This window comes from Oncorhynchus keta, chromosome 7, assembly GCF_023373465.1.
Source record: "Oncorhynchus keta strain PuntledgeMale-10-30-2019 chromosome 7, Oket_V2, whole genome shotgun sequence".
In the NCBI taxonomy this organism is placed as follows: Eukaryota; Metazoa; Chordata; class Actinopteri; order Salmoniformes; family Salmonidae; genus Oncorhynchus; species Oncorhynchus keta.
The window spans coordinates 29,399,367-29,527,643 of record NC_068427.1 but is presented as its reverse complement, the minus strand read 5'-3'; the positions used below and the strand labels follow the sequence as shown (position 1 = coordinate 29,527,643).

Genomic DNA, 128,277 nt, shown 5'->3' with positions numbered 1-128,277 from the left:
TGTTCTTTAATGAAAAAATGAACGATACATGAAATAACTAAATATGCAAAACAACAAAAGCAATCCCAATGCCTACTAAAACCCCAATACGAAAACACAACAAAATAAACCCATGTCACACCCTGGCCTGACCAAATAAATATATAAACACAAAATACTAAGACCAGGGTGTGACAGAACCCCCCCCAAGGTGCGGACTCCCGACCGCACACCAAAACCCATAGGGGAGGGTCCGGGTGGGCGTCTGTCCACGGTGGCGGGTCCGGCTCGGGACGTGGACCCCACTCCAACCAGGTCTTAGTCCCCCTGTAATGCGTCCTTTGATTGGCGACCCTCGCCGCCGACCTAGGCCTAATACCCCTCACCAAGGACCCCACTGGACTGAGGGGCCTCTCGGGACTGAGGTAGAAGCTCGGGACTGAGGGGAAGCTCAGCACTGAGAGGAAGCTCAGCACTGAGAGGAAGCTCAGGCAGGTAGTTGGCTCTGGCAGATCCTGGCTGGCTGGCGGATCTGGGAGAGTCTGGTTGACTGGCAGATCTGGAAGAGTCTGGTTGACTGACAGATCTGGAAGAGTCTGGCTGACTGGCAGATCTGGAAGAGTCTGGCTGACTGGCAGATCTGGAAGAGTCTGGCTGACTGGCAGATCTGGAAGAGTCTGGCTGACTGGCAGATCTGGAAGAGTCTGGCTGACTGGCAGATCTGGAAGAGCCTGGCTGACTGGCAGATCTGGAAGATCATGGCTGACTGGCAGATCTGGCTGTTCCATGTAGACTGGCAGTCCTGGCTGCTCCATGCAGACTGGCAGCCCTGGCTGCTCCATGCAGACTGACATCCCTGGCTGCACAACGCAGACTGACATCCCTGGCTGCACCATGCAGACTGACAGCTCTGGCTGCTCTATGCAAACTGACAGCTCTGGCTGCTCCATACAGGCTGGCAGCTCTGGCTGCTCCATGCAGGCTGGCAGCTCAGGCTGCTCCATGCAGGCTGGCAGCTCTGGCAGCGCTGAACATGCGGGAGACTCCGGCAGCGCAGGAGAGGAGGAAGGCTCTGGCAGCGCTAAACAGGCGGGAGACTCCGGCAGCGCAGGAGAGGAGGAAAGCGCTGGCTGCGCTGAACAGGCGGGAGGCTCCGGCAGCGCTAAACAGGTGGGAGACTCCGACAGCACTGGAGAGGAGGAAAGCGCTGGCTGCGCTGAACAGGCGGGAGGCTCCGGCAGCGCTAAACAGGTGGGAGACTCCGACAGCACTGGAGAGGAGAAAGGCTCTGGCTGCGCTGAACAGGCGAGGCACACTGAAGGCCTGGTGCGTGGTGCTGGAACTTGTGGTACTGGACCGAGGACACGCACAGGAAGCCTGGTGCGGGGAGCTGCCACCGGAGGACTGGTGTGTGAAGGTGGCACAGGATGTACCGGACCGTGAAGGTGTACTGGAGAGCCTGAGAGCAGGGCTGGCACAAGACGTGCAAGGCTAGGTAGGTACACAGGAGGCCTAGTGCGTGAGGCTGGCACAATTTTCACCAGCCGACTAACACGCACCTCAGGACGAGTATGGAGCACTGACCCAGGTGCCATCAAATCCCCGACACGCTCCGTCGGACGAATATCGTACCTAAAGCACCAAACTAGCAACTCCCTCATTACTCTCTCCTCCACTTTCCCCATTAACTCCTTCACAGCCTCTGCTTCGCTCACCTCTAACACCGGCTCTGGTTCTGGTCTCCTCCTTGGCTCCTCACGATAAACAGGGAGAGTTGGCTCAGGTCTGACTCCTGACTCTGCCACACTCTCCCTGAGCCCCCCAATACATTTTTGGGGCTGACTCTTGGGCTTCCTTCTGCGCCGCCGTGCTTGTCTCTCCAACTCCATTCTCCTATAACCCTCTTCGCACTGCTCCAGCGAATCCCAGGCGGGCTCCGGCACTCTCTCTGGGTCGACCGCCCACCTGTCTATTTCCTCCCAAGTAGTGTAGTCACAATATTGTTGCTCCTGCTGTCGCTGTTGCTTCTCCTCATACCAGCGCCTCTCAGCTCTCGCCGCCTCCAGTTCTTCTTTGGGGCGGCGATATTCTCCAGGCTGATCCCAGGGTCCTTCTCCGAACAATTCATCCTCCCATGTCCGTTCCTCCTTTCGCTGCTTCTGCTGTCGCTGCCTGTTGACACGCCGCTTGGTCCGGGTGTGGTGGGTGATTCTGTAACGGCGTTCGTCTGTTGAAAGAGGAGAGTTGGACCAAAATGCGGCGTGGTGGTTACTCATGTTCTTTAATGAAAAAATTAACGATACATGAAATAACTAAATATACAAAACAACAAACGGAACGTGAAAACCTATACAGCCTATCTTGTGACAACAAACACAGAGACAGGAACAATCACCCACAAAACACACAGTGAAACCCAGGCTACCTAAATATGGTTCCCAATCAGAGACAACGAGAATCACCTGACTCTGATTGAGAACCGCCTCAGGCAGCCATAGCCTATGCTAGACACCCCTACTCAGCCGCAATCCCAATGCCTACTAAAACCCCAATACGAAAACACAACAAAATAAACCCATGTCACACCCTGGCCTGACCAAATAAATATATAAACACAAAATACTAAGACCAGGGCGTGACAATCTCAACCTAATTGAACACTTCTGGAGCGACGCCTGAGACAGTGCTTTCCACCACCATCAACAAAAGACAATTATGTAATTTCTCGTGGAACAATGGTGTCGCATCCAGACACTTACAATCTATGGCAAGGCGCATTGAAGATGTACTGGAGGCTTGTGGTGGCCCAACACCCTATTATTAAGACACTATGTTGGTGTTTCCTTTACTTAGGCAGTTATCTGTATTTATACCAAGGCATTGTTGAATACTGATTGGCTTGAAGGGCATTCTAGAGTTTGCATTATTTAAGTAATAAGGCCCGAGAGGGTGTGGTATATGGTCAATATACCATGGCTAAGGGCTGTTCTTAGCACGATGCAATGCGGAGTGCCTGGATATACAGCCCTTAGCTGTGGTATAATGCCCATATACCACAAACCCTGAGGTGCCTTATTGTTATGATAAACTGGTTACCAACATAATTAGAGCAGTAAAATGAATTATACAGCACCTTGTGTCGCGAATGCAGATTTTAGAGAAACAAATGTCGGTACATATAAGTGTCTTATATTGGCTGAAAGCTTAAATTCTTGTTAATATAACTGCACTGTCCAATTTACTGTAGCTATTACTACGAAAACATGCCATGCTATTGTTTGAGGAGCGCTCCTAACAACAAAACACTTTTCTTCACCGCGATAGGTTTGATAATAATTCACCTCTGAAGGTGAAATGTGTACTTACGTTCTGAAATCTTGCTCTGATTTATCATCCAAAGGGTCCCAGAGATAACATGAAGTGTCATTTTGTTAGATAAAATCCGTTTTCATATCCTAAAAAGCTCCATATAGCATGCACAATCGAGTTTGTATTTCCACTCGTTCAATTTGAAAATAAAGGAATCTGAAAATCTAACCCTAAACGTTGTTTCAACCAGTCAAATCACGTTCATATGTATTCCTCAGAGATCCTAGAACATAACGAGAATACACTATATCATTAGGGGTGTAGTATATCCAATAGGACACCATATTTGATCAGATAGCGACGCCTTCATGGCACGCCGATGATGCGGACGGCCTTCACTTGAACGACTCTAACTTTGTCATATAAGCACCAATTGGGGTCAAACAATACTAGCTAGATAGCCAATGAGCTGGGCTTTACGGGAGTATCCGGACCCAATCATAAACCAGGTATTTACGGGAGTATGAGCCCATCATAAACCCTATATCTGTCGTAAAATGTAGCTACTAACCTTGTGCGACAGCATGCCTTTTCCTTTTGGACAACAATTATAAGAATATTCAGAGTTATGAAGTTATGAAAACTGGTTGTTTTGCAAATGTTGAACTTATAATATGGCTACTAATACTGGAGAAGTTAAATCAAAGTCCAAGTATACAGATTTGACGATATTCTTGCAGAAAAATGTAATATGAATGCAAATGTCTCCTTCACGATTTGCCCAAATGTACCTGGGTGACTTCTCACTAAATGCCATGTAGTTCGCTCATACTTCAAGTTATCCGTCTGAAACTTTGCACATACACTGCTGACATCTTGAGGACTCCATTGGAATCACCAGAGTGATGGCTGGAACAGGGACATTTCTGTTGCATTTCAAAGATGGTGGTAGAAAAAAATTGTTGTTTTTTTTCTTTGTATTTTCTTCAACCAGATCTTTGTGTTATATTCTCCAACATGCAATTCACATTCACACAAACTTCAAAAAGTGTTTCATTTCAAATGGTACCAAGAATATGCATATCCTTTCTTCAGGGCCTGAGCTACAGTCAGTTAGATTTGGGTATGTCATTTTAGGTGAAAATTGAAAAAAGGGGGGCTATCCCTAAGAAGGTTTTACCAAATTAATTAGAGCAGTAAAATGAAATGTTTTGTCATACCCATGGTATATAGTCTGTTATAAACTGGGTGGTTCGAGACCTGAATGCTGATTGGCTGACAGCCCTGGTATATCAGACCATATAGCACGGGTATGACAAAACATTTATTTGTACTGCTCTAATTACATTCGTAACCAGTTTAAAATATCAATAAGGCACGTTGGGGGGTTGTGGTATATGGCCAATATACGATGGCTACAATTCAATTCAAACTGTAGTCACATGTCAAACTGTGCTGGCCGTGAAGTGTAAAATTGAATAACAAGGTTAGATTTGACATGTCAGAAAAAAATACAAGACTATCTTGCTAAAATATATACAGTATAAATAGATATTGATTTTAGCGTTGGCATAGTCTCGTAGTGAGGAGCCTATAAAATGTAGCTCGGTTCATAAACATATTTTGGGGAATTCTGAAATGTGTTGAAATAAATGACCAAACTATAAAACTAACTAAAAAAACTAACATAAACTCACTCACTTTTGTACATCGCCTTGGTTCGTACAATTGGCCTTATTTTAGCGCCCCAAAAACGTAATACTTCCAGATCAACTGTAATGGCAATACCATTGTAAAGCACAATTTCTCCCCTTTCCAACAGAATCAATGACATGACCTAAACGCTGCCCGTTTCTTTATGATTCAAGCAGGCAATGAGCCCCGGTCGGGTCTTTTTAAAAATGGCGGGTCGGGAAGCGAATCTAATGCGTGATAGTGAGAAGGAAAGATGTCGTGTGGCAAAACGGCTTTTTTTCACTCGATCTGTCCAACTTATCGCCTCTAAAATGTAAATAATACACTATAAAGAGTTTATAATTTGTGTCATTACATACCTATTTGAAGGTGTGTGTCAAATTTGAGTCTGGTTTTTAGGGCGGTGCTAAAGTGATCTTCAGAAGTAAACATTGTCTTTTGAGTCATGATCACTTGCAGTGACGACACAAAGAATTACTCGGTAACCCGCTTACCCTGTCGCTTTCTTGTTTTTAAACGGTGAGAGAAGTGTTACACCTGGTGGAGAGAGGCTGTAAGACAGAATTAGTTGCTTTATGCGTGCAGTACGTTACGCCATGACAGGTCACGATGTAACGAAGGGTCAGTTTTCTCAACTTTTCTCCAATATTATAGAGCCATTACCATGTCGATCAACGCTTGATTAGAAACATAGTTTACACCCCAGATTTTGAAGTCAACACAGTCGCTACAGTCCTATTAGTTTTCTTTGCAACCTCGTTTGAATGTCACCGTTACGCACATTTGTACGGAATGAGTTTACGTTATCCAGTTATGAGTAACTGTAGCTAGCTACCTGACAGGAGTGCTAGCTAGATACGTTAGCTTACTAGGTACATTAAAAGCTTTAGGTTGGTTGTTTTAAACTCAACTTCCAGATTTCCAAGGAGGTTGCCTCTTCGATCATCACTCTTTCTCGCTTGGGCAAGGGACATTTAAGGTACACTCAGGTGTAAAACGTCATTCAAGGGTTTAGGGCCGAGGGCTGTCTACTCTGAGTTTGAAACACCGCTGGACTGATGGTTTAGTTAGCTAGCTAAACTACCAAGCATGTTTGTTTTGTTACCACGGCAACAGCTGTAACTATCTAGTAAACGTGCTAGCTACTTCAGTAGATGTTGAACACATTTATAGCAGCAAATGTGTTACATTATACCCATCGTATTAAAGGGACAATCAACTCAGGGCTCACTGCATTCTCTGGAAAATAATGCAACTCAGTGGAATGTCAGTTCCACTCCTCTAGCACATCATTGAACACACCTTCCACGTCTTTCATTATTTTCCATAAAACGCATAGGCCCTCATTGATCATTATCCCAACCCTTACATATCAAATGTTTTGCATAAAGATATCACATGATATACCCTGAGACAAGAAAGGAATCAGGAATGTATTGTGTGGCATGCCTGTTGTGATGAGTCAGATTCATCATCTTATCTTTCATAACATTCTAGAAAGAGCATAGCATTCCAGAGCAATCTATTGAGTTCTAGAATTCCGTCACTCTTGCCATTCAAAACGCGGATGCATTGTATCCTCAGGTGTATCCTGCTGTGGATAGACTCTGGCAGACAGACTGGCAGACAGACTGGCAGGCACACAGACAAGTCTTTGATCCACATGTCTGTTTCCTCTCCTCTCAGATAGCTATCACAGAGAAGTGCAGTAGCGCTGCAGCCGCGATGTCCTCCACGTGTCTCTGAGCAGCACACCATCAGATCAAGACTCTCTCTGTCCCACTAATATCTTTCCACTGTTAATATCACAATAACATAACCCAAACCATATGGCAGAGTATCCAGCAGTCACATTGAATATTTCCTCATTCTTTCCAACTGGCAGCAGAAAGCAGTGAGATGAATGATCATATGGTCCACAACAACAGAATGTGAGAGAGAACTAAAGAGTGGACGTGTAGCTCAGGGAATGTACTCTCGCCATGATCTAGATTCTAGAGTATTTTGGATGAATGTGAGTGTGCAAGCATAGATACATGTATGTCTCATTCTAGTTCTGTGTGTGCATGACAGTCTCAAGGTAGAGGGTTGTTTAGCTGACAACATCCTAGTTGAAAAGAGGACATGGCTAGTATTACCAGTGACTGATGCTGAGATACACAGTGGTCTCTGCGCTGAGCTCTGATCACAACAACACCACCAGACAGGTCAATTGCTCTGCTCTGTTCTCCCTCAATATAATTACTTCACACAGATTGCTTAGAAACTGTTATTCAACATTCTGTTGTTTGCAATGTTAAAATGTCAAAATGCACTTAATTAGTTGCAGTAAAGAGGTCAATGGAACTCAACCCAAAAATGGAAATTCGATGGAAACTTGTGTGGGAAAGATCCCAAATCTCCTCATTGCCCCCTAGTAAAATGTGTCTACATTTATGTCGTCAACCTGTCACAATTGTGTGTAGGCTAAACGGATCAAGGAGCAGCAGCGTACATAGAGTTCCACATGTTTGTATAAATGAAACTCACGAAAAACAATAAACAGCAAACAAACGAAACGTGATGTCTTGAGTGCTCACAGGCACTACACAAATACAAGATCCCACACAAAAACCCAGTATGAAAAGGCTGCCTAAATATGATCCTCAGTCAGAGACAACGATAGACAGCTACCTCTGGTTGGGAACCATACCAGGCCAACATAGAAATAAAAAAACTAGAGAACCCACCCTAGTCACACCCCAACCTAACCAACATATAGAATAAAAGGCTCTCTGAAGGACAGAGTTTCAAAACCACTCTTGATCTGCCAACTATGAGATCATATGACAGGTTAATTCGTGGTGGCAATAATTGCATTGAGAAAGTATTTCAAAGATTAGCACATAATGTGTAAAAAACATAGTTTTTTGTTTTAACTCAGTGGGATAACTCAGTGTTGTGGTGCACAGATGATCCTGGTTCAATGTCACACACGCACACACACACACACACACACACACACACACACACACACACACACACACACACACACACACACACACACACACACACACACACACACACACACACACACACACACACACACACACACACACACACACACAGGCTACTGCTCTGCTGCAGCTCCGCTTCTCATCCCCTCATCTTTTGACACTCAACTAAAATCTCTCCTCCACCTGTCAGTCCTCACCTCTCCGATCTTAGAGGATTTCTCACCTCCTGCAGCAGTGCTGTCAGACACACAGGAGGACTAGAGGTTCTGTTCAGATGTCGGCCAGCCAGAGAAGTTACACCATCAGCCCTCAGGATGTCTGCTCCAGGGCTGGGCGCGGTGGAGTGTCTGTCTGGCAGAGAGATGGCTGGAACAACACATGCAGTGAGGCCTCAGAAAAGAGGCATGACATTTGAAGCTTTGAAACAGGTGGCATGTGAAATGCCTCAATGCTATAAACAAAGACACACAAAGGCCCTTGGCTAATTAATGCTGTCAACAGACATCATTAGAACAGGCTGTCTGGATAATGCTGCTGCTGTCTGCACTCCCTCGGTTGCTAACACTACTGATATTTATAGATGGAGCCCTCATTTATACACACACACTGACTTTAGCAGGCAGACACAGGAGCACACACACACACACACACACACACACACACACACACACACACACACACACACACACACACACACACACACACACACACACACACACACACACACACACACACACACACACACACACACACACACACACACACACACACACACACACACACACGTGTTGGCATCCTAGCTGACAGTCTGCAACTCTCTCTCTCGCTCTAAGATATTTATTTGCATTGTAGAAATGACTGTAAATAACCGCCATGTCATTGAAGGTCACAATGACGCAGTACTGCAGCTGTTGTCTATTATCATACGTAAATCAATTCTCTTTGTTTACTCCTTACTGTCATATGGGCCCAATCATAACTGGAGATACAATACAAGTGGACAAATCAAACGTTTGAATTGTTGTGTAAATCTTACATTATGTCAATGGGAGATTTCCTCAATTTCCCTAGACACTTCCCAAACTATTTCAAATGTTATGGTTTCCTCTTGTCTTGGCCTTTGTTTCATGGCGACTGATATAGATGATAGACTGTATGGGTTTCCAAAATATTGCCTCCACTCCACCTATCCTGGGTTTTCAGATCCAAGCATTAGAAGGAGAGGAGACAAGAATAGAAGCCAACTTGACACAATGAAAGGAGATGAGTATAGTAACTACTGCAGAATACTGAGACTCTTGGATCCCTGCTCCCAGCAGACAACTAGACTATACAACCTCTGTATCTGCTAGCAGCTAGCTGGTGATGTCACACACACCAGAGAACAAAAAAAAACAGAATTGGCAGAGAGAGATCATGAGCTCATGGGCTCCTGAGTTCTTCTGCAAAAAAATGGAATTATAGTTTGATAAATGTAGATAAACTTGGATTTTTTTCTGCAAGGACTTATACAGAATACTACCCTACATCAAAACCTTCAAACCAAATCAAATTCCATTCTTAAAACCTTGATTTTGGACAAAATTACTACCAAGGTCTGTCAAGAACCGGATGACTGCCTTGCCTGGTTCACCAATTACTTTGCAGACAGAGTTCAGTGTGTCAAATCGGAGGGCATGCTGTCCGGTCCTCTGACAGTCTCTATGGGGGTGCCACAGGGTTCAATTCTCGGGCCGACTCTTTTCTCTATATATATCAATGATGTTGCTCTTGCTGCGGGCGATTCCCTGATCCACCTCTACGCAGACGACACCATTCTATATACTTTCGGCCCGTCATTGGACACTGTGCTATCTAACCTCCAAACGAGCTTCAATGCCATACAGCACTCCTTCCGTGGCCTCCAACTGCTCTTAAACGCGAGTAAAACCAAATGCATGCTTTTCAACCGATCGCTGCCTGCACCCGCATGCCCGACTAGCATCACCACCCTGGATGGTTCCGACCTTGAATATGTGGACATCTATAAGTACCTAGGTGTCTGGCTAGACTGCAAACTCTCCTTCCAGACTCACATCAAACATCTCCAATCGAAAATCAAATCAAGAGTCGGCTTTCTATTCCGCAACAATGCCTCCTTCACTCACGCCGCCAAGCTTACCCTAGTAAAACTGACTATCCTACCGATCCTCGACTTCGGCGATGTCATCTACAAAATGGCTTCCAACACTCTACTCAGCAAACTGGATGCAGTCTATCACAGTGCCATCCGTTTTGTCACTAAAGCACCTTATACCACCCACCACTGCGACTTGTATGCTCTAGTCGGCTGGCCCTCACTACATATTCGTCGCCAGACCCACTGGCTCCAGGTCATCTACAAGTCCATGCTAGGTAAAGCTCCGCCTTATCTCAGTTCTCTGGTCACGATGGCAACACCCATCCGTAGCACGCGCTCCAGCAGGTGTATCTCACTGATCATCCCTAAAGCCAACACCTCATTTGGCCGCCTTTCGTTCCAGTACTCTGCTGCCTGTGACTGGAACGAACTGCAAAAATCGCTGAAGTTGGAGACTTTTATCTCCCTCACCAACTTCAAACATCAGCTATCCGAGCAGCTAACCGATCGCTGCAGCTGTACATAGTCTATTGTTAAATAGCCCACCCATTTTCACCTACCTCATTCCCATACTGTTTTTATACTGTTTTTTATTTATTTACTTTTCTGCTCTTTTGCACACCAATATCTCTACCTGTACATGACCATCTGATCATTTACCACTCCAGTGTTAATCTGCAAAATTGTATTATTCGCCTACCTCCTCATGCCTTTTGCACACATTGTATATAGACTGCCCATTTTTTTCTACTGTGTTATTGACTTGTTAATTGTTTACTCCATGTGTAACTCTGTGTTGTCTGTTCACACTGCTATGCTTTATCTTGGCCAGGTCGCAGTTGCAAATGAGAACTTGTTCTCAACTAGCCTACCTGGTTAAATAAAGGTGTTCTCAACTAGCCTACCTGGTTAAATAAAGGTGTTCTCAACTAGCCTACCTGGTTAAATAAAGGTGTTCTCAACTAGCCTACCTGGTTAAATAAAGGTGTTCTCAACTAGCCTACCTGGTTAAATAAAGGTGTTCTCAACTAGCCTACCTGGTTAAATAAAGGTGTTCTCAACTAGCCTACCTGGTTAAATAAAGGTGTTCTCAACTAGCCTACCTGGTTAAATAAAGGTGTTCTCAACTAGCCTACCTGGTTAAATAAAGGTGTTCTCAACTAGCCTACCTGGTTAAATAAAGGTGAAATAAAAAGAAAAAGAAAAAAGAAAAAACTTCTAACAAACCAAAACCTGCAGAAGAAACACAGCGGAAACCTGGAAATACCATCCAACACAAAACTGAGTGAATAATGTTCAGTCTGAAACTACTTCTGATGCCAAAAAGTCAAAGATAAAAATCTCTATGTAATTTTGTTATATAAAGCTTAATAAATAAGGCTACTAAGCTACCAAGCTGCTAGGACAGAACTGACCTGGCTGCAGCTTCAATTAGCACTGAAGTGTGAAGTGAGATGTGTGAAAACTCTTGAGCCTAACAATGGCAGCAGTGTTTCACAGCCTCCCCCACCCAAATGCAGAGGCCTTTGAAGCCCCCTGTGCCATGGAACATCCCTGTGCAGATGTCATCACAGTAGAGTACCCCTTGATTATTAAAAATAACACTGCACGGAATAAGTGCAAAAAGAAGATCCTCAAGGACAGTCCAGAGACATTTGCTCACAGCCACAAAACGGGGGACATAAGTAACTTAATTTTTCACACAGACCATCCCCTGGCATGGCACGGTGCTACAAGAGCCCGGTGGAAACTCAGAATGACTTGTCAACGTGTACAAGTCTGGGACAGTAATGGTGCAGGGCATCCTCAAGCAGTTCCAGCAGGATTTTTACGGGATCAAAGAGAGAGCACAGCAGGAAAAGCTCTCTCTCTCTCTGTGACGACTCCCCCTTCCTGAGTGAGTCTGATCACACCTCTTCAAACTGTCCTGCAGACGAGGATAGCCCCCCCCCCCACCAGCACTGAACACACCCAGGTCCCACAGCTGCCCTGCTCCTCCATCATTGAGAGGACGGCTGGCTGCACTCCGGACTGAGGTGAGAGAAATGAAAGAGGATGGAGAGGAACACATGGCACAGCTAACAGCACTGAAGGAGGAGGTGAGAAAGCTGAGGTGTGACAGAGAGCAAGACACTCCTCCAGAAAAGCCAGCAGAACAGCCCACCTCAGACCCAATACACATTTTAGTACTATTTTATTTCTTCATTCTGTGCTGCGACTCTTGCTGTATTTTTTTAAATGTTTTTTTTATTTTTATAACCTCAACACCAAAATTGGACAGACAACACAGGACCCCCCAACCCAACAGCCCACCCCCCGATAGCCCTCCTGACAACCCCCACACATCCACTAGGGACACTCAGTAGCCAGAAACGGTGCTCCTCATTGATTCAAATGGCAAATACATTCAAGAGAATAAGCTTTTCAACATGCTCTGCTCACACCTTCTGTTACAATCTCATCCTGGAATATACAAGGTCTAAAGTCACCTGCCTTTGGCCTAAAGAGCAGGAACCGTGACTTCGTCAAAGAAATTTGAAATACAGACATTGTCATCCAACAAGAAACATGGTATAGAGGACATGGACCGACTGGTTGCCCTCTAGGTTACAGAGAGGTCCAATCCACCAAACTTCCAGGTATGCAAGAGGGTATGCTAATTTGACAGACCACGTACTCAACCTGCACACCCTAATTGACAAACAAACCAAAACAAAGGCAAAGTCTTCTCATGCTTTGTTGACTTCAAAAAAGCTTTTGAATCAATTTGGCATGAGGGTCTTCTACACAAATTGATGGAAAGCGGTGTTGGGGGAAAACATACAACATTATAAAATCCATGTTCACAAACAACAAGTGTGCAGTTAAAATAGGCAAAAAACACACCATAAATTCCACAGGGCCAAGTGTGAGACAGGGATGAAAGTTAAGCCCCACCCTCTTCCAAATACAGTTTAAGTTGGAAGGTTACATACACCTTAGCCAAATACATTTAAACTCAGCTTTTCACAATTCCTGACATTTAATCGTAGTAACAATTCCCTGTCTTAGGTCAGTTAGGATCACCACTTTATTTTAAGAATGTGAAATGTCAGAATAATAATAGAGAGAATGATTTATTTCAGCTTTAATTTCTTTCATCAGATTCCAAGTGGGTCAGAAGTTTACATACATTCAATTAGTATTTAGCACCATTGCCTTTAAATTGTTTAACTTGGATCAAATGTTTTGGGTAGCCTTCCACAAGCTTCCCACAAAAAGTTGGGTGAAATTTGGCCCATTCCTCCTGACAGAGCTGGTGTAGCTGAGTCAGTTTTGTAGGCTTGCACATACTTTTTCAGTTTTGCCCACACATTTTCTATAGGATTGAGGTCAGGGCTTTGTGATGGCCACTCCAATACCTTGACTTTGTTGTCCTTAAGCCATTTTGCCACAACTTTGGAAGTATGCTTGGGGTCATTGTCCATTTGGAAGACCCATTTGTGACCAAGCTTTAACTTCCTGACCGATGTCTCGAGATATTGCTTAAATATACCCACATAATTTTCCTACCTCATGATGCCATCTATTTTGTGAAGTGCACCAGTCCTTCCTGCAGCAAAGCACCCCCACAACATGATGCTGCCACCCCCGTGCTTCACGGTTGGGATGGTGTTCTTCGGCTTGCAAGCCTCCCCCTTTTTCCTCCAAACATAATGATGGTCATTGTGGCCAAACAGTTCTATTCTTGTTTCATTAGACCAGAGGACATTTCTCCAAAAAGTACAATCTTTGTCCGCATTTGCAGTTGCAAACTGTAGTCTGGATCTTTTAATGGTGGTTTTGGAGCAGTGGCTTCTTCCCTGCTGAGTGGCCTGTCAGGTTATATTGATATAGGACTCGTTTTACTGTGGATATAGATACTTTTGTATCTATTTCCACCAGCAGCTTCACAAGGTCCTTTGCTGTCGTCCTGGGATTGATTTGCACTTTTCGCACCAAAGTACGTTCATCTCTAGGAGACAGAATGCGTCTCCTTCCTGAGCGGTATGACGGCTGTGTGGTCCCATGGTGTTTATACTTGCATACTATTGTTTGTACAGATGAACGTGGTACCTTCAGGCATTTGGAAATTGCTCCCAAGGATGAACCGGACTTGTGGAGGTCTACAATTTGTTTTCTGAGGTCTTGGCTGATTTCATTTGAATTTCCCATGATGTCAAGCAAAGAGGCACTACATTTGAAGGTAGGTCTTGAAAAACATCCACAGGCACACTTCCAATTGACTCAAATTATGTCAATTAGCAGAAGCTTCTAAAATTCTATTCTAATTCTATTCTTCTAAAATAGCTTCTATCAGAAGCTTCTAAAGCTATGACATCATTTTCTGGAATTTGGAATCTGGAATATCCTCCGTGTACAACATAAAAAATCAAATAATGCATGCAGAGCAGAATTGGGCCAATACAGAATACCTGACCACTGTGACTGGCCCAAACTGAAGGAAAGCTTTGACTTTGTACAGATTCAGTGAGCATGGCCTTGCTATTAAGAAAGGTCGCTGTAGGCAGACAAGAAAAGACAGGCTATGTGCACACTGCCCACAAAATGAGGTGGAAACTGAGCTGCGCTTCCTAACCTCCTGCCAAATGTATGACCATATTAGAGAGACATATGTCCCTCAGATTACACAGACCTGCAAAGAATTTGAAAACAAATCAAATTTTGATGAACTCCCATATCTATTGGCATGAAATACCAGTGTGCCATCACAGCAGCAAGATCTGTGACCTGTTTCCACCAGAAAAGGGCAACCAGTTGAAGAACAAACACCATTGTAAATACAACCCATATTTGTTTATTTTACCTTTTGTACTTTCTATTTGCACATCGTTACAACATTGTATATAGATATATGTGTCAGTTTAATATTTAATGTTCACTTTTTGTTTATTTCATTTTATGACACAAAAACAGAGCAAGGGAACATACATCATGGACCACTACTGCATGCTGTCTGTGTACAAACACAGGGGCAACATTAACAAACTGTCTGGGCCTCCCATGAGCAAATTAAACCTTCCTATGAATACTGTACTGTGTAATGAACTGTGTGCCGTTTCAGCGGAGTTCGCTGTGGTCTGCTGCCTTACAGCACCGGCTTGAGCTCTGCGATTATTCCTGTTCATTTAATTAATTCAATTGATATAGAACTGTGGAAAATGCCGAATCTGCCAATATGACTATCAAGACATCATTCAGTGTAGATCTGTATTTACAGATGAATTGTGGGGGTGGTAGTGTTTCCTGGTCAGATTGCATGGTAAGGAAACATTTCTGACCCTTTTTTCATTCTATATTATCCTATTTTTTACATCAGCTATTTTTTGGTTTATTTGAGTTGCTAAATATGGGGTAGCCATGCAGCTAGGGGGAAATATTAGATATTTCATAATATTTCACAATGGACAAATATTTCATCAGTAAATAGAGTAAAGAGGAAGAATCATGTGATTCCTTAATTGATATCTTTCTCCAGCTGGACATCCTGAATATGTGTGCTGAAATCCTGAGGCAGATGAGAGAGTTTGTCTAAAGTGGAATCATATGGAGAGCAGAGCTGTGGGATGGAGGGATGGAGGGAAAACTCAGCAAAGCCTTGGCTCCACTGCCAGGTGTCAATCAGGGATTAAATATACATCTCTGAAATGGACTACACTCCAATCCAATCACATCTGTGGATAGGAGGATTAATAGAATGAAAAGAGCAGTGGAACCAGAGCCCTATATGCATTACATGGGTCTGAGTGGTACAGTGGCTGCAGTGGTCTGGTTTCTCCATCTACTACAGCTGCTTATTACAGGTCTTTGTCAGGCATATTACAGGCCTATGACCCTTCATACTGCTTTCTCCATGGTGACAGCAATCCTCTATGCATGAGAGAGCAGAACGCGGTTAGTGCAGAGCAGACAGGGCCAGATTCTCCCATATACTCCCCTGCTTACCCTGCTGTTGCATCAGTCAAAGCAATACAGTGTGTATTGTATGTAAGTGTGTGTGTGGTGCTTTACAACATGCTCTCAGTACAGATTTACCAACATAGGCTGCCTTGATTCTGACCCGAGTTAAGCGTACGTAAATGGAACGGTATTCCCTTCTTATGAACTTTTCTCCTTATGCGTATTCGGACCTTGAATAGCATGGTATTCACACACTATTCGTTCGGGTGGAGATCAAAGATATTACGGTGTGGCGGAGGTGTGTCTCCATAGATATAAGCCTTATTCTGACCTTGACTTAATTCCCTCATTATTCCACAACCTTAACGAGCTAGGAAACCATGAAAAGGTTGAGCGAACCTGCTGGGTCCAAGTGGAAAAAGCATCTACTACAGCATTCTCCATGCACTGTATATATGAATGGATAATATCTATTGATAAGAGCTATAGGTAAATGAGTCATTCATTTGGAGAAGGGGATTGTAAATACACATAGCAATTGTTTTAGAGAATTGTCCCTTATGTTCCCTGGAGATGAATGTGGAACCAGCCATATGGAAGCAACATGAAAATCACATCAACACGACATGTATTGTGGCCCCTTTTCCACAGTGAAATATGCTATAAATAGCTGTGCCGTTATTCAGAATTTTCATTGTGGGCCCTCAGAATTTGATATATGTACTGTAGAATGTTTTAACTGTAGCCTATGCCTAAGCTTTTATTAGTTTTATTGTACAATGTGTATCATGTTAAAAATTTGCCAATATTGGGAGCCACCGTCAGTAACATCCTCATACATTTATAACTATCATTTTACGGTTTGTTTTCTTCAATTTGTAGCTCACATTTTGCGTCATTCCATTCCGTTCTGTTTACCTTCCTTTCCTCTGTCACCTCCATGTAAGTTGTTTGTGAGGGTCACTAGCATTAGCGGATCATATTAGACTAACGTTGTGGAATACCAGCTAGTGAGAAGTGCGTAGGAAAAGTGTGCGTAAGAAAGGTGTTATTTCGGAATCGGGCCTATATAGCATACCAGCACATGATCAGAAGCTATAGGAGAGGAGAAAGTACTGGGAGAGGAGGAGAGGAGTTCTGCTCCTCCTCCTCCTCTCTCTCTCTCTCTCTCTCTCTCTCTCTCTCTCTCTCTCTCTCTCTCTCTCTCTCTCTCTCTCTCTCTCTCTCTCTCTCTCTCTCTCTCTCTCTCTTTTCTCATCCAGAATGAATACATTCTTCAACCTCCGTCATCAGGGAGATGCAGCACATCATCCAACATGGAATATCAGCTCACTATCTGGAAACATTAAAGCAAAACATACAGTATTTCAGATGTATGCAAAAGCATGTATCTTTTGCCATTAACAGCCTTGTCTTGCCATACCAGCCAGCGAATTGAGTTGCTTGTCATGGCGATAAAGCTTCTTGAATTGAAAATGTTTTTAGATTGATCAGAAGATGTTTGGATAAAAACCTTTTATTACATTAGAAAACATAATAATTTAAATGAGTAGATACCAATTCAACAGTGGCAGAACGCACAGCACACACTGGACACAGAAGGCCAGAGCAAAGAGAGACATCCAGAGGGGGAGACCTACAGTACAGTCCCAACCCAACCCAACAGTATCAGTACCAGTCATCAGTAGGCTACTAAAGTCAGTTCTGGGTCACAGACAGACAGACAGAGAGAGAGAGGCTGGCTAATGCTTCAATCCTGTTGGAGTGTGAAACTGGGTTTTACAGCAAAAAGCCCCACAACACACTGGACGTGGGGGGTAACAAGGGTTACAGTTATAAATCAGTAACCCAATTCTCAAATTTTCCCCATTCCCATCCATATTTCCATTGCAGCCGTCCGATATTCCTGGATCCCTCCCAGCCTAGTGGGAGTCAGCTGTTGACAAATTAGTTACACAACTGCTCCAGGGAGAGAGAGAGAGAACAGAGAAAGAGAGGGAACAGAGAAATAGGCATCACACACAACTCCAGTCAATGAGAGGTTCTGTTGGCTGGGGTCTGGTCAATAGGTTACCATAGAGAATGTCTGCTCTGTGACCTCCTTGTCTGACATCTGTGGATATAGTTTTACAGCATCGAGTGGAGATCCGTGTGGATCCCTCTACCTCCGTGTCAGCAAATCCTTCTCAAAGATATAACCTCGGAAAGATCCATCAGTGTCTGTATTGTTTTTGAGTATCATCACCATGTACTGTGGATGTCTATGGATACACAACATACACACACCGTTCAAACACAGTCTGTGGATTTGACACGCCTTCTATTCATGTGTCCACCAGGCTTTGTGGCTGGTCAGGAAGTGTGTATGTTCCTGTACCACACGTGGTCTGTCAGGCCATGTGTGTGTCTTGGGTCATGTGATGTGTTTGTGTCCCTGTGTCACATGGAGGCGAGGCTCTGGAAGCCGCAGAACTTCCAGCGTTTCTCCAGCGTGGCTCCCACTCCACTCAGCTCCTGTCTGAAGACACTGGGCAGACGACCCATCAGAGACTCCAACTCACCCGCTGACACCTGGACGGGAGAGGGACGGGGACAGGTGACATCACCTAATGGGTCTTTCCTATTTGTGTAACAATTAGATCAGATTTGACATATGCCCATTTCAGTTCTCCCCCCAGATTTTTCCCTTTCTCTAGTGACTATTTCATGTCAATAAACTGACCGTAGTGTCCAGTCTCTGGATGTAGGACCACAGATAGTCGATGTTGGCTCCAAACGGATGGACATGGAGGAAGGTAGATATGATGCCTGCAGAGAAACAGAGAGCGATTGAGAGATAGAGAGAGAAACAGAGACATTGAGAGAGATGAGAGATGGAGAGAGATAGAGAAGAGAGAGAAACAGAGACATTGAGAGAGATGGAGAGAGATAGAGAAGAGAGAGAAACAGAGACATTGAGAGAGATGAGAGATAGAGAAGAGAGAGAAGCAGAGACATTGAGAGAGATGAGAGATGGAGAGAGATAGAGAAACAGAGACATTGAGAGAGATGAGAGATGGAGAGAGATAGAGAAGAGAGAGAAACAGAGACATTGAGAGATAGAGAAGAGAGAGAAGCAGAGACATTGAGAGAGATGAGAGATGGAGAGAGATAGAGAAGAGAGAGAAACAGAGACATTGAGAGAGATGAGAGATGGAGAGAGATAGAGAAGAAAGAGAAACAGAGACATTGAGAGAGATGAGAGATAGAGAAGAGAGAGAAGCAGAGACATTGAGAGAGATGAGAGATAGAGAAGAGAGAGAAACAGAGACATTGAGAGAGATGAGAGATGGAGAGAGATAGAGAAGAGAGAGAAACAGAGACATTGAGAGATAGAGAAGAGAGAGAAGCAGAGACATTGAGAGAGATGAGAGATGGAGAGAGATAGAGAAGAGAGAGAAACAGAGACATTGAGAGATAGAGAAGAGAGAGAAGCAGAGACATTGAGAGAGATGAGAGATGGAGAGAGATAGAGAAGAAAGAGAAACAGAGACATTGAGAGAGATGAGAGATAGAGAAGAGAGAGAAACAGAGACATTGAGAGAGATGAGAGATAGAGAAGAGAGAGAAGCAGAGACATTGAGAGAGATTAGAGATAGAGAAGAGAGAGAGACAGGAAGAGGGAAGAGAACGAACATGCTGTTCAACTTCAGCTCTCCAGCAGAGCTGCAATCTGCATTTTGCCGACGTGCCATGCAAAGAATGCATCCCGCGCCGCCATAAAAAACGCTGGTCCGAGTAGAAACAGCACTTGAGTTGATTACTTGTGAGAGGTCCTACAGAGGTAACACAGCGACTCAGGGGGAGAGAATATAGTGCGGTCCCCTGGGAAGCCTGAGCCAATATTTATTCCCCTGATTTATATGACGGAACATTGCCCATTACAGACAGGACTAATTTACTCCCCTCAGCCACCACCACTCAGACGGAACCACCACACTGCATGAGGTGGGAATGGATGGTGTGTTTGTGTGTGGGGGTCTTAGTGTGTGCATGTGTGTGTGCGTTCACGTCTATACGTGTTGTGGACGTGTTGTTGTGTATGTCCATGCATGCGGATGTGTATCTGTATGTGTTTGTGTGTGTGTAAAGGTGTGTATCCCTTACAGAAAAATGAAAAGCCCAGAAGCAGTGTTGGCAGCAGTCAAAGGAGGCTGGTGGGAGGAGCTATTGGAGGATGGGCTCATTGTAATGGCTGGAATAGAATAAATGGAACAGTATCAAACACATCAAACATATGGTAGTCACATGATTGACTCCATTCCATCTATTTATATTCCAGCCATTACAATGAGCCTGTCCTCCTATAGCTCCTCCCACCAGCCCCCACTGGCTGCGGCAGGCTGGGAAGCAGACAGGGTGGCTGGCTGGCATGGAGATAGAGAGCTCTGCCTCTCCTCTCCTTCATGTTGGCTTTCTGTGGGCCGCGTTAAAAGAGATAAATGTGCATCTGCCTACTCCTCTTTGCTCTACTCTGCTCCCCTTTCGTCTGCTCTCCCCTCTTCTCTCCCCTTCTCTCCCCTTCTCTCCCCTCTTCTCTCCCCTTCTCTCCCCTTCTCTCCCCTTCTCTCCCCTTCTCTCCCCTCTTCTCTCCCCTTCTCTCCCCTTCTCTCCCCTCTTCTCTCCCCTTCTCTCCCCTTCTCTCCCCTTCTCTCCCCTCTTCTCTCCCCTTCTCTCCCCTTCTCTCCCCTCTTCTCTCCCCTTCTCTCCCCTTCTCTCCCCTTCTCTCCCCTCTTCTCTCCCCTTCTCTCCCCTTCTCTGCTCTGCTCCAACCGGCTCCTGGCTCTGTTTTACACCAAGCTGTTTTTACCTCCCTACAGCACCAAATGGAGCTCTGCTTTCCAGCTGCTAATCTCAGAATTGGCACAGAACTATTTTGTGCTTGTACCTCTACAGGAGATTCAGACAGTGAACAGAAACAAAAGGAAAGCAGGCTAATAAAATGACTCCGGTCAGAATCAGAATAGAAGCTGCTTCCTTTTTGTGATGAAAATACATTTCTGGGAGCTGAAATGGAGGGGAGGTAGAGGGGGAGGATAAAGGGGGAGGAAAGAGGGAGAGGTAGAGGGGGAGGATAGAGGGAGACGGAGAGAAGAGCCACGGGAGAATTAGGCAATTTGTGTTCTACAGTCAGTCTCTCCTCTCGCCTGAAACCGGCTAGTCTTTTCTTCTGTTCTGGCTGACGGCATCCTCGTCTATCTCAGTGTCCCCGGCGCCCTGTGATGAGTGTGTTTCTGTGTGTGAACACAACCATAGCACTGCAGCGTGCAGCTGGGAGAGATCATGTGTGTGTTCGTGTGTGTGCCTGCATACGTGCGTTTTGCATGTGCCTACGTTCAGAGTTGGCGTGTGTGTGTGGCCAGGGCCAGCAGAGTACTGCTTGGCAACCAGACCCCCCTCCACCCAGTCCTTGGGTTCTTCATCCAAGAACACAACAGACCTACCTAGTCTCAGAGCAAAACATATGATATTTTACAAAATCCGTGTCACTACAAGACCAAAAGTATGCTGGTCGAACATTTCATTCCAAAATCATGGCCATTAATATTGAGTTGCCCCCCCCCTTTCCAGCTATAATGGCCTCCACTCGTCTGGGGAGGCTTTCTACTAGATGTTGGAACATTGCTGCAGGGACTTGCTTCCATTCAGCCACAAGAGCATTAGTGAGGTCGTGCACCTATGTTGGGCAATTAGGCCTGGCTCGCAGTCGGTGTTCCAATTCATCCCAAAAGTGACTGGCTCTGCGCAGGCCAGTCAAGTTCTTCCACACCGATCTCGACAAACCATTGCTGTATGGACCTCACTTTGTGCACGGGGCTTTGTCATGCTGAAACAGGAAAGGGCCTTTCTCAAACTGCCACAAAGTTGTAAGCACAGAATCATCTAGAATGTCATTGTATGCTATAGTGTTAAGATTTCCCTTAACTGGAAGTAAGGGTCCTAGCCCAAACCATGAGAAACAGCCCCAGACAATTATTACTCCTCCACCAAACTTTACCGTTTGCACTATATATTGGGGCAGGTAGCATTCTCCTTGCATCCGCCAAATCCAGATTAATCCGTCGGAGTGCTAGATGGTGAAGGGTCCAATGGCAGCGAGCCTCACATCATTCTTGCCGACGCTTGGTAAATTTAGGCTTGTGTGCGGATGCTCGGCTATGGAAACCTATTTCATGAAGCTCCTGATGAACAGTTCTTGTGCTGATTTTGCCTCCAGAGGCAGTTTGGAACTCGGTAGTGAGTGTTGCAACTGAGGCCAGATTACTTTTACGTGCTATGCCCTTCAGCGTTTCCGTTCTGTGAGCTTGTGTGGCCTACCACTTTGCGGCTGAGCCGTTGTTGCTCCTAGATGTTTCTACTTCACAATACCATTACTTATAGCTGGCCGGGGCAGCTCTAAGAAACTTGCCGAACTGACTTGTTGGAAAGGTGCCATCCTATGACGGTGCCACATTGAAAGTCACTGACCTCCTCAGTAATGCCATTCTACTGCCAATGTTTGTCTATGGAGATTGAATCCACTAACTTGAAGGGTTGTCCACATACTTTTGTTAGGTTAGGAGTTAAGGTTAGGGTTAAGGTTAGGGTTAGGAGTTAAGTTAAAGGGTTAAGGTGAGGGGAAGGGTTATCTAACATGCTAAATAGTTGCAAAGTAGCTAAAAAGTTGTAAGCAGTTCTAATTTGCTAAAATGCTGAAGTTGTCCAGAATGAGATTTGAATGCGCACCCTTTGGATAGCTAGACATTCACATTATACGTCCGACCAACGACCCTCCATTTGTTTTTCCCTTAATTAACCTTTTTTTTACTTGCAAGTCAGTTAAGAACTAATTCTCATATACAATGATGGCCTACACTGCCCTATGGGACTCCCAATCATGGCTGGTTGTGAAACAGCCTGGATTTGAACCAGGGGGTCTGTAGTGACGCCTCCAGCATTGAGATGCAGTGCCTTAGACTGCTGTTTCACCCGGGAGGCCCCCCGAGTGTCATACCCCCGAGTGTCATACCAAATATAACATTGTCATACCTATTTGAGTGACTCGGATTCACGTAGGCCAATTTAATGTAACCTAATGTAAAGTAACATTTCATACTAAATGGAGTGGCACGGATTTGAGTAAAATATTATGTTTTGCTCTGAGACCAGGCTTGATAGACAGGCTTTCAAGACTGTTTCACCCCATTAACAATTGGCTCCCCTCAAACAAGTTGAACACCATCCATTAAAACACTCCCAGTCAGATGAATATTACAGGCGAAAATGTAGCAATCCAGATAATATTATGCATATGCTTTGTAGTATACATCAAATGCATATGTACTGTACCCAGTAGCAGAGCCTCTCTCTCTGATGTGAGGGGTCCTCTCACGGCTGCTTCACTCCTTCTGTCTCTGCTGCGGTACAGAGTGGTGGCATAGCCGTTCACTACCTACAGACACACAACACAGTGTTAGTCCTTATAGACACACAAACGCAATGTGAGCTGATGTGTGTGCACTCATCGGGGTAGTGTTATTTTTATGAGAGAGAGGAGAGTGGCTGGTGCTACTGATGCTACTCCATTGGGATACCCCTTTTTCCTTCCCCTTCTCCTCTCTTCACCAGTGCATCTCCTTTCACAGGGCACAGGGCACAAGGGACATACACAGTAACACACTACAACCCCCTCCCCATATACCCCTAATGCATAGGCCTACCCCCCTGCTCTGAAGACATCAGACGCTGACGTCACCTCACACTGGCTGGCTGGGTCAATAAAATCACTCAAGAGATGTTGATTGCATGTGTGTGTGTACACAGGAGGCTGGAGAGGGGAGGACAGCTCATAGTAATGGCTGGAATGGTATCACACATATGAAAACCAAGTGTTTGATATGTTTCATACCATTCCATTCATTCTGTTCCAGCCATTACTATGAGCTGCCCTCCCCAATTAAGGTGCCACCAGCCTCCTGTGGTGTACAGTATTGTGTGTACAGTATTGTGTGGGTACTGTATAGTGGTGTATGTTGGGGCGAACTGACCTTCTCAGGTGTTTCTCTGTTGGTCCCCTCCACTACCACTACATCCCCGTTAGTCAGCATCTGAAAACAAGACACACAGAGAACAAGACAGAGACCAACATCAAGTACTGACCCTTCATCCCTGGTAACCCTGGTAACCCTGGTAAAAAACAGAGGCATAGAACATGGTCTTAGTAACAGAAGCAAGATCCAAGTAGCTGTTGTTTAAGGTAGCATCTTTAGACTATATGGAAACAATGTATCCTCCCTGGATGTTCTATCTATCCTTTCATTTGTTCATCTATCATCCATCTGTCCACTGGTAGCTGAATACACTCTTTCTCCACAGGAGCTCTATTCCTATTGATGTTCCCATTATCTCAGTCCAATAATAATGAATAAACAGTTACAGTTAGCAGAATCAGATAGAATCAGAATGGTACTCGTCCATCCACGGGTTCTATTATTCTCAGCAGTGGAGTGTGTTCATGGATGCCAAAGGAAGCCATCCTTCCACATACATTTGACCAATGATACAGGCAATTGATTATAACGTAGATTCTGATCTCATTATCAATTCAAACATAGTGCCACTGGCTTGAGACGATTGAAGTTCAATATGTGGCCTAGATGTAGTAGGTTCATGTTAACTAGCTAGCTAGCTAACTTAGCTGGTTCATTTTTGCCCATGTGAGGAAGTTAGGCTAGCAAGCAGTTTTTCCAGGTAGCCTAGTCTAGGACAACTAAAAGTGTGTACTACTGAATGACAGTCAGATCGTTTTGCCAACATGAAAGAGAGGATGGCATTGGGGTTCATCTAGTCTACAAGTCAACATGTTGTTTCTACTTGCACACACACACGCACGCACGCACGCATGCACGCACGCACGCACGCACGCACGCACACACACACACACACACACACACACACACACACACACACACACACACACACACACACACACACACACACACACACACACACACACACACACACACACACACACACATGATGCTATTTAAATGTTTATGTTGAAATGGTGCTGGAATAGTGAAGGCAGTGCTCCTGTTGTCTGTGTGGTTCTAAATCAGTAGTTGTTTGGTAAACTGTCAGAACCATTCATTTGCTTGACCATGTTGTAGGCCAGTGGTTTTCAAAGTCGGGGTAAACAGTTTTAGGAACAAAAAATGAAGAGAACCGATTATTATATGGGACAATATATACTGAACAAAAATATAAATGCAACAACTATTTTTTTATATACTGAGTTACAGTTCATATGAGAAAATCAGTCAATTGAAATAAATTCATTTGGTCCTAATCTCTGGATTTCACATGACTGGGAATACAGATATGCATCTGTTAGTCAGAAAACCAGTCAGTATCTGGTGTGACCACCATTTGCTTCATGCAAGGCGACACATCTCCTTCGCATAGAGTTGATCAGGCTGTTGATTGTGGCCTGTGGAATGTTGTCCAACTCCTCTTCAATGGCTGTGCAAAGTTGCTGGATATTGGCGGGAACTGGAACACGTTGTCGTACACATCGATCCAGAGCATCCCAAACAGGCTCAATGGGTGACATGTCTGGTGAGTATGCAGGCCATGGAAGAACTGGGACATTTTCAGCTTCCAGGAATTGTGTACAGATCCTTGCGAATTCAGCATTATAATTCTGAAACATGAGGTGATGGTGGCAATGGGCCTCAGGATCTCATCAGGGTATCTCTGTGCATTCAAATTGCCATAGATAAAATCCAATTGACTTCATTGTCCGTAGCGTATGCCTGCCCATACCATTCTGTTCACGACGTTGACATCGGCAAACTGCTCGCCCACACAACGCCAAACACGTGGTCTGTGGTTGTGAGGCCGGTTGGACGTACTGCCAAATTCTCTATAAATTACGTTGGAGGAGGTTTATGGTAAAGAAATTAACATTCAGTTATCTGGCAACAGCTCTGGTGGAAAAACTTGAGACATCTGTGGCATTGTGCTGTGTGACAAAACTGCACATTTTAGAGTGGCCTTTAATTGTCCCCAGCGCAAAGTGCACCTGTGTAATGATTATGCTGTTTAATCAGCTTCTTGATTGGCCACACCTGTCAGGTAGATGGATTATCTTGGAAAAAGAGAAATGCTCAATAACAAGGATGTAAACAAATTTGAGCTCAAATTTGGAGAGAAATAAGCTTTTTGTGCATATGGAAAATGTTTGAGATCTTTTATTTCAGCTCATGAAACATAGGACCACCACTATATGTTGTGTTTATATTTTTGTTCAGTGTACAACGTTTTTGAGAAAGATTATTTTTAAAATAAAATTTTATTGATTAAATTTATTAATTTGTTTCTTTTCATTTTGATAACAGATGGAAATGGAATGAATGGAAGGTTAAAAGGGGGAGGGACCAGGGTGGAGCAGGGCTAGCCAAACACACATGCCTGCTGCCTGTGCTCTCAGACCGTCTTGAGAGGAAGTTTGAGCCATTTGAGCCATTTCAGAGTCTGGCTGGCTTGGAGAGGAGTGAGTGGGGTGGAGAGTGAGAGGAGAGGGGGATGAGAGGACATGGAGGGAGGGGGATGAGGGACATGTGTGTGTGCCCCCCTACTGAGGGAGAGCAACTTGTGCAGAAACAAAGATAGAAAGAGACAGAGACAGAGATAGATAAAGAGGAGGGAGATAAAGAGAATATTTGAAGAGACAGCTATAGTAGCCTGCCAAAATAAATACTAGACTGCCACACTACATCAAAACCATGTCCTTAACTCCGTCCTGCAGTCTGTATGTTTCACTATATGTAAGAAATAAGGCACAAGGAGGTGTGGTATTTGGCCAATATACCACGACTCAGGGCTGTTCTTATGCACGACACAAAGCGGAGTGCCTGGACACAGCCCTTAGCCGAGGTATATTGGCCATATATCACAACCCCCCGAGGTGCCTTACTGCTATTATAAAACTGGTTACCAACGTAATTAGAGCAGTAAAAATACAAGTTTTGTCATAATCGTAGTATACGGTCTGATATACCACGGCTGTCAGCCAATCAGCATTCAGGGCTCAAACCACCCAGTTTATAAATACATTTCTATCCTTGTCAGTTACTCGGTATGTTAAAAACCCAATAGCCAACCCTACAGAGCTCAGGGGCCTCTGTACTCATATATGATACAGTACAGTACAGATCAGTAATAGGGACACCCTGGTACTGTTATGTGTAAGGAGGTTCTTTTTGCCATTTATTTCTCTATATCTTCATAACCATCATGACTCAGAACCCTACACTCCCATCTGGATCAGTGAGTGTGAGTTTCCACACTTGTGTGTGTGTGTGTGTGTGTGTGTGTGTGTGTGTGTGTGTGTGTGTGTGTGTGTGTGTGTGTGTGTGTGTGTCTGTGTGTGTGTATGTTCTCTCACCTTGTCTCTCAGGGCTAGGACCTCTCCCTCCAGGTATCTGTGTTCGTCTCTAGCCTGCTCCAGCTCCACCTCCTTACTCCTCAGCTGATTCTGCAGACTCAGCAGTTGCTGGGAGGAGAGAGAGACACACACAGAGAGACTGTTACACAATAGACCATAACACAGATAGGGAGACACACAGAGAGACAGTAACACAATAGACCACAACACAGATAGGGAGATACACAGAGAGACAGTTACACAATAGACCACAACACAGTTAGATAGGGAGACACACAGAGAGACAGTAACACAAAAGACCACAACACAGTTAGATAGGGAGACACACAGGGAGACAGTTACACAATAGACCACAACACAGTTAGATAGGGAGACACACAGAGAGACAGTTACACAATAGACCACAACACAGTTAGATAGGGAGACACACAGAGAGACAGTTACACAATAGACCACAACACAGTTAGATAGGGAGACACACAGGGAGACAGTTACACAATAGACCACAACACAGTTAGATAGGGAGACACACAGAGAGACAGTTACACAATAGACCACAACACAGTTAGATAGGGAGACACACAGGGAAACAGTTACACAATAGACCACAACACAGTTAGATAGGGAGACAGTTACACAATAGACCACAACACAGTTAGATAGGGAGACAGTTACACAATAGACCATAACACAGTTAGATAGGGAGACAGTTACACAATAGACCACAACACAGTTAGATAGGGAGACAGTTACACAATAGACCATAACACAGTTAGATAGGGAGACAGTTACACAATAGACCATAACACAGTTAGATAGGGAGACAGTTACACAATAGACCACAACACAGTTAGATAGGGAGACAGTTACACAATAGACCATAACACAGTTAGATAGGGAGACAGTTACACAATAGACCATAACACAGTTAGATAGGGAGACAGTTACACAATAGACCATAACACAGTTAGATAGGGAGACAGTTACACAATAGACCATAACACAGTTAGATAGGGAGACAGTTACACAATAGACCATAACACAGTTAGATAGGGAGACAGTTACACAATAGACCACAACACAGTTAGATAGGGAGACAGTTACACAATAGACCACAACACAGTTAGATAGGGAGACAGTTACACAATAGACCATAACACAGTTAGATAAGGAGACAGTTACACAATAGACCACAACACAGTTAGATAGGGAGACAGTTACACAATAGACCACAACACAGTTAGATAGGGAGACAGTTACACAATAGACCACAACACAGTTAGATAGGGAGACAGTTACACAATAGACCATAACACAGTTAGATAGGGAGACAGTTACACAATAGACCATAACACAGTTAGATAGGGAGACAGTTACACAATAGACCATAACACAGTTAGATAGGGAGACAGTTACACAATAGACCACAACACAGTTAGATAGGGAGACAGTTACACAATAGACCACGACACAGTTAGATAGGGAGACAGTTACACAATAGACCATAACACAGTTAGATAGGGAGACAGTTACACAATAGACCACAACACAGTTAGATAGGGAGACAGTTACACAATAGACCACAACACAGTTAGATAGGGAGACAGTTACACAATAGACCATAACACAGTTAGATAGGGAGACAGTTACACAATAGACCACAACACAGTTAGATAGGGAGACAGTTACACAATAGACCACAACACAGTTAGATAGGGAGACAGTGCTGGAAGGACAACAACAACAGAGAGGGTGATGAACACAGAGGAGACACCAGTAAGCAAGGAACAACAGCAGGCAGAGGTCTGACTGTGTTGTGGTCTGTCTGGGTCAGGTTGTAAAGGGAGGGAGTGTGAATGCGGTAGACAGGACAGTCAGAATAAATCAGAGTGATGTGTACTGTAGCTGCACTGTCCCTAATACTCTTTGTTTCTAGGTACCGGTGCTTTGGCCTTCAATGACCTTTTGCTAGTGAAAGCACAGGTACACATACTTGCAGCATGTGATTAGAGTGTTGGCACTGTATTCTATTGATGGTACTGTATATCAATTACTGTTGGTATCAGCACAATCCCAACAGTGGAATCACAGGTGGAATATGATCCAGGTGTAGATGGTGTAATAATGTACCTGATGCATGTTGTGCATGCTCTGCTGTAGCAGGTGTGTGTGTGTGTTGAGGGAGTGTTCGGGGTCGTCGGGGTGGCAGGCCTTGCCCTGCTCCTTCCTCAGCAGCTCCACCTCGTTCCTGTAGGCATCCAGCTGCCAGCGCAGAGAGTCATTCTCCTCCCTCAGAGAGGCCCCAGACTGGCCACACACACCTTTAGAGGAGGAGGGGAGAGAGGGTTAGACACAAGACACACACCTGGAGAGGAGGGGGGAGGGTTAGACACAAGACACACACCTTTAGAGGAGGAGGGGAGAGAGGGTTAGACACAATGACACACACCTGGAGAGGAGGGGGAGGGTTAGACACAAGACACACACATATGTATAAACGCACACGCACGCACACACATACACACACAAACTGCAGTGAGTCAACTCTCTACCCAACCTGTGAGGTTCTGAGTCACTGGAAGTGGAGGTTTATATTGTTCTCTCTCCTCCTCCATACATGTAATGTATTCAGGATACATCAAAGGGAGCTGTTCAGAGCGGCTCAGTAAAGCACTGCTGTCCTTTCAACGGACTCCTTCAGCAGGCATTAGAATAGGCTTCAGCTTTGGAGCAGAGCAGTAATAGATTGTGAAGTGTTCTAAATCTGAGCAGCTTGGTCACTGTACCACCACAGCCCATCTAGAACATCCCATCATATCCCAGCTGCTCGATTGTTCTTCCTGCCATTTGACTGGCAGTGTCTATGGTTCTGGGGCTGTGTGACAGGTCATGAACATCTACCACCAATATATACTGTAGCAGTCTGGTGATTTATGAGCTACACTGGTCTGCCATCATTAAAAGGTACCAGTGCCTAGGGGCTAGCAGCTAGGAGACAAGCGCTATGTCCTAGAACCTAGGAGTAAATTTGGGATTGGACCTGTGTCTGACCTACCGTTGTCCTCCCTACGTATCTTCTTACAGGGGCTCTCATCCGAGTCATCATCAGACATCTCCATCTCCTCCTCCCGGCGAATCCCCATGATCTCCTCACTGTTGGCGTTCCGCAGCTCCTGTCACATCACAACACAAGGACACACACAACGCAAGGACACCTCAGTGTCTCAGTACTATACACCCAACCAGATGCCTGTCTAAAAATGGTTTCAACCAGACTGCCCTTTTAAAGATGGTTACTAACTTTATATATTGTACCTGTGGACAGAGTATGTGGTGGAAGAGGATCCAGTTACCCCTAGAGACTGAACTATGGTCAAATGAGTCATTCCACCTCAAAAAGCACAAGAACGAGGATTTCGACACCCACCATCTCGCCCAAAGCTCCGAAGCATGGCTTGCTGAAATTACATGGAATGACTCAGTTTTGTTTTCCTTCTGCAATGGTTAAGGTTAGTATTTAGAGGGTAATGTAAACTGATCCTAGATCTGTGCCCATGGGCAGTTTGAATGCTTCATTTTTTTCACACGCTAAAGACAGAGGAGCATAGAAATCATCTCATTCTCCCAGCTGCTCTGATAACTAGTACTGCCTCAGCTGTGAGGCTGTCTAATACCACCACTGTGAAATCTCTCCTCAAATAAAGTAAATATGCTTAGCAATGACTCAACTAGGGGAGAGAGGGATAGAGTTATGAGAGGATAAGGAAGAGAGAGAAAGGGAGCGAGGGTTGGAGGGAGAGTTTTGTTATGTGTGACTGTGAGCACAGAAAACCTCAGCTGTAAGTACTGAACCAGCCAGATCCTTTTTCTTAGAAACTACAGTACGGCATGAAGACAGAGAAATACAATGGTGTTTAGAGACTTATCTGATCTCCTGATTTCTGCCAACTCCTTTATCAGCTCACAATAAAACTGGAATTTCATATTACTGTCATGTTGATACTGACATCAGTAGCTAATTAATTCACGGCCATTTGTCATAGTTAATCCATGACGGTTCAGACTGCAGAGTTCCCTTACTTGAACTACTTGAACACTTACCAAGCATACTACTGAACCCGTAGCAAAGGATTTCACAATGGTGGCATGCTAACAAGACTCACCCCGTAATGTTTACTGTTAGTGTCTCTTCTTCCACATCAATGCCTTACCTCTGGTTGCTTTGAGAATAGACATGGCATGATTCTCACTGACTTGACTTAGAGACATGTACAGTATGACCATAGAGGGCTTACAGTGTGAAGGGTCATATAAAGTTAAAGAGATTCTCCAATGCTTTTGTATACATTTTAGCCAGTAGTTCTGAAGGTCGCGCTCACAAGACAAAAGTGGTCCCCTGAAATTGCACAGATGTGCACCACGTCATTGCTCTCTCTCGCTTTGCTGTGTGTGCATCTTGATAGCTGTCACTTAAATGGCAAGGGGCTGAAGCTCATTGGCTAGAACTCAAATTGCTAGGGGGCTGGCCCAGGTGGGGGGAAATGTAGGGAAAATGGCGCAGCACAGCATCCAGAAAAACAGTTGCTTTCAAACTAGGGATTCCATGCCTAATGGAGGTAATACTAATGATAGATTATGTGTATGACCCATACATTGACACATCCACCCTAAAGCGGGAGGTTTAAAAAATACTTAGTAGTCGCCAAAGTTCCTGGAGCATGTCTTTAACATCTGCCTGGATAATGCTGCCCCTCACAGATAGACACTCTCAAATACCTGGTCATTACTTTTAATTCACTTCAATAAATCGGCATGGTCTCCAAATGGCCAAATCAAGATCAAGGTGGTGTAAAATAATCAAGGATTCAAATCTAGGTTTGTGTAATGTTTCTACAACCAAATATATCCCCCATTCCATCAGATCAATAGGATGTTTTTGTTTAGTTCTCATGAAAGTGTTAACTAACATAATATGTTTCCCTCCTGTAGAGAATGTTCCAGCGTGCTGACTTGTTCTAATTCCAATGAATTATTGATCTTTCTTAACCCTGGAAGCCTCTGTTGCCATAGCACCCACTCATACTTTCTAGGAGGCCTCAGATCTTTAGTTACTGTCATCTGCGCGCGTGTGTGTGTTTCATCAATGTGAGAAAAAAGTATATGAATAGTATTGTAGGAGAGAACACACCGCATCCGTAGATCAGAACAACATGGCTGTCTGTCTAGCTGTCTGTGTATCTGTGAGGACACAGCAGTCTGCAACAACGGCAACATGAAACACAGTAGGACTCAACCCTTCTAGAATGTCTGTCTGTCAATCTCTCCTGTCCTGAGGGGTCCAAACATGACAAGGAAGAAGGGGGTTAAGGAGAGAGTACCAACCTCACACTGCTTTCTCCAAATGTCTATGTTCTTGCGCTGCGCTTTAGTGAAATGGTCCCATGCCTTCTGCCTGGAGGCAGCGGTGAACACAGCCGTGATCTGCTCGACTTGGGGTGAACAGGAGAGTCAAGACAAGACTTTATAAAGCACTACTGTACCACCCAGGTACAACACCACAGAGAAGACACTAGGAGCTTCATCGTGCCAGCCTGGGTTAGTGGATCCCATTGCATTTTCCTCTACCACCCACCAACATATTGAGAATCATTGGGTGGCATGTGATTTTGACACATTGTTTTGGTTGGTTTGTAGGGTCTCCTAGGTTAAATGCTGGCTATAGTGTAACCTGGTGTCTCCTTCACAGTGCTGTACAGTACTTACATCTCATACCTGCTGATTCAGTTCCTTCAGGACTGACAAAGACAACATTCTATAATGGATGGCTTGTTTTGTGATACTAGACAAACTATTGAATTTACATCAAATTAGTATTTTGTCATTAATCATTCATAACTCTTTTGGAAGTGTTGTATTTACTGGAGTCATCACTATTCTCCCCACCAGTAGAAGAATGTTTCCTTTAAAGCTTGGCTCTGTTCTGACTGCATACTGTCATATTCATCTTCAATATACAACAGGAACTTGAATAAATAGTGTCATTATTACTACTGGACAAGTGCACAGTGACCAGGTCAACATTAAAACTACACCCCCTCATCATCCTCTACGTCCACTCTGGTGATTTACTTCATATCTCTGGGACTTTGCTTCATGGATTTTCATATTAAACCAACACCAGAGGACTATATAGCTCCTTTTTCTTCTCGGTGTTGAGCATAACAAATAAGACTCTAAATAGTATCATTCAAACAGTCATAAGCCATTGATCAATCGTGCTGTTGTGTCATTGTCTTTCCAGATGGTATTTCATATCATTTCAATATCAATCCATAGTGTACATTGACATTGTTTGAGAGTGCCTGCTGGATGAACACTGGACTATGATGCCTACCTGGGAGGTACAGTAGGTAGATCAGCTGGTCCTCTCCTGTAGTAAGCTCCAGACAGACACACAGAGGTTTCCTCAGGACACTGTACTGTACATACCTCTGTCTGGTCTCTGACTACTGTCACCCTCCCTAACTACAGGCTCATCACTGCACAGATGTGTAGAAATACTCGTCTTTAGTGCTATGTGAGAGGTACCTGTAGTTCTCTGTGTCTAGGAAGGGTTTCGTGTTACAGGTAGTGCACAGTGTGTCTAGTTAGATGCTTACACTGAGTCAGTATGGCCAGCAGGGAGTTTTTAAATGTCTCCTTGGCTAGCTCCATCTCCTCCTCGTGCTGGGCCTTCTCACTCATCAGTCTCCGGACGTGGCTATTGGCCGACTGGATCATAGAGTAGAAGTGATTAGCCGACCGCCGGTTGACCTCACCACGGTCGATCCATGTGAACAGGACCGCAGTCGCTTCACTGAAGTTATGGTCATCTGGAGGGGGATGATGGGGGAGAAGGAGGGGAGAGGTTTAAGGCTGGGGGTTTAATTTTTACGGCTAGGGGAACGTTTCGACAACATCCGATGAAATTGCAGAGCGTGAAATTCAAAATAAATTATTAGAAATATTTAACTTTCATACAACAACAAGTGCAATACACCAAAATACATTTTAACTTCTTGTTAATCCAGCCACTGTGTCAGATTTCAAAAAGGCTTTACGGTGAAAGCAAACCATGTTATTATCTGAGGACAGCACCCCATCAAACAAACACATGGCAATCATATTTCAACCCGCCAGGTGCGACACAAAACTCAGAAATAACAATATAATTAATGCCTTACCTTTGAAGATCTTCTTCTGTTGGCACTCCAATATGTCCCATAAACATCACACATGGTCCTTTTGTTCTATTATTTCCGTCGTTATATATCCAAAATGTCAATTTATTTGGCGCGTTTGATTCAGAAAAACACTGGTTCCAACTCGCCCAACATGACTACACATTATCTAATAAATTACCTGTAATCTTGATCCAAACATTTCAAACAACTTTCCTAGTCCAACTTTAGGTATTTTAAAATGTAAATAATCAATGAAATTGAAGACGGAATAAACTGTATTTAATAGTGGATAAAATGAAAGTGGAGCGAGGGCGAGGTTGTGCGCCCCAAACACAACAGTACACTAGACTCGACACTCAGTCTGAACAGCCATACTTCTTCATTACTCAAAAGAAAAACATCAACCAATTTCTAAAGACTGTTGACATCTAGTGGAAGCCCTAGGAACTGCAACCAGATGCCTCAGAAATCTAGATTCCAATAGAAAAGCCTGCCAAATAAGTTCTGTTATACTCACAGACATCATTTTAACAGTTTTAGAAACTTTAGCGTGTTTTCTATCCACATATACCAATTATATGCATACCCTAGCTTATAGGCCTGAGTAGCAGGGCACACTTTGGGCACACTTTTCATCCGGACGTGAAAATACCTCCTCCTATCCCAAACAGGTTTTAACAGTGAAGCTGAAAGCCTAAAAAAATTTGCTTTGGTATTCAAAGAAAGAAATGATATGGCGATGCACTTTGAAGAAATTCTACTAATCTTCCCCTCCGTGCTCCAGTGCACAGGAACTGAACAGCATGGGGAGATTACCTATCAGACTGTTTCATATTTTCTGAGAGCCTGTGGATGAACACAAAATGCATTTCTGGGATTGAAACTGGTTGTTGAGCGAGCGTAGCCTCTAACTGTCTGTGTCTCGGTGGGCCTTTGTCGAGTGCATTTTTCACATTTGTATAATAATTGAAAAGTGCCACAGAGCCGTGTCCGATTGTACAGCGCAGAGTGAATTAGACATCGTTTAATGAGTTCAATACCCACTGCAACACGACCTGAGAGCACACAGATGCTCGGCTGAAAATACTTTTCACCTCACAGCTCTAGTCCTATTCAGGAGAGGCAGCCGCGTACAATCATGCAGTCATATTATAATGCAGTCACATGAAGGTATTGTGGGCCAGCAAACACTGGGAATAATGAAAGTCTATTTCCCTTTTTCAATGAATAATCAAATAAAAATATCACACAGTGTTTTGCTTGTGTAATATTAATGGAGAGCTTAGAGAAAGTCTCTAGAGTAATAGCCAGTGGTGTAGTGTAGGGTAAACCTTTTTTATTGTGTGAGAGTGTTTACCCACCCTAAAATGTGACACACACAAACACTGACACACACACAAACAAACCCACATACACACTGACACACAAACACACACACACACACACACACACACACACACACACACACACACACACACACACACACACACACACACACACACACACACACACACACACACACACACACACACACACACACACACACACACACACACACGCACACACACACACACACACTTTACCTTCCCCTCCTCTTTCTTCCATCTGTCACCACTAGTTAGCCTTCCTCTGGTTCAGCCTCAGTGTGAAGGCTAATAACAATCCTTCATAGCAGCAGCAGCTGTATTACAGTTTGTATCAATAGCTAAAACACTAAAACCTATTGGCTGAACAAAGTTCTCAGTTGCCTGGACTCATTTAGCTAATTATGCAGTCTGTTGTCAATACCTTAAACCATTTCACATGATAAAACACAATTTGCAGATCTCACTTAGACTTTTCAGCAAAACTCTAAACACATTCTCATTCTCAAAACACATTCTGCACTCTAATGCACATGTCATCCATACTGGTAAACACAAGTGGCAACAATCAAATACAAGTAGAGAACATATGTCATTGATTGAACACAACCACTCAAAATTGATTTAACCTGTTTCAAATGATGCGACACAACCAATATAAGCCAGTTCAGAGAGCAAACAGGTTGTTGAAGGTGGGAAGGAGAAAGTCTGAGAATGGATACTGTAGTACAGTGCATTGTAGGATGTATACTGTACAATGGAGGAATTTCTGATCAATTTTGACCTACTATGATAGAACATGTTTTCTTTCATCAAAGGACAATGACGGAAAAATATGAATATTTTTTTAGATTAAAAATGTACTTCTCCCTGAGAATTGTATGTTTTGAACAATGTGTTTTCTATTTTTCGGCGTATTGTTTACTGAGTGCTTGAGAGTGTATATCATTTTGATCACTTTGTTTATGATTTGAGAGCAGTGTTTGATTTTGAACACAGGTAAAACTGTTTTGAGGCGAATGTTTCATTTTGCGAGAGGAGTCAGAGGTTATGTAAATAGTGCTTGAAGATGAGGTTTTGTGTTTAATGTTTTCAGGGAATGGAGCAACGTTTCAGAAATAGTGTTTTAGCAATTGAGAAAAACTGTAATTAAGAGAGAGACCGAGTAATGCTCTGTAATATGGTAATGAACATGTTTAAGCTATTTACCCGCCTGAGAATGTAAAAGCATTAACCAGAGGCTGTTTGAATGAATATGATTATGGAGAAACAGAACACTTTCAAACACCACTCTGAACAGAGAGCAGAGACAGTGGAACAGGGGGACAAGGAGGATAGCTCAGAGAGAGAGAGAGAGAGAGAGAGAGAGAGAGAGAGAGAGAGAGAGAGAGAGAGAGAGAGAGAGAGAGAGAGAGAGAGAGAGAGAGAGAGAGAGAGAGAGAGAGAGAGAGAGAGAGAGCAGCAAGATTTGTGACCTGTTGCCATGAGAAAAGGGTAACCAGTGAAGAACAAACACCATTGTAAATACAACCCATATTTATGCTTATTTATTTTATCTTATGTCCTTTAACCATTTGTACATTGTTAAAACACTGTATATATATAATATGACATTTGTAATGTCTTTATTGTTTTGAAACTTTTCTATGTGTAATGTTTACTGTTAGAGAGAGAGAGAGACCACAGGTAACTTCCACAAAGCTGTGAACGATCTAAGAGACAAGGCAAGAAGGACATTCTATGCCATCAAAAGGAACATAAAATTCAATTAGGATCTGGCTAAAAATACTTCCATCAGTTGTAGAACCCATCACCCTTTATGGTTGTGAGGTGGTCCTTCTGTAGCTCAGTTGGTAGAGCATGGCGCTTGTAACGCCAGGGTAGTGGGTTCGATTCCTGGGACCACCCATACGTAGAATGTATGCACACATGACTGTAAGTCGCTTTGGATAAAAGGTCTGCTAAATGGCATATATTATTTAATATTATATTATAGGTCTGGGGTCCGCTCATCAACCAAGAATTCACAGAATGGGAAAAACACCAAATTGAGACTCTGCATGCAGAATTCTGCAAAAACATCCTCTGTGTACAACATAAAACACCAAATAATTAGGGTGATACCAGCAGAATTAGGCCGATACCCGCTAATGATCAAAATCCAGAAAAGATCTGTTAAATTTTACAACAAAGCCATCACCTACAGAGGGATGAACCTGGAGAAGAGTCCCCTAAGCAAGCTGGTCCTGGGGCTCTGTTCACAAACACACCCCACAGAGTCCCAGGTCAGCAGCACAATTAGACCCAACCAAATCATGAGTAATCAAAACGATAATTACTCGACACATTGGAAAGAATTAACAAAAAAACATAGCAAACTAGAATGCTATTTGGCCCCAAACAGAGAGTACACAGTGGCAGAATACCTGACCACTGTGACTGGCCCAAACTTAAGGAAAGCTTTGACAAGCATAGCCTTGCTATTGAGAAAGGCCGCCGTAGGCAGACCTGGCTCTCAAGAGAAGACAGACCATGTGCTCACTGCCCACAAAATGAGGTAGAAACTGAGCTGCACTTCCTAACCTCCTGTCCAATGTATGACCATATTAGAGACACATATTTCCCTCAGATTAAACGGATCCACAAAGAATTTGAAAACAAACCCAATTTTGATAAACTCCCATATCTGCTGGGTGAAATACCACAGTGTGCCATCACAGCAGCAAGATCTGTGACCTGTTGCCACAAGAAAAGGGCAACCAGTGAAGAACAAACACCATTGTAAATACAACCCATATTTATGTTTATTTATTTTCCCTTTTGTTCTTTGCCATTTGCACATCGTTACAACACTGTATATAGACATAATATGACATTTGTAATGTCGTTATTCTTTTGGAACTTATGTGAGTGTATTGTGTACTGTTCATTTTTATTGTTTATTTCACTTTTGTATATTATCTACTTCACTTGCTCTGGCAATGTAAACATATGTTTCCCATGCCAATAAAATCCTTGAATTGAAATGAGAGAGAGAAGGAGAGAGGAGAGAGGGGGGAATATTAGCAGGAAAGCACAGAAAGGGAAAAGAAATGAACCCCCAGCAACACACATTTCCCACCTGCAGAAGACAATGGCTGGGTCTAATTGTGTTGCTGTCCTGGGGCAACTGTGGGGTCTGTTTGTGTTTGTGAACAGAGCCCCAGGACCAGCTTGCTTAGGGGACTCTTCTCCAGGTTCATCTCTCTGTCTCTGTGTCTCTGTCTCTCTCTGTGTCTCTGTGTCTGTGTCTCCCCCAACATGAGGAAGCCTAGGAAAGAGGGAAGAGACCTGCCTCTAGTTATTTACGTCTCTGTCTGTTCGGTAAAGAACAGATGATAACACAGCATGATGTCGTAGCTCTCTGTCCAGGAATGTTCACATGCTGCTATGATGGTTCGTGTAACACAGTAGATGGATGATGAAGGGAAGGGAAGCCATGACAGTATTTCTCATGCAGAGAGAGAATGGGTAGTGTGTCTGAGAGAGCTCTAGGAGACAGAGTGAGATCAATAACTCATTTAGATGATAGAAGAAATTAGAAACGAAAACGGTATTTTTGTAACATAACATGATCGTGTCAGATTTTTTTTCCAATATCAAATCACCATAATATCATGTTCCATTGCTCTGTCTGTACTACACTAAGATATCGATCATGAGAATGTATGTTTGATTGTTTCCATACTGTGAATAAGGACCAGGTATAAATGAAGCATGTCTGAGTATGTAATACAGTGTGCAGCTTGGACCAGTTTACAGATTACACACATTTACACACCACCATGGTCCATCTGCAGCACACACACTGAGCGTCAGCTGTGGGATCGGTGGCTATAAGAGGCACAGAACATCCAGACAACATCAGTACTTCATCAGTACTTTATCATGAAAACCAAACAACCAACCAAACACCACCGCCGGATCTGGGCTCAGAGCGACCATCCTTATTTGTCCTCTCACCTTTCAATCTCTCCGCAAGCAGTCCTGCCTCGTGGTCTGAGAAGTGCATGATGGGAGGTGGCGAGGGTGGTCGGAAGAAGTCTTCGTGGATCTTGCGTCGGTGTCGTTCCTCCCTGGCCAGCAGCCTCTGTTGACATTCCCACTCATACAGGTCGTCTCTGGCCTGAGCAAAGTCCACGTGCATCCTCCCTGAGTCCTTCTTATCTGTACTGGAGCCGATACGCATCCGGTAGCCTGGGGAAACAGGGCATTTAGAGGTCGGGTAAACTAAACACAACCATACAGAAACATTCAACACAGGAACACAGACAAACATACTGTGGACAAATGATGTATACAGTCATGTAAACTCATACTCCCACAGTCTGATACACTCAAAGTATACAGTATTACAAATGCTTACATTCTCTACCCCATGTACAACCAGAAAGATCATTAACAAATCGAAAGGACAAACTCTACATTTTCAACTATTCATAATGCAAAACTATTCATGTAGTCCTCCTCATCAATTGGCACATCTCCAGCCTGCACAGCTACAGTCTATTTCTGCTCCTGTCTTGGTGTAACGGCTTTAAGTGTTGAGCTTCAGGACACAAGGTCCCGGTTTTTACTCCTCTACAGTGTTAGTGTCGTTAATACATATTCTACTCAAAAGGAATACTTTAAAACTGCTGCAAATACATAGTTATGCTGACCACTGACCAGAGAGGTAGAGCATCTAATTTGTGTGTTGTGTGTATAGTATAGCATTGGCATAGTATAGTATAGTATAGTATATTATGTGTATAGTATTGTATTTGTATAGTATAGTATAGTATAGTACTGACCAGAGAGGTAGAGCATCTCATTTGTGTGTTGCGTGTATAGTATAGCATTGAGTATAGCATTGGCATAGTATAGTTTATTATGTGTATAGTATTGTATTTGTATAGTATAGTATTGTATAGTACAGTATAGTATATTATGTGTATAGTATTGTATTTGTATAGTATAGTATAGTATAGTATAGTATAGTATAGTATAGTATAGGACAGTATAGTACAGTGTATTATGTATATCGTATTGTATTTGTATAGTATAGTATTGTATAGTATAGTACAGTATAGGACAGTATAGTATAGTATATTATGTGTATAGTATTGTATTTGTATAGTATAGTACAGTATAGTACAGTATAGTATAGTATATTATGTGTATAGTATTGTATTTGTATAGTATAGTATTGTATAGTATAGTACAGTATAGGACAGTATAGTATAGTATATTATGTGTATAGTATAGTATAGTATAGTATAGTATAGTATAGTGTAGTGTAGTATAGTACAGTATAGTATAGTGTCATATAGTACAGTATAGTATAATACAGTAGTACTGACCAGAGAGGTAGAGGGACTTGTCCACCATGAACTCCTCACTGAAGCGGATGTGACAGAAGTTCTTCTTGCTCTTCCTGATGGCGATGATGTCACCACACGGATCAAACACCTCCCTGATGATCTCCTCGCTGGCATTCTCCGGCAGACCCCCCACAAACACTGTCTTACACCCTGGGGGACGCTCCCGTGTTGACGGAGGAGGCAGGTCTGGAACATCATGCATGCTCAGGTCATATCTGATGACAACTCTTGACCATAGTCCATATATCAACGTATTTCTATTCATTGATACCGAAAGGAAGGAAAAGCATGCAAGTGTGTGTGTGTCTGTGTGTGTGCATGGGTGGACGTGTTTAACTATACTTGTGTTTAACCCTACAAGAATAGTAAACAAACAACAATTTGACCAACGGGACACTTTTCTTAGTCCCCACAAGGTCAAATGCTATTTCTAGGGGTTTAGTGTTAGGGTTAGAATTAGGTTTAGGGTTAGGAGCTAGGGTTAGTAGCTAGGGTTAGGAGCTAGGGTTAGTAGCTAGGGTTAGGGTACAGGTTAGGTTTAGGGGTTAGGATTTTGAATGGGAATGAATTGTGTGTCCCCACATGGTTAGTTGTACAAGACGGTGTGTGTGTGTTAGTGCGTGTGCGTGTGTGAGTCTTACTGGGGTTCTGGGGGAACAGGGTGCAGCTCTGGCAGTGGATGATCTCCTTGATGATGGGGGGACCAGGGGGAGGAGGGACCAGGCTGATACCTGCCATCATGGGGTTGATAGGAGCTAGGAGACCCAGCCCTGGATCAAAACCCTGGATACAGAGAGAATCTGGAGGAGAGGAGAGGAGGGAGAGAAGAGGAGCAATGAGACCCAGCCCTGGATCAAAACCCTGGATACAGAGAGAATCTGGAGGAGAGGAGAGGAGGGAGAGAAGAGGAGCAATGAGACCCAGCCCTGGATCAAAACCCTGGATACAGAGAGAATCTGGAGGAGAGGAGAGGAGGGAGAGAAGAGGAGCAATGAGACCCAGCCCTGGATCAAAACCCTGGATACAGAGAGAATCTGGAGGAGAGGAGAGGAGGGAGAGAAGAGGAGCAATGAGACCCAGCCCTGGATCAAAACCCTGGATACAGAGAGAATCTGGAGGGTAGAGGGAGGAGAAAAATAGTTTGTCTGGAGGAGAGGAGCAATGAGACCCAGCTCTGGGCTCTGATTAAAGGCTTGGTTACAGGTACTGTATGGAGGAAACAGAGAGAGAGAGACACTTATTAATATCTTCAGAACACAACACGACTGGGAGAATGAACAAGACAGAAATGTCCAGTGCTGCTCGACTCAGGCCCTGTACAGTCACACAGGGTCTGAGAGAGAGAGAACAGACACTGATCTACCTTAGAGTAGAAACCAATCTGACTGCAGCTGTCACACAAGCCTGTCGCTATTGTGAGGATACAGATAGTCATGGATACAGATATAAAATGTAAGAATGTAGAACTGCAACTTCATATTTATGAAATCATCAATCAAGTCCTCACTGCAGATTTGAGTTTGTCAGCAAAGGTGAGTGTGAAGAGTATGTGTGTAGGAGGGAGAATGATTCTATTTGATGCTGTCAGAAAGATTCCAGTGCTCAATATGAGTCCCTACACTGCAGTATTTACTATCCTAAGAGGCTGCAAAGCAAAGAATCACTTCTACTGGCTGTGTCTGGCGAAGCCTCGAAGAGGAAGTGTCTGGCGAAGCCTCAAAGAGGAAGTGTCTGGCGAAGCCTCGAAGAGGAAGTGTCTGGCGAAGCCTCGAAGAGGAAGTGTCTGGCGAAGCCTCGAAGAGGAAGTGTCTGGCGAAGCCTCGAAGAGGAAGTGTCTGGCGAAGCCTCGAAGAGGAAGTGTCTGGCGAAGCCTCGGAGAGGAAGTGTCTGGCGAAGCCTCGGAGAGGAAGTGTCTGGCGAAGCCTCGGAGAGGAAGTGTCTGGCTAAGCCTCGAAGAGGAAGTGTCTGGCGAAGCCTCGAAGAGGAAGTGTCTGGCGAAGCCTCGAAGAGGAAGTGTCTGGCGAAGCCTCGAAGAGGAAGTGTCTGGCGAAGCCTCGAAGAGGAAGTGTCTGGCGAAGCCTCGAAGAGGAAGTGTCTGGCGAAGCCTCGAAGAGGAAGTGTCTGGCGAAGCCTCGGAGAGGAAGTGTCTGGCGAAGCCTCGGAGAGGAAGTGTCTGGCTAAGCCTCGAAGAGGAAGTGTCTGGCGAAGCCTCGAAGAGGAAGTGTCTGGCGAAGCCTCGAAGAGGAAGTGTCTGGCGAAGCCTCGAAGAGGAAGTGTCTGGCGAAGCCTCGAAGAGGAAGTGTCTGGCGAAGCCTCGAAGAGGAAGTGTCTGGCGAAGCCTCGAAGAGGAAGTGTCTGGCGAAGCCTCGAAGAGGAAGTGTCTGGCGAAGCCTCGAAGAGGAAGTGTCTGGCGAAGCCTCGAAGAGGAAGTGTCTGGCGAAGCCTCGGAGAGGAAGTGTCTGGCGAAGCCTCGAAGAGGAAGTGTCTGGCAAAGCCTCGAGGAGGAAGTGTCTGGCGAAGCCTCGGAGAGGAAGTGTCTGGCGAAGCCTCGGAGAGGAAGTGTCTGGCGAAGCCTTGGAGAGGAAGTGTCTGGCTAAGCCTCGAAGAGGAAGTGTCTGGCGAAGCCTCGAAGAGGAGTGTCTGGCGAAGCCTCGAAGAGGAAGTGTCTGGCGAAGCCTCGAAGAGGAAGTGTCTGGCGAAGCCTCGAAGAGGAAGTGTCTGGCGAAGCCTCGAAGAGGAAGTGTCTGGCGAAGCCTCGAAGAGGAAGTGTCTGGCGAAGCCTCGAAGAGGAAGTGTCTGGCGAAGCCTCGAAGAGGAAGTGTCTGGCGAAGCCTCGAAGAGGAAGTGTCTGGCGAAGCCTCGAAGAGGAAGTGTCTGGCGAAGCCTCAAAGAGGAAGTGTCTGGCGAAGCCTCGAAGAGGAAGTGTCTGGCGAAGCCTCGAAGAGGAAGTGTCTGGCGAAGCCTCGAAGAGGAAGTGTCTGGCGAAGCCTCGGAGAGGAAGTGTCGGGCGAAGCCTCGGAGAGGAAGTGTCTGGCTAAGCCTCGAAGAGGAAGTGTCTGGCGAAGCCTCGAAGAGGAAGTGTCTGGCGAAGCCTCGAAGAGGAAGTGTCTGGCGAAGCCTCGAAGAGGAAGTGTCTGGCGAAGCCTCGAAGAGGAAGTGTCTCCTCGAAGCCTCGAAGAGGAAGTGTCTGGCGAAGCCTCGAAGAGGAAGTGTTCTGGCGAAGCCTCGAAGAGGAAGTGTCTGGCGAAGCCTCGGAGAGGAAGTGTCTGGCGAAGCCTCGAAGAGGAAGTGTTCTGGCGAAGCCTCGAAGAGGAAGTGTCTCCTCTCCCCAGCCTCGGAGAGGAAGTGTCTGGCGAAGCCTCGGAGAGGAAGTGTCTGGCGAAATGCCTCGGAGAGGAAGTGTCTGGCTAAGCCTCGAAGAGGAAGTGTCTGGCGAAGCCTCGAAGAGGAAGTGTCTGGCGAAGCCTCGAAGAGGAAGTGTCTGGCGAAGCCTCGAAGAGGAAGTGTCTGGCGAAGCCTCGAAGAGGAAGTGTCTGGCGAAGCCTCGAAGAGGAAGTGTCTGGCGAAGCCTCGAAGAGGAAGTGTCTGGCGAAGCCTCGAAGAGGAAGTGTCTGGCGAAGCCTCGAAGAGGAAGTGTCTGGCGAAGCCTCAAAGAGGAAGTGTCTGGCGAAGCCTCGAAGAGGAAGTGTCTGGCGAAGCCTCGAAGAGGAAGTGTCTGGCGAAGCCTCGAAGAGGAAGTGTCTGGCGAAGCGAAGCCAAGTGTGTTTTATTAAAGAGGAGTTTTTAAGAGGAGCTGCAAATCCTTGAGGTTGTAGAGAGAAGAGAAAGAGTAAATATATCTGGAAGATTATCTCAGATAAATCTCCTGAGTCACGATCAGGAGTAATCTGAGATTGTGTGGATCTGTGGAAAACTCATTTAAATGTTCGTTGTGGTGATCTGAACATTCTCCTCTCCCCACATTCATCTGTGATGATCTGAACAGGTAAATGATATTCTCCTCTCCCCACATTCATCTGTGATGATCTGAACAGGTAAATGACATTCTCCTCTCCCCACGTTCATCTGTGATGATCTGAACAGGTAAATGACATTCTCCTCTCCCCACATTCATCTGTGATGATCTGAACAGGTAAATGACATTCTCCTCTCCCCACGTTCATCTGTGATGATCTGAACAGGTAAATGACATTCTCCTCTCCCCACATTCATCTGTGATGATCTGAACAGGTAAATGACATTCTCCTCTCCCCACATTCATCTGTGATGATCTGAACAGGTAAATGACATTCTCCTCTCCCCACATTCATCTGTCATGATCTGAACAGGTAAATGACATTCTCTCTCTCCCCACATTCATCTGTCATGATCTGAACAGGTAAATGACATTCTCCTCTCCCCACGTTCATCTGTGATGATCTGAACAGGTAAATGACATTCTCCTCTCCCCACATTCATCTGTCATGATCTGAACAGGTAAATGACATTCTCCTCTCCCCACATTCATCTGTCATGATCTGAACAGGTAAATGACATTCTCCTCTCCCCACGTTCATCTGTGATGATCTGAACAGGTAAATGACATTCTCCTCTCCCCACATTCATCTGTCATGATCTGAACAGGTAAATGACATTCTCCTAAATGACTCCCCCCACGTTCATCTGTGATGATCTGAACAGGTAAATGACATGTCTCCTCTCCCCACGTTCATCTGTGATGATCTGAACAGGTAAATGACATTCTCCTCTCCCCACATTCATCTGTGATGATCTGAACAGGTAAATGACATTCTCCTCTCCCCACGTTCATCTGTGATGATCTGAACAGGTAAATGACATTCTCCTCTCCCCACATTCATCTGTGATGATCTGAACAGGTAAATGACATTCTCCTCTCCCCACGTTCATCTGTGATGATCTGAACAGGTAAATGACATTCTCCTCTCCCCACGTTCATCTGTGATGATCTGAACAGGTAAATGACATTCTCCTCTCCCCACGTTCATCTGTGATGATCTGAACAGGTAAATGACATTCTCCTCTCCCCACGTTCATCTGTGATGATCTGAACAGGTAAATGACATTCTCCTCTCCCCACGTTCATCTGTGATGATCTGAACAGGTAAATGACATTCTCCTCTCCCCACGTTCATCTGTGATGATCTGAACAGGTAAATGACATTCTCCTCTCCCCACGTTCATCTGTGATGATCTGAACAGGTAAATGACATTCTCCTCTCCCCACGTTCATCTGTGATGATCTGAACAGGTAAATGACATTCTCCTCTCCCCACGTTCATCTGTGATGATCTGAACAGGTAAATGACATTCTCCTCTCCCCACGTTCATCTGTGATGATCTGAACAGGTAAATGACATTCTCCTCTCCCCACGTTCATCTGTGATGATCTGAACAGGTAAATGACATTCTCCTCTCCCCACGTTCATCTGTGATGATCTGAACAGGTAAATGACATTCTCCTCTCCCCACATTCATCTGTGATGATCTGAACAGGTAAATGACATTCTCCTCTCCCCACATTCATCTGTGATGATCTGAACAGGTAAATGACATTCTCCTCTCCCCACGTTCATCTGTGATGATCTGAACAGGTAAATGACATTCTCCTCTCCCCACGTTCATCTGTCATGATCTGAACATTCTCTCCTCTCCCCACATTCATCTGTGATGATCTGAACAGGTAAATGATATTCTCCTCTCCCCACGTTCATCTGTGATGATCTGAACAGGTAAATGACATTCTCCTCTCCCCACGTTCATCTGTGATGATCTGAACAGGTAAATGATATTCTCCTCTCCCCACGTTCATCTGTGATGATCTGAACAGGTAAATGACATCATCCACTAAAGCTGTTTCTCTTTTCCTCTCTCTTTGATCTGAACTTTTCTTTTACCCTCCTGGTGAAAATAATTAGAGGCTGTTAGTTTTCCTCATTGGCCCAGGCCCTACTCTGTTACGTCTGCCAGGGTAAGAGAGTTCACACTTTGTTTATTTGTCATTGTTTAATTTCTCTCTCTCTCTTTCATTTCCTCTCCTCCCTCTGTTCTCTCCCTCTACTCAGCAGGTTTGTGTGTATGGCTGGATGCTGAGTTTGCTGGGCTCTGGATCTCCCCTCAGGAAACAGCTGCTCGTAATTACTGTGAAGGTGAGACGTCATCCATCACACACACTCCATAACCCCCATTATGTTTCTCCTCCTCTTCTCTTTCCCTTCGCTCTCTCTCCTTTGGTCTTTGAGCTGGCCCCCAGTACTCTCATTCCCTCTCTCTCATTTCAGTTCTCTCCCTCTCTTGGACCTGAGGTTTGTACTCCAGGAGGATATTAGTCTTAATCCGTCTTTTCCTTAGCGCTGGGGAAGGAGGATCCAGTCCAGCTGTCCAGTCGTCCCTGCTGTCTCTCAGCTCATTAAGGAGGAGAAGGACTGTACAGTACTGACCCGATGGAACTACAGTGACGATGGGCTGCTCTCCTTCCTTCCTTCCTTCCTTCCTTCCTTCCATCCTTCCTTCCTTCCTTCCTTCCTTCCTTCCTTCCTTCCTTCCTTCCTTCCTTCCTTCCTTCCTTCCTTCCTTCCTTCCTTCCTTCCTTCCTTCCTTCCTTCAACTTCAAACTTCCTTCTTTCCAGTCACGTACAGATCTGTGTTCTCCTCAAGAAATACATAACCTATCACACTTAATGCAGTGATCCCCCCCCCCCGAGTGAAATAATAGTCTTATATATACGGCTTCATATTACAATAGATTTTCTCCATACAACTCTCAGCTTTCCTGAGTTAAATCCATGTATTCAGTTATTCAGGGCTTACACAAACTCAGCCTCCAAATCTCCTTCCGTGCTCTTCTAATGAACATCACAATGCAGCTCCCACAATGACATCTAAGAGGGCTGCAACATATAGGGATTGAACACAGTGGAACTATCCAAATCCTTAGAGAAAACCACTTTGCTAATGGATTTCATGAAACAAGTTGAAGTCCAGATAAAATGGTAGAGTACCTGAACATTTGAAGGAGCTTAGCGTCTTTAACATAAATCCATCAGTGAAAACATAGTTGCAGTGAGATCAGTGTGGTTACATTTCAACCACAGACTCACTAGGGATCATGACAGAGGCCCAAACTATAGGTACTCAACATGTATAGTATAACATATGATCCATATAATATAAGAGAGGTTCCTTTTGTTATAGACATTAGAGAGGACTGAGAACAAAACATACATATTTATTACAACCAGATGTTGGGGACATTTTAAAGCTGAGTGTTTTCCAGCCCTGTTTTCCAGCCCTGTTTTCCAGCCCTGTTTTCCAGCCCCAGCCCTCCTTAACTGTTGTAACAGTCTTATTGGTCTGGAAGAACCTCACTCGGCTAGTTCTCACAGTGTGTGTGTCTGGGGTTGTACATGTGTACCTGTGTGTGAGGGGGGGTTGTACATGTGTACCTGTGTGTGAGGGGGGGGGTTGTACATGTGTAGCTGTGTGTGTGGGGGTTGTACATGTGTACCTGCGTGTCTGGGGTTGTACATGTGTACCTGTGTGTGTCTGGGGTTGTACATGTGTACCTGTGTGTGTCTAGAGTTGTACATGTGTACCTGTGTGTGTCTGGGATTGTACATGTGTACCTGTGTGTGTGTCTGGGGTTGTACATGTGTACAAAATAAGCATTCTTGTGTTTTAACTACCCGCTATTCAAAGTGTTCTGAACAAATTAAGGGAATCGTTCACAAACATTGGCACATCCTAAAATCCGATGATAGTCTCGGTAATGTGTTTTTCGGACCTTCCCTTGGTCGTATTCTCGCGGGGCAGAAATCTCAGAGACCAATTGGTACACTCTGATTTACCACCCCAAGATATTCCTGAACGTCTATTTGCGCCCCTACTGGATGGAAACTACAAGTGTAATGGCTGTGCTCAATGCAATGGCACTTATAAATGTAGATCCTTCAAACACCCCCAAACAGGGAAACAGATCCCAATAAAAGGTGTTATAATGTGCTCTACTAAGACAGTTATTTATCTTATAACTTGTTAAAAATGGTAAAAATGATGTGGGTAAAACAAAGCATGAATTAGAAGTACGTATCTCGGAGCATCGTAGCACCATTAGCATACCCCGTCGCCGCCCACTTTGTGGAAGCAAACCAACTGATTTCGTCTCCGCGTTATATTGGCATCAAACATGTCACCCTGCCTAGGAGAGGGGGTGACCTCGATCATTTATTGTTAAAACGAGAGGCTGCATGGATCTTTAATTTACAGACCCTTGCTCCCTTCTGTCTCAACTTAGACTTTGATCTGAAGCCATTCTTGTGATTATTGTGACTTTTCCATTGTAATTGTTTGTAGGCTCATGTAGTCTAAATTGAATCTATGCTATCCATTTGTTTTTTGTATGTCATTGTAATATTTGAGAATTAACCAATGATATTAGGCCATACTTGGCCATGATTACAGACACCTGTGTGTGTGTCTTTTGACACTATATAAACGAGTCACCCTGCAGTGTCGAAACGTTGGACATTACATTTTTGCATCTGAGCCCCTAGAGTGTGCAGCTCTCCTTTATTTTCGGGTTGTACATGTGTACCTGTGTGTGTGTGTGTGTGTGTGTGTGTGTGTGTGTGTGTGTGTGTGTGTGTGTGTGTGTGTGTGTGTGTGTGTTGTACATGTGTACCTGGGTGTGTGTGTGGGGGTTGTACATGTGTACCTGGGGAGGGCGGGGGGGTTGTACATGTGTACCTGTGTGCGTGTGTGTGTGTGTGTGTGTGTGTGTGTGTGTGTGTGTGTGTGTGTGTGTGTGTGTGTGTGTGTGTGTGTGTGTGTGTGTGTGTGTGTGTGTGTGTGTGTGTGTGTGTGTGTGTGTGTGTGTGTGTATAGGCCAAAACATCATCCAGCGAGAACCTAGTAAGCAAAGTCACCTCGCGAGAAGCTCAGCTAATCATCCTGAAGCTCAGCTAATCATCCTGAAGCTCAGCTAATCATCCTGAAGCTCAGCTAATCATCCTGAAGCTCAGCGAATCATCCTGAATCTCAGCGAATCATCCTGAAGCTCAGCGAATCATCCTGAAGCTCAGCTAATCATCCTGAAGCTCAGCTAATCATCCTGAAGCTCAGCTAATCATCCTGAAGCTCAGCGAATCATCCTGAAGCTCAGCGAATCATCCTGAAGCTCAGCTAATCATCCTGAAGCTCAGCGAATCATCCTGAAGCTCAGCTAATCATCCTGAAGCTCAGCTAATCATCCTGAAGCTCAGTGAATCATCCTGAAGCTCAGCTAATCATCCTGAAGCTCAGCGAATCATCCTGAAGCTCAGCTAATCATCCTGAAGCTCAGCTAATCATCCTGAAGCTCAGTCATGACGGATTTCTCAGACCTCTCAAGACTATGACCGAAATCTGCTCATTAATTTTTATCAGATGTATTTCTCTCTATCCTCGCTGTCTACGCTGTCAAAATGGTAATTACAATAGGATGCACACACACACACGCTATCACACACCATTAGCATCAGCAGAGAGACAGACACATGTAGTCAGGCCATTAGAAAAGAGACCAGAGAGATGTTATTTTGTATTGTATCTCTCTGCACAGACTGAACAACGTGTAGTTAATACTGTCTTATCTAGCTGCTGATGGGGGACACAACAATTAGCAGCGCTGGTTTGGCAGAGCATGCTGCATTCTGGATATCCTGCCACAGGGGTATAGGCTGAGGTATCTATCTAGTTCTCGAGTAATCATTGACTGTCCTGCCCTGAGTGGGTGGAGCTGTGGAGGTGATAGAGTAGTAAGATGCCACCATGGAGGCTCTGGATAGAAGTGCCCAGTTCACCGGATGCCTTTACCATCTTCTCAAAAGTTTCAGAACAGTCCATGGGGACTCTTTCCTTTCTTATGGCCTTGACAATACTAAGAAATTAGAATGAAGAGTTTGTTAGCAGAGGAGAGGGGGATAAGGGAGGAGAGTGAGGACGATGAGAAGGGGTGAGATGGAGGCCTGCCAATGCCCTACCTGAGACCAGCTGCTGCCTGCCGAGGCCCATGGGTACGATACCCAGGTTGTTCATGGCGGTGGCCCAGGCTCCGTGGTCGTTCACCACATGGTCATGGACACTGAGGTGCTGCTCCGGCCCCAGGCTCCTCAGGCTCCTCAGGCTCCCTACACCGTCTGCTGTTGCAGGGGACAGGAGAAACAGGAGGGTTAGGAAGAGGAAGGAGAAGACCAGAGATATAGTTAACATATTAGTGAAGGTGTAGTAGCTAGTGTTATAGTACGTACCGCTGGCCATAGCAGGTCCTGTGTGCTCCTCTCTCTGGGTCTACCTCCCAGAGGTCTGATCAGAACCACAGCTCCCTCAGGCTGCACACCAGACCAGGACAGGACGGAGAGATAAGGAGAAGTATAGTTGGATGGAGGACTCCCAGTTAAAGATAGGATCCCATCTATCCTCTGCTAAACCCTGGGGATGAAAAAGAGAGCAGTTCAGTCAAGCAGCTTAAATCAATGTTTTTCAATCAAACCGTTGCAGCTTAAGACAGCCTTAGAACAATGCAATCAGAAAGACATTGTTACTGATGTCCTACTGCCGCCCATACAGAGATAACCACGCACACATTAAGCATTACAGAAAGTCTTCACAGCTCTCTCTCTCTCTCCCTCCCTCCCTCCCTCCCTCCCTCCCTCCCTCCCTCCCTCCCTCCCTCCCTCCCTCCCTCCCTCCCTCCCTCCCTCCCTCCCTCCCTCCCTCCCTACCTACCTCCTCCCTACCTCCCTCCCTACCTACCTACCTACCTACCTACCTACCTACCTACCTACCTACCTACCTACCTACCTACCTACCTACCTCCCTCCCTACCTACCTACCTACCTACCTACCTACCTACCTACCTACCTACCTACCTACCCACCCCCTCCCTCCCTCCCTCCCTCCCTCCCTCCCTCCCTCCCTCCTCCCTCCTGCCTGCCTACCTACCCTACCTACCTCCCTCCCTCCTACCTACCTACCTACCTACCTACCTACCTACCTACCTACCTACCTACCTACCTACCTACCTACCTACCTACCTCCCCCTACCTACCTACCTACCTACCTACCTACCTACCTACCTACCTACCTACCTACCTACCTACCTACCTACCTACCTACCTACCTACCCACCTCCCTGCCATACAGGACCTCTATATCAGGCGGTGTGAATGAAGACCCGGAAAAATCATCAAAGACTCCAACCACCCAATCCACTATTTTCTCTGCTGCCGCACGGCAAGAGGTACCGGGGTATCAAGTCTGACACCAACAGGCTCTTAAACAGCTTCTATTCCCAAGCAATATGACTGTTAAATAATTACCAAAACAGCTACACAGACTATCTGTGTTAACCTTGTATCTTTATTGACCTTTTATTTCAATCTTTGCACTGTTGTTATGCACACTCAGATGGTCTTACACACTCACACACACTGTCACTCCAACACACATACAAACACTCACTCCATCATTTGCTCACTCACACATAATATGCACATACATTTATACTGACTCTACACACCCTCTCACATACAAGCTGCTGTTACTCTGTTTATCAAATCTAATGTATTTATAAATGAAATCAAATGGTTTTATAAAGCCCTTTGTACATCAGCAGATGTCACAAAGTGCTATACAGACCCAGCCTAAAACCGCAAACAGCAACCAATGCAGATGTAGAAGCACGGTGGCTAGGAAAAACTCTCTTATCATATATTCTGTTGCCTAGTTCCCTTATGTATCTACCTCCATCACTGTGGGGTGACCGCAGATCTGGGACCAGGCCTAAACATATTAACCTGTAAAAGAAAAGGGTTCATATTGAAACCAAAAGGATTGAATTCTTTGAATAGCCTAGTGGTTAGCGCATTGGACTAGTAACCGGAAGGTTGCAAGTTCAAACCCCTGAGCTGACAAGTTACAAATCTGTCGTTCAGCCCCTGAACAGGCAGTTACCACTGTTCCTAGGCCATCATTGAAAATAAGAATTTATTCTTAACTGACTTGCCTAGTTGAATAAAAAAATTGCCAAAACAAATGTAAATATAGTATTAGAACTGCCTTTAAATACTTCCTGTATATAGTATGCTTACTTACTTAATTGTTCTAGCAATACATTATTGTTGGGTTTTGAGTTTTGCAAGAAAGGCATTTCACTGTACTTGTGCATGAGACATTAAAACTTGAAACATGAAACTCTCTCACACACACCTCCAAATGAGACCCAGCTGACCAGCCACTCAGTTGCCATGACATCACATTATCCTGCTTTCTGTCAAATGTCTTATGGGGTGTGTCAGAGATGACCTTTAACCCCTAACACTCCCACCTAATTACACCGCCCCCAGACCCCATAACACTCCCAACAGCCCCAGCCACAGCCATACTGTCATCTTTAAAATCAATGGTTTTGAGTAGGAAAGTCCCATTTCCCTGTGAAATGTGCCAGAATTCTGATTGATCCCGGATTAACACAATGAGGTAATTGAGGAATGTGACCCTCTACAGTAAGTCAATGAACACAGGACTCTATAGAGGATTCTATTCCATCAACATAATTAACCACTAGTTCTTCAAGGAAAGGATGAATAGCATTCTGTCCATGGTGTGAAAAAGCAGTTGAGATCTTATTCCATATTTCCTGTTACAAAGCTTGTTGTTCTCTGTGTGGTTCCTCGGGGGCCGTAGTTAGCTGCAGTGTGATCTGTATTCCGGTCACGCCTCCTCCGTCGTCTCAGACCACCCCGCAGTAATTATCATTATTCAACTCTGACACCAGGAAATGAAGTCAGCCCAGCTACACCATCCAGATGTAATTAAGACACAATCATATGAACAGTTTTTCAATAACAACAGTTGCCTTCCTTCAAATAGCTTTGGGCTGCGAGGCCCGTTTCTGAAACTTTACCCTCACTAGGGTGACAAACAGTTGTCTTTGGAGTCACCTGCTGTATGTCGACACATTACTGTGTTTTCAGGCTGATAGGACATGCCACTGTTCTCATCACAAGCACATTACAAACACTGAGCAGCGCTTTGAATAATAATGGCACACAGACACACACAGTGGAAGTAGAATTGCAATCAGGCCTATAAGGGAGGTGGATACATTTTGGGATTGTGAAAACAAGTCATTGTGAGGACAGTTCCACAGCTGTCTTATAATATCTCATAACAGCTTATAACAGCTTGTAACTCCAGTCCTGGTCAGATATGAGGCCTGTGTCATTGTTGTGACTCTGGGATTTTAGCAGCATCAGCCCAGTTCAGAGCCTACTACGCTGAACAGCTCTTTACACAGTAACTGCTATACTGTATACTGTTCCTATTCATAGACAATCATGTATCCAATGGGCCACAGCAGACAACATCTACTCTACTATCACACGGGGGACAAACACTAGGCTAGATTTTATCCTCCACTGTCTGTCTTCCGGCTCTTCTTCTCTCCCTCCCTCTCATTCTTTCTCTTTCTCTCTATCTCTCCAGGTGGTGCCAGCGTGCTGAGTAGTGAGGTAATGTAGCATCACAAACATAAAGACATGCACCCCCACTCTCTCCTCCCTCTGCTCCTGTTCTCTCTCTCCTCTCCACCTTCTTCACTGCAGCCTGATGGAACATCTTACCCTCCTGACAAGTGACAAGGCTGTTTCTCTTCACCCCTCTGCATCATCCCCCCTCTCTCTCCTTCCCCCTCTCTCTGTCAAATCTCCTCTTTCCTTCCCCCTCTCTCCCCCTCTCTCTGCCAAACCTCCTCTCTCCTTCCCCCTCTCTCTGCCAAACCTCCTCTCTCCTTCCCACTCTCTCTGTCAAATCTCCTCTTTCCTTCCCCCTCTCTCTGCCAAACCTCCTCTCTCCTTCCCACTCTCTCTGTCAAATCTCCTCTTTCCTTCCCCCTCTCTCTGCCAAACCTCCTCTCTCCTTCCCCCTCTCTCTGCCAAACCTCCTCTCTCCTTCCACCTCTCTCTGCCAAACCTCCTCTCTCCTTCCCCCTCTCTCTGCCAAACCTCCTCTCTCCTTCCCCCTCTCTCTGCCAAACCTCCTCTCTCCTTTCCCTCTCTCTGCCAAACCTCCTCTCTCCTTCCCCATCTCTCTGCCAAACCTCCTCTCTCCTTTCCCTCTCTCTGCCAAACCTCCTCTCTCCTTCCCCATCTCTCTGCCAAACCTCCTCTCTCCTTCCCCATCTCTCTGCCAAACCTCCTCTCTCCTTCCCCATCTCTCTGCCAAACCTCCTCTCTCCTTCCCCATCTCTCTGCCAAACCTCCTCTCTCCTTCCCCATCTCTCTGCCAAACCTCCTCTCTCCTTCCCCATCTCTCTGCCAAACCTCCTCTCTCCTTCCCCATCTCTCTGCCAAACCTCCTCTCTCCTTCCCCATCTCTCTGCCAAACCTCCTCTCTCCTTCCCCATCTCTCTGCCAAACCTCCTCTCTCCTTCCCCATCTCTCTGCCAAACCTCCTCTCTCCTTCCCCCTCTCTCTGCCAAACCTCCTCTCCTCTACCTCTAACCCCCCTTCTCTGTACACTCCTCTTCCTCCTCTCTCCATCGCACATGCCTCTTCTTCTGTACACTCCTCTTCCTCCTCTCTCCATCGCACATGCCTCTTCTTCTGTACACTCCTCTTCCTCCTCTCTCCATCGCACATGCCTCTTCTTCTGTACACTCCTCTTCCTCCTCTCTCCATCGCACATGCCTCTTCTTCTGTACACTCCTCTTCCTCCTCTCTCCATCGCACATGCCTCTTCTTCTGTACACTCCTCTTCCTCCTCTCTCCATCGCACATGCCTCTTCTTCTGTACACTCCTCTTCCTCCTCTCTCCATCGCACATGCCTCTTCTTCTGTACACTCCTCTTCCTCCTCTCTCCATCGCACATGCCTCTTCTTCTGTACACTCCTCTTCCTCCTCTCTCCATCGCACATGCCTCTTCTTCTGTACACTCCTCTTCCTCCTCTCTCCATCGCACATGCCTCTTCTTCTGTACACTCCTCTTCCTCCTCTCTCCATCGCACATGCCTCTTCTTCTGTACACTCCTCTTCCTCCTCTCTCCATCGCACATGCCTCTTCTTCTGTACACTCTCCCTCATTCCCTGATGCCTTCTCTCCCTCCGATCTTTCATCTTCCTCCTCTCTCTTCTTCCTTCCCTTCTCTCTCATGGTTGTCCGTAGGTATCCAACCCCGCCGAGAATTTCTTCTCACTTTCACACAGCATGAAATATTCACAGAACGGGTGTCCTGTTCATTATTCAGGAGCTCACTTGACATCTCTGAATCTTTCACCAGCAGGCGCAGCATCACTCAGGCCTGGAACTGCTGGGCACACACACACACACACGCACACGCACACGCACACACACACACACACACACACACACACACACACACACACACACACACACACACACACACACACACACACACACACACACACACACACACACACACACACACACTCAGGAAACACAACAGTATACAAACAATGAACAGAAGCATGGAGGGCAGGAGGAAAACATTTCAGGGAGAAGGACAGCTCTGTTCCAAGCTGAATGTAGCATACTACATAGAATGAATCCATGTATTGGGCATGCATCCTAAGTGGTACGCTAGTATGGATAGGAGGGACATTCCCTAGGTACATTTTAATAACAGGACAGTGTGGTAGTGGGAGAAGGATCTAAATGTCACACCCTGATCAGTTTCACCTGTCCTTGTGATTGTCTCCACCTCCTCCAGGTGTGGCTTGTTTTCCCCAGTGTATTTATCCCTGTGTTTCCTGTCTCTCTGTACCAGTTCGTCTTGTAGCCAACCAGCGTGTTTTCCCATACTCCTTTTGCTATTCTCTTTTTGATAGTCCTCCCGGTTTTGACCCCTGCCTGACTCTGGACTACTTTCCCGCCTGCCTGATCATCCTGCCTGCCCTGAGCTTGATTCTGCCTGCCCTTCGGTACTTTTTGGACTCTGAACTGGTTTTGACCCTTTTGCCTGTCCAGGACCATTCTCTTTCCCTATTGGATTAATACATATTGTAAGACTCCAACCATCTGCCTCCTGTGTCTGTAAAAAAACATTCAGAAATCAACATTAGAATTACAAGCTTCTCAATGGTTTCAAACAGATTTGATTCCACAGAAGTGAGAAAGTCCAATATGTGTCTAGCTCAATTCTCTTTGCTATCTTGGGCAGTTCATCAAAAATACAGGAGGACAAAAGATCTCCGTCTCTCACTTCATCTATCACCATAATCTTTTAGGTCACTTTTACTACTGACTTTAACGTTTCAATATTTTCCTTTTACATTCACACATTGGACATTGGAAAAAGCCCTAATCCATGAGCATGAATGGTTCACTTCAGCCCAAAACTGCAATACACACAGCAAATATCACACGCCGTAGATATGCTAATTTGCCCTGTCACACACCAATTTCAGCGGTTAAATATTTTATTGACTCCAGTGTATATCATGCTATTCCTCTGCTATTCCTCTACCACTGTCTGTGAGGGGTTCATAATGCCTCATAAATGTATTTATAACACATAATAACACGGAGGATGCACAGGAAGAGTCAGAGGAAACACTCATTGTGTGCTCACACACACAATTCTATCACACACAGTTTTCATTTTTTGTACATTTATTGAAATCAGTAACTCCCCTCAATGTACTCTGAACGTTTCATTACTCTATGACCAAGAAAATTGTGACTCAAAATAGCTTCTGAAGTTTCATCATTGTATGTTCGTTAATGGGAAATATGGTAATTTTTTCAATTTCCTGATAAGTTTCTGTTTTGGAGATAAGAGGTTTTCACCCGACAGTGATGTTATATTGGCTCACATTAACCCTCAGCACAGTAGTGTACGTAACACATGGTACAGTAAAAAAGTAACTCTGTTAGGTCATCTAAAATGCCACGCTAGAAAAGCCAGTGCTCTATGTAAACAGACCTTTCTACACAGACACTTTGGTATTCAAACAAAAAATCCTAATATATGTAAAGCAGTCGTGCCAAAAGCCACATTCTCTTACACTTGTCCTCTATAGGAGCCGACGTTAAGACTGATAGCCCACTTGTACCATTCAGCACAAAGACAGTGGCATGGTCGGGACAACAGTCACTGCTCAATGACCTCTAATAAGTACTTTAGAAAAGCACCATTAAACATGAGAGAGAGATAGAGAGAGATAGAGAGAGAGAGAGAGAGAGAGAGAGAGAGAGAGAGAGAGAGAGAGAGAGAGAGAGAGAGAGAGAGAGAGAGAGAGAGAGAGAGAGAGAGAGAGAGAGAGAGCAAGCTACAGGGAGATGAACATGGAGAAGAGCTACAGAGAGATGGACATGGAGAAGAGTTACAGAGAGATGGACCTGGAGAAGAGCTACAGAGAGATGGACCTGGAGAAGAGCTACAGAGAGATGGACCTGGAGAAGAGCTACAGAGAGATGGACCTGGAGAAGAGCTACAGAGAGATGGACCTGGAGAAGAGCTACAGAGAGATGGACCTGGAGAAGAGCTACAGAGAGATGGACCTGGAGAAGAGCTACAGAGAGATGACATGGAGAAGAGCTACAGAGAGATGACATGGAGAAGAGCTACAGAGAGATGGACCTGGAGAAGAGCTACAGAGAGATGGACCTGGAGAAGAGCTACAGAGAGATGGACCTGGAGAAGAGCTACAGAGAGATGGACCTGGAGAAGAGCTACAGAGAGATGGACCTGGAGAAGAGCTACAGAGAGATGACATGGAGAAGAGCTACAGAGAGATGGACCTGGAGAAGAGCTACAGAGAGATGGACCTGGCAGAAGAGCTACAGAGAGATGGACCTGGAGAAGAGCTACAGAGAGATTGATCTGAAGAAGAGTCCCCTAAGCAAGCTGGTCCTGGGGCTCTGTTCACAAACACAAACACAAACAGACCCCACAGTTGCCCTAGGACAGCAACACAATTAGACCCAACCAAATCATGAGAAAACAAAAAGGTAATTACTTGACACATGGGAAATAATTATCAAAAAATGAGCAAACGAGAATGCTATTTGGCCCTAAACAGAGAGTACACAGTGGCAGAATACCTGACCACTCTGACTTACCCAAAACTTACCCAGAAATGCTCAGTGAGCATAGCCTTGATATTGAGAAAGGTCGCCGAAGGCAGACCTGGCTCTCAAGAGAAGACAGGCTATGTGCACACTGCCCACAAAATGAGGTAGAAACTGAGCTGCACTTCCTAACCTCCTGCCAAATGTATGACCATATGAGGGACACATATTTCCCTCAGATTACACAGACCTGCAAAGAATTTGAAAACAAATCCAATTTTGATAAACTCCCATATCTACTGGGTGAAATACCACAGTGTGCCATCACAGCAGCAAGATCTGTGACCTGTTGCCACAAGAAAAGGGCAACCAGTGAAGAACAAACACCATTGTAAATACAACCCATATTTATGTTTATTTATTTTCCCTTTTGTACTTTAGCTATTTGCACATCGTTACAACATTGTATATATACATAATATGACATTTGTAAAGTCGGTATTCTTTTGGAACTTATGTGAGTGTATTGTGTACTGTTTATTTTCATTGTTTATTTCACTTTTGTATATTATCTACCTCACTTGCTTTGGCAATGTTTACATGTGTTTCCCATGGTGGTGAGGGTAGGCAACAACATCTCCACCCCGCTGATCCTCAACACTGGGGCCCCACAAGGGTGCGTTCTGAGCCCTCTCCTGTACTCCCTGTTCACCCACGACTGCGTGGCCACGCACGCCTCCAACTCAATCATCAAGTTTGCGGACGACACAACAGTGGTAGGCTTGATTACCAACAATGACGAGACGGCCGACAGGGAGGAGGTGAGGGCCCTCGGAGTGTGGTGTCAGGAAAATAACCTCACACTCAACGTCAACAAAACTAAGGAGATGATTGTGGATTTCAGGAAACAGCAGAGGGAACACCCCTCTATCCACATCGATGGAACAGTAGTGGAGAGGGTAGTAAGTTTTAAGTTCCTCGGCATACACATCACAGACAAACTGAATTGGTCCACTCACACAGACAGCATCGTGAAGAAGGCTTGTCACCAAAAGCACTCACAAACTTCTACAGATGCACAATCGAGAGCATCCTGGCAGGCTGTATGGTACGGCAACTGCTCCGCCCACAACCGTAAGGCTCTCCAGAGGGTAGTGAGGTCTGCACAACGCATCACCGGGGGCAAACTACCTGCCCTCCAGGACACCTACATCACCCGATGTTACAGGAAGGCCATAAAGATCATCAAGGACAACAACCACCCGAGCCACTGCCTGTTCACCCTGCTATCATCCAGAAGGCGAGGTCAGTACAGGTGCATCAAAGCTGGGACCGAGAGACTGAAAAACAGCTTCTATCTCAAGGCCATCAGACTGTTAAACAGCCACCACTAACACTGAGTGGCTGCTGCCAACACACTGACACTGACTCAAATCCAGCCACTTTAATAATGGGAATTGATGGGAAATTATGTAAAATATATCACTAGCCACTTTAAACAATACTACCTAATATAATGTTACATACCCTACATTATTCATCTCATATGCATACGTATATACTGTACTCTATATCATCTACTGCATCCTTACGTAATACATGTATCACTAGCCACTTTAACTATGCCACTTTGTTTACATACTCATCTCATATGTATATACTGTACTCGATACCATCTACTGTATCTTGCCTATGCTGCTCTGTACCATCACTCATTCATATATCTTTATGTACATATTCTTTATCCCCTTACACTGTGTATAAGACAGTAGTTTTGGAATTGTTAGTTAGATTACTTGTTGGTTATTACTGCATTGTCGGAACTAGAAGCACAAGCATTTCGCTACACTCGCATTAACATCTGCTAACCATGTGTATGTGACAAATAAAATTTGATTTGATTTGATTTAATAAAGCCCCTTGAATTGAATGGAGAGAGAACAAAGAAAGAGGCAGTGAGTGAGTGAGTGAGTAAGTGAGTGAGTAAGTGAGTGAGTGAGTGAGTGAGTGAGTGAGTGAGTGAGTGAGTGAGTGAGTGAGTGAGTGAGTGAGTGAGTGAGTGAGTGAGTGAGTGAGTGAGTGAGCGAGCGAGAGAGAGAGAACAAAGAGAAAGAGAGAGGGGGAGAGAGAGAGAGAGAGATCAGAGCAAGAGCACTCTGTGGAGGATGTTCACAGAAGCAAAGCCAATATGCATTTAATCCCATTGAAACCATCAGAGGAGCTTTCTGAGGAAAACTTCTATAAACGATAGGCATATTAAATATCAACACTATAGGACTAAATACATACCTTAGGAAATATCTCCCGGGTTTAATAATACATAAACATGATCGCAATTCAAATCAAATGTGATTATATGGTAGAAAGCACATAGATGTATTATGTCTAGCCTATAGCAAATATCCAGGCCTCCCAACTCCTGTGATGTGTTTTTATTGGCTGTAGGCTGTGTGATGCCTAAGCACCATTATCAGTTGATCAGGTTACAGTAGCGTGGCAGGACTCATAATTAGCCCTGTCTATTATTAGCTCTAAAACAGAGCAGCTTTAGCCTCTCATAAAAACTGTATACACAGTACAACAACCAGCAATTAACACCTGATACTGAGGTCAGCTCTCTCTCTTTCTCTTTCCCTGCCTGCAGAGCTGGCTTTGGAAATTGGGGTTTCTGAAGAATAAAGGAGCTTCTGAGCTGCTACCCGGGCAAGAAGGATTTGGGATTCAGGAGCATCCTTGGTTGCAGGGGCCAGACTACTGCACTGTGATGTCTGTGTCCATACTAGCGTACCACTTAGGATGCATGCCCAATACATGGATTCATTCTATGTAGTATGCTACATTCAGCTTGGAACAGAGCTGTCCTTCTCCCTGAAATGTTTTCCTCCTGCCCTCCATGCTTCTGTTCATTGTTTGTATACTGTTGTGTTTCCTGAGTGTGTGTGTGTGTGTGTGTGTGTGTGTGTGTGTGTGTGTGTGTGTGTGTGTGTGTGTGTGTGTGTGTGTGTGTGTGTGTGTGTGTGTGTGTGTGTGTGTGTGTGTGTGTGTGTGTGTGTGTGTGTGTGTGTGTGTGTGTGTGTTGTATTCTGTGCATGCTCACAGATACACACACGCTCAGTAGAGAGTAAATAAGAAAGACAGTGAATTCATAATAATTGTAAAACACAACTGCCCACACACACACACACAAACGCAGTGAAGTGGAACCAGATAGACAATGAATGCATAACAAAGCCTGTGGCCACATCACAACTCAGATTAAGGCATGTACGCTAAACCCAACAAGCTCTCACAGTCTCACTGCAGAATTAGGCATTAATCCACATTTCTCCAAACGTCAAATTTCAAAGTTGCTTCAAATTGTGTTTTTGACACCCTGGATTGACTCCTCTTGCTCAGTATTGTTCCTTTTCTCCAAACGGCAAATTTAGAAGGTTAAGGTTCAGAATAGAAGAAAATTGAAAAAACAAGTGTCTACCACTGGGGTGGAGCACGCAACCTTCTGATCCAGAGTCATGGGATTTGCTCCAAAAGTCAAATTTAGAGGGTTTTTGATAGGATTTAAATATCACGTTTAAGCATTCCAAATGATTAAGGAAATGTTTAAGGTTTGGGATAGGTTTAAAACAAAACATTTAAAACGAGTGTCTAACCACCAGTATATCAAACCTTCTGATTCAGATCAAACACGCAACTTTCTGATCCAGATGGGATTGGGATTACGCCCATCCACCACCCCTGTCCACAACACCCTAGCAAAACCCAAGACTTCTTGATGATAATAGTTAATAGTTAACACTGTTGTCCCTAGTTGCCAGTTTTGAAGGCTTTTCCCGACGTCCTCAGGACATGGATAGACATCCATTTTCGAAGTCACTCTTGTGCGATCTGCCTGGCTAAATCTGGGTGTTGTGTGTGTGATAAACTGAACTCATGTGAATCCCTCAGACTGCTGATTGTGTATTCTGTTTAAATATAGTACAGTTTGTCCAGACGACTCCCAGACATCAACTATTCCCATTAGTGATTGTAGACACACTGCTTGTCTCCGTTACAATACCGGCCTCTTTACCATGTGAATCAATCCAGCATGGCACGCTTAAAATTCAAGAAATGCTATTAGCAGTGCTCCAGCTCGCATTTCACGTCCATTTAATCCACTTAGGGCTGAGACAGGAGAGAAGATGGGTGGAGAGGAGAGGTGAGGAGAGGAGGAGGGGAGGAGAGGAGAGGAGGAGGGGAGGAGGGGAAGAGAGGAGGAGGGGAGGAGGAGGGGAGGAGAGGACCAGAGGAGGGGGAGGAGAGGCGGCTCTGTCAATATGTTGCCAGGTTGTGAGAAGTGTTCTTGGGGAGACATGAGAACCCTCATAGGGCTGGCTAATGAGAACTCTATGCCAGAAGCTCACAACTGACAACCCCATAAGACTGGCCTGTTTTTCACACACACACCAGGGAAACCCAAAGGGAAGTGTTTGTCGGAGAAGTGCGTTAGATTTGATTGTCATGTTGAGTGCCAGTCAGACTCCCTGAAGGTCGAGGGCAGGTTGGCTCCTTACCAACTGTCTACCCATACATAGACATACTACAGTATATACACACACATTACTCTTAACCCTGAATTCAATCCTCCCTGTAAGATTGTCTCACCGTCCCTGGCTCCTGGACCCCCGTGTGTATCTGTTTGACCCTCAGTTGCTAAGCCGATCTGTCCACACCACTGGGGCTGGGGAGTGTCTCTATAGAGAGAAACAGGGACGGGGAGTAGGGGCTTTCTAATGCAATACACTATATACACAGACACCGTACAAAAACATCATGATGTACAGTATATAGACCGTATAAACACTAAGATCTACAGCATATCAATTGTTTAGCTTTCCAGCAAAGTGGGCTGGAGAATGTTCACACTGTGAGAGCAGGGGGTGGTGGAAGTTGCAGCCTGCAGCTTGTGAGGGGGTGATGGCTCTTAGTCACACAGAAAGTGACCAGATGGACAGAGAGAGAGCGAGACCAGAGTGTGTGTATGTGTGCGCGTATGAGAGCTGTAGCGTTCCTCCAGCCGTGACTGCTCTCTGCATTTTAAACACCTTCCCTTCTGTTGCTCACAGCCCCAACCCTGCAGGACGGCACAATTAGCATCGCTCGACATTTCACAAACACACACACAGTGTCAATCTGGGCTATGAATATTTACACAGTCGAGAGAGGGAGAGAAGGGGCAAGCCGTATAGGGTAATGATATCATTCTAAAAAAGTCAACAGTCTGAGTTTAGATCACAGAGAGCAACAACAACCGAGTTGTGGCTTTTGTTCCCACAGCAGTATAATGTCTGCTGTCTGCTACATCTACAACACATAGGACATGGAGATCACACACACGCACACAGACACACACACACACACACACACACACACACACACACACACACACACACACACACACACACACACACACACACACACACACACACACACACACACACGCACACACGCACACACGCACAAGCACACACGCACACGCACACGCACACGCACACGCACACAGACACACACACACGCACACACACACACACAGAGACACAGAGGCACAGAGGCATCCCACAGCCCTATTCTCTACACATTTGCTTTGTGCAGAGCAGGGTAGAAAAATGATGATTGTTTTATTGGGTGACAGGGAATATGTTCTGTCAGTTCCCTGCAAGGACATCTACTGCAAAGCCAGCCAGCACCATTAATAGACACATCCAGAGAGAGAGAGAGAGAGAGAGAGAGAGAGAGAGAGAGAGAGAGAGAGAGAGAGAGAGAGAGAGAGAGAGAGAGAGAGAGAGAGAGAGAGAGAGAGAGAGAGAGAAAGACAGCGACAGACCAGATAAGAAAAGCTCAGCTAGGCAACACACATCTCCATCAGTTTGATTCACGTCATCTATGAGAAAATGTTCATTCAGAAGCCAAGACGTTGATAAAGACAATATCAGAAAGGAAATGAAGTCAGTAGGCTAAGTGTGTGTGTGTGTGTGTGTGTGTGTGTGTGTGTGTGTGTGTGTGTGTGTGTGTGTGTGTGTGTGTGTGTGTGTGTGTGTGTGTGTGTGTGTGTGTGTGTGTGTGTGTGTGTGTGTGTGTGTGTGTGTGTGTGTGTGTGTGTGTGTGTGTGTGTGTGTGTGTGTACAGTGTATTGTATAGCAGCTCTCTAATCGGGCTGATTGACAGACTCAGTGAGCTAAGGCAGCTCCGTATGTTCCCTTCCCATCTAATTATATTCAAGTTTAAACTAAAGATGCCCACACACAAACACACAGACACACACAAACACACACGCACAGGGAACCACATCTAAGAGAAGGCAGTGTTGAGAGCAGGGAGTTGTGTATCAACCCTGGCTGAACATGTGTAACCAATCACAGACAAATAATATCCAGGAAGAGACCTCATGTTAATGAACAGCAGAGTGTTGCAAATACAACACAGACTGCAATCAGAGGGAGCTTGGACACTCACACACATGTTCACGCCTATACACACTCATACTTATACACACAACCCTAAGCATAGTCTCCCTGACCCTATCGCAATCACATTAAGGTCTCTCCCTCCATACACACACACCTTCAAGTTTTGGATGGGCCGAGCAGTTTGAGTTCCAGAGCTCTGATGAGAGACACAGATGTTTTCGCTGCACATATTCATTCAGAGAGAGACAGAGAGAGAGGGAGGGGGGGGGAAAGAAAGAAAGGAAGTAAGAAAGAAAGTGGGGGAGGGGGGGAGGTAAAGGAGAGTGAGAGAGAGAGAGAGAGAGAGAGAGAGAGAGAGAGAGAGAGAGAGAGAGAGAGAGAGAGAGAGAGAGAGAGAGAGAGAAGGAGAACAGAGAGGAAGGGAGGGAGAGAGAAAAGAGACTCCTCAGAGGAGGGAGGAGGGGAGGGAAAGAGACATGAGAGACAGTGACAGAGACCCATATTAAATTGGAGATAACTCCAATTATTTCTCCTGGAACTCCAGGCCACTTGATGCAACGCGTGGTAAGGTACGGGATCAAGAATGTTCCACAATCTCTCATCTCTTTCTCTCTCTTACACACACTGATGTGACCAATGCCATAGCCATTCTTCTGTCCTTGTCAGACTATGATTAGCCTCTGAGCTGATGCTCGATAGTGCAAAAGAGATTTTGAATTAATGAGTTCAGAATAACCTGCCTAAATAAAGGTTAAATCATCCGGTCTGACAGAATGACCAAGCTAGACCCCTAAAAATGTGATTTACAATCTAAACAATGTCTTTATAACCTATTAGTCTCTCTGTGAGTAATGTTGGTTTTTGGACGCAGGTAGTCTAGCGATTAAGCTTGTTGGACCAGTAACCGAAAGGTTGCTTGTTCGAATACCAAAGCCGACTAGGTGACAAATCGGTCTGTGCCCTTGGGCAAGGCACTTAACCCTAGTCGCTGTGGATAAGAGCATCTGCTAAATTACTAGAATGTAAAATGTTAGCTATGTGGCTGAGTCTCCTATAGGACTGTATGGGAGTACAGAACACTGATGTGAAAAAAAACGGATTACTGCTCTGCTAGAATGTTTATTTTATTGCTAATGAATAACCACAGGAAATGAAGCACCGAGGACGAGCTACGGTTCTTTATCGCTAAAACGCACAATCGACACGAACCTCTCACTAAACGCTCCACAATAATCCTGCTGCTTTATTGTCCTGAGAGCTACAGCAGCAAACAATAAAGTTGATTTAATTCCGAATCTGAGACGGTTCGGTATGTAACAAAGAGCTAAATCTATTCTGGGTGCTGCTGCAAGCTACCACCACTGTATACACACACACACACGCACACGCACGCACGCACACACACACGCACGCACGCACACACACAAACACACGCACACGCACACACACGCACACGCACGCACAAACACATGCACACGCGCATGCACACACACAAACACACACACACACACACGCACGCACACACGCACACGCACACACATGCACACACGCACGCACGCACACACGCACGCACACACGCGCACGCACGTACTCGCAAAGATATAGTCATTTGCATGCACACACACACACACACACACACACACACACACACACACACACACACACACACACACACACACACACACACACACACACACACACACACACACACACACACACACACACACACACAGTCCTGTACAGATGGGTCTCTGGTGATTGTAATGGAACCACCGTTGCATGGAGGAGCTCATTCACAGAGCAAGCAACAGCAACTCCTCGTCTGATACACAGCAATTAAAGAACAGAAAGCCTTAAGGCGAGAAAAAAATAAGAGAGAGATTGAGAGAGAGGGAGAGAGAGAGGGGGAAGGAGATGATAGAGAGCGGGAAGGAGAGAGAGATAAGGGAGGAGGTTCTCTGTGCTTTCAAACCCCTCTTCCTTCCCCACCATACAGCGTCTATTTGTCAGACATTAGTACATTTTTTCAGTAGCAAGGAGGGACATGTTGTCTATTGACACCTTGACAATGGCTGTGCTACTGTGCTGCTGTACTCCTCTGCTGTGTTGTGCTGTGTTTGGAGATATAGACGTGGTGAGGGCTGTCAACACTAGCAGGCCTTGTGCTAGTTGTTATCACACTGTGATCAAAGGCAGAGAGATGTAATTAACTACTGAATACTAATTTACAGTTTCTACTCTCACTCCGCTACTCTGGGCCTGAATCATAGAAACAATATAATATTTCTGAATAATAACAAAATTAGGCTTGGGCAGTATACCGTATATACAGTATTTGGAAATAGCCATGGGATGGTTTTTCAATACTGTCAATACCATTGAAACTATTTATTTGAAGTTTTCCAATACATTTGAATAAGAGCACCACAGGAGAAAGCAGGAGCTGTGTATTGACAGCGGTCGCGTTTTAGAATGAAAGTCAACAGTGTTTTTTTTGCATCAATAGAGTGATCAGGGAAGTAAAACTATGGTTTTCCTTCACAGAAAATACATTAGTGCAACACAATTGGCAGAAAATAGTTTTATTTTCATCAGATGACAATGGAAGTGCAACACTGTTTGGCTGGCAGCCACACAAGTAAATAAGCTTACAATGAAAAAGCAGTTGTTTTTTTTGCAAAAACAATACATGGCCATCATATTTCTAATCTTTATCATAGAAAGAATGTAGCCAGCTACATTTCCTAATGTTTTGCTTCAAGTTCATCTTTTTACTGGAGAAAAGTTGGCTGCTACAACGAGAAAAGTACTGGGAAAAAGTAGCTACACATCAGTCAGAGCATCTTCTACTGATAGGATCCCATCGTTAATTCTCATCCGAGGGAAGAAGTGCAACTGGAGCACAAAATTAGTATGATGCCGAGCAGAAATTACAATAACAAGCAGTTTATATCTGTATTTACAAAGCACAGCAAGATATTTCTTATGTGTTTTATATTTTTTCCTACGTGAAATGTGCAGTATTCTGCGTTAACCCGACCCCTAAATATAACTTGCTAGTTAATCTAAGTACATGCCTGAATGAATAAAGTTAAGGTACATCATATTGTTAGCTGTCTGCCATGTTTGAGAATCCTGCAGCTCTTTGGATTAGTTATGTGTACAGCTGCCACCGTCTTGATTTCATATCATTGTCTTTTCTCCTCTCTGTTCTTGCCCGTCTTCTCCTCCCCCATCTCCTCTGAGTAGAGCAAGCAGTCCCGTTGCCCTGGCGACTCCAGGCTCCGTCTTCTCCTCCCCCATCTCCTCTGAGTAGAGCAAGCAGTCCCGTTGCCCTGGCGACTCCAGGCTCCGTCTTCTCCTCCCCCATCTCATCTGAGTAGAGCAAGCAGTCCCGTTGCCCTGGCGACTCCAGGCTCCGTCTTCTCCTCCCCCATCTCATCTGAGTAGAGCAAGCAGTCCCGTTGCCCTGGCGACTCCAGGCTCCACACAGACACATGCTGCTCTCCAGCCAGTACTGTTCTTCCTTCAGACGAGCATCTCTCGTTCACATTCGCTTGTAAATGTTCAAACTCACCAAAAATGACATTGGGGAGTTTATACCTACAGTACCAGTCAAAGGTTTGGATACACCTACTCATTAAAGCATTTTTCTTTATTTGTACTATTTTCTACATTGTATAATAATAGTGAAGACATCAAAACTATGAAATGACACGTGGAATCATGTAGTAACCATGTAGTATTTTATATTTGAGATTCTTCAAAGTAGCCACCCTTTGTCTTGATGACAGCTTTGCACACTCTTGGCATTCTCTCAACCAGTGCTTCATGAGGTAGTCACCTCGAATGATTTTCAATTAAGAGATGAGTCTTGTTAAAAGTTTATTTGTGTTTCCTTCTTAATGCGTTTGAGCCAATCAGTTGTGTTGTGACAAGGTAGGGGTGGTATACAGAGGATAGCCCTATTTGGTAAAAGATCAAGTCCATACTATGGTAAGAACAGCTCAAACAAGCAACAATAAATGACAGTCCATCCTTACTTTAAGACATGTAGGTCAGTCAATATGGAACATTTCAAGAACTTTGAAAGTTTCTTCAAGTGCCGTCGCAAAAACCATTAAGTGCTACGATGAAACTGGCTCTCATGAGGACCACCACAGGAAAGGAAGACACAGAGTTACCTCTGCTGCAGAGGATAAGTTCATTAGCGTTACCAGCTAGCTAACATTGAACCTTGTTGGTTAGCTTCCAGCAGATTCTTAACACCCCGGCAGTCCTACAATCTAAGCTAGATGCCTTCAATCTCACACAAATCATCAAGGAACCCACCAGGTACAACCCTAAATCTGTAAACAAGGGCACCCTAATAGACGTCATCCTGACCAACTGGCCCTCCAAATACACCTCCGCTGTCTTCAACCAGGATCTCAGCGATCACTGCCTCATTGCCTGTATCCGCTACGGAGCGGCAGTCAAACGACCACCCCTCATCACTGTCAAACGCTCCCTAAAACACTTCTGTGAGCAGGCCTTTCTAATCGACCTGGCCCGGAAATCCTGGAAGGACATTGACCTCATCCCGTCAGTTGAGGATGCCTGGTCATTCTTTAAAAGTAACTTCCTCACCATTTTAGATAAGCATGCTCCGTTCAAAAAATGCAGAACTAAGAACAGATATAGCCCTTGGTTCACTCCAGACCTGACTGCAATAGCATCGAATAGTCCCCTCGATATAAAACTGTTCAGGGAAGTCGGGAACCAATACACGCAGTCAGTCAGGAAAGCTAAGGCCAGCTTCTTCAGGCAGAAGTTTGCATCCTGTAGCTCCAACTCCAAAAGTTCTGGGACACTGTGAAGTCCATGGAGAACAAGAGCACCTCCTCCCAGCTGCCCACTGCACTGAGGCTAGGTAACACGGTCACCACCGATAAATCCATGATTATCGAAAACTTCAACAAGCATTTCTCAACGGCTGGCCATGCCTTCCGCCTGGCTACTCCAACCTCGGCCAACAACTCCGCCCCCCCCGCAGCTACTCGCCCAAGCCTCTCCAGGTTCTCCTTTACCCAAATCCAGATAGCAGATGTTCTGAAAGAGCTGCAAAACCTGGACCCGTACAAATCAGCTGGGCTTGACAATCTGGACCCTCTATTTCTGAAACTATCCGCCGCCATTGTCGCAACCCCTATTACCAGCCTGTTCAACCTCTCTTTCATATCGTCTGAGATCCCCAAGGATTGGAAATCTGCCGCAGTCATCCCCCTCTTCAAAGGGGGAGACACCCTGGACCCAAACTGTTACAGACCTATATCCATCCTGCCCTGCCTATCTAAGGTCTTCGAAAGCCAAGTCAACAAACAGGTCACTGACCATCTCGAATCCCACCATACCTTCTCCGCTGTGCAATCTGGTTTCCGAGCCGGTCACGGGTGCACCTCAACCATGCTCAAGGTACTAAACGATATCATAACCGCCATCGATAAAAGACAGTACTGTGCAGCCGTCTTCATCGACCTTGCCAAGGCTTTCGACTCTGTCAATCACCATATTCTTATCGGCAGACTCAGTAGCCTCGGTTTTTCGGATGACTGCCTTGCCTGGTTCACCAATTACTTTGCAGACAGAGTTCAGTGTGTCAAATCGGAGGGCATGCTGTCCGGTCCTCTGGCAGTCTCTATGGGGGTGCCACAGGGTTCAATTCTCGGGCCGACTCTTTTCTCTGTATATATCAATGATGTTGCTCTTGCTGCGGGCGATTCCCTGATCCACCTCTACGCAGACGACACCATTCTATATACTTCCGGACCCCCAAACGAGCTTCAATGCCATACAACACTGCTTCCGTGGCCTCCAACTGCTCTTAAACGCTAGTAAAACCAAATGCATGCTTTTCAACCGTTCGCTGCCTGCACCCGCACGCCTGACCAGCATCACCACCCTGGATGGTTCCGACCTTGAATATGTGGACATCTAAGTACCTAGGTGTCTGGCTAGACTGTAAACTCTCCTTCCAGACTCATATCAAACATCTCCAATCGAAAATCAAATCAAGAGTCAGCTTTCTATTCCGCAACAAAGCCTCCTTCACTCACGCCGCCAAACTTACCCTAGTAAAACTGACTATCCTACCGATCCTCGACTTTGGCGATGTCATCTACAAAATTGCCTCCAACACTCTACTCAGCAAACTGGATGCAGTTTATCACAGTGCCATCCGTTTTGTCACTAAAGCACCTTATACCATCCACCACTGCGACTTGTATGCTCTAGTCGGCTGGCCCTCGCTACATATTCGTCGCCAGACCCACTGGCTCCAGGTCATCTACAAGTCCATGCTAGGTAAAGCTCCGCCTTATCTCAGTTCACTGGTCACGATGGCAACACCCATCCGTAGCACGCGCTCCAGCAGGTGTATCTCACTGATCATCCCTAAAGCCAACACCTCATTTGGCCGCCTTTCGTTCCAGTTCTCTGCTGCCTGTGACTGGAACGAATTGCAAAAATCGTTGAAGTTGGAGACTTTTATCTCCCTCACCAACTTCAAACATCTGCTATCTGAGCAGCTAACCGATCGCTGCAGCTGTACATAGTCTATTGGTAAATAGCCCACCCATTTTCACCTACCTCATCCCCATACTGTTTTTATTTATTTACTTTTATTTATTTACTTTTTTTACCTACCTGTACATGACCATCTGATCATTTATCACTCCAGTGTTAATCTGCAAAATTGTAATTATTCGCCTACCTCCTCATGTCTTTTGCATACAATGTATGTAGACCCCCCTTTAAAAAAACAATTCTACTGTGTTATTGACTTGTTAATTGTTTACTCCATGTGTAACTCTGTGTTGTCTGTTCACACTGCTATGCTTTATCTTGGCCAGGTCGCAGTTGCAAATGAGAACTTGTTCTCAACTAGCCTACCTGGTTAAATAAAGTTGAAATAAATTAAAATTTAAAAATGTAAAATTCATGCAGGGTAGTAACGACATGATTTGGCACTATGTTCATTGTTGCTTATCTAGCTAACGTTAGCTGGCTGGCTCGTTAGCTAACATTACGTGAAGTGTGTGATCTTACACGTTGTTTACCTAGCTAGGTTAATTGTTTACCTAGCTAGCTAGCTACATGTCTTAAGCTAAAGTGTACTGTTAGCTAGCTAGCTAACATTAGCTGGCTGGCTCCTTAGCTAACGTTAAGTGTATGACGTTATTATTCGTATCCCACAGCCATTTGCTTTGCTAGCTACAGCCTAATATTAGTTAGCTAACATTGAACCTGGTTGGTTAGCTCCCAGTAAATTCATGCAGGGTAGTAATTCATTGTTGTTTAACTAGCTAACGTTAGCTGGCTGGCTCATTAGCTAACGTTACGTGACGTGTGTGATCTTACATGTTGTTGACCTAGCTAGGTTCATTGTTTACCTAGCTAGCTAGCTATCTACATGTCTTAAGCTAAAGTGTACGACACCCGTTGAATATGGCTAGTGACCAGTAAACATCTTCAAAAAAAGCGTGATGACATTTTTGCCAGCTGAGCTGGTTAGGCAGTTTTCATGTTATCCAGAGGTAAACAAATCAACGGCCAGAGTTCAAGTGTGAGCTGTGAACACTCCGAGAGCAAAACGAGATGGGTGGGCTAAAGCTTAAGTGTGGACGATGCTGAATGGGTGTAGACAAAGAGCTCTTCACTAGATACCAAAATATTCAAAGGCCATTATCTCAAAGGTGAGTTTACAAGTTTATCAACATTCAAAGCAGAATTACTTTCCCATTGTTCCTCAAAAATGCAGTGTATGATATATCATTGTGTAGAGTCTCTACTTTTATCCAATGTAAAAAACAATTCCACATTTTGCAACGTAAGACCAAATCCAGGTGGTGAGTCACATTTGTCTTTTTGAAGGTGCATTTGACTTTCAAATGCGATTACCAATGTTCATTATAAATGTCTTTATATCCCGAATATACAGAATCTAGTTACATTTCACACATTTGGGCCTAAGTCTTCTCATTTCATAGTGTTTCAGTTCAGATTGTATTTTCATCTGTGATGTTGACTGAGGATTCAGAATAAAGCCTGAAGTGTGACTGCTAGTCTGTGTAACTGCTAGTCTGTGTAACTGCTAGTCTGTGTGACTGCTAGTCTGTGTAACTGCTAGTCTGTGTGACTGCTAGTCTGTGTGACTGCTAGTCTGTGTGACTGCTAGTCTGTGTAACTGCTAGTCTGTGTGACTGCTAGTCTGTGTAACTGGTAGTCTGAAAAACAAACTCCAGTCTTTACTGCCCGGATCTTCAAAACATATTTCCAAGGACAAACATGATTCAAAGAGCCTTTGGCAGACAACTCCATTTAACACAAGTAGAAACAAGCTGTGGTGTTATGCATGAGAGCACACGTGGATGTGACATGCCCTTGTCTTCTTCACTGTAGCTATAAAGTATTAACACATAGGGAGAGAGGAGGACAGTACGTGTTTAGACTGTCCACTACAGTAGCGACACGGCGAGAAGTCGTATCACAAAAACCCAGTGACAGAGCTGAACCAGTGAGGGAGAAGGCTGAGGCAATCCAAGATGTCCACCCACTGCACCAGAGTCAAACCTAAATGAGCCGTCAATCTGTCCTCATCACTGGAGCTCCCTGAAGACATATTACCATCTCTACTGATTACAACACACTGGTGCTCACCATCAGAATAAACACTCTCTGACACATCCTGACAACTCTGAGATATTAGTTAGAACTGATTTTCAACAGAGGCCCATTGTCTCAGTCAGTGTGATGTGTTGTCTGTGCAATCGGGCTCTGGTAATGTTAAGGAGATGCCAATAATGTTTTGCAGAGACAGACAACGTCTCATGAAGATAATTATCTAATAAAGCACGATTTAACAACCAAAACCACAGTGCAGCACTAAAGCTGTGTGACCACAACAGACAATTTCTCCTAAAGACACTAAGAGACTCTGAGAACCCCTGTTTAGTTACTAACATGTACATATTGCAAATGCATCTTTTCTCAGCTTTACAGGTCAATCAATCAATCAATCAATCAATCAATCAATCAATCAAATTCATTTATAAAGTCCTTCTTAAATCAGCTGATGTCACAAAGTGCTGTACGGAAACACAGCCCAAAACCCCCAAATAGCAGGTAATGTGTTAGTAAGCAGTGTTTGGGAAGAGAATGACCTAAAACATTGATGTCTTATTTAGATGAGAGATATTTGAATCCTGTTGCCATAGTAATGTTATCTACAACTAATGCTCAGCTCATTAGTTCTCACACAAAGAGAGAAATGGGGAAGGAGGGGGTGAGTGAGAGAGAGAGGGAGAGAAAAAGACATGTGGGAATAGAAGAGTGGGAATAAAGTGTCCTGTCTCCTCTCTGATCTCTCATCATTTCCCCATCCTTCTAGGTCTCATACTGCAGTTCCCTTGTTCCCAGTTTAATCTCACATCAGTGAAACCCCTTAATGTCCCGAGCACCTGAAACCCCTTAATGTCCTGAGCACCTTTTAAATGAAAAAGGGAGAGAGGAAGATGCAGTGAGAGGGAGAGATGGAGAGGAAGATATGTCATATTTTCCCTTGACTCAGCTGTGGGTGTGATGGCAAAGTGGAGAGAAAGAGAGAACCACTGTGAGCAGGCAGGAGACAGCTGGTCTAGACATGAGATCACAAACCACAGAAGCCAATGCCTTAAGGCCTAGGTCCTTTTGGGGCAGAACACATGAGATGTGAACCGCAGCTATGGTGATATGGAGCAGAAACCTTAGGAATGTGCAGGGTCTATGGAAACTCTGAGTGGAGGTGGAGGAGGAGGAGGAGGACGGCCCAGTCTAGAATGTATAGCATGTTTAGTATCGGATCATAGAGGCAAAGTAAGGACAACACATTGAAACAGACGTTTTTACAGATGAACCCATTGACAAAAGACGTTCCACATCCACACTGACTGACTGGTGATGACTGGTGATGACACACACACACACACACACACACACACACACACACACACACACACACACACACACACACACACACACACACACACACACACACACACACACACACACACACACACACACACACACACACACACACACACACACACACACACACACACACACACACACCATCTCTCAGCCTTTGCATTGTCCTGCTCCTTAAGCCCTTTGGGACAACTGCATCATGGAAATCATATTCACGCCCAGGCATCAATGCATCTCACACACACACACATGCACACACACAGCTCCAGAATCATATATTCACACCCAGGCCTCTGCCCCCAAAATATGCAGCAGGCTGGCAGAGATTAACGAGTGTATGTCACCAGTCAGGCCTTCCATTCCTCCCTCTCTCCCTCAATCCCTCAATCCCTCCCTCTTTCCATTCCTTACCTCTCTCCATCCATCCCCTGCCCTGACACCTAGGATGCCCTCGTCCTCTATAGTCAGAGGACAGAAGCTACAGCTACAGCCACAGCAAAACAAGTCATCATTCTCTCTATATCTCTCCCTTCTCTGTCCCACTCAACAGACGCCTGTTTTACCTCCACCTTGCATTTCTCCCTATGTGTTTTTCCTCTTTTCTCACCTTGCTATCTTATCCTCCTCTCTCTCTCCCCCTCTCTCTCCTCCATACATCACAGTGATAGAGTGGACTGAGAGTGACCATCTCTGGCTGTAAATTACACTCACACACACACACCCACTGAGACACACACACACACACACAGGCAATGCTGTGCTGTGTGGTGTTGTAGCACACGGTTAGGACCATCCATCACCTCCGCTCCAGATACAACTATAGCAGTCCTGATATATCAAGATGTAAATTCAATTACTACCTCTACTCTTCTCCTGTCACAGGGAGTTGGCTATACAGCTGGAGAGGGGGAGGAGAGGGAGAGGTGAAAGAGGGGGGGAGCAAAACAGAATGCTGCAACAGTGAGGCTGTTAATCCGTTGTTAATCCAGTGTTATTACTTTCTCTCAGACTACCATGATCTGGCTCTGGTGATGTCATACACCTGATGCCCTTCCATTTAAACACACACACACACACACACACACACACACACACACACAACACACACACACACACACACACACACACACACACACACACACACACACACACACACACACACACACACACACACACACACACACACACACACACAGATTCTTGGCTAACATTGGCTCTTCTTGCAAACCCAATAGGCCGTTCATTCCCTCTTTTGACTCAAACTCAGTGAACAATCCACAAGGAGGAAGTGAATCCATTAGCTACAGCTCAGACGATGAGAAACTCTTTAGATCCTGACGATCAATATCCTCTAGAGCCAGCTGAGAACCATCCATCTGCTACAGGGGAGTGTCCCTGAGAACAGACAGGAGGGAGGGGAGAGGAGAGGAGAGGAGAGGAGAGGAGAGGAGAGGAGAGGAGAGGAGAGGAGAGGAGAGGGAGAGGAGAGGAGAGGAGAGGAGAGGAGAGGAGAGGAGAGGAGAGGGCAGGAAAAGGTATAGAGCAGCTATGTAACTGTCAACTCAAGACCACTGTCAGCCCAATTCTGCACCTCAACAAGTAGTTCCCTCTTCTCTGCCTTCTGTCCTCTCTATTTTCAGACCAGTGCAGAATAGATGGAGTAAAGGAGAGGAAGGTTCTGTAGAGTATTGAGGTGCAGGCAGTCCAGATGTCAGGTCTGGTGTATGGATCAGCGATAGCATGCAGGCAGCACACACCCTGTCCCCAAAGCCAGGGAGGACTAGAGAGAGAGACCCAGAGACAGAGAGCAGTCCTGCCCTAGCCTTACTGTTGTAGCTGGGAGAACTGGCTATATGATGAAAAGGAATCAGACAATGACATAATACTGTCCCACCCCCCTTTTGTCTCATTCAAGGGTTGACCCATTGGGCACCAGGTGGGTACGTGTGTGTTTGGTGGCTCAGGGCGGGACTGAGCTGTAGACTGCTTTACGACATGACTGGGATAATTACATCATGGAAGAAGACACTGGCAAGCCCCTCCTGCTGGCTCAAATATGACCCTTAGACAGCATACAGGAGGAGAACGTGTCAGTTAGAGATTAACACTAACTGACAGACTGATTGACAGAGCAATAAAATTACTGTTCACAATGAGCCACCCAGAGAGGACACAAAATAACTGATTAGATGATGAATTTGTGAAGAATTCGGTTCATCATGGTATGGTTAAATATCTTGTTCAGGCTTTAGTATTTATTAGGATTGCCATTACTCTTTCTGGGGTCCAAACAGGCTTTCAATTCAGTCAGAGTCCATGTGTTGATGGTCTCAGTGCCAGTAGTGTCCGTATGGCAGAGGTCCCTCCAGGTCAGATTTAACAGACACCACAGTGAAGCCCTCTGTAGCATGGCCTAACATATGGACATAAACAGCAGGTTCCCCATCTCTCCATTCTCCCCATCTTTGTTTAAACAATATTTAATTATAATTATATGTTTATAATTTTCAACAACACAAGATGTGTAATTCTTTACAGAGAAGGAGACATACTCATATTGTGTGTGTGTGTGTGTGTGTGTGTGTGTGTGTGTGTGTGTGTGTGTGTGTGTGTGTGTGTGTGTGTGTGTGTGTGTGTGTGTGTGTGTGTGTGTGTGTGTGTGTGTGTGTGTGTGTGTGTGTGTGTGTGTCGGTGAGAGAGCCACAGAGCCTCTAGCATGGCTGTGTCCACATGGATGTCAACAGCAGGCGTTCTCCTGCCCAGAGCAAAGCAGACGAGCTGACTCTCAGGGAATTTCATGTGATATAATATCTAAATGCTGAGGGAGACAGAGAATACAGTGGATTTATTTAAGTACTAAAACACACATTTACATCCAGACACACACACGGGCATACACACACACTTTTTTTTATGACAGCCCCACCACACCACATCAAGGAGTGAATACCAGTGTGAATGGGAGCATGAATATGTACTTCTTTAATACTGGGCAGCCAGCCAGACAGGCACATCTGTGCTAGGCAATTATGTTCAGTGTGAGCAGACATGTTGGTAGATGGCTGTGCTGCAGTCTAGTGGCATTCTGATGGCAGGGAGGAAATGTTGTGAGATAACCAGCCAGTCACAGAACAGCTCTGGGTCTCCCTTGACAACCCTCGATTTATTACACTGTCTGGGTAGAATGGATACTATACACTGGAAACACAATGGCTATTGTTGATACCCTGGCTGCTAAAACAAAGGTCTGCTAATTGTATGTGGGTGTGATTGTGTATGCGTGCATGTGTGCGTGTTTGCATTTGTTTGTTGTGCAGTGAGGCCCATGGGTTGTGTTGTGATTAATCAACCCAAGGAGGAGGGCTGAGGAGAGAAGAGATGAGGAGGAGAGAGAGTGAGTAGTGGGGTGAGGCTGGTGCTCTGATGTGGTTAACACGGTGTAGTGGCATGGCACCATCAGTGTCTCAACAGGCAAACCTATAAATCACTGCTAATGACATGGAGGTAGAAAAAACAGCAAGCTACAGCCAGCTCAGCTAGGACACATAAGGTATCTAGGAGCTAAGAGGCACAAGGTAGCTAGGAGCTCGGACAAAGGTAGCTAGGCCCTATGAGGCATAAGGTAGCTAGGAGCTAGGACACGCAAGGTATCTATGAGCTAGGAAGCACAAGGTATCTAGGAGCTAAGAGGCATACAATAGCTAGGAGGCACATGGTAGCTAGGAAGCATACGGTAGCTAGGAGCTAGGAGGCATAAGGTCGGATGCATAAGAAATATACTCCAGTAGCTTTTAGAAGAGCATCTAATAGTTTACAGAGAGAGACAAATGTCTGACAGCATCCTACTGTAACTGACTCACCTAATCTTCAGAGGGTAAATGAGGTGAATCTCTGCTCTCTCATTGGAGGGAAGTCATAACCATTCTTTAACCATGTTATCATACCTTGCTGTAACCCAAGCCAAGACTCACTGCATACTGTGGGAGTTACATCGTTTATAGACCCCCCCTCTATCTTACTCTCTCCCTAGCCCTCTCTTCCCTCTCTCTCTCCTCTCCATCCCCCTCTCCCCCCCTCTCTCTCACCCTCTCTCTCTCTCCCCCTCCTCCTCTCTCTCTCCCCCTCCTTCTCTCTCTCTCTCCCCTCCTCCTCTCTATCTCCCCATCCTTCTCTCTCTCTCCCCCCTCCTTCTCTCTCTCTCCCCCTCCTTCTCTCTCTCCCCCCCCTCCTTCTCTCTCTCTCCCCCCTCCTTCTCTCTCTCTTCCCCTCTCTCTCACTCTCCGCCCTGCTCCTCTCTTTCCCCCCCTCCTCCTCTCTCTCTCTCCCCCTCCTTCTCTCTCTCTCTTTCCCATCAGTAAAACAGTCAACAGCTTGAGAAGGGATCAGAGCTAAGAGCTTTTGGAGAAGGCTCCAGTTGACCATTAGCATGTTTGTCTGCCAGCAACATTTAGACGGAGAAGGAACGCAGGACTTTTAATGAGAGTTTGTGGAAACTAGCCTGGAAAAAATACTTTCATCTATAAAACAGCACTGTTCTGTTCTGTACTGCTGTGTATGAACCTGAGAGAGGAGAGCATCAAGGAGAAGCACTCTCCTTTCTCTCCTGTTGTGGAATACACTATGATCCTATCTAAGCATTTCCCCCCCCGTTCACTCCTCAATAAAACAGAAAGACAACGTTTGTGTTATAAAGGAGTCTGAATGCATCGCTTCTCTAGTTTGTCAACAGATCTCAACTCCCATCATTACCTCAGTAATACTGAATGGCTGGGAGGGAGGTAGAGATAGGGAGAGGTGGGGAGGGAGGGGATGGAAGGAGAGGTGGGGAGGGAAGGAAAGGTGGGTAGGGAGGGGCAGGGAGAGGTGGGGAAGGAGGGTGAGGTGGGTAGGGAGAGGCAGGGAGAGGTGGGGAGTGAAGGAGAGGTGAACAGGGAAGGAGGGAGAGGTGGGGAGGGAGAGAGAGAGAGGCAAGGAAAGACACTGTGAGAAAGGGGGAGACGGGATGGAGGGAGAGGCTGGGTCTTAGTCACCGTTTCCACACACGTACAAACAACCAAACAGCCAAGCAGCCAGACACAAGGTAAAGGCAGGCACATTTAGCCTATCGCAAGGCAAAGACATTTTTCTCCTTCCACCCATCATTAACTCAGCAACAAAAACAGATGGGTTTATCCCCCAGCCTGCTGAGAGACAAGCCATAATATTGTAATGACACACACACACACACACACACACACACACACACACACACACACACACACACACACACACACACACACACACACACACACACACACACACACACACACACACACACACACACACACACACACACACACACACATGCATATACACTAACACTCACACACACTCATTATTTTGTTGCTGAGAATTTTCGTGACTTGTAGTGTATTCAAGGTAGAAAAAGGCTTCTAAAGTTTGTAATTTCCACTTTAAAATGTCAGACTTGATTTGCCCTAACGAAAAATGTCCTGTTGTTGCAAGATTATTTTCCTGCTGTAGCAAACTGGCTCAAATTAAGATCCTACATCTGTATGTATAGTATACATTTAGACTTAGTGGAGTGAGATAAAGGAGAAACATAATGAGCATCAATAGCATGTATACAGTAACATTATATTTCCTAATTTAACAGTTTGTATAACCTCAGTTTCCTCATTGAATAGCATGTGTATAGCCTCCTTCCATTTCCTCATTGAATAGCATGTGTATAGCCTCCTTCCATTTCCTCATTGAATAGCATGTGTATAGCCTCCTTCCATTTCCTCATTGAATAGCATGTGTATAGCCTCCTTCCATTTCCTCATTGAATAGCATGTGTATAGCCTCCTTCCATTTCCTCATTGAATAGCATGTGTATAGCCTCCTTCCATTTCCTCATTGAATAGCATGTGTATAGCCTCCTTCCATTTCCTCATTAAATAGCATGTGTATAGCCTCCTTCCATTTCCTCATTAAATAGCATGTGTATAGCCGCCTTCCATTTCCTCATTAAATAGCATGTGTATAGCCGCCTTCCATTTCCTCATTAAATAGCATGTGTATAGCCTCCTTCCATTTCCTCATTAAATAGCATGTGTATAGCCTCCTTCCATTTCCTCATTGAATAGCATGTGTATAGCCTCCTTCCATTTCCTCATTGAATAGCATGTGTATAGCCTCCTTCCATTTCCTCATTGAATAGCATGTGTATAGCCTCCTTCCATTTCCTCATTGAATAGCATGTGTATAGCCTCCTTCCATTTCCTCATTAAATAGCATGTGTATAGCCTCCTTCCATTTCCTCATTGAATAGCATGTGTATAGTCCTTCTGTAGCTCAGTTGGTAGAGCATGGCGCTTGTAACGCCAGGGTAGTGGGTTCGATTCCCGGGACCACCCATAAGTAGAATGTATGCATGACTGTAAGTCGCTTTGGATAAAAGCGTCTGCTAAATGGCATATAAAATATAGCCTCCTTCCATTTCCTCATTGAATAGCATGTGTATAGCCTCCTTCCATTTCCTCATTGAATAGCATGTGTATAGCCTCCTTCCATTTCCTCATTGAATAGCATGTGTATAGCCTCCTTCCATTTACTCATTGAATAGCATGTGTATATTCTCCTTCCATTTCCTCATTGAATAGCATGGGTATAGCCTCCTTCCATTTCCTCATTGAATAGCATGTGTATAGCCTCCTTCCATTTCCTCATTAAATAGCATGTGGATAGCCGCCTTCCATTTCCTCATTAAATAACATGTGTATAGCCTCCTTCCATTTCCTCATTGAATAGCATGTGTATAGCCTCCTTCCATTTCCTCATTGAATAGCATGTGTATAGCCTCCTTCCATTTCCTCATTAAATAGCATGTGTATAGCCTCCTTCCATTTCCTCATTGAATAGCATGTGTATAGCCTCCTTCCATTTCCTCATTGAATAGCATGTGTATAGCCTCCTTCCATTTCCTCATTGAATAGCATGTGTATAGCCTCCTTCCATTTCCTCATTGAATAGCATGTGTATAGCCTCCTTCCATTTCCTCATTAAATAGCATGTGCATAGCCTCCTTCCATTTCCTCATTGAATAGCATGTGTATAGCCTCCTTCCATTTCCTCATTGAATAGCATGTGTATAGCCTCCTTCCATTTCCTCATTGAATAGCATGTGTATAGCCTCCTTCCATTTCCTCATTGAATAGCATGTGTATAGCCTCCTTCCATTTCCTCATTGAATAGCATGTGTATAGCCTCCTTCCATTTCCTCATTAAATAGCATGTGTATAGCCTCCTTCCATTTCCTCATTAAATAGCATGTGTATAGCCTCCTTCCATTTCCTCATTAAATAGCATGTGTATAGCCTCCTTCCATTTCCTCATTGAATAGCATGTGTATAGCCTCCTTCCATTTCCTCATTAAATAGCATGTGTATAGCCTCCTTCCATTTCCTCATTAAATAGCATGTACATAAATAAAATACAATTTGATTTGTCACATGCGCCAAATACAACCGTGAAATGCTTACTTTACGAGCTCTTAATTGCTTCAATAAACTAAAGGAAAATAGGAACACAATAAAATAACAATAACGAGGCTATATAAAAGGGGTACTGGAGTCAATGTGCAGGGGTAAGGGTTAGTCGAGGTAATTATATACATGTAGGTGGGTGTAAGGTGACTATGCATAGATAATAAACAGAGAGCAGCAGCGATGTCAATTTGCATGTGTGTGTGTGTTTTGTGTGTCCGTGTGTGTGTGTGTTTAATGTGTCCGTGTGTGTGTGTTGCAGTGTCAGTGTAGTATGTGTGCGTGTATACAGTGGTTTGTGAAAATATTCACCCCTCTTGGCATTTTTCCTGAAACAAACATAAAATGTTTCAAATGTTTGTTGCGTGTGTGTGTGTGTGTGTGTGTGTGTGTGTGTGTGTGTGTGTGTGTGTGTGTGTGTGTGTGTGTGTGTGTGTGTGTGTGTGTGTGTGTGTGTGTTGCAGTGTCAGTATTGTATGTGTGCATGTATACAGTGGCTTGTACAGCAATCTTTAAGTCATACCACAGATTCTCAATTGGATTGAGGTCTGGGCTTTGACTAGGCCATTCCAAGACATTTAAATGTTTCCCCTTAAACCACTTGAGTGTTGCTTTAGCAGTATGCTTAGGGTCATTGTCCTGCTGGAAGGTGAACCTCCGTCCCAGTCTCAAATCTCTGGAAGACTGAAACAGGTTTCCCTCAAGAATTTCCCTGTATTTAGCGCCATCCATCATTCCTTCAATTCTGACCAGTTTCCCAGTTCCTGCCAATGAAAAACATACCCATAGCATAATGATGCCACCACCATGCTTCACTGTGGAGATGGTGTTCTTGGGATGATGAGAGGTGTTGGGTTTGCGCCAGACATAGCATTTTCCTTGATGGCCAAAAAGCTACATATTAGTATCATCTAACCAGAGTACCTTCTTCCATATGTTTGGGGAGTCTCCCACATGCCTTTTGGTGAACACCAAAGAAGCTTGCTTATTTTTATTCTTTAAGCAATGGCTTTTTTCTGACCACTCTTCCATAAAGCCCAGCTTTGTGGAGTGTACGGGTTAAAATAGTCCTATGGACAGATACTCCAATCTCTGCTGTGGAGCTTTGCAGTTCATTCAGGGTTATCTTTGGTCTCTTTGTTGCCTCTCTGATTAACCTGTTTGGGATAGGGGGCAGCATTTTCACGTTCAGATGAAAAGCGTGCCCATAGTAAACTGCCTGCTACTCAGGCCCAGAAGCTAATATATGCATGTTATTAGTAGATTCGGAAAGGAAATACTCTGAGGTTTCTAAAACTGTTTGAATGATGTCTGTGAGTATAACGGAACCCATATGGCAGGCGAAAACCTGATACAAATCCAACCAGGAAGTGGGAAATCTGAGGTTTGTAGTTTTTCAATTTATTGCCAAGATACAGTGTAAATGGGGTCATATTGCACCTCCTAAGGCTTCCACTAGACATCAACAGTCTTTAGAACCTTGTTTCAGGCTTCTACTGTGAAGGGGGAGCGAATAAGAGCTGTTTGACTAAGAGGTCTGGCAGAATGCCATGAGCTAAATCATGCACGTGGACGTGAGAGCGAGCTGCATTACTTTTAATTTCTAAAGACAAAGGAATTGTCCGGTTGGAATATTATTGAAGATTTATGATAAAAACATCTTAAAGATTGATTCTATAAATCGTTTAACATGGTTCTATGTTCTATATTTCTATATTTTCGTCTGAACTTGCGCCTGGACTTGCCGCGTCTTGTGAATTTCGATTGGTGAACTAAACGCACTGACAAAAAGGAGGTATTTGGACATATATGATGGACTTTATCGAACAAAACAAACATTTATTGTGGAACTGGAATTCCTGGGAGTTCAATCTGATGAAGATCATCAAAGGTAAGTGAATATTTATAACGCAATTTCTGACCTTTACTGACTCCACAACATGGCGGTTATCTGAATGGCTTGTTTTTGTGTCTGAGCGCTGTACTCAGATTATTGTATGGTCTGCTTTTTCCGTAAAGCTTTTTTGAAATCTGACACAGCGGTTGCATTAAGGAGAAGTATATCTTTAATTCTGTGCATAACACTTGTATCTTTTATCAAAGTTTATGATGAGTATTCTGTAAATTGATGTGGCTCTGCAAATTTGGCGGATGTTTTCAAGGCACAACATTACTGAACATAACGCGCCAATGTAAACTGAGATTTTTGGATATAAATATGAACTTTATCGAAATAAACATACATGTATTGTGTAACATGAAGTTCTATGAGTGCCATCTGATGAAGATCATCAAAGGTTAGTGATTAATTTTATCTCTATTTCTGCTTTTTGTGACTCCTCTCTTTGGCTGGAAAATGGCTGTATATATTTTTTGTGACTAGGCTCTGACCTAACATAATCATATGGTGTGCTTTTGCTGTAAAGCCTTATTGAAATCGGATAAGATGGGTAGATTAACAATAAATTAAGCTTTAATTTGGTGTATTGCACTTGTGAATGTATGAAAGTTAAATATTTCTAAAAAATATTTTTGAATTTCACGCTCTGCCTTTTCAGTGGATGTTGTCAGGGGGTTCCGTTAGCCTTTTAATGCCCTCCTTGCCTGGTCTGTCAATTTTGGTGGGCGGCCCTCTCTTGGCAGGTTTGTTGTGGTACCATATTCTTTCAATTTTTTAATAATGGATTTAATGGTGCTCAGTGGGATGTTCAAAGTTTCTGATATTTTTTTATAACCCAACCCTGAGCTGTACTTCTCCACAACTTTGTCCCTGACCTGTTTGGAGAGCTCCTTGGTCTTCATGGTGCAGCGTACTTTGTGGTGCTCCTTGCTTAGTGGTGTTGCAGACTCTGGGGCCTTTCAGAACAGGTGTAAATATACTGAGATCATGTGACAGATCATGTGATGCAATTACGTGACTTCTGAATGTAATTGGTTGCACCAGATCTTATTTAGGGGCTTCATAGGAAAGGGGGTATATATGCACGCACCACTTTTCTGTTGTTGTTTTTTATTTATTTTTGAAACCAGTTATTTTTTTCATTTCACTTCACCAATTTGGACTATTTTGTGTATGTCCATTACATGAAATCCAAAAAATCTATTTAAATTACAGGTTGTAATGCAACAAAATAGGAAAATGCCAAGGGGGTGAATACTTTTGCAAGGCACTGTAGAGCCTGTACAAGAGAGTGTGCATTTTTTGCATTTTTATAAATATGAATAAAATAAGGGGGTCAATGTAAATAGTCCTGGGAGCCATTTGATTAACTGTTCAGCAGTCTTATGGCTTGGGGGTAGAAGCTGTTAAGGAGCATTTTGGTCCTAGACTTGGAGCTCTCATACAGCTTGATGTGTGATAGCAGAGAGAACAGTCTATGACTTGGGTGGCTGGAGTCTTTGACAATTCTTAGGGCCTTCCTCTGACACCGCCTGGTATAGAGGTCCTGGATGCAGGAAGCTCGGTCCAGTGATGTACTGGGCCATACGCACTACCCTTTTTAGCGTCTTGTGGTCTGATCAGTGGACATACCAAATGGGGATGCAACCATGCTCTCGATGGTGAAGCTGTAAAACTTTTTGAGCATCTGAGGTCAGGCCAAATCTTTTCAGCCTCTTGAGTTGGAATTGGCTATGTCGTGCCCTCTTCACGACTGTCTTGAGGTGTTTGGACTATGATAGTTTGTTGGTGATGTGGACACCAAGGAACTTGAAGCTCTCGACCTGCTCCACTACAGCCCCGTTGATGTGAGGTGGCGTGCTCGGCCCTCCTTTTCCTGTAGTCCAAGATCAGTTCCTGCTCACGTTAAGGGTGAGGTTGTTAATGATGATGTTGGAGTTGTGTGTGGCCACAGGGAGTATAGGAGGGGACTAAGCACGCACCCCTGAGGGGCCCCGTTAAAGAATTACAGGCCTTGGTGGCATCTTGGGGTCACCAGGTTTCAAAAAGCGCCATCAGACGCCACCTCCACAACCACAGGCTCTTTGGAAGGGTTGCCAGAAGAAAGCCCTTTCTGACCCCAAGACACAGACGCAAGCAGTTGGTGTTTGCCAAACGTCATTTAAATTATGGAGGGGGATCAGTGATGTTTTGGGGCTGTTTTAATTCCAGAGGTCAAGGGGCACTGGTTAAGATTGATGGCATAATGAATTCTACCAAGTATCAGGCAATTTTGGGTGACAATCTGGTTGCCTCTGCCAGAAGGCTGGGACTTGGCCGTAGGTGGACTTTCCAACAAGACAATGACCCAAAACATACCTCAAGATCCACACATAAATAGTTCTGTGACAACAAAATCAATGTTCTGCCATGGCCATCTCAGTCGCCGGACCTCAATCCAATCGAAAACCTGTGAGCTGAGTGGAAGAGGGCAGTTGATAAGCGCAAACCCAAGAATGTGAAGGATCTTGAAAGGATCTGCATAGAGGAATGGTCCAAAATCCCTCCAAATGTGTTCCTTAACCTTGTCAAACATTACAGGAAAAGACTCCATGCTGTTATCCTTGCCAGAGGTGGTTGCGCTAAGTACTAAATGAGAAGTGCCAATAATTATGAAACCTTGATTTTGGTTAAATTTATTTTGTATTAAATAATTGTTTGATTCCATTGAAACATTATTAAAGTACAGTATTTTTCACATGTTGGTATTTTGAGTTGATCTCTATAATTATATTGTTTGTGCTTTGACAGTCAGGGTTAACAGTAATTTTGGAACCCACTGTATGTATTTTTTGGGGGGGCTTGGGCTCATTAACAATACTTTAATGTAGGCCTCATAAAACATAAAATATGTATTGCTCATCGGGCTCAGGTAACGTTGGGATGGAATTTTCAATCAAAGCTCTAATCAAATCCAGACATAGGCCTATTTACAGAATATTCTTTATAATGCTTTTGAATGACACTTCCAGCTTTGGCGGGAAATACCAGGTTAGAAAAGAGATTTATTCTCAGGGTGGAACATTTGTAAAATACCAGGAAAATATTCAACCCTAATGTGTACAGCATCCTTCCATTTCCTCATTGAATAGCATGTGTACTCTACAGAATGTATTCAGTAAGCCCTTGTTTCCTGATTGGACTCCAGTAGTGTCTCCTGACTGGCTGAGTATAAATAGAACAGAGGCTTCACATTATACTGTACATAAACTGTCTCAGATATACTCTTCTCCCCTTCACGTCCTCATTCATCCTCTGATACAGCAAGGTTGCTATGTGATATGTTATTATGCACGATGCATTGCAGCCCACTGGACGTGCCTACAGGACAGAGACAGGTGAAGCAGAGCCTATTGCATTTTAAATATGTATAACTACAGCAGGTAAAGAAACACATATAAAAAAGGTAAAGAAGGTAAAGAAGCACATATAGGCAACTTTAGATCTTTTTTTAGAACTGAATCAACCTTGAACACGTTTAATTAAAATAACTTTTGGGATATATCATTTAAATTTGGAAGAGATGTGATCATATTCTGAGATTAACCGTATGTTCTAAATCTCGCATTATGTGAATATCCTAGCTGAATTTTAATGTAAATACTGAAACAAAGGGATTTCATGGAGGCCCTCCCTCTCCTGCCCCCTCCTCTCTCCCTCCTGCCACCCTCCACAGAGTGTTATGGGGGGAGAATTCCCATAGGAAGATCACTGAGAGTCCCTTCAATAATGGGGATTAGAGATTTTGCCTTGCGCGCCCAACTGTTTCCAATGAAATCACAGCCTTCTGCAAAAGTCATTACATTTTTAACTATTCTTTCAGCTGGATATCACTGTACCACTCTGCATGCATTAGACCGGATGGGAAACATCTACCCTCGCCACAGACTGCAGTGTGTGTGTGAAAGAGAGAGAGAGAGACAGATGTGAGGAGAGTGTGAGAATGTCTCCCCCACTTTAGCCCTAGAGGCTCTCTAAAGCTCGGTACAGATTTAACACACACACACACACACACACACACACACACACACACACACACACACACACACACACACACACACACACACACACACACACACACACACACACACACACACACACACACACACACACACACACACACACACACACACACACACACACACACACACACACACACACTCACCCCTCCCTGTGCTGTGGTGCTGATGGGAATGGGGAAAGAGGATCATGTTACACATACAGTTCAATACATTTCAACCCTGAGCACTTCACAGGAGACTGATGCAACACACCAGTCGCAGGAGAGGACACACATATACAGTGGGGGGGGGGGTCTGTGAACCCTTTCGAATTACCTGGATTACTGCATAAATTTGTCATAAAATTTTATCTGATCTTCATCTAAGACACAACAATAGACAAACACAGTCTGCTTAAACTAATAATACAAAAAACTATATTTCATGTCTTTACTGAACACACTGTGTAAACATTCACAGTGCAGGTTGGAAAAAGTATGTGAACCCTTGGATTTAATAACTGGTTGACCCTCCTTTGGCAGCAATAACCTCAACCAAACGTTTTCTGTAGTTGTGGATCAGACCTGCACAAAGGTCAGGGGGAATTTTGGATCATTACTCTTTACAAAACTGTTTCCGTTCAGCGATATTCTTGCGATGTCTGGTGTGAACCACTCTCTTGAGGTCATGCCACAGCATCTCAATTGGGTTGAGGTCAGGACTGACTGGGCCACTCCAGAAGGCATATTTTCTTCTGTTCAAGGCATTCTGTTGTTGATTTACTTCTGTGTTTTGGGTTGTTGTCCTGTTGCATCACCTAACTTCTGTTGTGGACCTAGCCTTACATCCTCCTCATTTTTCCGTTGATGATAGCAAGCTGTCCAGGCCCTGAGGCAGCAAAGCAGCCCAAACCATGATGCTCCCTCCACCATACTTTACAGTGGGGATGAGGTTTTGATGTTGGTGTGCTGTGCCTTTTTTTCTCCACACATAGTGTTGTGTGTTCCTTTCAAACAACACAATGTTAGTTTAATCTGTCCACAGAATATTTTGCCAGTAGCGCTGTGGCATATCCAGGTGCTCTTTTGCGATCTTCAGATGTGCAGCAATGTTTTTCTTTCTTGTTTAGTGTTTTACGTATTGTAGACTCGTCAACAGAGATGTTAGCATCTTCCAGATATTTCTGTAAGTCTTTAGCTGACACTCTAGGATTCTTCTTAACCTCACTGAGCATTCTGCGCGGTGCTCTTGCAGTCATCTTTGCAGAACGGCCACTCCTAGGGAGAGTAGCAACAGTGCTGAACTTTCTCCATTTATAGACAATTTGTCTTACCGCAGACTGACTTTAAGAGATACTTTTGTAACCCTTTCCAGCTTTATGCAAGGAAACCATTCTTAATCTTAGGTCTTCTGAGATCTCTTTTGTTCAAGGCATGGTTCACATCAGGCAATGCTTCTTGTGAATAGCAAATTCAAATCTTGTGAGTGCTTTTTATGTGGCAGGGCAGCTCTAACCAACATCTCCAACCTTATCTCAATAATTGTATTCCAGGTTAGCTGACTCCAGTCATTATCCTAGGGGTTGACATACTTTTTCCAACCTACACTGAATGTTTAAATTATGTATTCAATACAGACAAGAAAAATACAATCATTTGTGTGTTATTAGTTTAAGCACATTGTGTTTGTCTATTGTTGTGACTTAGATGAAGATCAGATAAAATGGTATGTAAAAGTTATGCCGAAATCCAGGTTCACATACTTTTTATTGCCACTGTTCACCACATTCACTTGATAGAAAGACAGCCAGGTCACCCGTGATACAAGTCCGTATTCGACGTCTAGCCGTGTCTGAGGACGTCGAGAGATGACGTGGAAACCGACCACTAGGAGTAACAGTGAGCGCTGTTACCTTCAAGAAGGTTTTGGTTTTGTTAGGGTATTGTGGACGGGGATGGCCGTAAGCATCTGCCGGTGATTCCAAAGGTTGCACGTTCAAATCCAGCGATAGAAAGATATTTGAGTTTTAAACCTATACCAAACCTTAACCCTTACCTTAAAGGGAAGTTTCACAATTTTCAACTTCATATTCATCACCTCCAGCTCCACCCCAACATCAACATATGTGAAAATGGCGCGTTTCTATATTTTGTTGTAAAAAAAGATAAAGAGTTTCAATGACATCATCAACCAATTAGTAGGCAATGCTTACTCATTATTGATTAAAATCTCTCACGATTCACACTGATGATGTCATTGGAAACACTTACACTATATATACAAAAGTATGTGGACACCCCTTCAAGATAGCGGATTCAGCTATTTCAGCCACACCCGTTGCTGACAGGTGTACAAAATCGAGCACATAGCCATGCAATCTCCATAGACAAACATTGGCAGTTAAATGGCCTTACTGAAGAGCTCAATAACTTTCAACGTGGCACCGTCATAGGATGCCACCTTTCCAACAAGTCAGTTTGTCAAATTTCTGCCATGGTAGAGCTGCCCCGGTCAACTGTAAGTGCTGTTATTGTGAAGTGGAAACATCTAGGAGCAACAACGGCTCAGCCGCGAAGTGGTAGGCCACATCAGCACTCAGAGGTCCCGTTCTGTGAGCTTAAGTGCATAAAAGTCATCTGTCCTCGGTTGCAACACTTACTACCAAGTTCCAAACTGCCTCTGGAAGCATTGTCAGCACAAGAACAGTTAGTCAGGAGCTTCATAAAATGGGTTTCCATGGCCGAGCAGCCGCACGTAAGCCTAAGATCCCTGTGCGCAATGCCAAGCATCGGCTGGGGTGGTGTACAGCTCGCCACCATTCGACTCTGGAGCAGTGAAACACGTTCTCTGGAGTGATGAATCACGCTTCACCATCTGGCAGTCCGACGGACGAACCTGGGTTTGCCAGATGGCAGGAAAATGCTACCTGCCCCAATGCATAATGCAACAGTAACTGTAAAGTTTGGTGGACAAGGAATAATGGTCTGGGACTTTTTGTCATTGTTTGGGCTAAGCCCCTTAGTTCCAGTGATGGGAAATCTTAATGCTACAGCATACAATTACATTCTAGATGATTATGTGCTTCCAACTTTGTGGCAGCAGTTTGGAGAAGGTCCTTTCCTGTTTCAGCATGATAATGCCCCTGTGCACAAAGCGAGGTCCTCACAGAAAAGGTTTGTCGAGAACAGTGTGGAAGAACTTGATTGGTCTGCACACAACCCTGACCTCAACTCCTTCGAACACCTTTGGGATGAATTGGAACGCCGACTGCAAGCCAGGGCTAATCGCCCAACATCAGTGCCCGACCTCACTAATGCTCTTGTGGCGGAATGGATGCAAGTCCCTGCAGCAATGTTCCAACATCTAGTGGAATGCCTTCCCAGAAGAGTGGAGGCCATTATAGCAGCAAAGGGGGGACCAACTCCATATTAATGTCCATGATTTTGAAATTAGATGTTCAACAAGCAGGTGTCCCACATACACCACATGACGAAAAGTATCTTCCTCTATCTATTTTACTACAAAATATAGAAACTTGCAATTTTCACATATGTTGATGCTGGAGTGGTGCTGGAGATGATGAATATGAAGTTGAGTTATTTTTTCTTTCTTCCCTTTAACATTTTGGAGTTAATGCCTAAACTTAACCTTGGAATGATACAGAGAAGTAACCACAACTAAATTTGCCATTTGAGAAACATGGATGAACTGTGAGAGCTTATTGGAGAAAGAATCACACACACACACGAACTGAGAATAATGTGGCACACTAATAAACATTAAGACAACATTCAGACAAATAATTACAAAATTACATGCTCACCTCTGTCCTGTCAACTCAAATCATAATAAACTCTGTGATTACAAGACTGTCTAAACACTCAATTTAAATCACTTTGGCTAAGAATGAAGCTTTTTTTTATTTTCAAACAGCTACATTATGTTGTTTTTATAGTTCATGTTAAAAGCCCTGAGTAATTGTGGCAACCCCATGAAAAACAGCTCTAACTAGACCAGTAAACATTTTAAGACACGCTGACACGCTCAGACGGCAACTAATTCTTCTAAATGTTAAGAGAAATTAGCCAGAGAGTAAGGTAAGTAGCCACCTGGAGCTAAGGGCTGAGAGAGAGACAGCAAGGGGGAGGGAGGGGGGAGAGAGACAGCAAGGAGGAGGGAGAGGGGGGGAGATAGCAAGGGGGGGGGAGGGGGAGAGAGACAATAAGGGGAGGGAGAGGGGAGAGAGACAGCAAGGGGGGACAGCAAGGGGGAGGGAGAGGGGAGAGAGACAGCAAGGGGAGGGAGAGGGGGAGACAGCAAGTGGGAGGGAGAGGGGAGAGAGACAGCAAGGGGAGGGAGATGGGGGGACAGCAAGGGGAGGGAGAGGGGAGAGAGACAGCAAGGGGGAGGGAGGGGGAAGGGGAGAGAGACAGCAAAGGGGAGGGAGACAGCAAGGGGGAGAGAGACAGCAAGGGGGAGGGAGAGGGGGAGAGAGACAGCAAGGGGGAGGGAGACAGCAAGGGGAGGGAGAGGGGGAGACAGCAAGGGGGAGGGAGAGGGGGAGAGAGACAGCAAGGGGAGGGAGAGGGGGAGACAGCAAGGGGAGGGAGAGGGGGAGAGAGACAGCAAGGGGGAGGGAGACAGCAAGGGGGAGGGAGAGGGGGAGACAGCAAGGGGAGGGAGAGGGGAGAGAGACAGCAAGGGGGAGGGAGAGGGGGAGACAGCAAGGGGGAGGGAGAGGGTGAGGGGGGTGGAGAGAGCAAGTGAGAGAGAGAAAGAGAGAGTGCGAGAGAGAGACGGAGAGAGGGGGATGAAGGAGGGGGAGAGAGAGACGGAGAGAGGGGGATGAAGGAGAGGGAGAGAGAGACGGAGAGAGGGGGATGAAGGAGGGGGAGAGAGAGACGGAGAGAGGGGGATGAAGGAGGGGGAGAGAGAGACGGAGAGAGGCGGATGAAAGAGGGGGAGAGAGAGACGCAGAGAGGGGGATGAAGGAGGGGGAGAGAGAGACGGAGAGAGGGGGATGAAGGAGGGGGAGAGAGGGGGATGAAATAACACTAAATACTCAGTAGTCAGGTGCTGCACTGACTGCCCACATGACTCAGGGAGGACTGAGAGAGGGTGAGCACAGTGTGTGTGTGTGTGTGTGTGTGTGTGTGTGTGTGTGTGTGTGTGTGTGTGTGTGTGTGTGTGTGTGTGTGTGTGTGTGTGTGTGTGTGTGTGTGTGTGTGTGTGTGTGTGTGTGTGTGTGTGTGAGTGAGCACTTCATTTAACGATAATAAATAGAAGAGGGAGATGAGAGGTCCCCTATCTTCTAATGTCCGTCTGTATCCAAAAGTCCTCCTCTCACAGTGACAGAGCAACACAGATAACTGACTGACAGACTGGGATTCCTAGAAACACTCTGTACAAGGGGCCCAATCCCATGTCCACCTCTAGCCTCTGCTCCTACTCTCGTGTCTTTAAAAGATAGGCTGGTGAAGGTAAACATCAATCGAATGACAAATGTAATAGATGCCCGTCTCCTCCTGTTGCTAAGCAACATTAATTCAGAGGTTCCAAGAAAGGTGTGTGAGTTGTGACAGGTACACGTGTAACATCACCTCCCTCTGCCTGCTGATTATCAAGAGGCTCTGTGTGAACATAATGTATTGCAGGCAACAATACTTATAGTTGAGTGAAATTTACAATATTAAGTATCTAACTTTTTTATGGTCATAAAATGATGTTGTTTTCATATTATCAACTCAAAATAAATATTCAGTTCACTAGCTAAAATAACATGTATGTTACTAATTTACGAGGATATAATATTGTTTTGGGGGGGGGTTTAAAATGATTATTTTGCTGTAGTTAGCCTTCGCCAGATGGTTGATCGTTATAGATGTGAACGTTTTCTCACCTCTGTGAGAAACTCCAAATATTGACTCACCTGATGCTAGCACCCCACTGGACCACTGAAACAGCCTGCCCAAGCACAGCCGGTGTGTGTGTGTGTGTGTGTGTGTGTGTGTGTGTGTGTGTGTGTGTGTGTGTGTGTGTGTGTGTGTGTGTGTGTGTGTGTGTGTGTGTGTGTGTGTGTGTGTGTGTGTGTGTGTGTGTGTGTGTGTGTGTTGGGTTGGGTCTTTTACCCTTGTGTGGACCTATAATACCCAAATGTCCCCGCAAGGATAGTAAAACTAAGATAATAATTCATTTCCCACATCCCTAAGAGGACAAAAGCTATTTTAAGCTTAGGGGTTAGGTTTACAATTAGGGTCAGGGTTCATTTCTTTGATAATTGTTATTAATGATGAAATCATAAAATATATGAATAACATTCCAGGCCATTTGGTCATTGACTGCAGGTAATAGGAAATGAGTTCGGTACAGAATAGTAACACAGAGAAATTAAAGTATCTAGACTAAAACAGAGAAATGTAAGTATCTAGACTAAAACAGAGAAATGTAACTATCTAGACTAAAACAGAGAAATGTAACTATCTAGACTAAAACAGAGAAATTTAACTATCTAGACTAAAACAGAGAAATGTAAGTATCTAGACTAAAACAGAGAAATGTAACTATCTAGACTAAAACAGAGACATTTAAGTATCTAGACTAAAACAGAGAAATTTAAGTATCTAGACTAAAACAGAGAAATGTAACTATCTAGACTAAAACAGAGAAATGTAAGTATCTAGACTAAAACAGAGAAATTTAAGTATCTAGACTAAAACAGAGAAATTTAAGTATCTAGACTAAAACAGAGAAATGTAAGTATCTAGACTAAAACAGAGAAATGTAAGTATCTAGACTAAAACAGAGAAATTTAACTATCTAGACTAAAACAGAGAAATGTAAGTATCTAGACTAAAACAGAGAAATGTAAGTATCTAGACTAAAACAGAGAAATGTAAGTATCTAGACTAAAACAGAGAAATGTAAGTATCTAGACTAAAACAGAGAAATGTAAGTATCTAGACTAAAACAGAGAAATGTAAGTATATAGACTAAAACAGAGAAATGTAAGTATCTAGACTAAAACAGAGAAATGTAAGTATCTAGGCTAAAACAGAGAAATGTAAGTATCTAGACTAAAACAGAGAAATGTAAGTATCTAGACTAAAACAGAGAAATGTAAGTATCTAGACTAAAACAGAGAAATGTAAGTATCTAGACTAAAACAGAGAAATGTAAGTATCTAGGCTAAAACAGAAGGCGCTATAGAAAGATGACCTATTTTAGTCCATTAACAGTTTTGGGTCATCTCTCTTTTATCCTTTCATCCCCCTCTGCTCATAACGTCCCTCCACTGAAATTTCGGGTTAAGATGAGGAATGGTGGAAGCAGGGACTTTAAGAATAACAAAAAACCTGTTCCCTGATGAAGGCGAAACACATTGGTAATAAACAAGTATTTTGAAGGCAAGTCTATTGTCACACACACACACACACACACACACACACACACACACACACACACACACACACACACACACACACACACACACACACACACACACACACACACACACACACACACACACACACACACACACACACACACAAAAACAATCATAGAAAAGACAGGCAGCCACTCTGATTCCTTCCATTCTCAGCATCCATTACTGTCCAGAAACATCCCATCACCCCACAGCAGCATGCAGGGCTTTACACACACCACCTCTGGCAGCGCTGTCCCTGTTTTATTCTATATAGAATATGCCACTGGCCTTCGACCCCCACACCTGTCTGATTCAGAGGGGTTGGGTTAAATGCTGAAGACAAATTTCAGTTGAAAGCATTCAGTTGTACAACTGACTAGGGATCCCCCTTTCCCTGTCTAAACAAGGACACAGAGCAGAGAGGGATGGGGATAGAGAGAAGAAGGAGGGGGAGAGATGATGGGGAGAGAAGAGAGAGGGGGATGGGAAGGAGAGGGGGATGGGGATAGAGAGAAGAAGGAGGAGGAGAGAGGATGGGGAGAGATGAGAGAAGGGGATATGAAGGAGAGGGGGATGGAGAAGAAGAGGGGGATGGAGAAGAGAGATGGGGGATGGGTTGCAGAGACAGCTCTCATCCTCTCCCTCAACAACTGTTTTAATAAAACCTACACCTCTCACTGCATTACATACATCTCGTAAGGTTTAACATTAATGTGGGATAGAAGGAGAAATATTCTGAGGCTATTCCAGTAGTAAAGCCCAGGCAGTGTTGTGACAGCAGGAGTGTGTGTCTCTGTCAGGCTAGCAGAGAGAGGCAGCTTGTTCCCAGTGTTACAGACTGACTGCAATGATCACTCTTTGTTCCCACTGGTAGACTGGCCTGTACTAAGGACACATCCCTCACTGTCTCTATGTACTGATGTCCACACACACACACACACACACACACACACACACACACACACACACACACACACACACACACACACACACACACACACACACACACACACACACACACACACACACACACACACACACACACACACACACACACACACACACACACACCCTAGCAGTGGAAGAATGCTTTCCATAAGTATCTGTAGGACAGTTGGACTGTCTGTCTGAAATGTGTTTATATTTTACTCACACACTGCATTCTCCATACCACAGCCCTGACCTATCAGAACATCATGAACATCACAAAGTGTTCAGGCCTCAGTCTAACATTGATCTTTCCTGGTGTACAAAACATTAAGAACACCTTTTTCTATGACATAGACTGACCAGGTGAATCTAGGTGAAAACTATGATCCCTCATTAATGTTACGTGGTAAATCCACTTTAATCACTGTAGATGAAGGGGAGGAGGACAGGTTGAAGAAGGATTTTTAAGCCTTGAGATTGTGTGTGTGTCATTCAGAGGGTGAATGGGCAAGAGAAAAGACTGAAGTACCTTTAAATGGGGTATGGTAGTAGCTGCTAAGCTTGTGTCAAGAACTGCAATGCTGCTGGGGTTTTCATGCTCAACAGATTCCTGTGTGTACCAAAAACAGTCCATCACCCAAAGAACATACGGCCAACTTGACACAACTGTGGGAAGCATTGGGGTCAACATGGGCCAGCATTCATATGGAAGACTTTCGACACCTTGTCGAGAACCATACCAGGCCAAACACATAAACACAACATAGAAATAAGAACATAGACTACCCACACTAACTCACGCCCTGACCACACTAAAACAAAGATATAACAAAGGAACAACCTGCCCGCTTGACCCTATCCCCTCCTCTCTTCTCCAGACCATTTCCGGAGACCTTCTCCCTTACCTCATCTCACTCATCAACTCATCCCTGACCGCTGGCCACGTCCCTTCCTTCTTCAAGAGAGCGAGAGTTGCACCCCTTCTGAAAAAACCTACACTCGATCCCTCCGTTGTCAACAACTACAGACCAGTATCCCTTCTTTCTTTTCTCTCCAAAACTCTTGAACGTGCCGTCCTTGGCCAGCTCTCCCGCTATCTCTCTCAGAATGACCTTCTTGATCCTAATCAGTCAGGTTTCAAGACTAGTCATTCAACTGAGACTGCTCTTCTCTGTATCACGGAGGCGCTCCGCACTGCTAAAGCTGACTCTCTCTCCTCTGCTCTCATCCTTCTAGACCTATCGGCTGCCTTCGATACTGTGAACCATCAGATCCTCCTCTCCACCCTCTCTGAGTTGGGCATCTCCGGCGCGGCCCACGGTTGGATTGCGTCCTACCTGACAGGTCGCTCCTACCAGGTGGCGTGGCGAGAATCTGTCTCCTCACCACGCGCTCTCACCACTGGTGTCCCCCAGGGCTCTGTTCTAGGCCCTCTCCTATTCTCGCTATACACCAAGTCACTTGGCTCTGTCATAACCTCACATGGTCTCTCCTATCATTGCTATGCAGACGACACACAATTAATCTTCTCCTTTCCCCCTTCTGATGACCAGGTGGCGAATCGCATCTCTGCATGTCTGGCAGACATATCAGTGTGGATGACGGATCACCACCTCAAGCTGAACCTCGGCAAGACGGAGCTGCTCTTCCTCCCGGGGAAGGACTGCCCGTTCCATGATCTCGCCATCACGGTTGACAACTCCATTGTGTCCTCCTCCCAGAGCGCTAAGAACCTTGGCGTGATCCTGGACAACACCCTGTCGTTCTCAACTAACATCAAGGCGGTGGCCCGTTCCTGTAGGTTCATGCTCTACAACTTCCGCAGAGTACGACCCTGCCTCACACAGGAAGCGGCGCAGGTCCTAATCCAGGCACTTGTCATCTCCCGTCTGGATTACTGCAACTCGCTGTTGGCTGGGCTCCCTGTCTGTGCCATTAAACCCCTACAACTCATCCAGAACGCCGCAGCCCGTCTGGTGTTCAACCTTCCCAAGTTCTCTCACGTCACCCCGCTCCTCCGCTCTCTCCACTGGCTTCCAGTTGAAGCTTGCATCCGCTACAAGACCATGGTGCTTGCCTACGGAGCTGTGAGGGGAACGGCACCTCAGTACCTCCAGGCTCTGATCAGGCCCTACACCCAAACAAGGGCACTGCGTTCATCCACCTCTGGCCTGCTCGCCTCCCTACCACTGAGGAAGTACAGTTCCCGCTCAGCCCAGTCAAAACTGTTCACTGCTCTGGCCCCCCAATGTTGGAACAAACTCCCTCACGACGCCAGGACAGCGGAGTCAATCACCACCTTCCGGAGACACCTGAAACCCCACCTCTTTGAGGAATACCTAGGATAGGATAAGTAATCCCTCTCACCCCCCCTAAAAGATTTAGATGCACTATTGTAAAGTGGCTGTTCCACTGGATGTCATAAGGTGAATGCACCAATTTGTAAGTCGCTCTGGATAAGAGCGTCTGCTAAATGACTTAAATGTAATGTAAATGTAAAGGAACCACGCCTCGACAAATTGAAGCTGTTCCAAGGGCAAAAGGGGGTGCAAAGGGTGCAACACAAAATTAGGAAGGTATTCCTAATGTTTGGTATAGTATGTGTATCTACATGATGTTACCGTATCTAAACCTTGTAATGAACTCAAAACACACATTCACCTAAACACACACACATTGTCACGTGCTGACCTTAGTTCCTTTGTAATATCTTTGTTTTCATATGGTCAGGACGTGAGTTAGGCTGGGTAGTTTATGTTCTTTTTTCTATGTTGTGTTTATGTGTTTGTCCTGGTATGGTTCTCAATCAGAGACAGGTTTCGTTCGTTGTCTCTGATTGAGAATCATACTTAGGTAGCCTTTCCCACTTGTGTTTTGTGGGTGATTATTTTCTGTTTTAGTGTTTTACGAACCTTACAGGACTGTTTCTGTTTTCGTTTATTTTCACGTTGTTATTTTGTATTTTCAGTGTTCAGTCAAATAAATTATCATGAACACGTACCACGCTGCGCATTGTTCCGACATTTCATACTCCTCATCAGAGGAAGACGAATTCCGTTACAGAATCACCCACCAACCAAGGACGAAGCAGCGTGGTATCGGGCAGCAGCGATCTCCGGACTCCTGGACATGGGAGGAGATTTTGGACGGAAAAGGACCCTGGGCACAGGCTGGGGAATATCGCCGCCCCAAGGCAGAGCTGGAGGCAGCGAAAGCTGATCGGCGGCGATATGAGGAGGCAGCACAGCAGCGCGACAGGCACGAGAGGCAGCCCCCCAGGCACCGTGTTATGCGGTCAAGCGCCAGTACGCGCTCACAGCCCGGTGGGCTATAGGCCAGCCCCCCGCAAGTGCCAAGCGCGAGTGGGCATCCAGCCAGGGCGTGTTGTGCCAGCCCAGAGTGTTTGGTCTCCAGTACGCCGTTTCGGCCCAGGGTATCCTGCGCCGGCGCTGTGTGCTGTGTCTCCGGCGTGCTGGGAGGGTGCAGTGCGTCCTATGCGTGCGCTCCGCCCCTGCCGGGCGAATGTGGGTATTGAGCCTAAGGAAGAGGTGGGAGTGGTATGCACCAGATCTCCAGTGCTCCCCCACAGCCCGGTTCAACCTGTGCCTGCACTATGGATGGTCCGGTCTAAAATGGTGATCCAGCCTGGAGAAGTGGTGCCAAGGCTGCGCGCCAGGGCTCCAGTGCTCCCCCACAGCCCGGTCCATCCGGTGCCTCCTCCAAGCACCAGGCCTCCTGTAGGTCTCCCTAGCCTGGTGGGTACCTGTGGCAGCCCCACGCACCAGGCTGTCTCTCAGTCTCCTCCCTCCAGGTCCGCCCGTCTGTCCTGAGCTGCCAGAGCCGCCCGTCTGTCAGGAGCTGCCAGAGCCGCCCGTCTGTCAGGATCTGCCAGAGCCGCCCGTCAGTCAAGAGCTGCCAGAGCCACCCGTCAGTCAGGAGCTGCCAGAGCCGCTTGTCAGTCAGGAGCTGCTAGAGCTGCCCGTCACTCCGGCGCAGCCAGAATCGCCCTTCACGTCGGCGCTGCCGGAGTCTCCCGTCCGTCCGGTGCTGCCGGAATCTCCCGTCCATTCGGGGCCCGCTGCTAGGGTCCCCAGTCCGAGCTCTAAAGGCGCCACGGAGGTGGGTAAAGAAGCGGGCAAAGGCTATGATGGAGTGGGGTCCACGTCCCGCGCCAGAGCCGCCACCGCGGACAGACGCCCACCCAGACCCTCCCCTATAGGTTCAGGTTTTGCGGCCGGAGTCCGCACCTTTGGGGGGGGGGGGGTACTGTCACGTTCTGACCTTAGTTCCTTTGTTATGTCTTTGTTTTACATTTACATTTACATTTAAGTCATTAAGCAGACGCTCTTATCCAGAGCGACTTACAAATTGGTCCATTCACCTTATGACATCCAGTGGAACAGTCACTTTACAATAGTGCATCTAAATCTTAAAAGGGGGGTGAGAAGGATTACTTATCCTATCCTAGGTATTCCTTAAAGAGGTGGGGTTTCAGGTGTCTCCGGAAGGTGGTGATTGACTCCGCTGTCCTGGCGTCGTGAGGAGTTTGTTCCACCATTGGGGGCCAGAGCAGCGAACAGTTTTGACTGGGCTGAGCGGGAACTGTACTTCCTCAGTGGTAGGGAGGCGAGCAGGCCAGAGGTGGATGAACGCAGTGCCCTTGTTTGGGTGTAGGGCCTGATCAGAGCCTGGAGGTACTGAGGTGCCGTTCCCCTCACAGCTCCGTAGGCAAGCACCATGGTCTTGTAGCGGATGCGAGCTTCAACTGGAAGCCAGTGGAGAGAGCGGAGGAGCGGGGTGACGTGAGAGAACTTGGGAAGGTTGAACACCAGACGGGCTGCGGCGTTCTGGATGAGTTGTAGGGGTTTAATGGCACAGGCAGGGAGCCCAGCCAACAGCGAGTTGCAGTAGTCCAGACGGGAGATGACAAGTGCCTGGATTAGGACCTGCGCCGCTTCCTGTGTGAGGCAGGGTCGTACTCTGCGGATGTTGTAGAGCATAAACCTACAGGAACGGGTTTTAGTATGGTCAGGGCGTGAGTTGGGGTGGGTAGTCTATGTTCTTTTTCTATGTTGTGTTTATATGTTTGGCCTGGTATGGTTCTCAATCAGAGGCAGGTCTCGTTCGTTGTCTCACAAAAGCACACGCACAAACCCCCGCACAAACACAAACACACACAAAAGCACATGCACAAACACTCAACTAAGTGTATAACAGCATCAGAGTGTAAAGTGATATTCTACGATGCGTTGCAGTATCTATGGCAGTCCATGTCTGGTCAGTAGAGAGAAGAGATGCCAAACCTTCCCATTGCTCTGATTCTAGACCAGAACACATACAGTATGAGGATGGCTTGGTTGGCCAATGGCCACTACAATGGGCACAACTAACTTCCTTTATTTACCTGGAAATATAGTAAACTGTATGGTATTCATGGTACTGATTATGTCCAACAACTTGTAAATATTTCACAACATTTTCGATACGAATAATAATACCACATGCCATTGAAACCATTACATATAGGGCCCTCATCTCCCCCTCCTTCTAACAACAAAAATCATGACTTGAAGATAGGCGTCACAAAACAACTGGGAGTGAATGTTCTTATAAGGATTTCCAACCCAGAATGTAATTTAGATGTCTAGTAGAGCATCAAAGGGAGAGGAAAAATAGCACCAAATAGCATAATCTGACTGGTGGAATAAATGTAAAACAGCACCAAGGCAAATCTGACTGGTGGAATAAATGTAAAACAGCACCAAGGCTAATCTGACTGGTGGAATAAATGTAAAACAGCACCAAGGCTAATCTGACTGGTGGAATAAATGTAAAACAGCACCAAGGCAAATCTGACTGGTGGAATAAATGTAAAACAGCACCAAGGCTAATCTGACTGGTGAAATTTTACATTTACATTTAAGTCATTTAGCAGACGCTCTTATCCAGAGCGACTTACAAATTGGAAATAAATGAAAAACAGAGCCAAGGCAAATCTGACTGGTGGAATAAATGTAAAACAGCACCAAGGCTAATCTGACTGGTGGAATAAATGAAAAACAGCACCAAGGCCAGTCTGACTGGTGAAAAGAAATGAAAAACAGCGGCAAGGCTAATCTGACTGGTGAAATAAATGAAAAACAGCACCAAATAGCATAATCTGACTGATGAAATAAATGAAAAACACCAACAAAAAGCTTAATCTGACTAGTGAAATAAATGAAAAACTCCACCAAGGCTAATCTGACTGGTGAAATAAATGAAAAACTCCACCAAGGCTAATCTGGCTTCTGAAATAAATGAAAAACAGCAACAAATATCCAATTCTGACTGTTGAAATAAATGAAAAACAACACCGGGGCTAATCTGACTTGTGAAATAAAGGATAAACAGCACCAAATAGCCAAATCTTACTGGTGTAATAAATGAAAAACGACACCAAAAAGCCAATCTGACTGGTGAAATGAATAAAACACAGCACCAAATAGCCTAATCTGACTGGTGTAATAAATGAAAAACAGCACCAAGGCTAATCTGACAGGTGTAATAAATGAAAAACAACACCGGGGCTAATCTGACTTGTGAAATAAAGGATAAACAGCACCAAATAGCCAAATCTTACTGGTGTAATAAATGAAAAACAGCACCAAGGCTAATCTGACTGGTGTAATAAATGTAAAACAGCACCAAGTCTAATGTAAGTGATGAAATAAATGAAAAACAGCATTGAGGCTAATCTGACTGGTGAAATTAATGAAAAACAGCACCAAGGGTAATCTGATTGGCGAAATAAATGAAAAACAGCACCAGGGCTAATCTGACTGGTGAAATGAATGAAAAACAGCACCAGGGCTAATCTGATTGGCGAAATAAATGAAAAACAGCACCAGGGCTAATCTGACTGGTGAAATGAATGAAAAACAGCACCAGGGCTAATCTGACTGGTGAAATAAATGAAAAACAGCACCAGGGCTAATCTGACTGGTGAAATAAATGAAAAACAGCACCAGGGCTAATCTGACTGATGAAATAAATGAACAACACCAACAAAAAGCTTAATCTGACTAGTGAACTAAATGAAAAACAGCACCAAATAGCATAATCTGACTGATTAAATAAATGAAAAACACCAACAAAAAGCTTAATCTGACTAGTGAACTAAATGAAAAACAGCACCAAGGCTAATCTGACTGGTGAAATAAATGAAAAACTCCACCAAGGCTAATCTGGCTTCTAAAATAAATGAAAAACAGCAACAAATATCCAATTCTGACTGTTGAAATAAATAAAAAACAACACCGGGGCTAATCTGATTTGTGAAATAAAAGATAAACAGCACCAAATAGCCAAATCTTACTGGTGAAATAAATGAAAAACGACACCAAAAAGCCAATCTGACTGGTGAAATGAATAAAACACAGCACCAAGGCTAATCTGACAGGTGAAATAAATGAAAAACAGCACCAAATAGCCTAATCTGACTGGTGTAATAAATGTAAAACAGCACCAAGGCTAATCTGACTGGTGTAATAAATGAAAAACAGCACCAGGGCTAATTTTACTGGTTAAATAAATGAAAAACAACACCAAAAAGCCTAATCTGACTAGTGAACTAAATGAAAAACAGCACCAAGGCTAATCTGACTGGTGAAATAAATGAAAAGCTACACCAAGGCTAATCAGCCATGAGGAATGTTAGATAGATATATCATATCGAATCAGACTCATTATGGCTTGTCTTGTAAACACATTTAACAGTATATACTACAGTATATGTGTGTGTATATGTGTGTATGTGTGTGTTTTTGTGTGTGGGTGTGTGTGCGTGTGTGTGTTGTGTGTAGGAGTGTGTGGGAGCGCTGTCATTCTTCTTTGGTAATAGGAAGAGTGAGAGTCTGGTCCTTATCTACAACACCCCTGTTTAACCCCTCTAATATATCAAACACACGCGCGCGCACATGCACACACACACACACACACACACACACACACACACACACACACACACACACACACACACACATACAGGGAGTACACTACATGCACACACACACCTCCCTCCAAAGACAAATTAAGGCATAGTCCAGACCCTGATGCACATACTGAGAATTCCAGCCCTAAAAGCAAGAGTCACACTTAGACAAACACACACACACACACACACACACACACACACACACACACACACACACACACACACACACACACACACACACACACACACACACACACACACACACACACACACACACGGCCAGCCGGCTAGAACCCAGCCTAGTTAAAGGACTTAAATATCACAGGGGGAAAGTAGAAAAACACCCCTCAAAAGAGGTAGCCTCATTCTTTTACCACAGTATTCTCTCCTTCTTTAAACAGGACTGGAAGTGCTAGACCACAGCCAATTAATGAACTATAACTACTCTACACAGAAATAAAAACAACTTCAACCAAAGGAAAATGTGACTGTTCAGAACATGCATACTGTGTGAAAAGTAGCTGTTTTACATATTTTAAAGGATCATGTTAAAATGTTAAATGTTAAAACTTCCACTTCACAGTGGGATATGGATGAAGTTTCACTTCCTAGGACTTCCACTAGATGTCAATTGTCTTTAGAAACTTGAATGAGGCTTCTACTGTGTTGTGGGGCTGAATACGAGCTGAATGAGTCAGGTTACTGGCAAAGAGCCATTTCCTGGTCACACGCATTTCACATGATATCGACCTGCGTTCCATTGCTTCTCTAGACACACAGGAATTCTCTGGTTGTAACTTTATTGAAGACTTATGATAACAACACCCTAAAGATTGATTCTATACTTAGTTTGAAATGTTTCTAAGACCTGTAATATAACTTTTGAAGTTTTTGTCCGAAGTTATGCCTGACCTGCATGAGCGTTTGGATACGTGTTCCAAAAGTAGCCCCTTGGACATAAATAATGGACATTATCAAACAAATCAAGCACTTATTGTGGAACTGGGATTCCTGGGAGTGTATTCTGATGAAGATCATCAAAGGTAAGGGAATATTTATAATGTCATTTCTGATTTCTGTTGACTCCAACGTGACGAAAAATCCCTCCCGTCCGCCCTCCCTCCCTCCCTCCCCCTCCCTCCCTCCCCTCCCTCACCCTCAGACAGAGAGGCAGGCTGGCAGGCAAGCAGGCAGAGGGCAGCTAATTGTATTTCCTGCCTGTTGTTCCATGTGCTTCAATCCCAATTAGATGTGCCTGGTCTGATCTGCTGCCAAGTCTCAGCCTGACTGACTTGAGTTCAACTTTCCTTGACTGACAGAAGCTTAAAATTGGGCACACACATACACACACAGGCAGGCAAGCAGGCAAGCAGGCACACACCCAGGCAGGCAAACAGGCACACACACATGGACAGACAGACACACACACACACACACACACACACACACACACACACACTTACTCACACAGGCCATGTCTGACAGTAGTCACACATGAGGGGAGATTCTCCCACCACAGTGTGAGACAGCCAGGGAGGAAACAGCAGTCAGAGCCCTGGGCGAAGGAAACACTGTGACTGAAGAGCTTTCTAATTCACACAATGACCACTGAGGGTGTGTGTGTGTGCATGTGAATGCATGTGAAGATGTGAAGAGGAGAGGCATGCCATGGGTAATCCCATCACCATCTCCTCCTCAGGCTCTCCAGTGTCCATTTCCATTTGGCTCCATAATGACAGCAAGATACAGACATGCAGCTAACACACTCTCACACACACAGCAGCTGTGTATTCTGTCCCGTTAAATCTCCAAACATAGTTTGTGTCTGCCTACAGGACCCAGCTGGGAGTGTTACTAAAATCAAGAGATGAGAGAGAGAGATGAGAGAGAGAGAAGGTCTAATTCCCTTGGCTGGGGATCGATGGCAAACACAGCTTGTGTTTCTTTTAAACACAAATTCTGAATCAGGTCTGTAATTGTAGACTTGATTATGTATTGAACCTATTTAAAGGGGCAGAACCAGGCTATAATGTAACAGCTCATCAGTAACTGCCACAGTAATCAGTGCCAGTGGTTGTGTGTGTAAGGAACGGTGTGGGGTCAATGGAGGTAGAGCTGTGTTTGTGTGTACAAAATGAACAGCAGTGCCATCCTGTTAACTCTGTGATTTGGTGTTATATTATGCCATTCATAGAGCAATAATATGCAAGGTCACTGGATTCATTCAATATAGAGAGGTGTGAATGTAAAGAGTTGACTCAACCATCTCCCTTTCTCACTCCCTCAGTCTCTCTCTTCCCATCTCTCTCTCTCTCTCGCTTGGTCTCTCTCGGCCTCTCTCTCTCGGTCTCTGCTCAGTGGTGATTGTTTTAATGGTTGAGGCTGTTGTTTACTGACTTCAGTTATCTTCTCTGAACTCATGCCATGTTTTCCAAAACAACCCCAATGCCCCCTGGGAAATTTGACTGTTGTTGTTATGATGTCAACTTTATACCAGTTTCTCCCCTCTCCTCCTTTCTCTCTCTTCCAATCTGTGAGTTAATATTTAGTTGTCTGAATCACGTTAATGTAACATCACTCACCAGCCTGCAGTGAAGGATGTTTGTTTGGTCTCTGAAAGGCCTTCTCTGCTTTTCATTATTCACTCATCTGTTTAGTATTAAGACATATCATAATTATATTATCTCAAATTCATCTGTAATCAAACATTGCATTTTGTCCTTAATAAATACAATTAATACGGTTGGCCAAATTTGCAGCCTGCAACAATTCAATTAATAGATGGAAAATTGAATTTGCAATTTCAATTAAGACTAGCTCAACCACCAGCCCCTGCACCCTGTCTCTCACTACTGTAATTCTCAGGGGGAAATGTGTTTTTTTTTTATTCAACAGCCTGTCTATATCTATGCCTATATGGAAAGTACATCTAATACAGACTTCAAGGCCAAACCTTTCCGACATGACGGTCCTTTGTTACCAGCTGCACTGGCTTTAAGCTGTATAATTGTATTTTATAATTGTATAATTGTAATTATAATTGTATTTTCTAATGTAATAGAAGGTACAGTCAGTTCTATAGATGACTCATGTTCTCTTGCATAGTCAGACAGACAGACACACACACACAGTGCGGCTAACTGAGATATTACTAACTGAGATATTAAATAAGATTTTTCATCCAAAGGCTCTTAGCCGAGGATCCATTAGGCACATTGTGTCATTCATGTTGAGTTATATTCACTTCACTTAGTCTACACACAGCACTATGAGTGTTACCAATCTAACCACACTAACGTTTCCCGAATGATTGCACCCCCCCCCCTCTCTCCGCTCTCCTTGGTGCTGAATCGGTTGCCCAGGTGACGTGTTATCAAGGGCATCCACCAGGCAGCGAGCTGAAGTGTTTGACTCGCCGTTACTGTAGTAAAGTAAAAGCGTCGCTCTCTGGATACACTTAACCAACATGCTCTTTCTCGCCATACCAATAACGGTTTTCTGAAGTACTAGCGTGCTAGGCTGATTTGACCCTAAATAGAACCCAGGTTTAGCCAACAGTTTTCTATTTGTCAGTAAAAAAAAAGCACAAAAAAAAACATTTAAAACAGTGGATTAAACTAGCAAATGGGTCTACATTGAATAGTAGGCTAAACTGTTTCGCAATTATGAACTGTGGTTCCATCAATTTGCGTGGCTCCCATGCCCAGTTGGAAGTCTGTATTTTAGGCTCCGCTAGGCTATTTAACTCTGGCAGAACATAATATTTCAATAATCAAATTGTATGTCTCTAAAACCATGCCAATGTCAATCAACAAATAGCCTGAAATAAATGGAAACATTCAACATGTTCGATATGGCAACATTATATTAGCGTGCTATAGGCATTATCTTTCTCTCTGTCAGTTTATCTCAATACCCAATCACACCCCAATCTCTCAATACCTAATCAATCACACCAGAGCGGCTGTCCAGATGTAAATATCTTACTAGGTTAATGGTTGTAAACATGCAGTAGTTGGTATAAGAGGTGACACCGCTGCCTTGGAACAGGACATTACCAGCAGCGAAACCTCGATAGATGGCCTACCACAATCACACACTGTCAGAAACACACAGAAATCGACGCGCATAAGACGCAAGTATTTCACAAAGAAGCCAGCCAGCCTGTATCGTACCGTTTCAAACTGAAGTTTTCATAGACTCTGGACGAAAATAATTGATGCTGTAATCCTTTGACTTAAACCTCGAAAGACGGAGATGCGACGCTGCTGTCAATGCTCTTCTTTCTCTCCCGCGAGCTCTGGCGCATGCTTCCTCCTGTTTAGGTATAAAAAAAAAATACGGAGTGGGGCGCGATAGGCGCGCGCCAACCACGGTTCGCCGTGCACGACTCGACAGACGGGTTGACTGCCTATGAAACGAGCAAGGACGTTTTCAGGTGCGGAAAATCGCTTTGCATCCAGGGAACAGAAAAGGGGAAAGGAAGCCTGCGGTCCATCTTGTCTGGGTGAAATAAAGGCCAGCCGGATATAGAGATACTGTTGGCCATGTAGTGTATGTGGACACCTGCTTGTCGAACATCTCCATCCAAAATCATGGAGTTGGTCACCCTTTGCTGCAATACCTCTAGGCTTTCCTCTAGATGTTGGAACATTGCTGCTGGGACTTGCTTCCATTCAGCCACAAGAACATTAGTGAGGTCAGGCACTGATGTTGGGCGATTTGGCAGTTTGAAACTTGGTAGTGAGTGTTGCAACCGAGAACAGACAATTGTTATGTGCTTCAGCACTCTGCAGTCCCTTTCTGTGAGCTTGTGGGGTGGGGCGTACCACTTCACTGCTAAAATCCATGGTTGCTCCTAGATGTTTCCACTTCACAATAACAGCAGTTACAGTTGACCAGGGCAGAAATGTGACGAACTGACTTGTTGGAAAGGTGGCATGCTATGTCACGTTGACAGTCACTGAGCTCTTCAGTAAGGCCATTCTACTGACAAGGTTTGTCTATGGAGATTCCATGGCGGTGTGCTCGATTTTATACACCTGTCAGCAATGGGTGTGGCTGAAACAGCCCGAATCCGCTAATTTGAAGGGGTGTCCACATACTTTTGTATATATAGTGTGCATATATAGTGGTGTGTAACGGTTAGCAGGAGATATTTCAGCAGCCTAATCAATCTTCTTTCTGGGGTTTTATATCAGATCCGTTACATTGCTCTGTGTTTATCATTATTATATAATAGGCCACCTACCGCTGCTTATCTCACCTAGGGTGGCTTCGATCTCTCTACACACTGACAAATCACAGTCAATGACAATACCTGCTCTGCTATTTGCATTTCTTTCTAGAAAAAGATCAGTTTACAGGTTGGTTTACATTGATGTTTTGACTCAAATGAAATTTGAATGGCAGAGGCAACAACAACCAAGCAACCAACCTGGTATATCACCTCAGTTCTGACATATAATAATAGCCAACAACTCTTACATGAAAATCTAATGGGAAATATATGAAATATGATCTAATATGTATGAATTAGGAACAGTGTAAATAGATTCCTCCACACCTCCAGTAACCTTGACAATACAGATGACTCTCCCCTCCCTCAGGCATGATCCCTGAAGGACATGTGCACAGGTACACACACACACACACACACGCACACACACACACACACACACACACACACACACACACACACACACACACACACACACACACACACACACACACACACACACACACACACACACACACACACACACACACACACACACACACACACACACACACACACACACACACACACACACACACACACACACACAGGATACTGTAGCTATAGAAACTGTGTCTGCTGGATATTCGTAGAATGGCACAGTAGGTAATGATTTCAATGTGGATGAAATCTTCGTACAAAGATTCCATTGATTGTCCACAGAGATGTGGATCTCAAAAGAAGGCTTCATATCATAAATAAATAAATGCTATGGAATTAACATCAGCCACCTTCTAAATGTGAAAATATGATCTGGTAACTTGCCCCGCCTAGTGGTAGATTTGAAAACAGCTTTCACATGTCCAGTAAAATGGGTTCTTCGGTCAGATGGAAAACAGACTCTAAAAGAGGCAGACAATGAATAAAACTATTCGTCTGTAGTCTGTCATATTTATTTCCAGCAGTGGTGTGAATCTAATAACAGATTGTATATTGATAGTAGGCTCTATGAACCCCAACCATAACAGTGTTGTTGATATTATTTGTTTCTATCTATCTCTCGTCTCATATTGCTATTTGGTTGTGGTTCTGTTAATCGATGTGTGTTGTCTGTTTGTCTGTTTGTGGCTAATGTGTGCGGCTTTTCTTTAATCAGTGCTCTCGGAATTGCATCTTAAATCACTAGCCTTAAATCAACTGTAACATTAGACACATCCACCAAGGGTGGGGAGAGAGAGCGAGAGAGAGATCCTACCAACCACGATGGTCCTCAATTTCATGCTAGAATGGTCTTTCTCTCTCTGCTGCTACTTGAAGAGGACTGGGGCTTGGGGGAGAGAGAGAGTGACAGAGAGGGATAGAATAAGGGGGGATTCGGACTGTAGCCTGTGATAGACGGCTGTGGCTGGGGATGAGACGGGAGCGAGAGAGATGTTGACGCTGGCCATGTAATGCACTGTGACGAGCAATTCACCCAGCCACACTAGATCTGCTCCCCAGAAATTAGGCTGTCAGCTAACTACATCCATCTCACACACACACACAGGCACCCACACAGAAACACATTTCTGCTGGATATTTTGCTGTCAGCTGGCCACTTCTATCTCTTACACATGCACAAACTATACACACACACACGGTGTGGTAACTGTGGCTCAGCGATATCCATCAGGCCAGTCGACACAGCCCATGTGATGGCCTGGACCTCTCAACCCATGCTCTTATTCAACAGCCAAGTCTTCCAGGACCACGGGGATGGAACCAGACATTTCCACAGAACTAAATCTGCAGCCACACTTAGAAATTGGGGGAAAACTAAGATAAAGATGTTCTATTATTGTAATGATGGGGCAGTGCGTCGGAAGCAGGTGAAATGTTTTAATAAAACAACAAAACCAAGAACATGACACTAACATAAGGCAGTACGCCAATACACAAGAGCAATACCAACTGCTGAGTGGACATGGGAGACTGACATATAAAGGGGAGGAAATGATGAAGGTAATGGAGTCCAGGTGTGAATCATAATGATCATAATCATAATGATTCACAGGTGCGCGTAATGATGAGTGCCAGGTGTGCGTAATGATGAATCCCAGGACCGGTGGTTAGTAGTCTGGCGATGTCGTATGCCGGAGGGGAGGAGCAGGAGCAGACGTGACAATTATACAGATACATGACTTATAATACTGTAAACATATACACTACCGTTCAAAAGGAATCACTTAGAAATGTCCTAGTTTTTGAAAGCAAAGCAATTTTTATGTCCATTAAAATAACATCAAATTGATCAGAGATATAGTGTAGACGTTGTTAATGTTGCAAATGACTATTGTAGCTGGAAAAGGCACATTTTTTATGGGATATCGACATAGGCGTACAGAGGCCCATTATCAGCAACCACTCCTGTGTTCCAATGGCACGTTGTGTTAGCTAATCCAAGTTTAGCATTTTAAAAGGCTAGTTGATCATTAGAAAACCCTTTTGCAATTATGTTGGCACAGCTGAAAGCTGTTGTGCTAAATAAAGAAGCAATAAAACGGTCCTTCTTTAGACTAGTTGAGTGTCTGGAGCATCCACATTTGTGGGTTCGATTACAGGCTCAAAATGTCCAGAAACAAAGACCTTTCTTCTGAAACTCGTCAGTCTATTCTTGTTCTAAGAAATGAAGACTATTCCATGCAATACATTTCCAAGAAACTGAAGACGCTGTGTATTACTCCCTTCACAGAACAGTGCAAACGGGCTCTAACCAGAATAGAAAGAGGAGTGCGAGGCCCTGGTGCACAACTGAGCAAGAGGAAAAGTACATTAGTATCTAGTTTGAGAAACAGCCCATCTTAATCTTTTATTTTTATTGGCTAGTCTGAGATATGTGTTTTTCTTTGCAACTCTGCCTAGAAGGCCAGCATCCCGGAGTCACCTCTTCACTGTTGATGCTGAGACTAGTGTTTTGCGGGTACTATTTAGGTTTAGGGTTAGGGTATAATATGGACGTGGTCTTTTTCCAAATAGGGCTATCTTCTGTATACCCCTTACCTGGTCACAACACAACTGATTGGCTCAAATGCATTAAGAAGGAAAGAAATTCCAGAAATTAAATTTTAAGAAGGCACACATGTTAATTGAAATGCATTCCATGTGACTACCTCATGAATCTGGTTGAGAGAATGCCAAGAGTGTGCAAAGCTGTCATCAAGGCAAAGGGTGGCCGATATGAAGAATCTAAAATCTAAAATATATTTTGATTTGTTTAACACTTTTTTGGTTACCACATGATTTCATATGTGGTATTTCATAGTTTTTGTCTTCACTATTATAGTCAAAATCAAGAAAAACCAAACAGAATTTACCCAGAACGTGGTTACCATGTTCTCAGAATATTCAATAGTAATGTTCTAGGCACATTTCATAGGAACGTTGAAAGAACATTTTTCTGTCAATATCAGGGAGATTCTATTCCCCTGGAGGTTTATGTCTAGATCACATTTTGTTCCATTGTACAGCCCTAAAGTCGTTTTTAGGACGTCACCTGATGGTCCCAAAGAAACGTTCTCCAGAAAATGTGTTTTTTCACACATCACCCCTTGATATTGTTGCCGAGCCCATCAAGGCCCAGATTGGTGAACCACTGATTCACTCACAGCTCTTTGTTTGTTGGCAAGGTTAGGAGGACATATACACACACACACAAACAGTGCTTTTAAAATACATAGTTTTCAATGTACACATTGGACAAACTTTGACATACATCATTACATTGCGCCTGTTCATTTATACAGTAATTATTATTCAACCAGGAGCAACTTTTCACGACAGTGTATACATTTGAGTATGTGGTTACATCCAATGACCTCCCGTACCCTGGTCACGTGCCCTGGTCCCGTGCCCTGGTCACGTGCCCTGCGGCTCGCCTTTCGCACTACCTGTCAGTAACATCAGAGAGGTCAGGAGCTTTCTGCAACAGTTGCCTGATTAAGGAAACATCTCCATACTCATTTTAGTTGGGTGTGTGTAATGCATTATCTATTACTGTAGTGTAATATTAGGCCTAACCATCTGAGATCTGTATCATCAGCAGCCAGTCAACATCTCTTCTCTCCTCTCCTCTCCCTCTCTTTCCTCTCCTCTCCCTCTCTCTCCTCTCCCTCTCTTTCCTCTCCTCTCCCTCTCTTTCCTCTCCTCTCCCTCTCTTTCCTCTCCTCTCCCTCTCTCTCCTCTCCTATCCCTCTCTCTCCTCTCCTCTCCCTCTCTCTCCTCTCCTCTCCCTCTCTTTCCTCTCCTCTCCCTCTCTCTCCTCTCCCTCTCTTTCCTCTCCTCTCCCTCTCTTTCCTCTCCTCTCCCTCTCTTTCCTCTCCTCTCCCTCTCTCTCCTCTCCTATCCCTCTCTCTCCTCTCCTCTCCCTCTCTTTCCTCTCCTCTCCCTCTCTTTCCTCTCCTCTCCCTCTCTTTCCTCTCCCTCTCTCTCCTCTCCTCTCCCTCTCTCTCCTCTCCTCTCCCTCTCTTTCTTCTCCTCTCCCTCTCTTTCCTCTCCTCTCCCTCTCTTTCCTCTCCTCTCCCTCTCTCTCCTCTCCCTCTCTTTCCTCTCCTCTCCCTCTCTTTCCTCTCCTCTCACTCTCTTTCCTCTCCTCTCCCTCTCTTTCCTCTCCTCTCCCTCTCTTTCCTCTCCTCTCCCTCTCTCTCCTCTCCCTCTCTCTCCTCTCCTCTCCCTCTCTTTCCTCTCCTCTCCCTCTCTTTCCTCTCCTCTCCCTCTCTTTCCTCTCCTCTCCCTCTCTCTCCTCTCCTCTCCCTCTCTCTCCTCTCTTCTCCCTCTCTTTCCTCTCCTCTCCCTCTCTTTCCTCTCCTCTCCCTCTCTTTCCTCTCCTCGTTCCTCTCCCATCTCTCTGTGTCTCTCTGTTTCTCTGTCTCTCTCCACCATTGGATCTTACATTGTTCTATTAATTTAGCCTACGTTAGGCCCACGTTAATTGCATTTATTTAAATGTTTTCAAGAAGTTAAACGAATAGTCTAATAATTTACACATCAACGAAAGGTGTCTCAGCTCAGCGAAATTGTCTTTGGATAGGCTCAAATGCATAAATGTCTTGACAGCTTTATGAAATGAAATAATACAGCCAATACAGGTTTTCAATCCACATCAAGGACGACTTCAAATGCCAACATCAAACTGGAAGTACAGTAGGCCTGTAACTGTAGCCGGCACATAACAGCTTAGCAATGGAAATCACACTTATTGTATACCAATGTACACTAGGTGACCAAAAACACCAAACACCACAACTACTACATATTGACAAATTATAGCCTAACTATAAAACGTGGGTGAGCATCCACACTGAAGGAAAGTTTATCGTTCTACAGTAGGCCTACATCTGTCAAGCCAGGTCAGCCAACTTAGCCAACTTAGCTCATCAACCTAGCCAGGGAAACCCAAACAGTAAGCTATTATCGGTTGTGACACCTTTCATTATGTGACAATGGATAGGCTAAAAGGTAGACTACAGAATGTATTGGAATATAATCAAATAACAAGGATCCTATTACAACCATAGTTGGCACTAGACTATCACCAGCTGCTGTCTCGTTAAACCATCAATGGGCGCTAAATTCACCCGCACAGCTGATGTCAATTGCAACCGTTATTGGTCAACTAATTAACACTCCCTAAAAGATGATGTCGGTCTTACCTTAGTCCTGCGTGCAACCGAAGTCTTTCAAGATATGTTTTCCCTCTGGTTGGTATTATCATAGGAACAAGTTAGTCCTTTTTGAACAGACTAAGGGCGATTTTTTTGACAAACATTCCGTACAATTGAAATAAACTGTTTCCTTGTTTACCACAGCAGGGATTGAACAATATGTGCCAGAAGGGGCGTGGGCCGGAATCAAACCCATGCTGACACGGAATTTCATGATGCACAGGAAACATTTTCCATGACAAAAGAGTGATCAAATTAAGATTCAACATCTGTAGTTTTTCCGAGCCAATGTGCTTCTGCCTCTGCATTGCTTCCTCTTTGGGTTTTTAGACTGGGCATCTGTAAAGTACTTTGTGATAGCTGCTGATGTAAAAAGGGGCTTTAAACATACATTTGATTGATTCATTGAGGTCTGGACCATTATGGCACAGGGAGGTATTGCACTTTCCCAGTACATTGCATATCACTCACTCCAGTAGGTTGTAGTAAACATCACTGACATCATTGAGTGGTTGATGCTGATTGGTTGTTTCTGCCAGGTTAACTACGGCACTGACGTATAGTTGATCGGGAGGGAGGAGCCAGAGAGCTTTGACGGCATTGTGACCAATCTGAGAGATGTCGTCATAGCAGCAACAGGAGCTGACTGTGCGCCCCTCCTCTTCACTGACCCTCAGGCCAAGGTCATTGGAACTGTTCACAAACGTGAGGGTCTAGATACCGTAATACAGTAGTAATTCCCCAGAAACATGCCCGGTGCATCAGTCTAAAGTGTCCCCCTCTGTGTTTCCCTCTCTCAGGGTGGAAAGAAACCCATATGGAAGTTGCCATAGCTACAGTCAACGCATGGTGACCGGGTTCGGCAGCAGCATGTGGGATGTCACTGTAGTGATCAGGCCATCGGTGGGGGCCTGTTGTTTTACGCTGTAGAGAGAGCAGGCTGTTCTAATCTATCTACCTTGACTGTGTTCTTGGCATGGCTGAGGCCAGGCCTCATACAACTAACCACCAGGTAAGTGTGGCCAACTGTACAAAGTTTAGACTAGACTTACTATTGTCTTTCTGTGACTTATTGCCCTTTAATCACTAAGAAAAAGCATTGAATCCCAGTTTTAAAAATAAAACCACAGGGTTAATAATGAGGTCACTGTGAGGTCAAACTATGATGTGGTTTTTATGATAGGTACTGCTAGGCTGGATAGTCTCCTGATTGACATCCTACAGGCTGTCGCCGGGTTACCGTTCTCCATGATTCATTACCATAGCATGAGTTACCCCCCAGCCACTCATCTGATTGAATACACAAAGGTCATGACCTGGGAGCTGTGATTGGATACTGGTTGTGTGGGGTGATACTGTTAGAGTGAAATTATCATTACCCCCATCAGGTTAGTGGATTACCAATCTAACCAGCAGAAGGATGGAGAGTTAAATTAAAGGGGCAGCATTTGTTCTGAATATTTCATCCTAGGGGCATGCTGCTGACCATTGAATACAGAAAGTAGAATCATCTCCACATTGCTTAGGTCAGGGTCTCCTTTCCTCTCCCCCTGTGTTTTTAAACCTCCATGTTCTCCATTCCAGAATACTTCTCCAGAGGGGTGGGGTCTTGCCTGAGCGTATCCATGACGACACGCTGAATGACAGGCCGAGCGTGACCCTATGCACATCCTCTCACACTGAGGCCTTCTTCTCCCGCGTCAGGGACGGACTTAACTTTGGAACACAGGTGGGCTTCCTGTGGATGGACTAACTGGAACTACTGACTGTTGTATACATTCAGCCATATCTGTCTGTTGCATCCAACACAAAAAGGATATATTCCAGAATAAAACATTTTCAAATATGTATTTTTTTAACCTTTATTTAACTAGGCAATATACTGTATATTCACTTCATATTCATACACTTAATGTTTCAGTCATTGTGTAATACAGTAGCAGTAACTCTCAAAGGGTGGCGATGATGCTTTGTTTGTTCATCTTTGTCTCAATCTCTACATTTGAAAGATCTCAGGAATCACGTTATTATGAATAGCCTACGTGGCGTGCACATAAATGAAAACCCAATATAGAACGTTTGATTTAAAGAAACTGAATAGCAAGGCATATAAAGTCACTAGTTCAGATCTTGTATCACTTTAGTGTGTGTTTTATGACGCCACGCTCTATTAAAGCTACTGCTAAACACGTCATAACTGCGTTGTGAAGTTCCACACCAGCTACTTTAATTAAACCTGACTAATTAAGACCAACTGCTGTGCTTAATCTGTCCTAACATAATAACCACACAGAGACAGAGGGGGGAGAGAGGTGGAGGGAGGGGGAAGGCAGAGAGAGGTGGAGGGAGGGGGAAGGCAGAGAGAGAGGACATATTACAGTGTATATAGGTTGTGTTGTTGTAGATAGTGGACACTAGGGGGCAGTCTTAGCTGTGTTATAAGTAGGTGTGTTTTGCTGGGAGAATGAGACACAGGGATATCCTAGCTAACAATTTTAGGGGGAGAGAACATTTTTGTAATGTTACCCGTAAGGTTCCCATAATGTTTGAGTCCAGTTCGACAGTATGTATGTTGGCAAAAACCTCTTCCATCATTGTTCCAGTCCCGACAAAATAAAAGGTGTCCAGACCTGTTGCCCTCAATCCTCATGAAAACCTTTGGGCGCCGGGTACTGTCCCATCTGAAAACCTTCACTGATGCCTCCCTCCACCCACGGCAGTTTGCCTACAGAGCTAACAGGTCTGTGGACGACTCTGTCAACATGGGCCTACACTACAAGACCTATGCAAGGATATTATTTGTGGACATTAGCTCTGCGTTCAATACCATCATCCCAGAATTTCTAAAAAACGAACTCTCCCAGCTTAATGTGTCCAGCTCCATCTGTCAGCAGATCACTGAATTCCTGACCAACAGGAGGCAACAAGTGAAGCTGGGAAACACCTTTCGGACTCTTTATCCCTCAGCACCGGAGAGCTGCAAGGATGCTGCTCTCACCTCACCTCTACTCACTCTACACCAATGACTGCACCTCCAACAACGCATCTGTCCAACTACTCAGGTTTTCAGATGACACCAATCTGGTCGGTCTCATCACCAACAGCAATGAGTCTATGCACCGTGGAGTGGCCTAGTGTAGTCGCAATAACCTGGAATTCAACACAGGAAAAAAAACGTGGAATTGGTGATTGACTTCAGAAAGCGCCCCCCAACATATCTCCCCCTCGAGATTGATGGCTCAGCTGTTAGCACGGCTGAATCAGTCAAATTCCTGTGGATCATAATCTCCCACAACCTCAAGAGGGAGGACAACATCACCAATAAGGCACACCAGGGGATGTACTACTTGCAGCATCTGAAAAAGCTCAACATTTCCAAGTCAACCCTGATCCGATTTTACCATCTTCACCTCCTCCATCACCAAACTGCAACGCATTGTCTACAGAGCGGGTCATCTGCTGCCTCAGGTAGGCACCTCCCGCCACCTGAACAGTTTCTTCCCCTGGGCTGTGACCCTCACCAACCGGCCATCTGGCCCAGAGAGACTAAAGGACTATGCTGTGAGGTGTGGAAACACCACTTTTATTTATTTTGTTTTGTTGCTTTTTGTGCTGTTGCTCTGTCTGCGCGCTACGTGTTGCTTGTTCTATGTTGCTCTGTCTGCGCGCTACGTGTTGCTTGTTCTATGTTGCTCTGTCTGCGCGCTACGTGTTGCTTGTTCTATGTTGCTCTGTCTGCGCGCTACGTGTTGCTTGTTCTATGTTGCTCTATCTGCATGCTACGTGTTGCTTGTTCTATGTTGCTATATCTGCGCGCTACGTGTTGCTTGTTCTATGTTTTCTGCATGTGCTCACTGTTCATTGTTTGTTTGTCTGTATTGTAATTGTTTTTGATTACCTGCCCAGGGGTGGTGGTTGAAAATTAGCCGGCTGGCTAAAACCTGCACTTTACTGAAACATTGATTAATGTACACTGTCCCTGTAAAAAAAATGATTAAACTCAGATACATATATTGACACTGTACATGTGTATTGTATTTCCACTGTATATCAACCCACTGTACATGTGTATTTCTGCTCATTCTCATACTGTAGCTCCATGCTCACTCTACCTAGTTGTACATAATGTATGTAGACTTTGTTTGAACTCTGTCTGTATTGCATCTCTAAATGTTAAATGTTGTTTATCACGAGCATCACCTTTATCACCAAGTAAAATTCTGAGTATGTGTAAATTAATAAAGGTGATTCTGATTCTAATAACCTATTTAGCATGCTTTTGTGTAAGTTAGGAAAACATTCCCTTAATGTCAAACAGAACTTAACCAGAATGTGGTTAACATGTGCTGTTGTGCCGTCATACCGCTCCGGAAGGAGACGAATTCTGTCTCTTTTTTAATTTTATTTTTATTTAATTTAACCTTTATTTAACCAGGTAGGCTAGTTGAGAACAAGTTCTCATTTGCAACTGCGACCTGGCCAAGATAAAGCATAGCAGTGTGAACAGACAACACAGAGTTACACATGGAGTAAACAATTAACAAGTCAATAACACAGTAGGAAAAAAAAGTCTATATACATTGTGTGCAAAAGGCATGAGGAGGTAGGCAAATAATTACAATTTTGCAGATTAACACTGGAGTGATAAATGATCAGATGGTCATGTACAGGTAGAGATATTGGTGTGCAAAAGAGCAGAAAAGTAAATAAATAAAAACAGTATGGGAATGAGGTAGGTAAAAATGGGTGGGCTATTTACGGATAGACTATGTACAGCTGCAGCGATCGGTTAGCTCTCTTAGAGATGAACGTACTTTGGTGCGAAAAGTGCAAATCAATCCCAGAACAACATCAAAGCACCTTGTGAAGACGCTGGAGGAAACAGGTACAAAAGTATCTATATCCACAGTAAAATGAGTCCTATATCGACATAACCCGAAGGCTGCTCAGCAAGGAAGAAGACACTGCTCCAAAACCGCCATAAAAAAGCCAAACTATGGTTTGCAACTGCACATGGGGACAAAGATCGTACTTTCTGGAGAAATGTCCTCTGGTCTGATGAAACAAAAAATATAACTGTTTGGCCCTAATGACCATCGATCATTATGTTTCGAGGAAAAAGCGGGAGGATTGTAAGCCGAAGAACACCATCCCAACCGTGAAGCACGGGGGTGGCAGCATCATGTTGTGGGGGTGCTTTGCTGCAGGAGGAACTGGTGCACTTCACAAAATAGATGACTACATGAGGTAGGAAAATTATGTGGATATATTGAAGCAACACCTCAAGACATCAGCTAGGAAGTTAAAGCTTGGTCGCAAATGGGTCTTCCAAATGGACAATGATCCCAAGCATACATCCAAAGTTGTGGCAAAATGGCTTAAGGACAACAAAGTCAAGGTATTGGAGTGGCCATCACAAAGCCCTGACCTCAATCCTATAGAGAATTTGTGTCCAGAACTGAAAAGGCATGTGCGAGCAAGGAGGCCTACAAACCTGACTCAGTTACATCAGCTCTGTCAGGAGGAATGGGCCAAAATTCACCCAATTTATTGAGGGAAGCTTGTGGAAGGTTACCCGAAACGTTTGACCCAAGTTAAACAATTTAAAGGCAATGCTATCAAATACTAATTGAGTGTATGTAAACTTCTGACCCACTGGGAATGTGATGAAAGAAATAAAAGCTGAAATAAATAATTCTCTCAATTATTATTCTGACATTTCACATTCTTAAAATAAAGTGGTGATCATAATTGACCTAAGACAGGGAATATTTACTAGGATTAAATGTCAGGAATTGTGAAAAACTGAGTTTAAATGTATTTGGCTAAGGTGAATGAAAAACTTCCTACTTCAACTGTATCTCCGGCCCTTATATTTAGCCGCACAATGAAGTGTTTCACCATTTTATTTTCATGACAACCAGGACAACAAGTAGAACACAAAACAAGTTGACATAAACAGTTGAATTAATTTGTTTTATTGACAAATAAAAAAATAAGCACAAAGCAACATGAATTAATTCCTAAGCATAGAAATTGTTTGCTCAGTGGGAATTGAATATCCAACAAGTCAGTGACAACTGTGTGGAGTTTGTGACAGCAACTATGTGAGCTTATTACAGTATTATAGACACTGTCCTTGTATTTCCTATGGTCTTCTGTGTAGAACAAGGATGGGCAACTGGCCCCTCGTTTGAAGGCCCTCGGATCAATTCCCCCCAAAACAATTTTATAGTAGACTAAACAAGGTGTCATTTCAAAATTTGGTTGTGCATCAGCAGTTTTACCCTTGTTATGTCAGTCACTGATCGTCAGTCAGCTAACCTTTTTTAGATTGCTAAGTTAGTTTTGCGGCCAGCTATCTAAACTTGTTATCACGGTCAGTCTCAGTCAGATATTATATTAAAAACCACAAACATTTCTCTCCACCCTATGGCATGATATGGAGAATTACAGGAAATTAGCTGTAAAAGGTATGGAGGTGCGTATGGATGAGGGCACGCAGACCCGCGAGCCACTGAGGCCTCTCATGATGAGTTCACCTTTTTTGTGGCCACACCCCCAACAAAGTTGCTTACCTTCTAAGGACTCTTGTGTAGCTTGTGAGCGTCATAGAGGAAAACATGTTACATATGCAGGACAGTCTCAGCTTTTTATAGATACCGTAAATCAAACCATTTGGATAATCAAACCAGAGAATATCTTTAATATCTTATATTCTGAGAACATGGCAACCATGTTCTTTGTGTGTATGGTGTGACGTTGATTAAATATTCTCCTAACCCTCAGAAAACTGGACACATGAATGTTCTTGCAACGTTTCCATTAAACGTGTCTGAAAACTCCCCAAATTGTATCAGCATATCGATTGCGCAACCAGGGCTGGAAAAACCTTGGATCATTGCTATTCTAACTTCCGTGACGCATATAAGGCCCTGCCTCGCTCTCCTTTCGGAAAAGCTGACCACGACTCCATTTTGTTGCTCCCTGCCTACAGACAGAAACTAAAACAAGAAGCTCCCACGCTGAGGTCTGTTCAACGCTGGTCCGACCAATCTGATTCCACACTCCAAGACTACTTCCATCACGTGGACTGGGATATGTTTCGTATTGCATCAAACAACAACATTGACGAATACGCTGATTCGGTGAGCGAGTTCATTAGAACGTGCGTTGAAGATGTCGTTCCCATAGCAACGATTAAAACATGCCCAAACCAGAAACCGTGGATTGATGGCAGTATTCGAGTGAAACTGAAAGCACGAACCACTGCTTTTAATCAAGGCAAGGTGACCGGAAACATGACCGAATACAAACAGTGTAGCTATTCCCTCCGCAAGACAATCAAACAAGCTAAGCATCAGTATAGAGACAAAGTAGAATCTCAATTCAACGGCTCAGACACAAGAGGCATGTGGCAGGGTCTACAGTCAATCACGGAATACAAAAAGAAAACCAGCCACGTCACAGACAAGGATGTCTTGCTCCCAGGCAGACTAAATAACTTTTTTGCCCGCTTTGAGGACAATACAGTGCCACTGACACGGCCCGCAACCAAAACATGCGGACTCTCTCTCACTGCAGCCGTGAAGAAAACGTTTAAACGTGTTAACCCTCGCAAGGCTGCAGGCCAGGCGGCATCCCCAGCCGCGCCCTCAGAGCATACGCAGACCAGCTGGCTGGTGTGTTTACGGACATATTCAATCAATCCCTATCCCAGTCTGTTGTTCCCACATGCTTCAAGAGTGCCACCATTGTTCCTGTTCCCAAGAAAGCTAAGGCTAAACGACTACCGCACCGTAGCACTCACTTCCGTCATCATGAAGTGCTTTGAGAGACGAGTCAAGGACCATATCACCTCCACCCTACCTGACACCCTAGACCCACTCCAATTTGCTTACCGCCCAAATAGGTCCACAGACGATGCAATCTCAACCACACTGCACACTGCCCTAACCCATCTGGACAAGAGGAATACCTATGTGAGAATGCTGTGTTCATCGACTACAGCTCGGCATTTAACACCATAGTATCCTCCTGGGTCTCGACCCTGGGTCGCCCTGTGCAACTGGGTACTGGACTTCCTGACGGGCCGCCCCCAGGTGGTGAGGGTAGGCAACAACATCTCCACCCCGCTGATCCTCAACACTGGGGCCCCACAAGGGTGCGTTCTGAGCCCTCTCCTGTACTCCCTGGTCACCCACGGCTGCGTGACCACGCCCGCCTCCAACTCAATCATCAAGTTTGCAGACGACACAACAGTGGTAGGCTTGATTTCCAACAACGACGAGACGGCCTACAGGGAGGAGGTGAGGGCCCTCGGAGTGTGGTGTCAGGAAAATAACCTCACACTCAACGTCAACAAAACTAAGGAGATGATTGTGGACTTCAGGAAACAACAGAGGGAACACCCCTTTATCCACATCGATGGAACAGTAGTGGAGAGGGTAGTAAGTTTTAAGTTCCTCAGCATACACATCACAGACAAACTGAATTGGTCCACCCACACAGACAGCATCGTGAAGAAGGCGCAGCAGCGCCTCTTCAACCTCAGGAGGCTGAAGAAATTTGGCTTGTCACCAAAAGCACTCACTAACTTCTATAGATGCACAACCGAGAGCATCCTGGCGGGCTGTTTCACCGCCTGGTACGGCAACTGCTCCGCCCACAACCGTAAGGCTCTCCAGAGGGTAGTGAGGTCTGCACAACACATCACCGGGGGCAAACTACCTGCCCTCCAGGACACCTCCACCACCCGATGTCACAGGAAGGCCATAAAGATCATCAAGGACAACAACCACCCGAGCCACTGCCTGTTCACCCTGCTATCATCCAGAAGGTGAGGTCAGTACAGGTGCATCAAAGCTGGGACCGAGAGACTGAAAAACAGCTTCTATTTCAAGGCCATCAGACTGTTAAACAGCCACCACTAACATTGAGTGGCTGCTGCCAACACACTGACTCAACTCCAGCCACTTTAATCATGGGAATTGATGGGAAATGATGTAAAATATATCACTAGCCACTTTAAACAATGCTACCTAATATAATGTTTACATACCATACATTATTCATCTCATATGTATACGTATATACTGTACTCTATATCATCTACTGCATCTTTATGTAATACATGTATCACTAGCCACTTTAACTATGCCACTTTGTTTACATACTCATCTCATATGTATATACTGTACTCGATACCATCTACTGTATCTTGTTAGCTAGATAGCTAGATTACTTGTTGGTTATTACTGCATTGTCGGAACTAAAAGCACAAGCATTTCGCTACACTCGCATTAACATCTGCTAACCATGTGTATGTGACAAATAAAATTTGATTTGATTTGATTTGATTTAGAACATTACTATTGAATATTCTGAGAACATGGTAACCACGTTCTGGTAAGTTCTGTTTGACATTAAGGGAACGGTCTCTTGGAAACAGTCCTAACACATCACTGGAACATTCCTATGAAAACATGAGTTAATGGCCTAATTAGACTGGTAAGGGAATGTTCTCTCAAGTGTGTCAGATGACAGTGTGTAAGTTGAGGAGTGTCAGTGTTAAAGCCCCAGTGCAGCCATTTTTATATTGATATCAAATCATTTATGGGTAACAATTGAGTAGCCTACATTACTGTAATAGATTTCCATTCAAATGGGCAATAATTGCGTTTTAACAAAAAAACTATTTCTCAAGCTAGACATTTGCTAGGACTATCTGGGAGTGTGGAGGGGGAAGTTGAAAACGAGGGTTTGAAACAGTTATTGGTCTACTAACCAATTTATAACATGGTGATGACAGGTCCCGTGTAGATTGTATTTTCAACCAGCAACTATCAGGAAATAACATTTTTACAGTGTTAGTTTCATCAGCTGTTGTATAATATATAAAACACAGGCAAAACTGATTTTTGACTGCACTGCCCCTTTAATGATAGAGGCTATCACACCATCATCCTGACAGAACAGCATATGATGTCTCTCTCTCACACAAACACATACAGAGTCCCCCGTTAGCTTGATTAAAAACTGGTAAGGATGCAATTCAGTAGGCGCTCCTCCTTGTAGCTTCCTGATTTACTCAACGATGTCCTGCACTGCCTGTTGCGCTTGTTGGGCCCAGACAAACTGAGCTATCAACTTGTGCATAATGATGCTGCATAAACGTCAGCCCTGATCTGACCACATTATCAGAATGCCCGCATTCTCCACCACTTGTGTCAGACCAGCGGGTTTGATCAAGACGTTTACACAGATCAGACACGGACAGAATTGTATTAGCTTGGTTTCAAGGGTGTTTATTTAAATAATAAACAAAGAGAAAACTCCTCTGGGATACCTTCTTCTGGGCTCCGGGGTCTCACTATATCCTGTGGGGAACAAAACCGAGCTCCCTCCGTCATCTCTGGTACTGCGCATGGCTATTCGGGAGTAACCTCTCTTCCCCGGTCCCCGCCCCGTGTTCTGCCCTTCTTGCAGCTTTATGGGACTCGTCCAGCTGGTGAGCAATCAGCACCATGAATACTCACAAACCACATTCAACCCAGTTAGTACTGGCCGGAGAGCCCGGCGAGACCTGGCACGTGCAGCAGAGGGAGCCATCGCTGCGTGATGTAGACTCCATCTGTCACCAGGCCTCGACGAGTCTCCCTCTGGTGGCTAACCTACGGTGTGACACAATATTTAACCCAATCACTGATAGACTTTTACTCAAGTAGTATTTTACTAGTGACTTTCAGTTTTACTTGAGTCATTTTCTATTATTTTATATTTACTTTTACTCAAGTATGACAATTGGGTACCTTTTCCACCACAAGGCTATGTAGGGAACAAGCACTTACTTACCAATTAAACCATTGTTTTGATCAAATTGATTAAGTCCAATTCTATTCAGCAACAAAACAATTGTTTTCTCAACTGTTTTTTTCTCTGATGTCTCTGACTTCACATCACATGGGGATGTAGGCCTACGCCTCACCTCACTAGTCGGTTGTCAAGTGTGTAGTAAGCATTTCCTAGTTATGAAGAGATTGCACATTTCTGCTGTGAGGATGTTCAATCTAGGATATAGGGTGTTCTGGCCTCTCTCCCTCTGTCTATGTATCGCTCTGTGTCTGCATATTTCTCTGTCTCTCTGTCTCTGTCTCTCTCTCTCTCTCTGTCTGCAAATGTCTCTCTCTCTCTCTTTGTCTGCATATTTCTCTCTCTCTCTGTCTTCAAATGTCTCTCTCTCTCTCTCTCTCTCTCTCTCTGTCTGCATATTTCTCTCTCACTTTGTGTCTGCAGATTTCTCTGTCTCTCTCTCTCTCTCTCTCTCGCTTTGTGTCTGCAGACTCTCTCTGTGTCTGCAGATGTCTCTCTCTCTCTCTCTCTCTCTCAATTTAATTCAATTTCAATTCAAGGGGCTTTATTGGCATGGGAAACATATGTTAACATTGCCAAAGCAAGTGAAATAGATAAAACAAAAGTGAAATAAACAATAAAAAATTAACAGCAAACATTACACTCACAGAAGTTCCAAAAT

The 128,277-nt window shown here is 44.5% G+C and overlaps 1 protein-coding gene and 2 long non-coding RNA genes across 8 annotated transcripts; 2 read left to right on the top strand and 1 right to left on the bottom strand.

Annotated features, from left to right (window-relative positions):
- Window positions 1-17,278: 17,278 nt before the first annotated feature.
- LOC118386274 (ecto-NOX disulfide-thiol exchanger 1-like) lies at window positions 17,279-110,171 on the bottom strand. 2 transcript variants are annotated; one of them, XM_035773893.2, is made up of 15 exons: window positions 110,003-110,171; window positions 51,799-51,979; window positions 51,532-51,690; window positions 42,136-42,294; window positions 41,474-41,680; window positions 40,095-40,328; window positions 34,165-34,377; window positions 32,888-32,994; window positions 30,561-30,678; window positions 29,636-29,826; window positions 27,506-27,613; window positions 24,105-24,164; window positions 23,407-23,509; window positions 18,761-18,846; window positions 17,279-18,609 (listed from the first exon to the last, which is right to left on the bottom strand). In XM_035773893.2, the coding sequence occupies exons 2-15, from the start codon at window positions 51,806-51,808 to the stop codon at window positions 18,478-18,480; spliced, it is 1,887 nt and encodes a 628-aa protein (XP_035629786.2). In that variant the 5' UTR covers window positions 51,809-51,979; window positions 110,003-110,171; the 3' UTR covers window positions 17,279-18,477. The 2 variants fall into 2 exon arrangements, with proteins under 2 accessions (XP_035629786.2, XP_052378461.1); XM_052522501.1 differs by having other exon boundaries at window positions 51,532-51,687.
- On the top strand, window positions 45,472-47,120 carry LOC127931115 (uncharacterized). Of its 5 annotated transcripts, none has more exons than XR_008139821.1 (4): window positions 45,472-45,528; window positions 45,676-45,724; window positions 46,421-47,008; window positions 47,058-47,120. It is a non-coding gene; the product is annotated as an uncharacterized LOC127931115 (long non-coding RNA). The 5 variants fall into 5 exon arrangements; XR_008139819.1 differs by having other exon boundaries at window positions 45,527-45,577; window positions 45,627-45,724; XR_008139820.1 differs by lacking the exon at window positions 45,472-45,528 and having other exon boundaries at window positions 45,541-45,724; window positions 46,470-47,008.
- A 6,571-nt stretch (window positions 110,172-116,742) lies between the features above and the next one.
- On the top strand, window positions 116,743-118,573 carry LOC118386508 (uncharacterized). The gene is made up of 5 exons (XR_004826245.1): window positions 116,743-116,780; window positions 116,889-116,990; window positions 117,284-117,449; window positions 117,545-117,756; window positions 118,329-118,573. It is a non-coding gene; the product is annotated as an uncharacterized LOC118386508 (long non-coding RNA).
- Window positions 118,574-128,277: the final 9,704 nt, after the last annotated feature.

Coding starts and splice junctions, on each gene's coding strand:
- LOC118386274 (XM_035773893.2), bottom strand. Junction 34,378..40,094: donor GCTTGCGGAGAGATTGAAAG/GTGAGAGGACAA, acceptor ATCCCCCTCCAG/ATGACCATAACTTCAGTGAA. Junction 27,614..29,635: donor GCATGCACAACATGCATCAG/GTACATTATTAC, acceptor CTCTCCTCCCAG/CAACTGCTGAGTCTGCAGAA.